This window comes from Balaenoptera acutorostrata, chromosome 3 (genome assembly GCF_949987535.1).
Source record: "Balaenoptera acutorostrata chromosome 3, mBalAcu1.1, whole genome shotgun sequence".
Taxonomy (NCBI): Eukaryota; Metazoa; Chordata; class Mammalia; order Artiodactyla; family Balaenopteridae; genus Balaenoptera; species Balaenoptera acutorostrata.
In genome coordinates this window covers 86,437,040-86,570,481 of record NC_080066.1, presented here as the reverse complement: position 1 = coordinate 86,570,481, position 133,442 = coordinate 86,437,040, and the positions used below count along the sequence as shown (strand labels likewise).

At 35.7% G+C, this 133,442-nt stretch overlaps 1 protein-coding gene and 1 pseudogene across 1 annotated transcript; both read right to left on the bottom strand.

Moving 5' to 3' along the window:
* Positions 1-6,797: 6,797 nt before the first annotated feature.
* LOC114236329 (U6 spliceosomal RNA) lies at positions 6,798-6,897 on the bottom strand (annotated as a pseudogene).
* Positions 6,898-17,879: 10,982 nt separating this feature from the next.
* On the bottom strand, positions 17,880-129,706 carry TRPM7 (transient receptor potential cation channel subfamily M member 7). The gene is made up of 39 exons (XM_007170409.3): positions 129,573-129,706; positions 104,776-104,855; positions 100,286-100,324; positions 98,336-98,534; positions 96,208-96,421; positions 93,702-93,826; positions 92,723-92,894; positions 91,292-91,466; positions 90,078-90,201; positions 87,518-87,590; positions 85,619-85,719; positions 78,200-78,334; positions 74,784-74,837; positions 71,578-71,718; positions 71,156-71,290; positions 70,282-70,562; positions 69,044-69,272; positions 67,803-67,958; positions 67,585-67,728; positions 62,250-62,378; positions 60,481-60,759; positions 54,360-54,534; positions 52,335-52,461; positions 51,073-51,257; positions 49,936-50,068; positions 48,367-49,082; positions 46,177-46,244; positions 41,711-41,807; positions 39,329-39,399; positions 36,183-36,217; positions 34,234-34,259; positions 32,905-32,955; positions 32,753-32,818; positions 31,848-32,131; positions 31,640-31,722; positions 31,085-31,290; positions 28,413-28,464; positions 28,205-28,311; positions 17,880-19,597 (listed from the first exon to the last, which is right to left on the bottom strand). The coding sequence occupies exons 1-39, from the start codon at positions 129,573-129,575 to the stop codon at positions 19,467-19,469; spliced, it is 5,601 nt and encodes a 1,866-aa protein (XP_007170471.2). The 5' UTR covers positions 129,576-129,706; the 3' UTR covers positions 17,880-19,466.
* Between the last annotated feature and the right edge of the window lie 3,736 nt (positions 129,707-133,442).

Below are 133,442 nucleotides of genomic sequence, written 5' to 3'. Positions count from 1 at the left end.
TTCAGAGAATTAACTGAACATATAACCTCTCTTCATCTTTCCAAGTTTCTCTTGTATATATATATTACAGACACACACACACACACAAACACAGAAGATTTGCCTCCATATCAGTGGATACTATGGCAACTCTGCCCCCTTAGGGTACTCATCCACCTTCCCAGTAACCACACCACTCCAGGGACTTTGAGGGACTGTGTCTCACACCGGGGAAAGAGGCAGATAGATTTTGCTGCTTCCCAAAATGCATAGCATTGGGATAGACTGGAGTATTTCCCTTCACGGTCATCAATTATAGTGCAAAAAAGGTATACACACACACACACACACACACACACTCCGCTAATGCCACACTGGGCAAATAAAAATATTCATCAAAGAAGAAGTTATAAATTGAGAAATAGCAAAGCACACATGAGATCCTGAGCTCTCATTTTCTTCACAGAGAACTGTGCTTAAGAAAGCACTTCAGCCGCATAGCACAGGGAGATCAGCTCAGTGCTTTGTGACCACCTAGAGGGGTAGGATAGGGAGGGTGGGAGGGAGATGCAAGAGGGAGGGGATGGGGGATATATGTGTACGTATAGCTGATTCACTTTGTTACACAGCAGAAACTAACACACCATTGTAAAGCAATTATACTCCAATAAAGATGTTAAAAAAAAAAAGAAAGCACTTCAATAGAGAGGGACCCCCCAACCCCTGCAAAGAACCCTTACCCAATGCTCTGTCTAGATGAAAAGGGGTCAGAGAATACATGCGACCAAAGCAGTGATAGCAACCTGGTTGAGGAAGTGGCCTTGTTAGAAAGGGGGAGCTACTGGAGTTCCTGAGCTAATACCAACATGTTCTTCCTCCGAGCTAACTTAGAATCTGTAGAGAGTAGGTAAAGAAAGAGCCATTAGGGCCAATTCAATTCATCTTTTCTCAACTCTACATCAAGTAAAATGAATGAGGTAACAAAAGGAAAAAACTCTTCAAAATTGTCAATGTCAGGAAAGAAAGAAGGCTGAGAACTATTTCAGATTAAAAAGAAACTTCTAGAAACAAGACAAATACTCAATCCTGGGCGGGATCCTTGATCAGGAAAAAAAATAGTATAAAAGGACATTATTGGGACAACTGATGAAATCTGAATATGGATTATATAAGAATAGTTTTATATCTGAATTTTATAAAACTGTATTCTGTTTATTAAAGATAATGTCCTGGTTTTTAAGAAATACACATTGAAGGATTTAGGGATAAAGGGACATGATTTATGCAACCTGCTTTCAAATGGATCAGGAAAACACACACAGACACAGACACACATGAGGAAAGGAGGGAAGGGGGAGTGATAAAGCAAATATGAAGCAAATGCAGCCCAAATGTCTGCAATTGGTGAATCCGAGTGAGGGTATATTGGAGTTCTTTATCCTCTTCCTGAAATCCTTCTGTAAGTTTGAAATTATCTCAAACTAAAAAGTTTAAAAAATAAGAATGTAGTAGACATATTTGTAACTTGGATTTATCTCCAAGATACAGTACTGGTAAGTCAAAAAGCAAGGTGCTTAAGAGTTTGCCTATAGTATGTCCAAATGGTTTTATATATATACATTTATATTTATATATTTATACTCAGGCTACACAAAGACATTAAGAATAATCACTTTTTGACACCAGGATAAGGGATCCTGGCAACTAGAGGTGCTAACTCTTGCAGCTATTTGATCTTTGCAGCCTATTTACAGAGGAGTTTCTTGAAGTCACCACAGTGGTGGTTCTGGAGGACTTGAATCCTATCATCCTGCTCCTTTTGTCAGTGAAGTTCTCCCAAGACCTTCAGTTTCTCCTAATCAATATAGTCTTGCTAAAATTTCATTTTAATTTGATGCTGGAAGGTAAAAATACAATTCATATTCATATGTTGATCTTGTATCCAGGAACCTTTATAAACTTACTTAAGTCTAATTTTTATTTAGGTTCTTTGGATTATTTCCTTTCCAATTCTTACGACTTTTATTTTTTATCTTTTGAACTAGCTAGCACCTCTAGTAAAACAGTGAATACAAGTGCGATAGTAGGTATCCATAGCTCATTCCTGAACTGAGGAAAAGCTTTGAATAATTCACCATTAAGTGTGATGCTTACTAAAGGCATAGTTTTTTTTTTTGAGAGTTGCAATCATGAATAGATTGTGAATGTGATCAGGTTTTTCTGTATCTTTTGAGGTAATCATGAGATTCTATCTTCTTTATTCTGTTATCGTGGTTAATTATTGATGATGGTCATGTATTAAACCCATATTCTATTTCTTGGAGAAACCTATCTTATTTGTCATGCAGCATCATTTTCATGAATTGCTGGATTCTATTTGCTAATCTTTTGTTCAAGATTTTTGTATCTATGTGCATAAGTAAGATCACCCATGGATTAGTGTTCTATGCTGTGTAACAAATTACCAAAAACTTAGTGGTTTAAAACAACACCCATTTACAATATTATCTCAGTTTCTGTAGGTCGGAGTCTGGGCATGGCTTAGCTGGGATCACATATTGCATTTTGTTACCACGTCTCTTTAGGATCCTTCAACCTGAAACAGTTCTTATATATCTCCTTGACTTTCAAGAACTTGACACTTTTGAAGATTACTGGCCAGTTATTTTGAAGAATACCCCTTAATTTGGGTTTGTCTGATGTTTCCTCATGATCAGATTCACTTCATGCATTTGTAATACAAATATCACAGAAGTGATGCTGCGTTCTTACTGCATCATATTAGGTGCAACACAATTTTGATCTGTCCCAGCACTGGCAATGTTAACTCTAATCATTCAGATAAAGTGGGGCCTTCCAGGTTTCTCCAATGTAGTTACTTTTCCTTTTTGTAATCAGTATTTTGTGGGGAGGACTTAGAGACAGGGTAAATGGTCCATTCTTCATCAAAGTTTCACACATTAATCAATGTTGCTTGGCTGGATTAATTATCACTATGGTGGTTGCCAAGTGGTGATTTCCTAATGCTGTTATTCCAACTACATTCATTAGCTGATCCTCTACTATAAAGAGAAGTTTTCTCTTTTCCTCATTTGTTTTTTTAAAAAATTAATCATGGTGGACTCATGAATTTGTTTTATTCACTGGATTAGAATCTGTTATTATTATCATTTATTTCTGATGTATAAATCATCTCAAGATTAGCCAGCAGGAGGCCCTTCAATATGTTTTCTGTACCCGTTTGACATGTCCCCATCATTCTTTGGGCACTTCCTTACTTTTTGGTACAGCAAGGTCTTCCAGACTTACCTTGTATTGTCCCTGTCCCAGTCCTGAAGTCAGCCATTTCTCAAAGAGCCCTGGTTCCTGTTAGAGGAGAACAGTATTTAGAAGATCTGGGAGCTAGGTATACTCACACTATTACAGTGTCACAGCCCCCCATTACTCTCAATATGTTTCCTTATTTGATCAACCCCTATGCATGTAAATTATCTCCTGTTGCTGCCACCCCTGATCCCCACCCTATTACACTACACACAGACACCATCCTTACCCTGCTTCTCTGACACCCCACATCAAGTCACTGCTGCCCTGCAACAATACGAGGCCTAACTAGATTGGTCTCAGCTATGGCTTTTAGACTAAAGTGTGAAAGAACGAAGGAAGAAAAGAAGAAAGTAATCAGGCTCTCCCTGTTATTTTCTGCTTCTGATTTTGATGGATTACTTTTTTTTTTTTTTGGTCTCTCTTCTCAGATGGCTTTAAGTTCACTAAAACTGCACCAGAAACTGAGTAATATGGCTTTTTAGCCTGAGAGTGAGTGTACAAGTGTTGGGGTGGGATGAGGCTGTCAGCAATTGTAGGCAAGTCTTAGCAGACTTTCAGTGGGAACAGCCTGCAAAGACGTGTGGGAATAGAATTCTAACACACGTGGGTAGATTGCAAGTGTTCCGACAGAGGCCAGTAATGCCCACAGAGGCCACTCACACTTTGTCATGGGAAGAACCCGAAAAACATGGGTCTGTCCTGCAAATGTCTGTCCAATTTGTTGTTGTACAACTATTTGAAGTATTCTCTTATGATTGTATATCTTATCTGTGATATTGATTGTAACTTCTCTTTCATTTCTAATTTTGTTTATTTGGGCCCTCTCTCATTTTCTTAATGATCTGGCTAAAGGTTTATCCATTTTGCTTATTTCTTGAGTTAGGCCTATATTGCTATAAACTTCCCTCTTAGAACTGCTTTTGCTGCTTCCCATAGATTTTGGAAAGTTGTGTTTTTAGTTTCATTTGTCTCAAGATATTTTGTTTTCCTCTTCGATTTCTTCATTGACCCACTGTGGTTTTCTTTAGTAGCAAGTTGTTAAGTCTCCATATGTTTGTTTTTCCATTCTTCTTGTAATTGATTTCTAGTTTTATCCTGTTGTGGTCAAAAAGAAGCTTAATATAATTTCAATCTTCTTAAATTTATTGATAATTGTTTTATGGCCTAGCATGTGATCTACTCTGGAGAAAGTTCCATGTGTACTTGAAAAGAATGTGTATTCTGCTTTTTTGGGGTGGAATATCTTGTACATATCTGTTAAGTTCACCTGTTCTAACATGTCATTTAAGGCCAATGTTTCCTTATTGACTTTTTGTCTGGATGATCTATCCACTGATGTAAGTCTGTTGGTAAAGTCCTCTACTATTATTGTATTACTGTCAATTTCTCTCTTTATGTCTGTTAATATTTGCTTTATATATTTAGATGCTCCTATATTAAGTGCAGATAGGCGCCCATTTACAAATGTATAGCCTCTTTTGGATTGACCCCTTTATCATTATATAATGCCCTTCTTTGTCTTTTATTATAGACTTTGTTTTAAAGTCTACGTTGTCTGATGAGTACTGCTACTCCAGCTTTATTCATTTCCATTTGCATGGAACATCTTCTTCCATCCCTTCATTTTCAGTCTGTGTTTTCAGCTCTGAAGTGAGTTTCTTGTAGGCAGCATACAGATGGGTCTCGTTTAGTTTTTTTACATCCAATCAGCCACCCTATGTCTTTTGGAGCATTTAGACCACTTACATTTAAAGTGATTATTGATAGGTATGTACATATTGCCATTTTGTTACCTGTTTTCTGGTTGTTTTTGTAGTTCTTTTCTGTTCTCTTCTCTTAGTCTCTTCTTTGTTGTTTAATGATTTTATTTAGTGTTATGTTTGGGTTCCTCTATTTAATTTTTGCATATATATTTTAGGTTTTTGATTTGTGGTTACCATGAAGTTCATATATATCGACCTATATCTACTTGTTTTAAACTGATAGTCATTTCAGTTCAATACATTTTAAAAGATCTCCATTTTTCACTCCCCCACCACGTTTTATGTTTTTGATGTCATATTTTACATCTTTATGTCTATCCCTTTACTGTTTATCGTAGTTACAGCTGATTTTACAATTTTGTCTTTTAATCTTCATGTTAGCTTATTTCAGTGGTTGATCCACTGCCTTTACTGTTATTTGCATTTGCCACTGAGATTTTCCCTTTCATATATTTTATTTCTTGTTATAGCCTTTTCCTTTTCACTTAAAGAAGACCCTTTAACATTTCTTATAAGGCCAGTTTAGTGGTGATGAACTCTTTGTTTTTGTTGTCAGGCATACTATCTCTCCTTCAATTCTGAATGATAACCTTGCTGGGTAGAGTATCTGAGGTTATAGGTTATTTCCTTTCACCACTTTAAATATATCATGCCACTCCCTTCTGGCCTGCAAAGTTTCTGCTGAAAAATCAGCAGATAGCCTTATGGGGGATGCCCTGGATGTACCTCTTTGTTTTCTCTTGCTGCCTTTAAAATTCTCTTTAATTTCTGCTGTTTTAATTATGGTATGTCTTGGTCTCTCTTTGGGTTCATCTTGCTTGGGACTTTCTGTGCTTACTGGACCTGGGTATCTGTTTCTCTCTTTGGGTTAGGGAAGTTTTCAGCCATAATTTCATCAAATACATTTTCTGCCCCTTTCTCTCTCACTTCTCCTTCTGGGATCCCTATAATGTGAACCTTAGTACACTTGATGTTGTCCTAGAAGTCGCTTTAACTTCATTAAAAAAAAAATTTTTTTTTTTTGTCTGTTCTGATTGGGTGATTTCCATTATTCTAACTTCCAGGTCACTTGTACATTTTTCTGTATCACCTAATTTGCTATTAATTCCTTCCAGTGTATAGTTTTCATTTCAGTTATTGTATTCTTCAGCTCTGATTGGTTCTTTCTTATATGTTCTTTGTTGAAGCTCTGAGTTCCTCAATTTTTCTCCTGAGTTCAATGAGCATCTTTATGACCATTTCTTTATACTCTTTATCAGGTAAATTACTTATCTTCATTTTATTAGGGTTCTTCCCCCCTTGAGGTTTTATTTTGCTCTTTTGTTTGGAACATATTCCTGTCTTCTCATTTTGTTTGACTTTCTCTGTCTCTATGAAATTAGGTGAAAGTTACCTATCCCAGTCTTCATGGTGTATGGGAACATCCCTATGCAGTTTGTGTGTGGCCAGTGGCTTTAGTGCGAGAGCTGGACATGAAGTGAACAGGGGCCATGTCTTCTCCTGGGGTGCATTGGCAGCTGGCTTCTTGGTGGGAAGTAGGGCTGGGGTTGGAGTGGCTAGAGTCAGTTGCAAGCTAGGGCTTCTCCTGGTTCAGTGGTGGTTGCTGCCATCAGGGGGGGCTAGTCCAGGGCCCAAGGGGGTGGAGCAGGAGCCCTGAGGGAGCTGGGCTTCTTCTAGAAGCAATGGCAATCTCTGCCATGGTTGAGGGCATGGCTGGGGTCTGAGGGGAAAAATATAGAACACTTCACAAATTTGTGTGTAATCCTTGTGCAGGGGCCATGCTAATCTCTGTATCATTCCAATTCTAGTATATGTGCTGCTGAAGCAAGAATTAGATTTTATTTTTCTTTTTGCTTGAGTTTATCCTTAATATTTTCCAAGAAAATTGTAAACTTTCTGAGAAAGCCATTAAATAGCTGGGTTCAAGCTCCCCCTTTTCGCTTAACAATATTGCTTTGTTGTCTCCTAGATACTATAGGACAGGAGAAAATTCTTATGTCAATCTGACTTTTCTCCCCTTTGTATACTTACCTTTTTAAAAAAAATTTATTTATTTTTGGCTGTGTTGGGTCTTCATTGCTGCACACAGGCTTTCTCTAGTTGTGGCGAGCAGGGGCTGCTCTTTGTTGTGGTGCGTAGGCTTCTTATTGTGGTGGCTTCTCTTGCTGCAGAGCACGGGCTCTAGGCACGTGGGATTCAGTAGTTGCAGCACGCGGGCTCAGTAATTGTGGCTCATGGGCTCTAGAGCACAAGCTTGGTAGTTGTGGCACACAGGCTTAGCTGCTCTGCGGCATGTGGGATCTTCCCAGACCAGGGATCGAACCCGTGTCCCCTTCATTGGCAGGTGGATTCTCAACCACTGTGCCATCAGGGAAGCCCTGTATACTTACTTTTTTGCTCATTTGCAGAGTGACCAAAATGTGGCATTAAGTAGGTCTTTTCACTTATTTCCTCTTTTCTAGGTCTTTTAATCTGGAACGCCTATTAAATAGTTATTATATCTCATTTACTAATCTAGAAGATATTTATTGTGACTCTACTTTTTGCCAGTCTCTGTGCTGGTTGTTTAGCAGTGAATAAAATACAAGTCTCTACCTTCATATAACTCACAGTCTATTGACCACTTAGATTTATTCTCTGTGCTTCCAACTCTTCCCACAGATTTTCCATTATTTTGACTTTCGTACACTTGCGCTTGTATGGTTACTTGACTTGAATTCTCTTGATGTTTTAGTTTTACCTTTGTGCTTATGGCAACTTTTTACATCTTTTTTTTTTTTTTCTAATCTCACTCTTAAAGTCTTAAAGGATAACTTAAAAGTGCCTTCAAATGTTGAGATGAAGATGGAAAAGACATACACTTTGAGCACATTATACACATATACATGTCTCTTAAGCAGGTGCTGTTATTTTAACTATACTAACAAAAGAAGCTACAAGATAATAAGTCCCTTTATAAAGAGAAAAATCACTCTCAGAATGTTCTCTATTCTTCATCATACCCTCCTCTCTCTATTGGAACTTCCAAGAGAAAAAAAGGTAGCATGAAGAGACCTATTATTTGAGTACTTTTATTTGCTGAGTACTTAACTCACTGCACCTTCACAACAATATGAGACAAATATTGTCAAATAGGCTTGCTCAATAAGTTGGTCAGTCATGGAATAAGTGGCAGAGCAAGAATAAGAATCCGAGTCTATCCAGCTTCATTTTGCACTGTGGTGTATACACAGTTACTACAGAATTGAAAGGCCCATGGGATGTTGTAGGATACATCAGTACTTCCTTTTATAGCCAGACAATATTCTACTTTTGGATATATCATATTTTATTAATCCATTCATCCAATGGACATTTGTGTTGTTTCCACTTTTTGGCTGTTATCAATAATGCTGCTATCAACATCTGCATACAAGGTTTTGTGTAGACATTTTCATTTCTCGAGTATAAACATACACCAAAGATTAAAACTGCTTTGTCATGAGCTGTCTTTTTATTGTTGTGTTGTAAGTTCTTTACACAAGTCCTTTATCAGATATATTACTTACAAAATTTTTCTCCCATGCTGAGAGTTGTCTTTTCACTGCTGATGGTGTACTTCGAAGCACAAAACTTAAAAATTTTGACGAAGTTCAATTTGTCTATTTTTTCTTTTGTTGCCTTTGCTGTTGGTGCCGTATCTAAGAAACTATCACCTAATCCAATGTCACAAAAATTTACACCTACATTTTCTTCTAAGAGTTTCATGATTTAGGCTCTGACATTTAGGTTTTCAATCTTTTTTTTTTTGGCTGCGTTGCGTCTTAGTTGAGACCCACAGGATCTTTGTTGAGGCATGCGGGATCTTTCCGTTACAGTGAGCTGTCTGCTCGGGCTCCTCTCTACTTGCGGCGTGCAGGTTTTCTCTCTAGTTGTGGTGCATGGGCTCCAGAGCACATGGGCTCTGTAGTTTGCAGCAAGCAGGCTCTCTTGAGGCACGCGAGCTCAACAGTTGTGGCACGCAGGCTTAGTTGCCCCGTGGCATATGGGATCTTAGCTCCCTGAACAGGGATCAAACCCACATCCCCTGCATTAGAAAGAAGATTCTTTACCACTGGACCACCAGGTAAGTCCCTTCAATCCATTTTGAGTTGACTTTTGCATATGGTGTGAGGTACGGGTTCAACTTCATTCTTTTGCAAGTGGGTATCTAGTTGTCGCAAAACAATTTAATGAAAAGTCCATTCTTTCCCCATTGAGCTGTTTTGGCACCCTTGTAGGGTGCCAAAATCAACCACAAATTTCTGGACTCTTAATTCTATTTTATTAATCTATAAGGCATAACACACTGTCTTTGATTTGTCTAGCTTTGTTTGGGAAGGAGTATTTTAACAGGCTTTTTAGATAGTTGTGGATATTCTTATTTGAGACAATACCAAAATTTGACAAATGGTGGTTTCTTAAAGGTCAGCTGCAGTGTAGAATCTGAAGCCCCTGTAAACTTCTTCTACCCTGCTAGAGTTTCATTCACTTCTTCATTCACGGACCATTTTGTAATCCATGCACAGAGCATCTGGAGAACATTGGTTGTTTTGCAGATCGTCCAAATGTTGACACATTTCATTATAAACTATCAAAAATAACTGTTGTTAAATCAGCACTGATTATATTGGAAAAGTATTGGGAAGCTGTCATGCTACGGTGTTAAGAGGCAAGTTTTCTAAAATTCCAACTTTCTCTTGAAAGTTCAAATTTTAGCAGTAACAAGTACTGTTAGTTTTCTGCCAAACACTCAAGTCAGAAGAACCCTGGTTTGGGCTTCCCTGGTGGCACAGTGGTTGAGAATCTGCCTGCCAATGCAGGGGACACGGGTTCGAGCCCTGGTCCGGGAAGATCCCACATGCCGCGGAGCGGCTGGGCCCGTGAGCCACAACTGCTGAGCCTGCGCGACTGGAGCCTGTGCTCTGCAACGGGAGAGGCCGCGATAGTGAGAGGCCCGCGCACCGCGATGAAGAGTGGCCCCCGCTTGCCACAACTAGAGAAAGCCCTCACACAGAAACAAAGACCCAACACAGCCAAAAATAAATAAATAAATAAAATGCAGGAATATTTAAAAAAAAAAAAAAAAAGAAGAACCCTGGTTTGTCTGCCAGTCATTCTTCCAAGCAGACATGTTCAATGAAAAAAGTGACTAGTTCAGTTTGTAACTCACACAATTGCATAATTGCCTTTCCTTTGAAACATTCATTACACTTCATTATGTAGCAAAAGTACTTTATGCATATTTTTCATTTTGTTCCACAGACTATTAAAGACATGTTTTCAAGGTCAAGATTAATTAAAAATTGAAATGAACTTTAAAAAAAACTGTGGCATGAAGGTGAAGACTATAATGAACAACAGTACAGTTTGGTGCTACTGCCTTGATTCATGCTAAGGTACCAGCAGTTTTACCCATCAATAGTTTTGCTACATCAATAAAACTTTCAACACATTGAAAAAGGTAAATAATAACTTAAGAGTTATGAGACGTTTTGACCTTGTAGGCCCCGTGAAAGTGTCCTGGGGACTCTCAGGGTCTATGGTCCACTTTGAGAACCACTGACCTAATTAATACATCTAAGCAATGACCACCAAAAAGACAAGACCTGTGTTTCCTAGTGGAAGTATACACCACCACCAATGAAGCATTCTCAAAAAACCAATCTTGAATTTGACCAAGCCTCTAAACCTAACAACTAGCTTATGGCATATACAGGAAACATAAACATAAGATGACAACTAATGAAATAATCAGCAAAACCTTTTATGTGGGAAACTTTTTAGAATGAATGAGCTGGTTCTTCAAAAAATAAACTGGGAAAAAAAAAGGTGGGAGGAGAAACCTATATATTAAAAGAGAATTTAAAGACAAATCAAGCAACTGCAAAACATGAATCTTATCTGGGTCCTGATTCAAGCAAATTATAAAAATAATGTTTTTTGAGAATGACTATATTATCTGATATTAAGTAACTTAAGTTTTTTAGATGTGAAGATACTACAGTTCTTGTATTTTAGAAACATATACTAAAACATTTATAATTGAAAGTCAAGTTCCATAATGCAGGACTCCACAGAAATTCCAATGAAAAAACAAGGGCGAGAGCTAAATGTGGGGTGGGACAGTGCATGAAAGTAAGTACCCTGATGAAAGGTACTGTTTACTGTAAACTGGCGCATGTAGCTTTTCTGAAGAATAACCATACCCTTTCCCACCCCTCTCATGCCCACTGAGGTAGAATCAAGAACCCCAGGAACTCTGCTTTGAGGAATTTCCAAAAGGCCTAGAAGGAGGAAAACATATTCCAGAGAGGATCAGAACCTTACCTTGGGATTTCTCCTAAGAAAAAGCTCGCAGATCATCTAATATTGGAAATATTCTGTGGTACTTCTTCAGTACGTACTTATTGAGTACCTATATTGTATGCTACAAAATCCAGCAAGGCTCCAAGAGAAATAAAAAAAAAAGACAACTCTTAGTTGGTAACACAGACGATCTAGTTTTGAGAGACACACACAGTGGTTGAGTAGTTTTATTCCAATATATAATTACTGAGTATTTAACTAGGTGGTTAACTGTGACAGATCGGAGGATACAGTTTCCTCAAATACAGATGCCTTGTGTGAAATCTAGCTAGGAAACAATCAGAACAGATGTGGTAAAACAAGGAGATCTCAAAAATCCCTCCCTGCCTATAGATGCACCACTTCCTGAAAATAATTATTTCATCTGTCTTGTAAGTGATAAACAGCTATTTACTGGGTGCTTTTGCCTTGACTGTCTACTTAAATACACAAGATGGTATCATTTTGATCTGTCTTCCTCAAGAGAAAGTTTGATATTGTGGAAAAACATTTAAAAACTCAATTATTTTTACAAAATGTCTGTCACAAGGCATGTGGTATACAAGGTGGTGGGTGCTACAGGAGCGAAAAATCTTAAGGGTCCTTTCCTCTGTGAACTGTACAGTCTAACAGGGTATAAAGACAGATGGTAACTATGAAAGCAACATAGTCCAACTTAAAGGTCGAAAAGGAGGGTAATTTTATATTTTTCTTTACATTTAAAATTGTTTCCATATGTTCCAATACAATCAACATGCATTACTTTTAAAATAATAGTGGCTCACATATACCACCAGACTGAGGAAGGCATATTATTAGAGAACATCTACAGAAGATATTTTATGAAGTAATATTTGGTAAAGAGGTGGAGTTCTGTTCTAAGTAGGATGAGACTGAGAAGAAATGTTAAAGAGATTAAAGTAAATGACACTTTCAGACCACAGAGTAATAATGATGAACTTGAGTAATCTAAATGTGGTTTTCAGGTAAACTGTTACTTTCTAGAATTAACTAAAAAAGTTAATGGAGTAAATTTGTTTCAGAAAAGTGACTAGGAACTGGTACAGAAATCATCAATGGTCATTGCTTCAAAGTTAATAAAGCATGGGGCTTAAAAGCCTATCTGCCACTCATTCACCAGAGGGTAGAGAGCAGAAGCAAGAAGAACTATAATCCTGCAGCCTGTGGAACAAAAACCACATTCACAGAAAGACAGACAAGATGAAAAGGCAGAGGGCTATGTACCAGATGAAGGAACAAGATAAAACCCCAGAAAAACAACTAAATGAAGTGGAGATAGGCAACCTTCCAGAAAAATAATTCAGAATAATGATAGTGAAGATGATCCAGGACCTCGGAAAACCAATGGAGGCAAAGATCAAGAAATCGCAAGAAATGTTTAACAAAGGCCTAGAAGAATTAAAGAACAAACAAACAGAGATGAACAATACACTAACTGAAATGAAAACTACACTAGAAGGAATCAATTGCAGAATAACTGAGGCAGAAGAACGGATAAGTGACCTGGAAGACAGAATGGTGGAATTCACTGCTGCGGAACAGAATAAAGAAAAAAGAATGAGAAGAAATGAAGACAGCCTAAGAGACCTCTGGGACAACATTAAACGCAACAACATTGGCATTATAGGGGTCGCAGAAGGAGAAGAGAGAAAGGACCCGAGAAAATATTTGAAGAGATTATAGTTGAAAATTTCCCTAACATGGGAAAGGAAACAGCCAACCAAGTCCAGGAAGCACAGCGAGTCCCATACAGGATAAACCCAAGGAGAAACACGCCGAGACACATAGTAATCAAATTGGGAAAAATTAAGACAAAGAAAAATTATCGAAAGCAGCAAGGGAAAAACGAAAAATAATATACAAGGGAACTCCCATAAGGTTAACAGCTGATTTCTCAGCAGAAACTCTACAGGCCAGAAGGGAGTGGCATGATATACTTAAAGTGATGAAAGGGAAGAACCTACAGCCAGGATTACTCTACCCGGCAAGGATCTCATTCAGATTCGATGGAGAAATCAAAAGCTTTACAGACAAGCAAAAGCTAAGAGAATTCAGCACCACCAAACCAGCTCTACAACAAATGCTAAAGGAACTTCTCTAAGTGGGAAACACAAGAGAAGAAAAGGATCTACAAAAACAAACCCAAAACAATTAAGAAAATGGTCATAGGAACATACATATCGATAATTACCTTAAACATGAATGGATTAAATGGTCCAACCAAAAGACACAGGCTTGCTGAATGGATACAAAAACAAAACCCATCTATATGCTGTCTACAAGAGACCCACTTCAGACCTAGGGACACATACAGACTGAAAGTGAGGGGATGGAAAAAGGTATTCCATGCAAATGGAAATCAAAAGAAAGCTGGAGTAGCTATACCCATATCAGATAAAATAGACTTTAAAATAAAGAGTGTTACAAGAGACAAGGAAGGACACTACATAATGATCAAGGGATCAATCCAAGAAGAAGATATAAGAATTATAAATATATATGCACCCAACATAGGAGCACCTCAATACATAAGGCAACTGCTAACAGCCATAAAAGAGGAAATCGACAGTAACACAATGATAGTAGGGGACTTTAACACCTCACTTACACCAATGGACAGATCATCCAAAATGAAAATAAATAAGGAAACAGAAGCTTTAAATGACACAATACACCAGATAGATTTAATTGATATTTATAAGACATTCCATCCAAAAACAGCAGATTACACTTTCTTCTCAAGTGCGCATGGAACATTCTCCAGGATAGATCACATCTTGGGTCACAAATCAAGCCTCAGTAAATTTAAGAAAATTGAAATCATATCAAGCATCTTTTCTGACCACAACGCTATGAGATTAGAAATGAATTACAGGAAAAAATACGTAAAAAACACAAACACATGGAGGCTAAACAATACGTTACTAAATAACCAAGCTATCACTGAAGAAATCAAAGAGGAAATTAAAAAATACCTAGAGACAAATGACAATGAAAACACGAAGATCCAAAACCTATGGGATGAAGCAAAAGCAGTTCTAAGAGGGAAGTTTATAGCTATACAAGCCTACCTCAAGAAACAAGAAAAATCTCAAGTAAACAATCTAACCTTACACCTAAAGGAACTAGAGAAAGAAGAACAAACAAAACCCAAAGTTAGCAGAAGGAAAGAAATCATAAAGATCAGAGCATAAATAAATGAAATAGAAACAAAGAAAACAATAGCAAAGATCAATAAAACTAAAAGCTGGTTCTTTGAGAAGATAAACTAAATTGATAAAGCATTAGCCAAACTCATCAAGAAAAAGAGGGAGAGGACTCAAATCAATAAAATTAGAAATGAAAAAGAAGTTACAACAGACACCGCAGAAATACAAAGCATCCTAAGAGACTACTACAAGCAACTCTATGCCAATAAAATGGACAACCTGGAAGAAATGGACAAATTCTTACAAAGGTATAACCTTCCAAGACTGAATGAGGAAGAAACAGAAAATATGAACAGACCAATCACAAGTAATGAAATTGAAACTGTGAATAAAAATCTCCCAAGAAAAGTCCAGGACCAGACGGCTTCACAGGTGAATTCTATCAAACATTTAGAGAAGAGCTGACACCCATCCTTCTCAAACTCTTCCAAAAAATTGCAGAGGAAGGAACACTCCCAAACTCATTCTATGAGGCCACCATCATCCTGATACCAAAACCAGGCAAAGATACTACAAAGAAAGAAAATTACAGACCGATATCACTGATGAATATAGATGCAAAAATCCTCAACAAAATACTAGCAAACAGAATCCAACGACACATTAAAAGGATCATACACCATGATCAAGTGGGATTTATCCCAGGGATGCAAGGATTCTTCAATATACACAAATCAATCAATGTGATACACCATATTAACAAAATGAAGAATAAAAACCATATGATCATCTCAATAGATGCAGAAAACGCTTTTGACAAAATTCAACACCCATTTATGATAAAAACTCTCCTGAAAGTGGGCATAGAGGGAACGTACCTCAACATAATGAAGGCCATATACGACAAACCCACAGCAAACATCATTCTTAATGGTGAAAAACTGAAAGCATTTCCTCTCAGATCAGGAATGAGACAAGGATGTCCACTCTCACCACTATTATTCAACATAGTTTTGGAAGTCCTAGCCATGGCAATCAGAGAAGGAAAAGAAATAAAAGGAACAGAAATTGGAAAAGAGAAGTAAAACTGTCACTGTTTGCAGATGACATCATACTATACATAGAAAATCCTAAAAATGCCACCAGAAAACTACTAATCAATGAATTTGGTAAAGTTGCAGGATACAAAATTAATGCACAGAAATCTCTTGCATTCCTATACACTAAGGATGAAAAATCTGAAAGAGAAATTATAGAAACACTCCCATTTACCACTGCAACAAAAAGAATAAAATACCTAGGAATAAACCTACCTAGGGAGACAAAAGAACTGTATGCAGAAAACTATAAGACACTGATGAAAGAAATTAAAGATGATACCAAGAGATGGAGAGATATACCACGTTCTTGGATTGGAAGAATCATATTGTGAAAATGGCTACACTACCCAAAGCAATCTACAGATTCAATGCAATCCCTATCAAATTACCAATGGCATTTTTTATGGAACTAGAACAAATCATCTTAAAATTTGTATGGAGACAGAAAAGACCCCGAATAGCCAAAGCAGCCTTGAGGGAAAAAAACGGAGCTGGAGGAATCAGACTTCCCGACTTCAGACTATACTACAAAGCTACAGTAATCAAGACAATATGGTACTGGCACAAAAACAGAAAACATAGATCAATGGAACAAGATAGAAAGCCCAGAGATAAACCCACGCACTATGGTCAACTAATCTATGACAAAGGAGGCAAAGATATACAATGGAGAAAAGACAGTCTCTTCAATAAGTGGCACTGGGAAAACTGGACAGCTACATGTAAAAGAATGAAATTAGAACACTCCCTAACACCATACACAAAAACAAACTCAAAATGGATTCCAGACCTAAATGTAAGACCGGACACTATAAAACTCTTAGAGGAAAACATAGGAAGAACACTCTTGGACATAAATCACAGCAAGATGTTTTTTCATCCACCTCCTAGAGTAATGGAAATAAAAACAAAAATAAACAAATGGGACCTAATGAAACTTCAAAGCTTTTGCACAGCAAAGGAAACCATAAACAAGACAAAAAGACAACCCTCAGAATCGGAGAAAATATTCGCAAACAAATCAACGGACAAAGGATTAATCTCCAAAATATATAAACAGCTCATGCAGCTCAATATTAAAGAAACAAACAACCCAATCCAAAAATGGGCAGAAGACCTAAATAGACATTTCTCCAAAGAAGACATACAGATGGCCAAGAAGCACATGAAAAGCTGCTCAACATCACTAATTATTAGAGAAATGCAAATCAAACTACAATGAGGTATCACCTCACACCAGTTAGAATGGGCATCATCAGAAAATGTACAAACAACAAATGCTGGAGCGGGTGTGGAGAAAAGGGAACCCCCTTGCACTGTTGGTGGGAATTTAAATTGATACAGCTACTATGGAGAACAGTATGGAGGTTCCTTAAAAAACTAAAAATAGGATTACCATATGATCCAGCAATCCCACTACTGGGCATATACCCTGAGAAAACCATAATTCAAAAAGACACATGCACCCCAATGTTCATTGCCGCACTATTTACAATAGCCAGGTCATGGAAGCAACCTAAATGCCCATCGACAGACAAATGGATAAAGAAGATGTGGTACATAATACAATGGAATATTACTCAGCCATAAAAAAGAACGAAATTGAGTCATTTGTTGAGACGTGGATGGATCTAGAGACTGTCATATAGAGTGAAGTAAGTCAGAAAGAGAAAAACAAATATCGTATGTTAACGCATGTATGTGGAACCTAGAAAAATGGTACAGATGAACCGGTTTGCAGGGCAGAAGTTGAGACAGAGATGTAGAGAACAAACGTATGGACACCAAGGGGAGAAAACCGCGGTGGGGTGGGGATGGTGGTGTGCTGAATAGGGCGATTGGGATTGACATGTATACACTGATATGTATAAAACTGATGACTAATAAGAACCGGCAGTATAAAAAAACAAACAAACAAACAAGTCTACCTGCCTGTGTTCATATTCTAGTGCTGCTACTTACCGAGTATAAGAAACTGAGAAAAGTTACTTTACCTAATGCCGTCATCTTCTAATCAGCATCATCGGATAATAATAACACCTATTTCATAAGATTGTTGTAAGGATTAAATGGGTTAATGTATGTAAAGTACTTAGAATAGTACCTGACACATATTAAGTACTAAATACATGTTCAAGTACTATTATTATTATGTGAAAATAATCAACAAAAAATTAAATATCAGTAGACAATTTATATCCCTCTTTTCTGACATAACAATAAACAGATCCAGAAATAAATAAATAAAGACAGTAGGAAATCAAGATCACTTTAAACATTGTACAGGACAGGAGATCAAAATGCACAGGTGTACAATTGGTTCATTAAAAAAAACCTGATATTCTGAAAAAAAATTAACACTGAAAATATTAATTTTTCAGAATGATTAAACTCAGTAAAACATCTGTAAACAAGAATAAATTTATTTAATTTCTTTTAAAGATTTAATGATATACAAAATGTATATAGTATAATATCTTTAATACATTTTTTCTTTCTCCCCCCCATCAATGTTAAACACTATTTGAACAGCTTATCTCTTTTTCCCTTGTCTGTATCTATGAGATACACTACTGAATACAAATAAGATTTACACTGCTCCCTCCCAAATAAAAATTAAAATTAGTACCTAGGGAAAAAAAAAAAAGAAAAAAAGTCAAAGCACAGAACTTCAGACAGATGCAAAGCTTTTCTTGTTGCTGAGTATTCAACAACATCTGGGGCAGTTAAATTACATTTTATTGGCATGAAGTTGCATTGCAATCTCCCAACATCACATAATGATAATCCAATTCAATTTCTTAAGTACCACAAACAATATTCATGTTCAGATGTTCCTACACAATTTTAAATATATGCAAAAATTCATGTTTACATTCTGATTTGATATACTGGTCAATAAAATCTTTTGAGAAGTATGTAACTTCCAAGTTGTAACTATAGTAGATATAGATAAGAAAAAAGCACTTTAACTTTTCTCACAAGGTAACTTCTCTTGAACAGTGAGTTAAGTTTCTCCTTTGATATATTTAGGTTATACCAGTCTACCATGGCTTTCTTCTACTTAACAATGTTTAAAAAAAAAAAAGCACTAATACTTTTGCACAATTTGGGCTCTATTTAACGAAAAATCTGGCTCTATCTTTTAAACAGGAGCCTAACCCTGATTCATAAGGTCCCTCTTAGAAAATGGTTTTCGGCTTGGGCTTTCTATATCCCTGTAGATCTAGAATTATAACAAGCCATCTCCTTTCCCATGAGATGGGAAACAACAAGCATCTAGCTGGGCACTAGTGACATCATCACTGAACACACTAAAACACACTGAGGAAGACACCTGACTGCCATTTAACCAAAAGACTGGGTGATTTCTTCATTTCGCTAGCTGAATGGCAGTAAACCAGCTGCCAATAAAATCTGCACGGACACCTAACTTTGGTTAATGGTATTGCACCACATGAAGAGAGGGTATTACCCTCATCAGAACAAAGTCAAATGAAATCCTCTGTTAAAAAGAGCCCTTTAAAAAGTTATAAATACTAATTTTTCTTTACCTTTAAAATTTAACAGCTGCCAGCTGTATTGTATAGGGAGTTCCTGACTAATTTAATCAGGTCAAAAGAATATTGACCTTTTAAATGTGCCAGTTCAGCATATTCAATTAGCACACGCTTTTCTTTATTACCAAACAATTCCCTCCTAAATGAAAAGTGACAGTAACATTTTTGTGAGGTGTAGGCAAAACCAATGACTCAGTAATATTATAACATCAGACGAATAGAATTAGTTGATTCTGATTCTTTGGTGGAATTTCCAGGCTGAAGAGTCAAATCAGAAGGCTCATCCTGAGGAAATATAATTTTGTCAGGTGTATAGTCATTCCTCTTCAGATCTATATTCATGACCCCCAACAAAAAAAAGAAAAAAAGAGTCAGTATTGCTTAGAAACAGAAAATTAAGAACATTTTCTAAATTAATTTCCCTCTAAACATGCCAGATCTATTTTCTACAAGGCTGTTATAAATTCAAAAGTCACAAAATTTATACACATAAAAATGAAATCATTCAACAAATAATTATTACACTCCGACCATGAGTCAGTAACTCATGTAAGTGTAGAAACGCAGCAGTGAACAAGGCAGGTAAGGTCCCTGTTCTCATGGAGCTTATATTCTTGTAGGTGAAGAAAAACAAATAGAAAAATGACAATTTTAAGTAGTAGCAAGTGCTTTGAAGAAAATAGTGTGATGAGGGTCAGGTGGGAGACGGTATAAGGTGATTCTTTTAGATAGGGCTGGGCAGAAAAGCCACAGGAGGTAACATATAAGACCTGAATATTAAGAAATGACCGATCAAAGTCCCAGGAAGAGTACTCTATGCAGAGAAAGTTAACTGCGGACTGCAAAAAGGGAATGGACTTGGTGTGTTCCAAGAATGGCAAGAAGCAGCATGGCTTGCATGTAGTGAATGAGGGAAAGACTAGGAGAAAATGAGGTCAAACAATCATTAACGGTCAGCAGTTGTCAAACTACAGCCAGTGCGCCAAATCTGGCCTGCTACTTGTTTTTTTTTTTTTTTGCTACTTGTTTTTGTATATAGTTTTATTGGAATGCAACCATAGAAATTGTTTACAGATTGTCTCTGGCTGTTTTTGTACTACAATGGGAGAGGTGGATAGCTGTGACACAGGCCATATGGCCCACAAAGCCTAAAATGTATACTTCCTTTGTTTGCCTTTTACAGAAAAGTTTGCTGACCTCTGATTCATGGTTTGCAAGCTAAGTACAGAATACGGTGAAAATCCAGTGGAAGGTATTAAGAAGTCTTAAGGGAGGAATGTAATCAAATTTGTTTAAAATGACCATTGCAATCGTCACATGAAGTCTTGTTAGAGGACAACTGGTAAGAATCCAGGAAACAAAATGGTGGCAATGACGATGAAGAGAAATTGATAAATTCTAGGGAGATTTCAGAATTTGAGCAGACAGAATTTGACAGATTGGTTATGAAAAGTAAGAGAACAAAGGAACTGGCTAGCTTTTAGGTTTTCAGCCTGAGCAACTGGGTAACCATTAATGAGACAGGAAAGCAGAGTTTCGTGGGTAGGGGTGGAAAATGAAAGTCAAGAATTCTGGAGCGAAAGTGTTACTTAAAAGTAATTCAAGGGCTTCCCCGGTGGCACAGTGGTTGAGAATCTGCCTGCCAATGCAGGGGACACGGGTTCGAGCCTTGGTCTGGGAAGATCCCACATGCCGCGGAGCAACTAGGCCCATGAGCCACAACTACTGAGCCTGCACGTCTGGAGCCTGTGCCCGCAACAAGAGAGGCCGTGATAGTGAAAGGCCCGCGCACCGCGATGAAGAGTGGCCCCCGCTTGCCGCAACTAGAGAAAGCCCTCGCACGAAATGAAGACCCAACACAGCCAAAAATAAATTTAAAAAAAAAAAAAAAAAAAAAAAAAAGTAATTCAAGTAGCAATGTAGGAAACTCAATATAGAAACAAGAGCTCAGGAAAGAAGTTAGTCTTCAGTTAAATTTGGTACTATCAGTATGTAGACTGCCTTTATAGCTATGGGATAGGATGAACTCAGGGAGTAATAGACATATATGACAATGGTTGCAGAATTGGAAAACAATACAGTAGTATCAAATGTATACTTTATAAACAAACCACAGTCGTGCATATACCCTTATACTTTTATCTCCATGTAAAACAGAACCAACACTCAGAATATGAACTGTTAATTTTGATTTCAGTAATAGTCTATATTCAATGGTCCAAATACATATTTGCTACAGTATGAACAATTTTTGATAAACTTTAAATTCAAGACTTTCCCAGTAAGGCCTTAGGGAATGCAAATTAATTTGTAGCTGAAGTGTACACAAAGAACAATGGATAGAAACACAATTATAATTCAATTCACAATTATAATGCTGTTAACTAATGGTGTAACCATGGGCAAATCATGTAAACTCTTATTTTATGTTCTGTAAAACGATGGACTTGGACTGGGTTGCTTTTAAGGTCCCTTCCAAGTTGTAAAATCCTTTAAATGACAATTTAAAAAACAGATATGCTATTAAATATTGCATTGTATCAAAACCAAATAAAAATTATATCTGGGCTGCCTGTTAAATTCATCATTGTGTGTTCTACTTCTGGCTTAAATGGACTAAGCATATTCCATCCTCTCTCTTTCTCACTGATTACAAGTAAAAACATGATACATAAAGCAACTATCTCAGACTTCTGAAAAGTAACAGCAGACATATAGGAGGAGGAAATCAGAACTTGAAGAACGATTTATATGGTGGTGAGCTTCCTGTTTTTTTCCCATCTCTTATTTCTGGGCTTAGACTTGAAGATAGCTCAATCACAGAAACATACAGTGAGTGTGGACACAAAAAGCTCCAAGACCTTCTGGCCACAGGATAAGGAAGGAGGACCCTGTGGGATGGAAAATGTTGAGGGGAGTTCCCTCTTTTTAATTATTCTTTTTGCTCTTCTGCCCTTTACCTAAGCCCTGGTCATGAAGAGGCATTCCTACAGTGGTGGTAGTTGGGCAAGAACCTACGACTCCAAGAGAAAACCCTTCTCTCTGACCAGAAGAACTGAGAATAGGTACCTCTATGATCCCAGAAGTATTATTTTCAGCACCAGAAACAGACCTAATTGCAGAATGTGTGTGACAGTGCAGGGATGCCAAAATCCTGGCTTTCTAGGCAGTGTACCCAAAAAAAAAAAAAAAAAAAAGGAAAGAAGAGGCTCCTGGGAGTCACAAAGTATGGAAGAAATCATGGAGAGGAGGAAAAAGGAGAGAGAGACAGCCTAAATTTATGTATGAAATCCCAGACTCATGCTTGAGTGGCACATATGTGGAAAGATGGCATAGCATAGGCTTTGAGAACTAAACTATGGTGCAGACCTTCACTCATGTCCCAGACTTGCCCTTGTTTGACACACATGTGAGAGAGACCTGATTAATAATGCAAAGGCTTTAAAAACTAAACTGACATTAGAGGCACAGCCACACAGAAGATAGACTGGGACTTGTGAACTGAATTTAACTGAGGTGATTGCCTACTAACACCAAAAATCTCAAGGATTCAAAATTCAAAAATTCAAAATTCTCTATAGAGGATTTTTAATAAGACCTCAAATCTCATAACATAATATTCAAAATATCCAGGACACATTCTAAAATTACTAGAGATACAAAAAACAGGAATATTTCAAAGATTCTCAAAGAAAAAGACAACCAAGAGAAGCCAATCCCAAGGTTACCCAGATGGTAGAATAATTAAAGACTTTAAACTAGCTACTAGAACCATACTCCATGACGTAGGACAAACAGACTTGAAATGAAAGGAAAAATAAGTTTTCAGCAGAGAAATAATCAGTATAAAAAGACCAACAGGAAATTATAGTACTGAAAAATATAACTGAAATAAAAATTCAGTGCATGAGCTTAATAGCAGAATGAAGAAATAAAGAATGAGTCAGTGAATGTGTGTGTAGATCAATAGAAATTATCCAATCTGAACAAAAGAAAAAAATTAATTTTTAAGGAAGTAATCAGAGCCACAGGTTCCTGGGTGACAATATCAAAAGGTCTAACATTGTTTTTATGAGAGTCCAGAAAGAGAAGAGATTGATGCAGACAAATATTTGATGAAATAATAGCTAAAAACTCCCCAAATTTGATAAAAGTCATAAATTGGCAAATTCAAGAAGCTTAGTAAAGCTGAAACAGGATAAACTCAGAGAAAGCTACAACTAGACATAACTGCTAACTGCAGTTAACATAACCACAGAATCAAACCGTTCAAAACCAAAAATAAAGAATAAATCTTGAAAGAAGATAGATTATAATGATACATCATGGAAAGAACAATTCAAATGACTGTGGAGTTTTCATCATAAATAACAGAGGCTAGAAGACAGCAGAACATTTTTTAAGTGCTGAAAGAAAGAAATGTCAACCTAAAATTCTAGATCCAGTGAAAATACCCTTCAGGAATGAAAGTGAAATACATTCTTAGGTAAGGGGAACTAAGAGCAACCACTAAAAAACCTAAACATAAAGATAAAATAGAATACTAAAACAGAGCCGGGGGTGTGGGGTGTGGGGTGTGGGATGTGGGGTGGAGAAAACAACAAAAAAACCAAACCAGAGACATCAATCAGAAAACAATAAAACAGCAGATCAAAATCTAACCATATCAATAATTACATTAAATGTAAAGGGTCTAAATCAGCTATTATAAGATGGAAATGGTTAGATTTTAAAAAACAAATTAAACCTAGGAACTAACTATATGCTGTCTACAAGAAAACCACTTTAAATAGAATTAATATATACAGGTAAAAAGAATGGGAAAAGATACCTGATGAAACCACTAATCATAAGCTATGTTAATATCAGACAAAGCAGACTTTAGAACAAGGAGAATTACCATGGCATTAATTTAATAAAAATTAAATCACCAAGAAGTCATAACAACTGTAAATCTGTATGAATCTAAGAGCAAAGCTTCAAAAATACATGCAGGAAAAATTGATAGAACTGAAAGCAAAGCAGATAAATCAACAATTATACTTAGAGACCTTTTTTCTAAGTAATAAACAGAATAAATAGACAGAAAATCAGCAAGGATATTAAAAACCAGAACAACACTATCAAAAAACTTTCCTTCATTGGGACTTCCCTGGTGGCACAGTGGTTAAGAATCCTCCTGACAATGCAAGGGACATGGGTTTGAGCCCTGGTCTGAGAAGATCCCACAGGCCGCAGAGCAACTAAAGCCCGTGTGCCACCACTGCTGAACCTACACTCTAGAGCCTGTGAGCTACAACTACTGAGCCTGCATGCTGCAACTACTGAAGCCCGCGCACCTAGAGCCCCTGCTCCACAACAAGAGAGGCCACCACAATGAGAAGCCCGCGCACCGCAACGAAGAGTAGCCCCTGCTCGCCACAACTTGAGAAAGCCCATGCATAGCAATGAAGACCCAATGAAGCCAAAAATAAATTTAAAAAAAAAACAACAAAAAACTTTCCTTCATTAACATTTATAGAATACTCCATCCAACAAGAGAATATTCTCTTCAAGTGTATGTGCAACATTCACTAGGGACAGTATCTTTTTAAGGTTAAAAAAATTTTTGATATTGAAATCATATAAAGTATGTTCTCTTATCAGAATGGAATTAAGCAAGAAATCAGTAACAGAAAGATACCAGGAAAATTTACAAATATTTGAGAACTAAAAAAGACACCTGTAGAGGCTTCCTGGTGGTGCAGTGGTTAAGAATCCGCCTGCCGATGCAGGGGACATGGGTTCGAGCCCTGGTCCGGGAAGATCCCACATGCCACGGAGCAACTAAGTCCGTGCACCACAACTACTGAGCCTGCTCTCTAGAGTCCGTGAGCCACAACTACTGAGCCCACGCGCCTAGAGCCCATGCTCCGTGACAAGAGAAGCCACCGCGATGAGAAGCCCGCGCACCACAGTGAAGAGTAGCCCCCACTTGGCACAACTAGAGAAAGCCTGCACGCAGCATCGAAGACCCAATGCAGCCAAAAATAAATAAACAAACAAACAAACAAAAAAGACACCTGTAATTAATCCATAGGTCAAAGAAGAAATCTCAAGGGAAATAAGAAATATTTAAAAAATAAAAACAAAACTAAAACATACCAAAAAAAATTTTTTTTAAATACCAAAATTTGTGGGATGCAGCTAACACAATGCTTAGACGATTTACAGCACTAAATTTACAGCACTAAAATGTTTTGTTAGAAAAAAAGTCTCAAATGAATATTTTAAATTTTTACCCTAACAAACTACAGAAAAAACAAACTAAAACCAAAGCAAGCAGAAACATGGAAATAATAGAGAGTAAGTCAATGAAACTGACAACAGAAAGTAGAGTAAAACAATGAAAACAAAAAGTGGTTCTTTGAAAGTATCAATAAAACTGATACACCTCAGCCACACTGACCAAAAAATAAAAAGCACAAATTACCCTAATGAAAGAGAGGATTCACCACAGACATTTAAAAAAATAAGATAGTAGTATCATTGACTCTATGCCCATAAGTTTGACAATTTAAATAAAATGCAGACAAATATTGTATGATCTCACTCATACATGGAACCTAAAAAAACAAACAAACTCACAGAAACAGATGACTTGTGGTTACCAGAGGTAGAGGGGTGAGGGGAGGGAGAACTGGAGGAAGGTGGTCAAAAGGTACAAACTTCCAGTTATAAGATAAATAAGTACTACGGATGTAATGTACAACATGGTGACTACAGCTAACACTGTTGTATGATATATAGGAAAGCTGTTAAGAGAGTAAATACTAAGAGTTATCGTGAAGAAAAACATTTTTTTTCTTTCTTTTTATTCTATCTATACAAGAAGATGGATGTTAGCTTAATGTAGTGTGGTAATCATTTCACAATATATGTAAATCAAACCATCATGCTATCCACTCTAAACTTATAGGTATGTATATCAATTATTTCTCAATGAAACTGGAAAAAAAATAAACAAATAAAATGGACCAATTCCCCGAAAGACACAAACTACTGAAACTCACTCAAGAAACTGACATCTATTTTAAAAAATTAAACTTAATTAAAAAGCATCTGACAAAGAAAACTTCAGACTGAGATGGTTTTGCTAGACAATTCTATCAAACATTTGAAGTGGGGATAATATCAATTCGATACAATCTATTCCCCAAAACAAAAGAGGTGTAAACACTTACAACTTATTTTTAAGGTCATTATTATCCTGACACCAAACAAGACAAAGAGAGTACAAGGGAAAAAACCCCATAGACGAATATTCTTCATGAACATAGATATAAAAATCATCAACAAATTAGAAAATTGAACCCAACAACACATAAAAAAGATAATATACCATGACAGGGACTTCCCTGGTGGTGCAGTGGTGAAGACTCTGCACTCCCTATGCAGGGGACCTGGGTTCAATCCCTGGTCAGGGAACTAGATCCCACATGCATGCTGCAACTAAGAGTTCACATGCCGAAATTAAGGAGCCTGTGAGCTGCAACTAAGAAGCCTGCCTGGCACAACAAAGACCCAGCACAACCAAAATATATATATATATATAAAATATATACCACGACAAAGTGGAGTTTGTCCTTGGAATACAAGACTGGCTCAACATTTAAAAAGTCAATCAATGTAATTCAATGTAATACTAACCAATTGAAGAAAAACCAAATGATCATATAAATAGATGCAGAAAAGACATCTGACAAATTCAGTGAACATTTAGGATAAGCATCTTCAAGAAATGAGGCATGGAAGATGTCTATTCTCACTACTCCTATTCAACATTGTACTTGAATTCCTTGCCATTACAAAAAGTCAAGAAAAAGAAATAAAAGGCATACAGATTGGAAAGGAAGTAAAGAACTGTCTCTATTGTCTACCCAGAAAATTCCAAGGAATTTACAAACAATAAACAAGAACCAAACAAACAAAAACCTCCTAGAACTAAGTGAGTTTAGCAAGAATGCAGAATACAACGTCAATATACGAAAATAAATAATTTCTGTATCTATTAACAATGAACAATTTTTAAAAATTTACAGATAGTAGTATTAACATGCTTACTATGTGCCTGTCACTGTTCTAAGTACTTCACAAATACCACCTCATTTACTCCTCAAACAAACAAAAAACAACAAACCTCTATGACATAGGTATCTCTGAGGCCCTGGAGTCTGGCTCCCAGGTCCAAGCTCTTAACTACTACTATATTATTGGTCATAATGCGAGGGACTTTTAAAAATACAGCTCAAGGGTGAGTGCCAGGCACCTGTAATTTTGAAAAAGTTCCACAGGGGATTCTGACACACACCAAAGGGTGAGAACAACTGGTTTGTGATATAACTTATGATTCAATAATAACTTGTAATTCTTCAAATATAAAGATGAAGTTACTATCATGAGAGACTGTATCTGCAGTTCCTCTTCCTGTTTCACAGAATACTCTTTTCCCAACTCTTTTCCAGGCTAACTTGAAAGTCTATTCATCCTTCAGTTTTAGGCAAACCTGTTAGTTCCCCAGGTAGCATTCCCTGACTTCTAAGTTTGTGTTAAGTGATCTGGTTACCTGTTCTATTTTTTCTGCTTGGCATTTATGATAGTCCTATAATTCTCCGTTAATCTTGTCAGTATCCAAGACCTGGCTAAACTCCACCAAGTGCAGGGACCATGTTTGTCTTGTTCACTATGTATTGTTAATATCTAACACAATTCCTGGCATCCAGCAGACACATAATAAATATGTATTAAGTGAATGGACTTTGTGGTTTTATAAGTAATGAATGAAAGCATAGATCCATTTATAACCAAAAATATGTATTTATGCTTCTGGCCTTATGAAGTTCTGTAGTAATTAACTTTGCTAACAATTTATATATTATACTGATTAAGAAAATGCTTACCTGGAAGTTTAAGCTTTCTACAGCAAGAATTACAGTGATGTTTTGCTCTGAAGTTTTTTATTGCATCTTCTCCTAGGTTTGCTGGGCCAAAAACCATATCACAGGATCTGTGAAATTGGTAGTTAAAAGAAAAAGTCAGTTAATGCAAATAGAAGTGTAGAATTTGAAATTACAAAAATGTCTTAATGAAATTATTAAAACTTATTACCTCTTTTCTTCTGCCTTTATCACAGATGGGTCAGTCAAATTTTCACCCACACCTTTATATGTATATATTAAAAAGACAATTTATATTATGTAACTGATAAATACATAAGTATAATAAAAAGTCACAAGAGATTCTATAGCATCATCAACCATTACACGATGTTAAATTATTCAAAAGAGGATAGTTTTTCTCTCTTGATATTTCATAACTTGACTTATGACTTCAACATTGCACTAGGAACAAACACAGTTCCTACGACATGAACAACAGTTAAATGTCAGAATAGGTAGGTAGGCATGTAAGCTCCTGGTGACACCAGTTTCTGATGCAACAAGGCCAAGCTGGAAGTAAATATCTCCTCATTTACAATCTGCCCTTGTTTCACCTTAGTTAGCAAAGAACAATTAGGTACATGAAGGCGTGATCTACAGGTCATTTTAAAAGTCTTGGAGTTTTTAAAATCACAGGCTAACATATAAATACATTTTCTTGCAAAAGATTCAGATTACATAAAGAGTAAGATTGTGAACATCTTCCTTCACCTCCAGCCCTCTCCAGAGGTGTTAAAAGTGTGGTTAAATCTTTTCAGTCTCATCTATTCATTCATATACAGAACAACTACTGATATTTGAATAATCATAAAATATTTAACCCATTAGAATGAAACCTAATAAAATGGGTAGAATTTCACAATAGGAAAAGCTAGTATTAAAACATGAGTCTAATTTCTACTCAGATTGGCAAAGATTAAGTAAATATTCAGTAATGAAGAGATGGTGAAGAAATGGGCACAGTGATGGGTGCTCACAGTGCTGAGTATGAATTCATATAACCTTCTGGAAAAGTAACCTGGCTGTCGCTATTGAAATTGTACTCATCTCTAAAACTAAAAATAGGGTGACTGTCTCATAACAGAGGATGCAAATCATGCTATGCCTCCATACTACAGCTGTTAAAAGGAATGACTCAGATTTATCAATAATGATCCAGAAGATGGCCATCATGTATTATTAGGTAGAAAAAAAAAAAAAGTGAAATACACACACACACACACATACATACATATATATATAGCATGATCCCAGCTGGAGGAAAATCACAACACAAAATGATTAAAAATAAGCTTAAAAATTTGTAATTTGTCTTCACAAAGGTAGAGGAACAGTAAAGATGGGAACATTTTGTTCTTTATATATTTCTATATTGTTTAACTTGTTTGTAGTAACTGTCTAAAATATTTCTATGAAAAAAACGGCTCCATGAACACATTAATTTTGTAGAGAACATCACTATTACTCTGCTTATTAAAAATAACTGCCATCTTTTAATTAACAGTTTGGCCTCACTTCCTAGGCATATTTGAAGATGGATTGGCCCATCTAATAATATACATCAGAGATTTCACTATATATATCACTTAATCATTTATGTAAAATGATGAATTTACTGAAAAAAGGATAGCTATTTTTACACAGATTTTCTTTCTTGAGTTGGTACTGAAAATCAATACCAACTGTTTGTTTTTCAACAAACTGTTTATATTTGGGAGTATCTATATAATGAAAGAAGTCATCAAGTGATAAATATTCTAAACAACTGTTTTTATGTGATTTGAAATCTGGTCTATGTTGACATTTGAAATTAAAGCTGCTCTTTAGGGGAAAAAAAAATGGAACCTATAATGTCAAAGTATCATCCAGGCAGAGGTGGCAATTTGCTCAATTTCATTTTTCTTTGACCCTGCTGTGAAGCTGCATAAACATTACTCTAACCAAATCACTGCTCTCTCATAGCCATAATTTTTTTTTTTCCCCTTTTACATGTATGAAGGAATCTGTCTACAAAGATGGCTATGCTCAGTTTTTCCCTCCTTGTATACATGTTGCTCTACCTACCAAGTGCTTGAATCTATTCCCTACCTCTTGAATCTGAGCTGTCCTTATAACTTACTTTGACCAGTAAAATGTGGCAGAAGGGATCTGGGCCCATTCTGGTCCCAACCTAAGAGTTTCTGCTTTCTCTCTGGAGGAAGCCAGCTGTCATGTAAGAAGTCTAATTACCTGAAACTACCATGCTACAAAAAGTCCAAGCTACCCAGCCATGTGGAAAAATCACTTGGTGGAGAACTGAGGAATTCAGCTGTCTTGAACAGAGACCTAAAACATTTGGCTCCAGTCAAGCTGTCCAAACTAGTCTCCAGCCATTCAAACCCTCCAAGGGGACAGTAGAGATGAGCCATCCCCAAATTCCTAAACCAAAGAAGTGTAAGCAAGCAAAATGGTTGTTGTAATCCACTATTAGGTAGTTTAGTTCACAGCAATAGATAACATAAACACCAGGAACAATACAGATAGTTGTTATTGTTTTAAAGAAATGGTCTTTATACTTTTAAAGAAATTAAGGCAACAGGTCTATGAGTAGAATAGGGGATTTCACATGTTTTTGCTTATTAAAACATCTGTATTACCTAAATAACAATTAAGATAGCATCCCACTCTTCAGGGCCCTAATAGCTATATACTATGGCTGTTATTGACTTGCTTTTTTAACAGCTTCTGCTGACCTAAGATTTTACCTATCCATAAATTAGATTTCTGTATATTGCTCATATCACATGAATAGATGAGAACCTAATGCATAATTCCCTTTTAGCAATATTTTAATAAATTTACCTTGTAAATCAAGTACCAGTAACTCCCCTCTTGTATATTCGTAAGTCCAATGGCTAAAGGCTAGCATGATCTCTTCCAGTGTATTTGTTGGAATAATCTCATCACCATTATTGTTGTTGTATTTTCTAAATTCTCCAGTCATACATTCTTCCACAGCAAACCACTGTCCTGCTGAATGGCAATACAGCAGGAAAACTTCAAGGAACCTTATGAAAAACAGTTATAGATATTACTAGTAGTTTTCTTTTTCTTTTTTTATGATAAACCGAATGACAATTTTTATTGATTTAATCTTAACCAATACACAATCTATGCCATATATAATTTTAGCTCTGCAACCACCTACACTTATTCACATTTTTTAACTCAAGTTCAGTGCCCTCAGAAAGGTTCCTGCTCATAGTCATTTTATCCTATACTAATAGTTTTCTTAATAAAATTCTAATCCATCTTTAAAATGGGTAAATAATGAAATATTCAGCATCAATAATGAAGATCAAAAGAGAATGCTATCCACATAACACTAAAAGATCTCAAAAATTTTAAAAGATTTACCTTGGAGAATATGGTATGGATTTGGGTTTCATTTGGTTGAAGGCAAATGTGAGCTTTTGTGCTGCTCTCTGTTGCTGAATTTCCTACAGAACAGAAAAAAGAAACCCTCGTTCAACACTGAAATTAAGACTATTTGATTTATCACACTTTAGAAGTGAAAACATGAAGCTCAAATAATGCTTCACTGTATGCATTCACTAGCACTTACTCTAAGACAAAGATGCAGAACTGTATCTTCTTTATAAATACTTGACCATGTATTAACCACCTCAGGAAGAAAAGATTTGATAATATAAAGATGTCCTGATTTGAGGATATCATGTTCTGACCAAGTACACTGTACTTTGACAGCTCTTCGTAAACCTCCTCCCATCTCCTCTTTACTTAAAAACTCTATTTTGGCACAGAGGCCTAGCTGTGACCACGAAGACATGCTGTTATTCAATATGTTGGGAGAACTCTCTTCCAAGCGATACACTGTGACAGGCTCACCTGCAACATGAATAGACATATTTTAAGGTCAAAGTATGACTCTGAAAATCACAAGGTAGAAATTGGCAGGTATCTTTGGTTAAGATTAAGTGAGGAATAGAAAACGAGATGGACCAAGTTGTAGTTTTATAAAAGAAGTTTAAGGGCAAGAAATACTCAGAAACTAAGGATCTAATATCTCTAAATTCACCTGTATTTGGTAATGATAAGCATTTTTGAAATCGTGAACATTTTCGACAAAAACTTTTAGAAAGCAATTAGACTTCTAAACACTTCTAAGCTAAACTTTTTAACAGGAGGTTAGATCTGTTCCACAAACCCTGTGATATCAATTTATCAACGCTTTCATTGCTAAACTACGGATCAAGAGCTTTTCTGAATTAAAATACATCACTGCTTCCAATATGCCAGAAATAGAGAAATCAATACTTCTGATGCTTCCTTCAGTTTAAACATACCTGAATCTTGTAGTAATCAGGCTGATTAAAATTTATATAAAATTAACAATTCTTAATGTGATCCTTCCTCTTTCTGTCACCACCCGTGTTCTATATTACAGTTAAAACCACATGTTAATTAAGGGTTTATTTTCCCTCTTATTTCTTTACTTTTTGGATTTACCTCTTGGAGGCACAGGTGTAAATGGAATGCTCTGGGATAATCTCATCAAGTTATTTCTTTCCACAGCTGCATAAAAATGAGAGAGAAATAATGAAATCCCCAAAAGCTCAAAGAACTACTGAATTTTGTTTTTAATATTTACTATTACTAACCTGAGTAATAGTAATTTGTATCCATAACTGGTTTAAATGGAGAAGCAAGACCTAAAATGGTAAATAAACAAATGAGACCCTTTTAAAAGTACTAATGCAGCATAAATTTTTGTTTAAGCAGTCTCATTTAATCATCCCAAGTTTCCTTCATGTAAGCTCTGTTCACAAAAACAGAAAAAAACAAGTAATAAATTATGTCCATCATGTGCTTTATTACCCTATTTCATTATGCCAGATTAGTGGTACCTGTGTAGTCTGACACCTGGAAGGGAAAAAGCACATGATGGTTCACACTCTCCTGTTATAAACTGCATTCTTCCCTTATTCCCTACTCAAAAAGAAAAGTATCAGACCTTTGGGGTGTGGGGCTGTAGCCCTGTAACCATTTTAATGGGTTGACTATGAGAAGATATAAAATAACAAAAAAGTCCCTCTTCCATCTCTAAGTATATCTGAGGACTTTACTTTTTTTTAATTTTATTTTTTTATTGAAGTATAGTTGATTTACAATGTTGTGTTAGTTTCTGTGAGGACTTCACTTTTTTTTTTTTTTTTTTTGGGCCACGCCGTGCGGCTTGCAGGATCTCTCAGTTCCCCAAACAGGGATTGAACCTGGGGCCACAGCAGTGAAAGCCCAGAGTCCTAACCACTAGGCCACCAGGGAACTCCCGAGGACTTCACTTTTTAACTGTAGTGAGAAAGATGGATAATAAATTGAACCTGCTATGTGTTAAGTTTCTAGAATATAAATGAAAAAGAACCTATCGTCTTGCAGAAGAAGAAAGCTAGTTAACAGTTATATCATTGTGTGAGCGGTATAAAATATAGTGTGTGTGTGTGTGTGTGTGTGTATGTGTGTGCGTGTGTGTGTTTTCACACATGCACACAATACAGGACAATACAGGACTGTAGAGGAGGGGTACCAAATGTACCCCTGGTTGAAGAAAGGTTGAAGGATATCTCAGAGGAAGAGGGCTTTGTGAGTGCAAGGTCAAGGGAGTCAAGAATACCTCCTGCTCAGGTTTCACCTAGCTGACTGAAAGAGTACCATTCACTAACACAGGGAATATAAGGGAAGAAGCAGCCTGGGTAGCAAGCATGAAGGGGAGTGGGGAAACTTTTGTAAAACGATCATCATTCAAACGGTGAGTTCTTGTATTTGTGAAACACTTATAATGAAGAGAAACAAGCTGAGGGGAGAACTTTCTACTACCTTGGCTTTTTCAAATATGAAGTCTAAAATTTCTTACTTAGGACAATGTAGTATTTGCTAAAGTAGATCATATACAATCCTCAGTTTTTCACATTAAATCTACCACACAGACTCACCATTTAACGTTCCTTCTTCAGATGGCCTAAAGAAACAACAAAAAATATAAGTTATAATTTTAGTAACTTAAAATTAGTTTTGGCTACCACAAAATTTTTTATTTTATGAAGTTACTGTTATTTAATATAACATTATTAAAGGAATTCTGAGATTCAGATTCACTTTTGTTTGAATATTTGCCACTTCCCTTAAGCTTGTACCAAATTCATACACGGATATGTATAAATCCATATGCATATACTTTATCAACAACTTTTACCTCCAATTTATGCCTACATAAATATTATTAGTAGTTTGATGCCAAACTGAAGGTTCAGTACTAATATAGTAAAATATTCCATGACTCCTCTATTTGTGGAGATTCATTCCAGTACTTTAATAATGCCTTGAAATGACTTTGCAGGATTCTAAAAATACTTCAACAGAATTGATGGGCAAAGAATAGAACAGCAATTATATATCATTTTGCAAAATTCAATTGCTAATGTTGAAAAAGTTTTTTTCCAATGTTGAATATATTTATTTATAACAACATATACTGGTACCAAGTGTAGGTTCTATTAATCCCAAAGATTCCAGTGCAAATTAGAGACAAGTGTAGTGGAAAGGAAAGGGGAATGGGAATCAAGAAAAATAGATTAGAAGCTTAGCTCTCCCATTATACAGTTATGTGGCCTTGCTCAGGACTAAAAGGACTAGATCCAGAAAGGACCACTTGAGTAGGAGACCTTGGTAATCTCTTTCTAGCTCTTACATTCTATCTGATCCTGATATTTCCTGTTGGCTTTCACCTTAGTAACATAAATATTTCCTATAGGAAATACTTTGACCTTAGCATCAGCCCTTTGTCTACTGCTGATAAACCACTCTTAGCACCCAAAGAGTACTGACCAACTCCACCTTTCTGGGTACTTCCATGGGTCAGCATTCTGTAACTCAATGTTCTCTTGTTAGCTGAATTAACATCAACTTTAAGTACTGATTCTGCATTTACATCCTACAGTTCTACTTATAAAAGACATTATTCTCTGAAGAGGTCTGATTATAAACAGGTCTTCCAAGTGCCATTCAGGGCCAGGATACCTCCACAATTTGAACAACTGCATACCCACATATAGCACCTGGTTTATTTTCTTCTCTATATATTCACATCTATTTCTGATACAGGAAGGAAATAGGGAAAACACTGTATAATATATAATAATTACCCTCAATTTGGCTTCCCTTCTCAAGCAGTTCACATTGGAGAGTAACTTTACCATGCTTCTAGTATCAACTGGGTGTCAAAACAAGATTACTCTTTTTTAATGTCCTTTGAAATCCTAAAATACTAATTTCCAGGCTGGAAAACAGAGAGATTATCTTTGATTCTTCTTTATCTTTATGTTTAATCTGTACTGAAAATTTTCACTTTCTGGGGATGACTACTTGTAAGATTGCCTTTTGTTTCTACTTTTGGTTCTGGATTACCACATCAGCTTTCTTGTGGATCTTCCTGCATGCAGGCTTTCTAATGTACACTGTGTATTACTGCTCTAATTATCAAAGTCCTTTCCAAAAGCAGAAGAAAGGCTTGTTGATTAGAACGAAGGGCAGAGAAGTTATTAACTAAAGTGTCAAACTAAGTTGTTGAACAAGTTTATTCAAAAGCAAGTTGGAAACAGGACTAAATAATAAAATCATAATTGTATCATTATAATGAAAATTTTAGTTGAGTTGTGGTTATAGTATGACTAGTATAACTATATAAAATCATAAATTTAAATATATACATTAACTTATAATAAATGATTCCCCAATCTCTTCTATGTAAAGACAGGAGATCACAAAATAAATAATCAGCAATAATTTCAAGAAGTGTTAAAAAGATGATGCAAAGAGCAGGAAAAAAACAACATTCAATAACTATGATACTTTTCACACTAACGATGAGAAAAGGCTTACTTACATTTCTCTATTTGATGGTCTATCTTGTAGCCAATCCTTTAGTCAGAAACAAACACAAACAAAAAGTCAAAGAAAAAAGTCTCTAGATAAAGCATAACTGTTTATCTCTGTTTTGTATCCTACATGTTTCATGAATGAAGGGTTGAAAAGTTAATATGAATTTGTTTTATACAACTGAACTAATAAAATAAAAAACTGGTATAAAAGCTACCATAAGGCCATTCCACAAGGTAGAATAAAGAATTTCATGAGTGTTATTTCCTACAACGTAATTGTAATTGTCTGTTGACAATTTTATTTTCTTAAAATACATATTTGTTTCTATGACTCTAAAAAAAATGTATGTGCCTGTTGCCAAAACACATCAAAGTATAAAGAGAAAAATTAAAATCATGCAAACTGTGACAAAGAAATCACTAATAACAGGCATATTTCATTGAAGCCCTTTTGTGTGTGTATGTGGTGGGCTTTACTCTGCAGTTTTATATTTCTAGGTGTGGATTTATTTTTACCTCCCCACTTTGGGACTTATGCTTCCTGAATTTGAATCTTCATATATTTCATTAATTTGGAAAATTCTAAGTCATTTATAATCTCTTCAAATTGTCTACTCTCTCAAGGCCAATTTAGAGGTATTTTTCCATCTCTTTATGTTTAACACATTTTCCACCTTATTATAATTCTATGTTACATTGTGGTCCAATTTAGCAAAATTCTCCATTCAGCTGTGCCCAATCTGTTATTTTAACCCCCACCAAGATTTTTTTTTTAATTAATTAATTTTATTTTTGGCTGCGTTGGGTCTTCGTTGCTGCGCGCAGGCTTTTATCTACTTGTGGCGAGCAGTGGCTACTCTTCGTTGTGGTGCGCGGGCTTCTCATTGCAGTGGCTTCTCTTGTTGAGGAGCACGGGCTCTAGGCACGCAGGCTCAGTAGTTGTGGCTCGTGTGCTCTAGAGCGCAGGCTCAGTAGTTGTGGCACATGGGCTTAGCTGCTCCGCAGCATGTGGGATCTTCCTGGACCAGGGCTCGAACCCATGTCCCCTGCACTGGTAGGCAAATTCTTAACCACTGCGCCATCAGGGAAGCCCCCAACTGAGACTTTTAATTTTTTCCCAAATTTTCCAGTATTTTTGAGTAGTATCTTTTCTCTTTTAGAAATATTTATAATACTTTTTAATGGCTTTAATCAGACTTATTTTATAATCTGTAACCAATAATTCTACTATCTCAAGTTATCAGAGATCTAATACTGTTTGTATAAGCTGGCTCCCACCAGTTTTGTAATTTGGCATTGTGATGTCATTTTCAATGGAACCTTATCTGTAGCAAAACTGTGCAGCTTAGGTTCAGGATGAGTCCTTCCAGAAAGGAGGATTTGTTACTGTGAAACTCTGCACTCACTAAACCCCCTTCCCATTGAAATAATTTTTTTAATAAAATGATTTTTAATAATACAATCTATCTCCTTACAGCACAATGTAAGTTAATATGGTTAATATGGTTTTTTCTTTTCTTCAGGCTTCTACAATGTTTTAATAAGGATGGGCATCTGGGGGACTTCCTTGGTGGTCCAGAGGTTAAGAATGCGCCTTCCAATGCAGGGGATGCAGATTTGATCCCTGGTTGGGGAACTAAGATCCCACATGCCACAGGGCAACTAAGCCCGAGTGCCGCAACTACTGAGCCCACACGCTGCAATGAAAGATCCCGCACGCTGCAATGAAAGATCCCGCATGCTGCAATGAAGATTCCGCGTGCCACAACTAAGACCCAACGCAGCCAAATAAATACATAAATATTAAAAAAAAAAAAAGAAGAAAAAAAGAATGGGCATCTGGGACAACCGGCAGGCGAGTGAGCAGGGCAAATTGGGATCACTGGGTGGCCGGGACTCCTTGCTGGACCTGATCCTCCTGGTGAGCATTTCTCTGCTCAGGGTCACAGACTGCAGACTGGGCAACACTTTTCTCAAATGTTCCTGGGCAAGGTACGACTGCCAGGGAGGTGATGGATTCCTCACTCCCCATGCTGGGCCGGTTCTAGGCACCGGAATTCACTTCCAAGGTTCACTGCTGGCTGGCCTCAGCTGGTGTGAGCACATCGAAAAATTTTTCCCATCATCTTCAGTAAACATCACAACCTTTGTGCATGCATGAAGAAAGTTTCCTCTCCCCCAACCCCCTTGCTGTGGCCACAACAAAGGAACATGCATAAATGAGATGAATAAAAATACAGTAATATTTTTTTAAAAAAAGAATGGGCATCTGATGGACTTAGAAGATCCTCTTGTTTCCTTTCTGCATAAGATGATGGAAATGAGTGAAACAATAGCAGCAGCACGTCAAAGGCTTCTAACAGGATAAGATAAAAAAAAAACAAAAACTGGTGTACAAATACACTGACTGGAATATCCAAGGGGTTTCCCTTTCAGTTTATCACGGAGATGAATCCACATCCCATTTGCACACTGAACCACTTATAGTGCCCAGTTCTATGCACAACCTGGGATTTCTCCCCTGCCTGCTCTGGCAGCTTCCTGGAATCTTCTCCATCACCTTTGCTTGCCCCATCTGGGGCTGATAACACCTGGTTGAATGACCTCTTTGTCTTCTGAAGAACCTCCAGGCTCTCATGGTTGCCTTGCTTGCCAGGGTGGGAGCAAGCAAGAGGGTGTGAGTACATGTGTAGCATTCAGTCCAGGGGGATGGGGCCAAGTTAATATGTTCTTGATGATCCAGGATCATAATTATGAGCACTAATTTCTATACTTGACTAGAAAGGAGCAATTGTTTTTGCTTTCTCCCAAGCTATTTGTCTTGGTTGCCAAAGTCTGCTTTTAAAGAGTGCTTGTAAAATCAAATATTACCCCAGTTGGCTGGGAATAATTTCATATCATTAGCTTCAATTCAAACAGAGATTCCTACCTTTCTTTCTTTTGCATACATTTTTCTTTAATAATTCCTGACTATTCACTACAGGAAGAAACTCTTTTCCATAACTGCTACTATGCACTGAGGTCAGTTTTCTAACGTTAAAAAATTTTTGAAAGCTAGATATAATCTCAGATAAAATATCACCATCTTTCAGCTCTTCTCTAACAAATAAGTATTTTTAAATATGCATATGTTTAATTGAAATGTACAAACCGGTAGTAAAGCTGCTTTGGAATCTACTTCATGAGTATCTTCTATAGATGGCCTTCTACTGTTACTTTCCACTAAAAGAAAATTTTAAAAATAAAAAAGTTATACAACTAAAAAAAATTTTTTTAATACCAACTAACCAAAGTGTTTCGAGGCATAATATAACTTTCCTAAGATAACTTATCCTCTCCACAACACTGCTGAATGTAAGAGTTATATGAGTCCCACGGGTCTCTTGACAGGATATCAAAATTATTCAATTTATTTTTGTGAAAAGGCAATATGAAATAAAAGAGTATGGAAAAAAAAAGCCTTGCTCTTCCTCTGTTCCCAAATTTCTTGTGTATCCTTCCAAAGATATTTTGTGTTTCTACATATACCCCTGAATCTTCTTTTTTTAACATAAATGCTAGTATAATATATATATCTTCAGGTTTTTTTGTTGTTGGTTTTTTAACTTTAAGCTTGGAGATCTTTCAATATCAGTACACAGAGGATTTCTCTATTCTACTTTGATATTATGCTGAACTTCATACAATGGATATACAATAATTTATTTAACCAAACTCCTATTGATGGACATTTGGCCTGATTTCAATCTCTTGCTGTAACAATGTTGCAATTAATAATGTTATATAAACATCATTTTACAGTAATGGAAAAAAAACCCAGTTCATCTTTCCCCCCATTTAAGATGCCACTTTTGTCACATTTTGCTTGTTTATGCTAAACAAACTTTAGAATTAAGCCTATTTTCCAAAAAAAGTGAGGATGTTAAATTTTCAATTAATTTAGAATTTACAACCTCATGATACAATAAAGGAAAACCTCAGAATGAAGAGTGAAGAGAAATCTTAGAACAAAAGAATGAACGGTGAAAGGAAATCTTAGAACATTCCAAGTATAGAGGGCAAAAAGAGCAGATTGAGATATATTAGGAGACTCTGGGCACAACTTTTTCAAGATGATGAAACTGAATATTTTGAAGAAATTTATTCAAAGAGCAGAGAATCCAGTGTTGATCTAACCAAAATCATGACGTAACTACACTGGTGGGAAGGGGTAAAGACATCTGTGCATGCATGTGGGCTAGGGAACAGAGAGGGGTGGGGACGGTGGTGGGGAAGAGCTCAACCCTTGTCTTCTTTAGTGGGAGGTCAACAGATACTGCCTAAAACTGAAATATGAGGATATAAAATTACAGGCATCCTAACTTTAGAAATAATATCCACGTTATCCAAAAATAGTGAGTTTTATTTCTTCCCTCCTAACCCTTCTACCATTTATTTTTCTTCCTTTTTTTCTTTGGCTAAAATGTTAAATAGAATCCTTGTCTTGTTCTCCTTCTAGGGTGTTCAATATTTCACTATGAAGTATGGTATCTGTGGTACGTTTTTGTTAGATACCCTTTATTCATATTAAGGACACTCCATTCTATACTTACTTTGCTAGGAGTTTTAATCATGAATGGATGTTGAATTTCATCAAATTCAGCCTTTTCTGCAGCTATTAAGATAATCATATGATTTTTTTCTTTAATTTGTTACTATCACGCCTTATATTTTTGAATGTTAAACTAATTTGCACTCCTGGCATAAACCCAACTTGAAGAGAATAAAAGGAGAAATGATGGTGAGGGGAATAAGGAAGTACTGCTTTTCTTAAGGAACCTTATAAAGATTCCATGTACATAACTGAAAAGTTAGATAACAATAAATTTATATGCATATAACTATGACCCCAAAAAAGCATGATATGGAAACATCTCCAGATCATTAAACTTTTTAAATGAAAAATTAAAGGTGCAGGACAACATGTATGGTATGCTACCTTTTGTGTAAAAGATGAAGAGGTAAAAAAGACTATTGTCATATATGACTACATAAGCATGAAACTCTAGAGAAAAAACAAAAATAACAGTGGTTACACATGGGGTTGGAGACTGAGACTGATCTTCAAAGTGCTTGTGTGTGTGTGTGTGTGTGTGTGTGTGTGTATTTTAATTTTGAACCAAATAAATGTATTAGTTATTTTTAAAAGTTAAAGTTGAAAAATAAGTTGACTAAATGACTATACAGATTAAAATACAACCGATTCATTTGTAAAAGTTAAAGTCAGCAGATTTGTAAAAAGCGAGTCTTTGCCTTTCATCTTTTAAGTCTAAACAATTTGTTGAAAAATATTAGAATGTTCAGAATATGTATTATTCAAGGTTAAGAACAACAACGATGGACCAGAATCTGCATTTTCTGACTTCTGAAACGTTCACTGCTCAAGTGTGTGACATACATAAAATACATTTAAAGTTTAATGATGTCCATAAAATACCTGTAACGCTTAAATGGGTATGTTTGTTAGCATAATTCATGAAGTCAAAACACTCACCTTGTTCTGAATGAAGAGGAATAGAAGTTCTGTGACACTCAGTAAATCCAGCATGAGAACTCACATGTTTCAGAGTGTTTTCAGAAGGAATATCATTCTGCATATTGTACATATAGACAATTTTAAAACAATTGAACTAAATTTCAAATCATTGCTCTAAGTAGTATAAGAGCCTCTGGATCTCTTTAGTTCAATATGCTTTAATCTACCTGGACTCCAAAGGGTATATTACAAATTACAGTTATTTTCTTCAATGCCAATTTCAAAAACTGCCATCAAAACACCCTACTTGCTTATTATTCATAAATCCATCTGAATGAATCCTTTTTCATAGCAATACAAGTTCATTTAAAAAATTGGAGGAAAATAGGAAACTATAGGGAAAATAATAAAACATTTATCAATTCACCTTAAAAAGAAAAAAACTACTATTTTACACTAAAATTGAAACAGCAATACTTTCTTCTTTGGAGAGTAAAGAAGTGGAGGGGAAATTTATTTTGGGGAGTTATGGTAGCTTTCTTATTGCTTTGTATAAGCTATTTGTATAACAAAGATCTATCTGATCATTATTTGTCAAATTTCAATTTTTTTCAGATTTGTTTTATCTATGCTTTATATTTTTAGGTACTCATCTCTTTACATCCTTCCCTTAATATTTGTTTAAAAAGCCCTGCTGGCTTTACTGACTTAATATTTCTATTTTCTTAAGTTTTTTTATACTTTGAATTTTTATATTTAAATCCAGAATTCATCTGAGCTTATGAAGTGATATGAAACAGACGTTTCCAAATTTCTACCCAGTTGTCCAATTTGTGTGTTTACTGACAAAGCATTCCTTTTCTCATCAATTTCTAATCCAACCCTTATTAAATTTGTATTTGTAGAAGGGTTATTTTGGAGTCACCAAAATGTTTCACTAAATATTCATGTTTCAATTGTACCACCTGTATAGATATTTTAGTATCTAACAACTAATTCTCCCCCATTTTCTTCTTTTTACCTATTCGTTTTCCCAGATGAACTAATGAAATTCATTAAAGTAATGCGGAAGATCTGATACCTTCACCCTGTTTCTTCTTTTCAGCTATACACAGGTCATACTACCATGTAACTTTAAAATATTTCCAAACCTCTACCACCCCTCAGAAACAATGAGTTTTAAAATGTTACTACCACAATAAGCTATTACTTTCATTAAATAAATTTAACTTAAACATCTCAAGAAAATTAAGTTTTTCTACCTTTGATGTTTCACATTCTTCACATTACAGCTGATTTATTGATACATAGCCAAGCAAAAAGTGCTAACCTTTTTCCTATTGTCACAAGGCAACTCTGATTTCCTTTCTGATTTTAGTTGTTCCTTTTGGAACCAGTTCTAGCTATTTCTTGATTGTTTTACTTAAGTACTTTCCTTGATATATACTCTTTGATGCAATGACACATCAATTTCATAGAACCATCTTTGATAGAAATTCTAGTGTGGGACTGATGAGTGAGTGGGCTTCGAGGTATTTGTAAAACTCTATATTTTAAAAGAAAAAAATTTGTATATGTGCATTTGCCTGGGAAGTGGTCTGTAGTTTTCATTACATTTTCAAAGGGATGTATAACCCACAAATGTTCAAGAACTCAAAACCTCTAACCGTCATGAGCTAGAGCTCATTATTCTATTATTATAGTTCTTTTCCTCTAAGTGAAGTACTCACAGTTGTTAAATTTAAAACATAGCCACCATTTTTCTTCCCACTCACAGAAATTTGTTATTTCTTCTTGTTTTTACCAGGAAGTTATTTGCTCACTTAAAAATTTTCAGCATACTCCTGTTTTAAGTTCATTTAATAGGTTCATTGTTAAAAGGTGCAATCTGTGGGGAAACCCTAACATCTACCATTTACCATTAAGAAATGTCCATTTATTATAAATGATTTCCCACCATATATCAAGTGCTTCACAACAGCAAAATGCCATCAGAGTGTCGTGACAAATTCCTTCAACTGCTGTTGTGACACCTTGTTAAAGATACCTTAAAAGTTCAATGAAATATAAATTAGATAATTAACAGCCTAAGTCAGGGTAACTATAACTAAGGATTGAGAAAAGTAGAGACACTAAAAAAGTATTTAGGAAGCAAAACCAAGTAGACTTGGCCATTGACTGGAAGGGAGAAGTAAGAGTGCAAGTTTGTCCTGGTAAACTAGGACGCTGATGCTATTAACAGAGGTAGGAAATACAGGAGGAAAAGAAATATGTCTGCTGAGCAGGTAGATGATGGTGAATTTGAGGTTTTGACATGATGAGTTTGACAACTCTAAGACTGCTAGTTAGCAGTTCTAACTGCTAGTTAGCAGTTCTAACCTTTTACTGTGGTGTCATGTCAATTCTCTAAGTCAGAATCACTCCAAAGATTTACTTTCTCCATATCCATTCCCAGCCCTCAGAATTTTCCTGGCTAAAATTCAAGTGTACAGGTTTAGAGTCAAACTTGGGGTCAAATGCCACTTAGGCACTAATGCCCCTATTACTAAGTTTTTTTTTTTTTTTTAATTTTATTTATTTTATTTATGGCTGTGTTGGGTCTTTGTTTCTGTGCGAGGGCTTTCTCTAGTTGTGGCAAGTGGGGGCCACTCTTCATCGCGGTGCGCGGGCCTCTCACTGTCGCAGCCTCTCTTGTTGCGGAGCACAGGCTCCAGACGCGCAGGCTCAGTAATTGTGGCTCACGGGCCTAGCCGCTCGGCGGCACGTGGGATCTTCCCAGATCAGGGCTCGAACCCGTGTCCCCTGCATTGGCAGGCGGATTCTTAACCACTGCGCCACCAGGGAAGCCCTAAGTTAAGTTTTTGACTCCCACAAGTAAGAGACTTTACCTGATATTTACGCATCTTTGAATACTCCATAATCGTATTTCTTACATCATTCTGATGGTCTTATTTGAGGTAAGAGATACAAACTTAAAGGCAAATATGGAAAGAAAGGGACCTCCTGGAATCACTACATCTCAATTTCCATATAGTCACCAATTCAATCCAAAGTTAACAAAATCTAGTTAATAGACATTAAATTAAATTATTCACTTTAGTACAATAGTTCAATCAAAATGTATGCTATTAAAAATACAAATGTTGGGGAATTACTGGCGGTCCAGTGGTTAGGACTCTGCGCTTTTACTACCAAGCGCGCAGGTTCAATCCCTGGTCAGGGAACTGAGATCTTGCAAGCTGAGTGGCACGGCCCAAAAAAAAAAAAGTTGGTATTTATATTACAAAAAATGCACTTGAGTCTACCTTTTAGGTGTAGGGTAATAAGTAACATGTCCTGACAGCAATTTCACAATTAACTATAGATCATATGAGAAATAATCATTTATAAAAGCTTATATCATTATCATTTCCTTGGCTTTAGTTTTAGGAAAAACTTTATTTCCGTTGTATTTATCACTTGATCATTTCCACAACTTAAGTTCTTAAGGGATGGAGAAGCTTAATTAGCACTTTTCCAGGTCTTCTTAATTATCTTGATGTAGCTGTTATTACCCTTAAAGCTCAAATTAGTTATTGGTAATTTATGAAAGCAACAGTTAAGAAATAAAAATTTTCAGCCAGGAAACACACCTTTCTGCTAGTTGTTCTGTACACTTTAAAACTCATTTAACCAACATTTATTGAACATCTTACACTTGCACGCGATACTGTAGTTACTGGCATATTCAGCTTTTCATTGCTAGACCACAGGGTCCTTGAGAAGCAGGGTTATATTCTAATGAATTTTGGGGCCTGGGAAAGAGTTGAGCTCAATGAGTAGTCCGTGGAAATCATACAGGGAGAAGCATTTTTTAAGAGAAATGTTAAACAGGTGATTTTTTAACTTCAGTTTAAAAATGCAAGCTAGGGCTTCCCTGGTGGCGCAGTGGTTGGGAATCTGCCTGCCAGTGCAGGGGACACGGGTTTGGGCCCTGGTCTGGGAGGATCCCACATGAAGTGGAGCAGCTGGGCCCGTGAGCCACAATTACTGAGCCTGCGCGTCTGGAGCCTGTGCTCCGCAACAAGAGAGGCCGCGATAGTGAGAGGCCTGCACACCGCGATGAAGAGTGGCCCCCCGCTTGCCGCAACTAGAGAAAGCCCTGACACAGAAACAAAGACCCAACACAGACATGGATAAAAATAAATAAATAAATAAAAAAAAAAAAAAAAGAAAAAAAGGAAAAAAAAAAAGAATCCACCTGCCAATGCAGGGGACACAGGTTCGATTCCTGTTAAAAAATGCAAGCTATTTGTACATTTTTTCATATTCCTCAACTGTTTTTTCTTTTTTTCAAATTGTGTATAAGCTTCAAATATTTGGAACTCTCATGTTGATGATGGTTTCTGCTAACACTGTATTTTTCCTGAAAAATATGTTTAATTCTATTTTGAACTAAACTCCAAAATAGCAAAATAATCGCACTGCTATAAGGATTTACTTACGGATAATATTTCTTTTATCTTGTTTGACGTTTCTTTAAACCTCTGTAAATCCATGCTATCTCTGTGTCCTTAAAAAAGAAAAAAAAAAACGATTACAACAAAAAATACTTGTTTTTTTTTAATTCTATCAAAATAATGTCATTGCCTAGTCTATTCAAACAAGTGACGTATGTTGTCTTGTAAGTAGTTTTAATGGCTCTGAAGTTTCCTGTAGCTTTCCTGATAAATACTGAAAATAGGTGTCAAAAAGCTGGAGAAGATGAGTAGTTCAAGTTTACAGTAACAGGATCCTAAAAGAATCCAACATGTGATATGAAGTGAACTACTTGAAATTTAGAAGAGGGGGAGCAATCACTTTTACTCTCAATAAAAAAAAGCATTATATATATTTATTATACATATATACATATTACATATAAATATAGACATCAAACATATAGATATCTATATCTACATATCCATACCACTGGCAATATATTAACAGACTAAAATATGTTTTTTAAAAATAAACTGGGATAGATTTTATGTAGGAAAAGTTGTCTCTATAAACCCACAGTGAACTCACATAGCCTAGCAGCAGAGATCAGCATGCTCAGTACCTAGATAATCCATGGGGTTGGCCCTAATTGTGGAGATATTTACATAGACATAACATTCTGTGAACCATCTCTATACATGTTCCGTGACTAGGTAAATTCCTAGGCTGGGAAGGCTCATATAAGTGTTAAAGACAAGGTTAGGAAGCCACCTGAAGGAAAAATTCAAACTTGAAGAGACAGGGGGCCTTCTTCAAACCTTGGAACATTCTGGTTGTGTCCACGAACAACCCAAGTTGTTTTCTAAGAATTCTTTGTTAAATACTTTTATCTTTAATCATCTAAGAGGAAGGCTGTTAGAACACTATATTCTACAAATATTTGGGGCTTAGCTAGCTCTACAAAGCATTCCCTCTTCACCTTTTCCTTCCACGTGGCATAATGTCAACATTTAAATAACAAAACATCATCATTAAAAACAAAACAAATAAAACCTTAAACATACAAACCACAATATTAGTTCTTTCTTTTTGCCTTCACTGCCAAGCTTTTAAGAGTCGCCCCCCCAGTCACTCTCTACATTCACTCCTCCCATTTGTACTTTATTTCACTATAATCAGGCTTCTTCCTCTATCACATCCTTCACTGAAACAGTTTTCACCAATATTATTAACATGTTATCATTGCCAAAATAAATATATTTTCAGTCCTTATTTTACTTGAGGTGAGGTATAAGAATGAATCATTCCTGGGCTTCCCTGGTAGCGCAGTGGTTGAGAATCTGCCTGCCAATGCAGGCGACACGGGTTCGAGCCCTGGTCTGGGAAGATCCCACATGCCGCAGAGCAACTAGGCCCGTGAGCCACAACTACTGAGCCTGCGCGTCTGGAGCCTATGTTCCGCAACAAGAGAGGCCGCGAAAGTGAGAGGCCCGCGCACCGCGATGAAGAGTAGCCCCCACTCGCCGCAACTAGAGAAAGCCCTCGCACAGAAACAAAGACCCAACACAGCCATAAATAAATAAATAAATAAATAAATACAAATTAAAAAAAAAAAAAAGAATGAATCATTCCTTTCTGAAGTGATCTCTGGGTATATACTCTCTGGGTATATAAATGGGTTGACCATAAATACTCATTTTCCAAGTAGAGTCTTGGCTTTCCCTATTATCCTAATGTAAATATTAGTAACACACCCTTTCACTCTCAAAAGTGTACTGGTTTGGATGAAAAGCTATATGGTCAGCCTATTTATAAAACACTGCTCTTTTCCAGTTACTTCTAGCCTCCCCTATACCTTTGTCTTGCAACACTTACAAATCACTCAAGTTCTTTCAACAAAAGTTGATCAAATTCAAGAGACTATGCTTAAAGTCAAAAGACAGAGTCCAAATAAGTTTTCCATACAATTGTTATTATAGTAAGTTGCACCAAAGAGGTATGTGCTAATATAACTACTATAGCCCAATTCAACCTACTTCCCTGACTTCTGACTCCTTAAAAAATTTTTAGAACTATACTCTATGAAAAGGTAGTCCACTTGTCACACAAGTACATGATTTCAATAATTAGCAATTTATTTTTATTTCTAAGGTGATAATTATAATTAAAAAATAAATAATGCTGATGTACAAGTATCAGTTTGCCAAACTTACCTACAAATGCTCCAAATTCTACATTATCTCCTTCTGCAGCTTTAGAACAAACAGTTTCTTGATCTTTGGTTATAGTTTCCAAGTGGCTTTTGCAACTTGGCTGGGATGGTGTACTAACAAAAAATTTGGTTGGTGGGGATGATACATGTGGTATGCTATTAGATGAACTGCCTGATTTTTGATTTTTACTAAACATTTTTAAGGTTTCTACTCCATGTTGTCTCTGTCGCAGTTCTGGAGGAGAGACAGCACTTGGGAATAAGGCACCACAAGAGGAACCAGCCTCTGGAAAATTGAATTCTTTTCTCTGGGGTATTACAGGTAAATCCTGACCAGATATGTTAGATTGGGAATCTTTTTCATCTTTCATAAAAATATTACAAAGAAAAGGATTATTACTTTCAAGACCACCTTGAGGAAGAGAGGAGCTAAGTGTATTTACAACACTGTGCTTTTTCCACACAGAAGGTCTTACAGGACCATCATCAATAAGGTTTTGAGCCAAATGTTTGGAAATGCTCAATTCTCGTGTGATTTCATTGTGAACTTTGCTAGCTTCTGAAGCTTTCTGGGCAGTGAGTGTTTTTAATGTATCTACAGTCAGGGCTGAAAGATCTTGCAAATGGCCAATTTGAGAATCTAATGATTGTAATGATCTTTTGATATAGTTGACGCGATCTCCAACTTCTTTAATCTGAATGGACATCTGTTCCACTCTGTAAGGGAAACACAGGAGTTTTACAAATGTTAAAAATTAATGGTTTTGAAATATCCGCCTGCCAATGCAGGGGACACGGGTTCGATCCCTGGTCAGGTAACTAAGATCCCACGTGTGTGGGGCAACTAAGCCCGTGTGCTGCAACTACTGAGCCCACAAGCTCTGGAGCCCACGTGCCACGACTAGAGAGCCCACGCACTACAACAACTGAGCCCGCACACTCTGGAGCCTGCACGCCCCGGAGCCCACACACCCCAACTAGAAAGAAGCCCACATGCCACAACTAGGCAGAAGCCTGCACACTGCAAAGAAGAGTCCCCGTGCCGCAACTAAGACCCAACACGGCCAAAAATAAATAATTAATAAATAATTAAAAAAAGAAGGATCAAGTGCTAATCCTATTATAATAAAAATATAAGATTTTAAAACACACTTTTGTACCATAGGCTATTTATTCCCCCATCAGAGTAACACAAAACTGTGTATTCAGCTACATACACATAAACTACTATTACCATTATTGTACCTACACAAATACCATATACTTTTAGAACGCAGCAAAACTAATGGAAAGAAACATGTTTTAAAACAATTAAGACAGTTTAACTTTTCTCCACCAACTCTTTTCTGCTCTCTGTAACAAGGGTCAAAAAACAATTAAGAGACTGACTTACTGACTTACATGAAGTCTTAGAAGTAAAGAACTGAACTGTCTCCCAATATATTATGTAAAACCATTACTAAACTTACTTGTTTGACAAACATAAATTGAACAATGACCATGTGTAAGAGACATAACTAACAGAACCCACTCTGACATAAAATCAGTTAAAATTAAAGAGTTTCTGAACCTTTCAAAAGTGACACGAATTCTCTCTTCACTCCCAGAATGGAATTTGTCATCTTTTTCATTAAAATACATCTCAACACACTGCTCTTCAAAATCATGAAGTTTCTTTTGATCTTCTTCTGTTAAAAAAAGTTCTAAGGAGGGAAAAGAAAAAAAAAAATCAACAGAGACATCGAGAAAAACTTTAGCTCATGAGTTTTATGTTATTTAGAGTTCATAAGGCTATGTAAATCATCTGCAATTTTTTTTCTCTTTTTACTGGTGTGTTTCTAAAGCCCTAAACAAGTATTTCTACTTCTTTCTTCACTCACAGTGTGATGCTGGAAGAATAGTTTCCAGTACTTCCTCCTTTTCCTATAAAATACCCTTCCCCATCTCTCTCTCACACCTCTCCTTCGCATACCTAGGTAGAAGAATATAAGAAATGATTTGGTAGAATAAAAAGCCACTGTAAAATTTTAGGCAGAGTTTATTACGTCTCACGTAGTATACAGAATGTACTAAAAGTGTTATTGTTTACACAGCAGTCAAAATGGTTTGTAGAACAGCAAGTGTTATTATGGTTTACACTAGCATTTTAACAAAACCAAATTGAGATGCCATACCAAAAAGGAAGTTTAATACTAAATTTACTTTTATAGATAACCATATTGCACTTTAAATTATTTTACGTTTAGGCAAATTCAACAAAAGCCTTTACAATAACATTAACCAGTTAAGTCTTCTGAATAAAATTAATACTTAGCTTTCAGGGACTTCCCTGGTGGCGCAATGGTTAAGAATCTGTCTGCCAATGCAGGGGACACAGGTTCGAGCCCTGGTCCGGGAAGATCCCACATGCCGCGGAGCAACTAAGCCCGTGCGCCACAACTACTGAGCCTGCACTCTAGAGCCCGCGTGCCGAGAGCCCGTGCTCCACAACAAGAGAAGCCACCACAATGAGAAGCCCGCGCACCGCAACAAAGAGTAGCCCCACTTCACTGCAACTAGAGAAAGCCCGTGTGCAGCAACGAAGACCCAATGCAGCCAAAGATAAATAAATAAATAAATTTATTTATTTAAAAAAAAATACTTAGCTTTCAGTGTAATACTGATAAGTGATAAAATAAAAACATTTGCCTTAATATATTTTACTTACTTGGTCCAGCCGAAGTCTTGTCTTTTTTTCTTCTTTTACATATGCAGCAAAACAGAGAAACTATATGGCTGAGAATGATAAGTGGTGGAGGCAGAACTGGTTTCTCATGATAAGCCATAATAAAATGATAACGTTGGTACTTCCATACAATATTGGAAATTGCCTTCACTTGTAAATACACATTGCTTGAATAACAAAGAATAAAAATAAACTTAGCTAATGACATTTTAAAGTTTTAAATACTAAAATTTTATTGTAATTCTGCTCTAAACAAGGATTCAAAGAAGTACCCCACCATAAACAAGACTAAAAGGCAAATGCGAAACTGGAAAAAAATACATGCAATAGTATAAGGCAAAGTTTGATATTGTTGAGGGTCTTAATTATAAACTCCCAGAAAAATCGGCAGAAAATATGATTTTAAGCTTTTTAAATTATATATAAATGACAAAAACAGAAGAAAATATTCAACCTGAGTAGTAACAAAATAAGTGCAAATAAAAACAAGACTCTTATGTACTGTCAAATTAGCAACCATTAAAAAGATAATACCTACTGTTAGCAGAGATTTGGAGACACAGGCTTATTTTGACTTAAATAGAAGAAGTCCGAAATATACATATATTGAATAGTTCTACTTTTAGGAAAACACTCTAGGGAAATACATAAGGATTAATAAAAAATTTAACCACAATGTGGTTTTGGGGAACAAAAAATTATAAACAATCGAATGGAGCAATATAACATATTGGCTTAAAAATTACAGTCTATATCATGGAATACGAGGTAGTCATTAAAAAACTGGAGAGGGATATTTATTAATGTAGGATAATATTCATGTTTTGCTTAGTTAAAAACAGTATACAGAATATAAGAACATTATTTTTGAAAAGAAAAAGTGGTTCATATATATAAAAGATAAAAAGGATGTATACCAAAATACTAAGAATGGGATTACTGAAGAATTTTCTATTTGCCTTTCTGTTTTGTATACTGCATGTGTATTCCCTGGCCACCTTGTAATAAATACCAAATAAAGATTAAATTTATAAAAAAACTGCATGTTGAAAGATAGAGTCTCAAATTTAGAATTAATTTGATTTTGAAAATGCATGCTTTCTTATTTGTAATTTTCAAAAATAATTTTTAGTAGTTTAAGCCTCAATAAAATCTTTATATTTTAAATTTTGTATAGTTCCTTCAAAAAGAGAACTATATATTAAATGATCTCATTACAATAAGCAACCAAATAAAATTCTTACTTGAAAAATGCAATAAGAAGATTGACCATAATGATATACTGTACAAAGAGGTAGACTGCTTGAAGAAATGGAGTCAACCATGTCCCAGGACCACAGATTTCAGTGATACTGGAATCCTTTGCACAAACTTGAGAAAGAAAAAAAAAAAAAATTAAAACAGTAATTTACCAGTTACTGCTTCTAGTCAATATTTGTGTAGGTTTGTTTGAAGGAAGTTTTGATTATGTACATATCTGTTTCACAGATTCTAGCAAAAGCTTCTGGGCAGGCAGCCATACAAACACCAACTTAACAGTATTCCAAAAGAGAAGAATGTTGTGAAGGATGTGGGTACTATTCTACGACTCTACTCCATACAAGGAAGTGTATTTCTGTATTACGTCTACCCTCCAAGGTAGGGTTTAGCCAGAGGAGCATTAAGAAGAATAAAACTCCCAGATTCAGCCACACATTTCTATAAGAAAAATAACTGAACCAGAAAAGAGTATGATAAACTCATAGTAAATTTACAAACATAATGATTACTGACTTTAGCTTATTAGGCCACAAAGGAGGGTTGAAGGAATGGTTAAAGTGCCTCTTAAGTATACAATGATTAGATCTGAATTCCTTGCATTTCATTGCCTCCATCTGGAATGTTTCTGAAGCCATAACACAGCTGAATTAAGGAAGGGAAGAGCTTTAATACCCACCACAGAGTTATGAGGAATAAAGTAAAATAAATTCAAGTAGGGCCAGGATTTGAATTAAATAATCTTGAACTAGTGACAAGTTTTATACAAATCTTTATAATACACTTAGCACCTGGTGTTTTGTAAGCATTTAAAAAATATACATCATTGAAATTCTCATCATGGCTGTATCATTCCTTTCACATAAAATGGTTTCACGAGCAAACTGATGCATAAGGTCCTTTCACTCCTAAAAAATTTTATGAATCTATTTCCACTCTATTCAGATTAGTATGATGAAGCAAATACCCAAGAAAGAGAATGCAGGAGAGTGAAAAACTATATCCAATGCGTTATAACTAAACTAGAGCCACATAAGAAAAAGCAGACAATAAAAACCTGGAAATGACACTAAACAGGAAGCCATTAAACACAAAATTTTACCAGGCTGGTAAAACCTCACTGTTTTAACCAACATTTCATAACAACTGATGACTACTATGTGACCATCCCCTGATCTAATCACCTATAAATAGGTGGGTAAGGAGCAACACAGAATGGGGGTGATGGAGGAGTAAAGTTAAGATGCGAGAGAGAGAGCAAGAGAGAACATGAGCAAACTAACAAAATAAAGATTCTATAACTCAATGTGAAGGTCAGAAGAACATCCTTGAAAGTTGGCAGTATCAACTATGTTCACAAGTTATCTAGCCTTTTTAACTAAAACAATAGAATAGCTTTATGCAGAGAATGTATTCAGGGTTGAATTTTACAATTCAAGAGTATATACAATCCAACTAATCAATGTAATTCCATTACCCCTGCCCTGTTTAGAGACAGGCAGACTGAAGCCAATTTGAGCTAATGAGATTTAAAAACCGGTTCAATAGAAGGCATCTGGGAAAGGGACTTTTTCCCCTGAAGAGAACCAATGGAAAACAGTGTCTCCTTCCTCCTGTTGCTTGTGACAGAGTCTTACAATTGTAAAGGAAAACCTGTATGAATCAGACACTTATTACAGAGGACTGGGATGAAAAAGAATGTGTCCTTAGCATGAATTAACCAATCCCAAAGACCACTCTACCTCTGAACTTTCTGTTATGTGAGCTAATATATGTCCTTACTGTGTAAGCCAGTTTAGGCCAGATTCCATTAATTACAGCTAAAAAAAATTCTGAAATACTTTTTTTCAATTAATTTTTGTTATGTTTCTTCTGGGATTAACTAATGTATCATGGGAGGACTTAGGTTGGTAACAGTTTGATTTGTGAAAATTTGTAATATTACTATAATGCAATTTTGGCTTTGAAATATGAAATAACCAAAAGATATATTTGTACACATAAATCCTTACCATCAATTTCATATGCATAAACTTCACCAAAAATCATCCAGTATGGATGAAAAACTATGTCTTTAGCAAGAGTCCAAGATGGTGCTTCGCGAGGATAAAGTATTGCCTTTCTGGGAACACCAAAACTAAGTAATACAAGAGCCATAATCACTACAATGTAGAACATATTGGCCACCTGTTAAAAAATGAACACTGTTAAAATACATGGGAATTTAAACACAAAGACAATTCTTCATCTTAAAAAACAGTTTCTAATGTTCCAATAGGTAACTTGAATCTTTGAGTTTCTTTTTATTCCTAGCATTAGCATTCAGGAAACCTCATCACTACATAAACCTTAACATCAAGGAAATTATGTAAAAACTGATCTGTAACATCAGATAAGTCATAGGCATCTTCTACATAATGAACCATATCACAGGCTCAAACTGGAGTCTGCCTATCTCATGTCCATGAAGATTTTAAAGAAGTATAGACATAAGGGGCAGATTCAGGGAACCAATTTCCATGAGAGTTCTTTCCTAAAACTGTCCTGTTCTTATACAGGAGGTGCAGACTATCTTTTCTACCTTCCTTTGATAGTACCTTTTGCCCACTTCACAAAAGAAAGGCATTCTTCTCACCCATCCTGAACCCTACCATGGTGCCTTGTCTCCTGGGCTGTGAAAACCTCCTAGGAGGTAAATAAAACAACAAACTGAATTATCAGTATGGGTGTTGAAAAAACAAGTGATACCCGTATCTGGTTAACAAATTCTTTTGCAAGTCACGTAGTTTGCAATTCTTTAATTTCAGCAAAATTGAAAAAGAGCCTAGCTGAGCTATCACATAATAAATCATTAAAAAACAATTTTTATTGCTAAATCACAATGTGAATTTTGACATCATTACTCAGGAATTCAAAGAATTAAGTGAAATGCTATAATGAAACTTTAATTTCTATCCACTTATTTATGTGTACAAGTGTTCAGCACTTACATCTAAGAAAGTGAATGTAGTGTCACTCTAGCAATATGTAATAATATTCATCCACAAATAATAATCTAAGGGGAAAATCCCATGGAGATCAAGAGACTACATTTACAATAAATCTGTACTTTAATCTACTACGAACTAACAATAACTGCAGTAATAAATCAATCTAAAAGAAGTTACTAAGACATTTTCATATGTTTTGAACAAGTATATAGTGAGAGTAGAAATGGAAGGCAGGACTGTGAGAAGTAAAGAGGACAGTAAGTCTAGACTAGATGGAGAAATTATAAAATATTTATTTATATATGATCATTTAGTCTTGATCCTTTACCTTTAAAATTGTTAGATCTGCCAATACATTTTTTTTTAGTTAAGTTAGAGTTGAGTCCCTGTGACTTACAATAAAAAAATCCCATAACCCCCCAAGATTCAGTTTTTTTCTTTGTAAAATGGTTAAATAACGCCTTATTTGACCACTTAAGAGAACTACTAAGAGAATATATGTTTTCAATAAACAAAATCTTGGGATAAAAGATTTTTAAAAGGCAAATAATTCATCAAAACATTATTCACGGCATTTGCTGTAATTTGGAATCCAAATTAAGTAAAGAAAAAGCCCAACTCAAAAATTCAAATCAAAACCCAAACCTGAAATATTCTAAAATTATTCAAGGTCTGTTGGCTGATGATTCAGAGGTCTCTGGATTTCATACCTTTCGCATAAAGCCTATTTGACAATCTTCCTTATATTTGATCTAAATTTAACTAATTAAAATATCTGAATATCCCATTTCTTATATCTAAAATGAGGGTTCCTAGCTTGAATGTATAGGTATATGGAGTGAGTAGGACGAGTTCAGCATTTACCATGTAATTTTCATTAGTCTGATCTCTATTAAAGATGTCAAATGTGAAGATTTCTTCTACTTTAATCTTTCATATCTTTATGAAAGATATGAAGCTGTTTTCTCTGATTAGAAATTCCCTGCTCAAGAAAAATTCCTACCTATTTTCTAAACTTTTTTCAAATACCATATTCCTTGTGAAAGCTTTCAGTCTTCACAAAACAGTTTACCATATCTTTCTCTATCTGCTCACATGCTTGTCTTATATACTAGACTGTGAATTCCATGAGGATCTGGACCATGTCTTATTCATCTTTGTAGTCTCAGCTTAGTATAATGCATAGCATATAACAGATACCCAATGATTAAAAAATGTTAAGTTACTCTAGGAATCTACTACATACTATAAAATTCATCTTCTTTATTCATTAAAGGTATACTTTAATGAAGGATTTCTTATACTCTGCAGCATCTACTTTAAGCAGATAATTAGAACAGTAACCATCTGAGAGTACTGAAGGAGGTAGAAAGGGAAGATGGCACTAGGAGAAAAAAGATAATGATATGATAAATAAATGGCTGACAAAGGGAAAGACATAATCCTGGTGGAGGGTGGTTCTAAAGAAGATCAAAGGTAAAGAAGAAAATGAAATATATATTTCAGCTCCCTATAATTGGGATGGGAGAACCAGTGGGAGTGTTGGGAGTACATTAGAGGTAAGATTCAGATGGAAATCCAGACAGCTCCACTTTCTCTTGGCTTCCTTACTTTTCCCATCTCCATCTGTTATTAAGATTGTTCACTTTTATACTTCCTGCACCTCCCATTTACTGTATATCACCATTAAATTAACCCAATAACACTAAGTCACTAAATAATCTGGTAGACAATGAGAGCTAGAGCGGTTTTTTGCCCTAAAACGTTAGGCTAAAACCAGTTCCTCCCCCAAAACCTTAACTCCCCTAACTTTTCCTGGAAATACCACTACTTCATGAAAGAATGCAAAATGGATGAATAATAAGTACTTCTTTGATGTGACAAATAATAAACCAGTAATTCTTAACTGGGGAGAGTAGGATACACTCTCCTAGAGGGAAAATGTGTAGTGTGGAAAATCAAGTATAATAATGAAACTTTGTATTCAAAAAATGTAAAAACTTTGTCTTCATGATGCAAAGCAATGCTGATAATCCTGTGAGCTAGTGGGGCTACATAAAAGATAAATTTAATCTAGAAGACCAATTTTAAAAAGAACTGAGAAACAGCATACACATAATGAACCCATTTCGATAAAACTATTATATACATTTATTCGTGTGAAGTTTGACACAAATAAACACATGTATTCATATATATGTCTTGAAGGATGGAAAGGTATACATCAAACTGTTAATACTGGATGTCTCTGGAGGGTAGTTTGTCTGCACTTGCTAAAATTTTTTACAATGAATAGTAATTTTAGAATAAGGAAAGAGAAGTTACTTTCACAAAAGCAACAGAAGCATAATAGAGTTTGCCTTTTTCAACTGAAAACTGAAAGTAATTTATGGCAGGAATAGGCCCAAATTTATGGCAGGAGTAGGCCCAGTACATTTTAGATTTTTTTCAGCTCAGTGCATAAAAAATTGCACATTAAACCTGACATGTATTTAAAAACCAAACCTGCCAGTTGGTTAAGCCTATGGGAAAGAGCAAAATATTGGGCATATTATATCAGGAAAAGATTAGATGTTCTGGATATAAATTTTAAAAACAGTCTGGATCAGTAAAGATAGAAGGAAAGAGGTACCTAAAGACATAAACCACTGACAGTATTTGTTTAGTTAGCATTATCTTGCAAAGTGCATTAATAAGGGACAAGATTAGTGTGGTGGGTTGGAATTGAGCATGAGGAACCCTTGTGAGACTTTTTCAGACTGCCCCACTGGTTGAAAATCATCATAATGAACAATCTGACTAGCTGCTTTCAATATCCATACACTGAAAAGTCACTCCAAGATGATAAGGAAAGACAGAGAAATGTCAACCTACTTCTTTTATGGTAAAGAAAAATAAAAATTTGGGGGAAAAACTCTTCAATGGTTTCCCCTATATTTTTCTTCTCTGAAGTCCTAGTTTTCAATGTTCTATATACTCCAAGCTACTACGCCCTGTCTATCCAATTTGCTAACAAACTATACCTTATCACAAAAAAATTTCCAGTCAGGCTGTTCCTTTTTACTCCCATCTCTCTCAAGCTTTCGAAGAATGGCTCAGATTCCATTGCTTTAACAAAAACCTCCACAAACTTCTCTCTTTCCATGAATCCCTATATCCCCTACTCATTAACTTAATCAATAAACCACATTGATAGTTTACTAATATCTCATATAATTTCCTAAAATACTTTATGTAGGATAGGCTCCTCAAGCTAGATTATGCAACTGTTAAAAATAACTACAGGACTGATAAAGTCAAAAAAGAGAAATGTGGTTTCACAAAGTTCAGGGACAATATCCTAATAACCAATCTGCATTGTCTTGCATAGCAGTGAGAATATAATAAACATTAAAAACGACTTGGTGAACAATTACAGTTTTTAAAATTTATAATCTGCTGCTAAGGATATAAAAATAAGTGAAAAAAATCTTAACTACCAACCTATGAAAATACAATTAATGTTCAGTGTTTTTATGTTGTTTTTTTCCTACTTGAAATGGCTTTATCCACCCAACCAACAAATATTTAGTAAGGAGAAATCTACTATGTGACAGGGACTGTGATAAGTATTGAGATACTAGAGATATAAAGGTGACCAACACCAGACAAGGTTCCTACTCCAAGGAATTTAAAGTCTAGAGGAGAATATAAATAATCCAATAAGAATGTAGTTTAAAATACAGTTAGACACAGATAAATATTCTGAAGGGAAAAACATGGGTCCCATAAAATTATACAGCAAATAAACTTGATCTAGTTGAAAAAGATCAAAAAAGCTTCCCTGAAAAAAAAACATGTTGAAGCCAAGATCTGGAGGACAAAACTAAGTTAATTAATGAAAAAAGCTAAGGATATGAGTGTAGATGAGGGTGATCATTTTACGCAGAAAGAACATGAGCTATTCTTGGTTCTCTGATAGGGGCTGTGTTAGATGAAAAAGACAAAGGTTTGTGTGACTAGAACACAAATAAGAGGTCAAAAAAGGTAAGAGGTGAGACTCAAGAAAGCAAGGAAGATGTTACTACTGGAGGAAACTAGGTAAAGAGTACACAGAATCGCTCTGTGTTATTTCTTACAACTGCACGTTAATCTGTAACTATCTCAAAATTTAAAGGGAGGGAGGGAGAGAAGAAGGGAAGGAGAGAGGAAGAAAGGAAGGAAAGCAACAGTCAAACTGGGCAAGGCTTATGGGTTTCATTAAGTACACTGATTTCTAGCAGTAATGCAAAATCATTAAAAGATTTTTTTAAGAAGGAGAACTGACATACTCAGATTTGCATTTTGAAATATTACTCTAGCTATAATATAGATTGAAGACAGGCCAGAGTGCTTGTGAGTAAACAGATTACTATACTACTGCCAGTGCCAGATGATGACAGATTGGGTTTAGGGTAGTGGTAGTAAAGATGAAAAGAAACTCATAGATTGGAGCTAGCAAGTTCATATTTTTCAAATAGCCTTAGCAAGTAACATTTAAAAATTAAAGTATTTCAAGAGAAAACAAATAAAATAAGCTTTCCTAACTTTATCCCATCAAATATTTTCTTCAAAAGTTAATATCCTGGGCTTTCCTGGTAGCACAGTGGTTAAGAATCCGCCTGCCAATGCAGGGGACACAGGTTAGAGCCCTGGTCCGGAAAGATCCCACATGCCACGGAGCAACGAAGCCTGTGAGCCACAACTACTAAGCCTGCACTCTAGAGCCCGCGAGCCACAATCACTGAGCCCACGTGCCACAACTACTAAAGCCCGTGCCTAGAGCCCGTGCTCTGCAACAAGAGAAGCCACCGCAATGAGAAGCCCACGCACTGTAACAAAGAGTAGCCCCCGCTCACAGCAACTAGAGAAAGATGACGCGCAGCAACAAAGATCCAACTCAGCCATAAATAAATAAATAAATAAATAAATAAATAAATAAATAAATAAATTTATTTTTTAAAAAGCTAATATCCTTAGGAATGGGTCTATTTGCAATATGAGGCAAATAAACATGAACTATCATTCTCTGGTTCAAGTAAAACTACATTAATAACATATTTTTATGATTTTAAGAAAAAATATCAATAAACCCATGAGTATTATCAGACACCTCTCAACTTACCATTTTTCCAATCATCATTACATAAGGTCCTGCCTGTTGATTTACAGCTAGAAAATCTAGCAAACGCACATACCAAAATATTATGTTAAGACAGTAAATTAATCTTCCAGCCACAAAAACATGATTATCATATGCATTCTCAAAGTTCCATTTTGCTCCAAATCTTAGTCCAAATCCAATGAAGAAAGAAATTATGGCAATTGTATCACTGATATTGAAGTAATCACTAAACCACACTTTAATCTTCTGGCTTATTTTTCCAGCTTCAGACATAAAGATCTACAGGTTTAAACAAACAAAAAAAAGTTTCATCACTTTCTTCCCATTAAAACATATACCAGAATTCAATTATACTGTCATAGCAGAATTTTATATATCATTTAATATTTCAAAGTATTTTGACTGTCTTGGCATTTGATCACCAAAACAATTCAATAAGATATCAAAGACAGATACTTCTTATCCTCATTCTCTATATATAGGGGGAAAAAAAGAAAAAAAAAGACCCACAAATAAATGACCTGCTCAACCAAGGTCATCCAACTAAGACACTGAAAATTCTGGATTAGAACACAATTCTGTAGACTTGGAATGTGAGATACTTGTCAAAAGTTGTTTTATTTTTCACTGAAACAACACTAGGATATCCAGGTAGGATCTTCCAAAGGTGCCTTATTTGCAGAAAGTAAACAACTCAATGGTTTAAGTAGCTATACTTAGCTCTTTAATATAAAAAATATTTTAAATTTTTTGTGGGGAATGGTAATACATTTACAGCTTCAAAATCATAGTGTATCAAAAGCAAATAGTGAAAAGTCTCCCTTCCACTCTTCACCCCTAGCCAACTAATTCTCCTTCCCACTACAGGCAATCACTTTTATTACTATCTAATAAATCCTTGCAGAACAGTTTTATGAATAAAAAAATTATTTGCAACTTGCTTTCACAATTTAACAACTTAATTTCTTCAAACATGTTAGTAAAACAACAGATTTCATAAACATATGGGCCGTGGCATTCAAAGGCATTTAAAATGCATAAGCTATTAAATTCCTATTATACCTAAGTGGGAGGGAAGTACAATGCCTTCTACCTATTTTTGCAATTTCATGTATTCTCTAAATGCAAAGTAGAGACATGAAATAATTCATATGTATTTAAATAACTGTGTTATAAAACAACATTTATGTAGGTACTAGATTAAAAAGAAAGTATAAAAAATTTTTAAAAACCTTTTTTTCCAAAATCAGGATATTAGAAAATTTACAGTTTTAAACTGAAAACTCTGATAGACACAGGGACAGAGGGATCTAAATCTAAACGATAATTCAATGGGCAATACAGTACACTTTAGAGCAGTATAACCTAAGAGCAAAGTAAGAATATACTTATAATTTATCTACCTGATTGGCTATATGTATATTTAATACTTTTTGAGAATGGCAAAGAACATAAACATGAATGTTGAGAAAATAAAACAAAAACAAATCTATTATTTGAGACAAATCATTATCTTTGTAATTGTGACAAAGTTAACAACACAATCTCTATTCTATGGCCATCACTTTTAGAACAGCAAAACCAAACAATCTATACTTCAATAACATCATCACCTACTGGGTGATGTAGGTGGGTATATGAATATACCCACCTACATCATGGTTATGTGTGTGGGTATGAATAACACATACCCACACACATAACCAAAACAAAACATAACACCCTCCAAATATACACCAAGTTACTGGTAGGAAAAACTAAAGACATACCTCACGGACTTTCTCAATAGCATAGGTAAAAATATAAGCAATAACAATCCATTCTTGAACTGAAGGTAACTGTTCCATTTGTACAAGAACCACAAATGTATAAAGCATCAGAAATCCTAAGTATGCCAACTAATAAAAAAAGAAAATACAAGATATGAATAAAATTTATTATAAAATACAATTTCTTTACTATGAAAATTTCCAAGCATACACAAAAAAAGAGACAAAATGAGCCCCTGTGAAGTATCTCCCAGCTTCAATCATTAAAAAAGTTTCAGAAGTAACTCTTCTTCCATGCAGACATTGCATTTATCAATCAACCATTTATAAATGGTCCCCAAGGTAAAAATGTGTTATTCTAGACTTTAGTTGACTTTTTAGTACTTCTCATAGGAAGAATTTTATAATACCAGGTTTATGTTCTCAGTATAGTCCACATAATTTCACTTATATTATACCTCAGGTATCATACTATAGAACTTCATCACCATCATCAAGAAACACATACTACGTGGCTCCTCCTTCCCCCGACCAAGTAGTATTCCTAAGAAAGACAACTGGTATTGGATTAGCCAAAAAGTTCCTTCGGTTTTTAAGTAAAAATAAAAGACACATTTTTCATTTTCACCAAGAACTTTATTGAACAACATATTCACCCTTTTGTTCCACTACCTTCTGACATTTTTCAGGCAACTTCATAATTCCATCTTCCCAAAATTTTTCTATTTTTGAGCAAAGAACTGTTCCAGATGCCTTTTACAGTCTTCCAGGGAATGGAAATTTTTTCCATTAGGAGAAGTTTGCAAAGACCAAAATAAATGGAAATCCGAATGTGCAATGTCTGGTGAATACAGCAGATGCATGAGAACTACTCAGCCAAGCCATAACAGTTCTTGCCTGGTCATCAGAGAAACATGCGGTCTTGTGGTATCCTGATGGAAGAATATGCATTTTCTGTTGAGTAATTCCAGAAGCTTTTCATTGAGTGCTGCTTTCAGTTGGTCTAACTGGGAGCAGTACTTGTTGGAATTAATTGTTTGGTTTTCTGGAAGGAGCTCATAATAGAGGACTCCCTTCCAATCCCACCATATACACAACATCACCTTCTTCGGATGAAGACCGGCCTTTGGTGTGGTAGGTGGTGGTTCATTTCACTTGCCCCATGATCTTTTCCATTCCACATTATTGTACAGTATCCACTTTTCATTACCCATCACAATTTGTTTTAAAAACGGAATGTTTTCATTACGTTTAAGTAGGGAATCGCATGCAGAAATACGGTCAAGAAGATTTTTTTCACTTAACTTATGTGAAACCCAAACATCAAAGTGATTAACATAACCAAGCTGGTGCAAATGATTTTCAACGCTTGATTTGGATATTTTGAATATGTCGGCTATCTCCCATGTGTTATAACGTTGATTGTTCTCGATGTCTTGATTTGATCGCTATCAACTTCAACTGGTCTACCCGACCACAGAGCATCATCCAGTGAGAAATCTCCAGCATGAAACTTCGCAAACCACTTTTGACATGTTCAATCAGTCACAGCATCTTCTCCATACACTGCACAAATCTTTTTTGCATTTCAGTTGTTTTTACCTTTCTTGAAACAATAAAACATAATATGCTGAAAATATTGCTTTTTTTCTTCCGTCTTCAATATCAAAATGGCTACACAAAAATTCACCAATTTTGATAAGCTTTTTTTAAATGCACGCTGATATGACAGCTGTCACAATACAGTCTAACAAAACTGTTTCGAATGAAGTTAAAGACAACTAAGCGCTACTAGAGCCATCTTACAGAAAAGACCCAACAAATTTTTGGGCCAACCCAATATTTTCTTAGCTCCCCATCACTGAGGTTGAATCCCAAGAAATGTAAACAGATATGAAAAACATTCTCCCTAGGTAAGAGAACATCCCACCTTTGAGACTCTTAACAAGAAAGGTTATAAGGAGATGATAAGGAACAATATATAATAACATCTGAAGAGTCATTTCATTTCAGAGGAAAACCCAGACTCTCTGACCCTTGAACAATTGTGGCTGAGAATTCTCTCACCGTTTTCCTTGCCTCTACCAGTTTTAAAATAAGCCATATCTTTGATTTGAGCTATAGCAGGGTAGGGAAGTAAACTGCAATAAGCAAAGAAAGAAAAAAGAAATTCCCTCAGTCACTTGGGGGAGGGAGCAGAATGCACAGCCCCACCCCTAGAGGCGTCCTGGAGGGGGTGCCCCAAACTGGGGGTGGGGGGCGGGTACCCACTGCGGCCTCAGCCCCAGCCAAATAATACCTAAATGTTGGAGTTTGGAGCAGAGAAAGGTTTACTGCAGGGCAATGCAAGGAGACCGGTGGCTCATGCCCCCAAAAACCCAAACTCCTGAAAGGGTTTCAGCAAAGCATTTTTAAAGGCCAGGAGCTGGTTATTCCTGTATTTCTCCTGAGACAAAGGATGGGAGAGATTGGCCTTTTCAGCATTTCAAAGTCAACTTTGAAAGTTCGGCTTGTGGGTAGGAGCTGGTGAGGGAGATGTGTTGACACCTTTGAAGGTATATTCTCAAGATGCTGATGTGTTTCTTCAACATAAATTGATGAAAAAACAACCCAGAGCAGGAGGAAAAACAGGAGGAAATGGCAGCTTCTCAGGGACTGCTGACATTGCAAGATGTGGCCATAGATTTCTCTCAAGAGGAGTGGGAATGACTGGACTTTGATCAATGGGAATTGTACAAGGACAGATGTTAGAGAACTATAGGGACCTGGTCATCTTTTTGAAGCAAAAAAAGGATCTCTAGGATGTGAAGGGAATGGAGACAGTAGCCACACACCCAGCTATGTCTTCTTATGACACCCAGATTTTGATGACCACAAAGCAGGCACGGAAGATTTATTCCAAAAAATGCTGCTGGGAAAACATGAAAGTTGTCGACTTGGAAATTTAAACTGCAATAAACTGTGTAAGGTCTTAACCAAGAGCTCTATTTTTCAATAACTACAACAGCATTTATAATGGAGCAACAAGCTATCCCTGCATTGAATCAGACAATAACTTTGACCGAGACCCAAGTCTTATGAAACATCAGGGCACTGAATTTTCAGAAAACCATTCTAAAAGTAATAAATACAGGAATGTCTTTTATCAAAGCTCATATATTACTACATATAAGAGGATTCATATTGGAGAGAAGACTTACAAATGTAGTGAATGTGATAAAGGTTTTAATCAGTCTTCAACATCAACTTACTCAACATCAGAGTATTCATACTAGAGAGGAACATTAAAAGTGTAATAAGTGTAGGAAAGCCTTTAATCAATCATTAAATCTAAGTAGACAAAGGAAAATTCATACTGGAGGGAAACTTTACAAATGTAAAGACTGTGGTAAAGCCTTCAAATGGTGCTCAAAACTTACTCAACATCAGAGAATTCATACTGGGGAGAAACTATACAAATGTAAAGAATGTGGCAAAGCCTTTACCCAGGGCTCAAATCTTAAGCAGCATCCGATAATTCACACTGCAGAGAAGCCTTACAAAAGTACAGAATGTGGCAGTACCTTTAATCAGCATTCATATCTTATACAGCAGAGATCTCATACTGGAAAGAAACCTTACAAGTGTAGCAAATGTGGCAAAGCCTTTAACTGGTTCTCAAAAACATCAGAAAATAACAGTAGAAAAAGTAGAAAAAAACCATAATAGAAAAAAACGTACAAATGTAGAGAATGTGACAAAGCCTTCAACCAGAGCTGTTACCTCGCTCAACATCAGAGAATCCATAGTGGAGAGAAACCCTACAAATGTAATAAGTGATGAAAGACATCAGTCCTAAATATATACTTCAGAAAACACCTGAAGAGTTCACAGTGGAAAGAAACTTGAATGATGAAAAAAAATGTAAAAGTACTTAATCACAAATCAAATCTAAATAAATATCAGAATACATAGTAGAAAGCATTAAAGTCAATAACTTTTCTGGCATTACTCTAATTGAGACTGTTACAGAAAATAATCTAAAGTTAAAACACTTATAAAATTTGTTTGTTGGTATTGATCACAGGATCACAGGGAATGATGTTTGGACAGGTGTAATTATTATCAGCATCTTTTTTATATTGGCATTATTTGAGATTATTTGAAAATAATATTAGGTAGCAATCATTTATTTTTACTACTCCATGGATGTTTAAAGACCCTGTAATGTAAAATGTACAATGAAAATCTAAATGGAAATGACATCTGTCATTGATTTAAATCATTCCTATAGATCACCATTAGTTAAGTGTTCAGGGAATCATTCTTTGTATTAAAGACAGAGGATCACTGTAAATCTTAAATAGTTGTGACTATTTGCTTTTAAGGATAAAAGGATGTTAGTTCATTAAAATCTTGATAAACATTCATTAAATCAACAGATAGAAGTCATGAATATTAGTTGGCATATTTGAAACAAATACATCTTCATCAATAACTAAGAAAAATATAGGGAACCCTTCCATAAGAAGTTATAAAATTACTGTGCATCCATGTTTACTAACTAGGCTTCTTTGTGTAAATTATAAAAATCACAATTCTCAGATCATTCTATCCAAAGAACAAGAATTCTTCTGAATTACTATAATCTGTATTTTGATAGAGAATCATAGATGGATTGTTAAAGGTTTATTTAGACCATGTGTGAACTTAATATGTTAATTAATAAAACTGAATGGTTTTTAATGTGGTAAAAAAAAATTTTGCTCAATTTTAAAATATACCATGTTACTAATTCGAAAAGATACATGCACCCCAATGTTCATAGCAGCATTATTTACAATTGCTAAGATATGGAAGCAACCTAAGTGTCCATCAACAGATGAATGGACAAAGATGTGGTAAATATATACAATGGAATGCTACTCAGCCATAAAAAAGAATGAAATTTTGCCATTTGCAGCAACATGGATGGACTTGGAGGGTATTATCTTAAGTGAAGTAAGTCAGACAGAGAAAGACAAGTATTGTATGATATCACTTATACGTGGAATCTTAAAAATACAACAAACTAGTGAATATAACAAAAAAGAAGCAGACTCACAGATATAGAGAACAAACTAGTGGTTACCAGTGGTGAGAGGGAAAGCGGGGAGGGGCAATATAAAGGTAGGGGATTAAGAAGTACAAACTATTAGGCATAAAATAAGCTACAAGGATATATTGTACAACATGGGGACTATAGCCAATATTTTATAATTTTATAAATGGAGTATAATCTTTAAAACTGTGAATCACTATATTATACACCTGTAACATATAGTATCAATTATACTTCAATAAAAAAAAATCATACCGTGTTAAACCAGAATTTAACAATTGGTGCATGATAAAAGGCATAAAACTTTCGTGTGATTGGAAGCTTTTTTGATTTTATTTGTATCTCCATTTCATTCTTCCCTTCATTCCTGTCCAATATTCTTACTTCTTTAAATACTTCCTAAAATAAAAAGAACATTTATTGTACATTTATTCACAACAAATTTATATTTACTTTAAATTTTTTTTCCTTACCATGGGAATCTCTTCTGTTATGTTTTGAAAGTTGTTCTCACTATCTTCCATTGTCATTTGATGAGCATCTTGAGATTGTGGAATATGAGACATTTCAGCCTTAGTTTTATATTCTAACATTAATATGGCAGGTGGAACTAAAATGCTTAGTATGACCTAAAAATTTTAGAAACACAGAAGTTTACATTTTAAAATTAATGGCCTTCAAGAATATAATAAAAGCAATAAAAAGGTATAAAATCTCCTAATTATTAGTTAGCCATTTTGTCCCTGGTGGTGCAGGGAAAAAACAAAAACTTCACATTTTACTTATATAGAAAGAGGCCAGGTTGAATTGTTTTAAAGAGTAACAAAACATTTGAGTATTACGATATAAGGGTATAGAAAAGATTTAATAATTATTATAGACTTGTCCTGTTAAAAAATCAGGTTACAATTTGTTCAGAAAATACATTTTTGTTTAAATAAAATGTAAGCCTTATGAAGTTAACATGTGCTTAATTTTATCCTAAATCTCTCTGCAAGTGTTCCGTGTCACAATGTGATTACTCAGCTTGTGCCTCTATAAACAAAAAGGTTTATTTCTGAAATTTTATGTATTACCTGCAAAACCCTCAAGCACAAAGAAATTATAATTGTGTGTCAGGGTTTCTATTATAATTGTATATCAGGATTAATCCTTCACCATTATTTTTAGTATATGATCAGTATTTATTATCCACTTACAATGATCAGTGATTAAACTACTTGCCTGATTTCTGCCTTCTATATTCTATACCTTTTTTCAGACATAAAATAACAAAAAGGAAAGTTTAAAGTAAAATCTCTCACTGTAATGAAACTGAAAGTACCAGACAACATTTTATCCCAATTTTTAACCATAAAAACTGAGCAGATCCAATATACCTCAAGCAAATTAAAAGTAACAGATTATTAAGTTAGTAGATAGGTTCTGAATTTTAGAATTTGGGAATCATCTTTTCATAAAGCAACAACTTTTTTTTCATGGCTGCTATAAATGCCAATACTCCCATTTGTTGCTCTCATGCTTCTGGCTCAGACTGGGGAAACAATCACTATACACCACACCTGAAAAGGATTCAGAGTGAAGACTAAGAGGGATAAAATGCCAACACCACAACCCCTACCCTCACAAATCAAGGCATTTTACTATACAGCTGAGCTAATTCCTCTGTTCTTTTTTATCTAATCACACACTTTATATTATTTCTAAGGTATACCTTGTACCAGGAATTTTTCCTCATATTCAGCCTTCCCATCCACATATCAGATAACAACATTTGTGTACAGGTGTGGGCTACAAAAGGTCTAAGTCTTGAAGAAACTGCTAACTTAAGACAGGTGGAATTACTCCAATTTTTCAGTTCATAAGTGAGCAATTTCATAGCCATGGTTTCATCTTGTCTGAAGGATTGTTCTAATAATTCAACTGCCAGTTGACCAAAATCACTATCAAAAGATAAAAGCCAAAACATATTCAGATTACCAAATTGCAGTTTTAAACCATTATCCTTAAAGTCATTCATAACATGTTCCAGTTTTCAATATTTTCACACACACACTTAGGGAATTGTGAGGCCCTATGTTTTCAGATATCCACTACTATGTGAAAATCACAAAATATTAAAATATGCCACATTAGGAACAAGACTGAAAATGTGACTCCAGAGCACTTTCCCCTGGTCCTAGAAATAAACCTATAGACTCACAGGAAACCCAAACTGACAATATTCAGATACTCTGTTCAGAAAGTCTCTAGACAATATTTCAAACATAGAAGAGGGTTGGTACCCAGTAGAGAGGAAGAATAATGTGAATAGGGACTAACCTAATATGAAAAACATCTTAATCTTAAATCCCTGGTAACATGATCACAGGATCTCTATTTGAGTTATTTCCAGTAACAACTCTTACTCTCTTCCAAAGACAGCCCATTTTGGGGGAGGGTGGTCCTATTCTCTATTATAAAGCTTCCTACAAACTACCTTTCTAGCTTAATATTCTACTACTCCCCTAAGTAGACTGTAAAACTTGTGAACTATTTTATTCTTCTACATATGTAGTTCCACCATCTGAAATGCCCTTCCAGCTGAACTAAATTTATTTCCTTAGAACACAGCTCAAACCTCACTTTCTTCCTTTCCCTACCACTTCAAATGGAACTTTTCCTAATCTAATTGCTATTATGTACAACTAATTATTAAACTTATTTCTGGCATTTCTTCTTTCTTGTTGAGATATTTAACTCTTGAACTGCAAACAATATACATGCCTAGGCAGCAAAGTTTCTTTCTGAGTTTTTTTAAAAAAACTTAAAACATTTAGAAAGTGGGTTTCTCTTAATTTTTCCAATAAAATTATAATACGTAACCTAACTAGTGCGTGGCACTATAATCTCCACTTAAACCTCATCTATTTTGTATTTTTAAAATGTTTCAAATGATAAAATGTAACTTACTTGGAATATTGTTTCAATTCCTCTGAAGTATCATCTACGAGGTCACTCTGCTTTGCTTCATATGCCATTGAACGATAGATCTTACAGGCAACCAATGCTTTAGCCATTGATTCTTCACCATGCTGCCACAAAAAACGGGCCATGACCTGCCTCTTCATAAGGCAAGCCCAAATTAGCAGTTCATTAAGTGGATAAGGAAAGCGCTTGGTTTCTGGATCATCAATATCTACAATTTCATCTTTGGTTCTTTTCTTCTTTCCTTCTTCCACAGCTGTATCAATCTTTAAGAGAAAATAAATGTTATAAGGCTCATCAAAATAAGGCCATATGACAATCATGTGAGAATTTTAATAAAATACCCTTTATTCTTCAACTTCATACAGCTACACAAATCAAAATAGTATAAATTTTACATATTTGATTTTTATTATAGCTCATATTCATTTTATAGAAATGTCATTTCCAAAAAAATGTCTTTGCAACAAAGTTTTCCAAGATTAAAGAAAGGGCCTAAATATTTCAACTAATATCCGATAAAACACAGTTTTAATGAAAAGAAAGTTTGGATAACACCTCTGGTCTTGCATGTTGTTAATCAAGTAAATATAGAATAAAAGGAGGCAGTTAAGCAATAATCAAAACATCTAAAAATTTTGGTCATTATCATAGTTAAATACTAAAAAATAACAGAATCATTAACCAACAATGAATATCTTTTGGCATATAGGAAAATGAAGAATCAAGGATATAATGCCATATCTAAAAACAAAAGCTAATTCTTACTAAAACAAGGAGTTTTTTGTTTCATAATACTAAGTAATTTAGAAAGAACAAAATGCGAAAGCCAGAAAGGGTAATATTTAAACAAATATACCTTTGGTCGGTAGGGCTGTGCTGTTTTAATGAAATGATTATGCCTCATTTTTTCCTTTTTATCTGCTCTATTGCCGAAAGATTCCTGACTCTTTCGCAACTGAGGAGTGCTGCTGGAGGTATTTCTGCCAGACCTCTGAAAATAAAAGCTTATTAGATTTTATAGATTTAAATATGCTGATATGCTATAAAAAATCAGTTTTTACATATGTATGTATATATAAATATATGTGTGTACGCACACCAAAAAAAAATATAGTTTCTTCAGGATTTCAATTACAAAATATTTCTAAGTACTCTTAGTTTAAAATCTCATGTTTTTAAGGCAATCCCACTTTTACCATTCTAAGTAATTTTTAACTTTTAAAGTGTGTAAGTTCATTTTAAAGCACATCTATAGACTTCCCTCCAAATATTACGTACCCGATTATTTCCACCAAGACTATTATATATTAATCGAAAACGTTTCCGAGTGTAGGTGCATCTATAGGTTCCTCCCATAAGATATTCAATAACAAGTCCTATATCAATTAGAGTGATCTTATATCCTGGAGGAAGATTTCCCTGAAAACAAAGCATTAGTTTTAAAAAGACAAAATAGTATTTCTCAATATTTCCATGCCATGCCTAGAAATGTGCCTACTACTCTCCAAAATAACAAATGTTTACTTGTTACAGGAAGCTGGAGTTGCCAGCAGCTACCTTTACAGAAGAAGGGAGTGACTTGTTTCTGTTTCCTTTTGTAAGAAGAGAGATTCTGAGGTTTTGAAGTCCCAACGGTGTGGCTCAGGAAAGGAGTATGGCTTACAACAGGAAGATAATTTGATCTCTCCACTGTACTAATACTTCACACACACAGGCAAAGAAACCTCTAAGTGCCAAGTATTCTGTTTCACCGTGGCACATAAGTTGCATTTTCCTGCATAAATAATGCTATAAATGTTTCCTGAGGGGCCCATTAATACTTATAAATATTTTTAACCAAAATTATATTGGCCATATTGTAGATTACACGTTTTTATAGCCTTGACTAGAATTCAACTACCACCTATAACACTGTTCAGAGATAAAACTTCATTTTCCCAGGGCATCAATTTACAAATGAACTTTTGGAACATAAGCCATTTGTGAGTTTGGAAAGACTGTTTCAGAATGAATTATTGGTTAAAGGGTTTAATCATCAGATGAGTTATATATATTAACCAATTCTGCCCTCTTACACCATCACCATTCTTTTCATTTCCCTAATTATAATTTCATGAACTTACTACTTTTTAAAATGCTTATACTTTTTATATTTTGGCTTCATCTGTGAAGTTTCTAATTTCTAGATATCTATATTCTTTAGATCGCTAATTTAAAGATATCTATATTCTTTAGATCGCTAATTTAAAAACTAATCATAGAGTCTGTCATACAGAGTGAAGTAAGTCAGAAGGAGAAAAACAAATACAGTATGCTAACACATATATATGGAATCTAAGGGGAAAAAAAAAGGTCATGAAGAACCTAGGGGCAAGACGGGAATAAAGACACAGACCTAGTAGAGAATGGACTTGAGGATATGGGGAGGGGGAAGGGTAAGATGTGACAAAGTCAGAGAGTGGCATGGACATATATACACTACCAAACGTAAAATAGATAGCTAGTGGGAAGCAACCGCATAGCACAGGGAGATCAGCTCTGTGCTTTGTGACCACCTAGAGGGGTGGGATAGAGAGGGTGGGAGGGAGGGAGATGCAAGAGGGAAGAGATATGGGAACATATGTATATGTATAACCGATTCACTTTGTTATAAAGCAGAAACTAACACACCATTGTAAAGCAATTATACTCCAATAAAGATGTTAAAAAAAAAACTAATCAAAAAACATACTTTCATCTTAAATACAAGATTTTTGTTTTTATTTCATCTTAAGCAACCTCAAAATATGCTCTATGATTAAGGATGTCATGTATGATAGATATTTTAGTTCTATTTTTTTTTTAAATCTGACAAATTCCCTTATGTTATGAATTCACTTGAATGGGGAATACTTAATTTAAGGAAAATAATGTGAGTTATCTAAAAAAATGATAAGCAATTTCTCAAGCTATACAACTAACTCTTAGAAAACTCATTAATTTGAATTAGAAAATATTCAATTACTGTTTTTACTTCAGGATTTTTCACTTATGCAAGTAGAAAAACTGGGCTTATTATTATAGCCATCAATGTAAAAGAAGTTAACATATAACAAATCTCCTATGTGAGGTTCCCAGAATTAACAACTATAGTTCTGCTAAACCACATAAGTAAATCATAATGCAAATGTGTTTAAGAAATCCCCGGACTGAAGGTCTCCCTCATTATTCAAGCTTTCTGGGAAGGAAAAAAAAAAAAAAGAAAGCTTTAGTTATTTAAACAAAACAAACAAAAATTAATGTGAACTGTCCAGAACAGGAAAATCCACAGAGATAGAAAAGAATTAACAGTTGCTTAGGGCGGGCTCAGAGGCAAGGAGTAGAGAAGCAGCAGGAATGGGGAGAGACTGCTAATGGGTACAAAATTACTTTGGGGGGTATTGTAAATACTCTAAAATTGTGGTGACGGTGGCACTACGCTGAATATAGAAAGCCACTGAACTATACACTTTACATGGATGAATGTTATGGTATGTGAAATACATTTCAATAAAGCTACAAAGAAAAGCGCATGGAAAAAAATAAAGAAAAAAATTTTAAGTATGACAAAGTCTAAGTTCTTTCTATGAAATGTTAGTTTAGTATTAAACATATTACAAAACACAGAAAATGACATTTCTATCAAGTTTTCCATTTTTTAATAGTACACTCACACTTAATGGCAAGTAAAACATTTGAATGAAGAATTCTAGAAGGAAAGCATTTTAGTTCAGAAACTTTAAAAATAATTCAATTAACTAAATATGAGTACTTTTTCATCAAGGGAAATAAAACTATTGGATATCAATAGTTTAAATTGTTATAATTTTTAAATAAGTGTTTAAAACTATTAATTCACAAGAGAATCCAGTAGAAAAGAAGAGGAATATCAGTGTGTCAAATTTAGTCACCACAGAATGGCTTCAGACCATATGAGAGCATTATATAGGAAATCACTACCAATACTGAATATAAAAGAAGGGGGAAGAGGGAGAGAGAAGGAGAGAGACAGAGATGGGGGAGGGCGGGGGGGGGAGAGAAAGACATAAACAGACAGAGAGAAAGACAGAACATTTTCAGCCTTTTTATTGGCAAAATCTGCCATTGAAGATCACCAATCTGTGTTTCTCTCAATGTCCTTTACATGCCCAGGGAACAAATTTCTTCTTAACACAGAGAAAGATCTTCCTTTATGAACAAATAAGCATTATGAACTTCATCATACTGTATCCTGGATGACTAGAAGCTCAGGTCTTAATTCCATAAACTTTCCTTTCTCTTGATTTCTGATATATTATGCTCTTTACTCCTGTATTACTACAAATTTATCCCTTATTTTAATCTCGATCTAAAAAAAGTCACTTTATTGCTAATTTTAAGATGCACTGAAATGCTTTCTAGAAACAGATGAAGTATAAATGACTTTTTTAAAATAACATTTTTCGAAAACAAAAATAATCTCTTACCTGTTTGACATCTCGAACAAGATGAAATAGCATTGGATTAGTTGGGCCTTGTTTCTTTAAGGGGAAAATAATTAGAGGAAACTATTATTTTTCTTCTAAAATAACTTAAACAATTTCCTTTTTGTTACAGGACTTTTGTTCTTACACAAATTATATTGTTTTTGAGTTATACAAGTTCTGTTCATAAAATGGAACAAAGAAAAAGATGTAACTATTACATGTTGTCATATTTACCTTTAACAAGATATATAATTTCTTATGCTCTTACATTTTTACTTATGCAAAACACAAAAGCTTTTCTTTTCTAAAAGTCATGCAAACATTGCAAGCGTCACAATTATATGTTAAATTTAATTTATATTTCATTGATAATGGAGGCATTCTCTTTCCTCTTGTTAAAATGTCTGTACCTCTGTTTCTGCCACTAATCATCAAGCTGTAGCAATACATTAAATATTTTGGGTAACAAACTTTTAACATTTATATATGCCATCTTTTCCCTATTATCTTAATTCTATTTAAATATTACAGTAGACTAATGACAAGTTTCATGTTTACATTAATCTTATTTTGATGGTATCCTGTATTTTGAAAAAATACCCAGGAGTATATCTCCCCCCGTCAAAACTGAGATAAATGGGCCAAAAAGATATTCTTCTAAACTTTTTAGACAGTGCTCTGACCTATATGAAATTTACTGCAATTGATTCTAAGCAGCACAAATCAAGAGAATTATTGTCAATACTTTAAATCTATTGTTTAAAAGAAATATCAAATGAGATTTTTCTCCCACCATTGTGTTACTGTTAATTTTTATGAGGTTATTGTAGTAATCAATTCAATGTACTTCTCCGTCTTGATTACATATACTTGGTAATACATTCTCAAATCTAAGTGGGTAAACTTATTATTCCTTTGAAAACAATATTATTTTCTTTGATATTAGTGGCTTTCAAATTCTATATAATATCTAAAGATGGCTATAACTGATACTGCATTCTTTTTACAGTATTTAGTCTATAGACTTAAGAGCTGAGTTCCCTCAGCTCATTCTCCTCGTTAATTTTTTTTAATTTAAAATGTCAATTATTTTTAACATAAAGAAACAAACTTAGTAGAAATATTTACAAAAAATCGGTAATATTTTAGTGCACTTAGATAGACTTACAAAATATTTACAGCTCAAACATTTCTGAAATGCAAAGTATTATAAAAAATAAAGACAGAGGCCTGTAAGTTAATTTTTAAAAAATAAATGTGTCTTCCAAGTGAATGTGAATTATTTCATGCTTTTTAAGTATTAGGAAGCTTCATTGTATTTTCTCTAATAGTATATAATCAGAGAGAAACACAATTTTTGTAATTCTATTTTATCTTAATCCATTAATGTTTAATTAAATATGACTTCTTAGTAAAAAATAAGTACACTTTAACACAGCAGTTCTCAAAAGTGCAATCTGGGGACTCCTGAAGGCCCCCAAGACCCTTTTAGGAGGCCCATGAGATCAAAAGTGTTTTCAGAATCATGTTAAAATGTTATTTGCATTTATTCATTCCCATTCTCTCAGTGTTCAGTGGAGTTTTCCAGAGGCTTCATGATGTGTGATATTGTGAGATTAAATTCAAAAGCAAACATGAGAATCCAGCTGCCTTCCATGAAACCAGACATTAAAGAGATCTGTAAGCCATAAAAGTATTCTACTCTCCTCACTAATTTTTTTGTTTTCTTGAAAAATATGTTATATATGTTAACATGTAATGGATTTATTATTTGTACTGAAGTACAAATTAATAAATATGTTTAAAATTTCTTGGTGTTACATTCCAATATGATACATATCAACACACATAAGCAAAACCTCTCTAGAACAGCTCTTTGATGTCCTCAATAATTTTTATGGATCTTGATAACAAAAAATTGAGAACCACTGCTTTATCATGTTATATACAATCCCTTAAACTTTAAAAAATTTTACCAATAATTGATGCTGAACGTTAACTATTATCTTAATAACTTTGAGTTATACAGTTAAAAAAATTACTTGCCTTGCTAATGGGATCAATTTTTATTTTTAGTGTTTTGTATTTGCTTTACATTTCAGGGATAAACCTTACTTTGGCACAATGAATAATCCTTTTAATTTTTACATCTATTTGCTAGAGACAGTAGAACGCCAACAAATCCCTACTCAAAGGAAATTTACAATCCACAGTGGAAGACATAACTGTACTTAACAAACTGCACCACTGGGCTTCACTGTAGCACTGCCTTGGCATTTGAACTAGGTTCCAAACAAAGAATAAAATCCAGTAAGTGGGTAGTAGTAGCTGGAAGAAAATCACATACCAGCAGTGTGTAAACAACTAATGCTTTTTAAAAAAGTTTATATTTTGGGGAAATAGTAGGTAGATGACATAGTTGAAATATCCACTATGCGGAGGTGGGAGATAGGAACTAAAAGGCCAAGTGAGAGAAATAGCTGAGGCAAAATTTCAAAAGCTGGAGAGCTTTGAAAACCAAGTAAATGGTTTGAGTATTATTCTATACACATTGGGGAGCCATCAAAAGTTTTTAAACTGGGGAAAGATATGATAAAGTATGTCACTATAAGAATATTTAGGTTAAAGATTTGAAAATAGACAAGGAAATTAGATTACTGAAATAGTACAGGCTGGAAATGATTGAGTAGTACAAAGACATTAGGAATGAAAAGAAAGAGATAAATAGGTAGAAACTGATAAATAAAAGGAAACAGCTTTGCAGAGAAGTCAAAGTTAGAAAGCTAGGATTTGGTCATAGTACTCCTCAAGGTATACTTCTATTAGTAATGAAAAACCATTAAGAAGAGTAGTATTTACCCTCTCCAATGTTAGTGACATGAAATTTGAAACAAAATGAGAAAGGCTTTGTAAAAGGAATAATTAGTTTTCAGGAGCTCTTTAAAAGAAAAACTGAAAAACAGTATGTAAGCTGAAAGTACGACACCACAAGGTCAAAATGATGAATGTAAACACCAAAAAGGAGAAAAGAAAAAGCAATGTGTAATTTCTCCATTGGTCAAAGGAATCAAAAGAAATTTGGTGTAACAAATGACTACCAAGAAAAAGAAGAAATATAATGACTCTATAATTAAGAACTTGATCTTATAGTTTTAAAAAGGGGTGAGGTGAAGGAAAGGGTTGTTAACACTACATCTCTTTCCTATGTGGCTATGGTGACAGAGAAGGTCTCCAGAAATAGGGAAAGGGTTTCAGACTGTCATATAAACAATCTATACTAAGACTGGCTGTAATTTTTCCACATAATCCAGCAAAACATTAAAGGTTTTACCAATAGGAATGAATATACTCAGGTAAAATGACACTTTCCAAAGATGATAAAACTTAGTCCACAAAGAATTTTAACATACACTTACAGTGTTGTAAAGTTCTTCCAGTCTAGGAATGGTAAGGAATTTATGCATGCTTACTCCATTTTCAATAAGAAGTTTTACAAATGCAACTCTATCCATTACAAGAGCATCAAGCATAGCTTGTTCCAAGGATCCAACCTAAAACAGTATCAACATTAATAAAATTATACAAACAGTTCTACATGCAAGTCCTTAGGATTTATACATATTTGTTCCTAAACAGTTTTAGAACAAAATTAAAAAGATGCAAAGTAATAAAAGGCTAGGACTTAAGGTATATAGGGAATAGATAAAAAGACCTCACTAGAGTAGCATTCCCTAAAAAACATTCTGTAGGACAGCAAGGGTTATGTGGGGGGGGAAACAAGAAAGAATCCACCATCAAGTAAATTTTGGGAAAAATACCTTAGAGCAATGGTTCTCAGTGTTTAAGAAAGGTTTTTTAGAGGGATCATTTCAATAATTGGGGGCCACTACTACATTTAATGGACACTGTCAAAAGATACCAGAAATCATACAATATGCCAGACAATGTCACTCAAAGAGGAATTGCCTTATATCTCATACAACTTTCTATTATCCTGTTAGATTCCCACAAATGAAAATCCAGTAATTCTGCTTTACATATAAACACAAAGTATTCTGTCACAAACTTTCCAAAAATACAACTGCTATGTAAGTCAGAAAAGATTGTACTTAGTTTTCTTTAGAACTGTAACAGAAACCATTCACCGTCAGAGAAAAATCATATCTCTTAACAGCAATACAACATGTGGCACTGCAGTTTAATGTAACACGTGTATCAGTCAGCATTTGTAGCACTCCCTTGTAAGTTTTTAGAGACACTTTTACAGACTTCAACAGACAATGAATCAAATACTCTAAAACCAGTGAAGACACAAATACAGAAATTTCACTAAGAAGCATTATAAAAGTCATCTTATTAATGTAAAAATATTAGTATATTTAGTATTACTGATATATTAATATTTTAATAATACCTCATTGCTCCTGTATAGTTTTAAATATTTTGGTATCATAGGATAAAAAACTTTGTGGTGAAAATCAATACCAAAAGCACTGGGTTTGGGCTTCCCTGGTGGCGCAGCACTTAAGAATCCGCCTGCCAATGCAGGGGACATGGGTTCGAGCCCTGGTCTGGGAAGATCCCACATGCCGCAGAGCAACTAAGCCTGTGTGCCACAACTACTGAGCCTCCACTCTAGAGTCCATGAGCCACAGCTACTGAGCCCACGTGCCTAGAGCCCGTGCTCTGCAACAAGAGAAGCCACTGCAATGAGAAGTCTGTGCATGGCAAACGAACAGCAGCCCCCACTCCCCGCAACTGGAGAAAGCCCGTGTGCAGCAACAAAAACCCAACGCAGCCAAAAATAAATAAATAAAAGAAATACATTTAAAAAAAAATCATTGGGTTTTTTCACCTTTTGTTTTCTAATCTTTATTGTCTTCAGAAGTTTACCATACAACTATACAACTTCTCTATAGCAGTTTCTATTACCATTTCTTTACCCAATCTACCCTTGATTTCTATTACTTTGCAAAGGATAGGGTCTCCAAAATCTTTTTAGTATACAGACTAAATACATGCCTTATGCATGATGGATGATGATCAGAGGGCAGATATGTTTTCTGTCACTTTTTTTTTTCACCACTCAGTTCTATTTCATAACAAGGAAAATATTTTGGCATTGCACTTAAAAACAAGGCACAACTAACTTATAAGAATGTAATACTTATTCAATTTCTCATATATTAACAGCCTGTAATTTATCATGGCATTCCTATTTTAGTTAAGATTATCTCCTACTTTCTCGTATCACATACAAATCTGATTTGTTATTAACTTATTCTAACATTAACAACATTTACTCTATTGCTCAGTTGGTCCTCTCTCCTTTCTTTTCTTATCCTGTACTTGTAAGGGGTGTTCTTCTGTTCCCCATGGATTTTAAGTTACCAACAATAACATTCCTGTATTAGTCTGGTTAATTAAAAAAATCATCACCAAAACCTATGTCAAGGATCTTACTACCTATGTTTTCTTTTAAAAGTTTTATGGTTTCAGGTCTTATGTTCAAGTGTTCAATCCATTTTAAATTAATTTTTGTGTGTGGTATAAGACAGTGGTCAAGTTTCAGTCTTCTGCATGTGGCTGTCCAGTTTTCCCAACATCAATAATTGAAAACACTGTCCTTCTCCCACTGTATATTCTTGACTACTCTGTCGTAAATTGATACGTGCATGAGTTTATTTCTGGGCTCTCTATTCTGTTCCACTGACCTATTTATCTATTTTTATGCAAATACCATACTGTTTAAATTACCATAGCTTTGTGACACAGTTTGAAATCAGGAAGCAGAATGCCTCCAGCTTTGTTCTTCTTTCTCAAGATTGTTTTGGCTATTCAGGATCTTTTGTGGTTCCATACAAATTTTAGAATTGCTTGTTCTATTTCTGTGAAAAATGCCATTGGAATTTTGATAGAGATTGCACGGAATCTGTAGATTGCTTTGGGTAGTACAGACATTTTAGCAATACTGATTCTCCCAATTAATGAGCACAAAATATCTTTCCATTTCTCTGTATCTTCTTCAATTTCTTTCATCAACATATTATAGTTTTCAGTTCACAGATCTTTCACCTCCTTGGTTGAATTTATTCCTAGGTAATTTATTCTTTTTGATGCAATTGCAAGTGGGACTGTTTTCTTAATTTCTCTTTCAGATATTTTGTTATTAGTGTATAGAAACACAAATTTATGCATATTTATTTTGTATCCTACAACTTTGCTGAACTCATTTATTAGTTCTAACAGTTTTTCGGTGAAGTCTTTAGGGTTTTCTACACATAGCATCATGTCATCAGCAAAGAGTGACAGTTTTATTTCTTCCTTTCCAATTTAGATGCCTTTTATTATTTTTTCCTGCCTAACTGCTGTGGCTAGGGCTTCCAACACTATGCTGAATAAAAGTAGCAAGAGTGGGCATCCTTGTCTTGTTCCTGATCTTAGAGGAAAAGCTTTCAACTCTTCACCATTGAGTATGATGTTAGCTGTATGCCTTTATTATGTCATATATGCCTTTATTATGTTGAGGTGCATTCCCTCTATACCTGCTTTGTTGAGAGTATCATAAATGGATATAGAATCATGTGAAATGCTTTTTCTGTATCCACTGAGTTGATTATACGATTTTTTTTTTATAAACAGCTAGTTTTTTTTTTAAATTAATTCATTAATTAATTAATGGCTGTGTTGGGTCTTCGTTTCTGTGCAAGGGCTTTCTCTAGTTGTGGCAAGCGGGGGCCACTCTTCATCGCGGTGCGCGGGCCTCTCACTATCGTGGCCTCTCTTGTTGCGGAGCACAGGCTCCAGACGCGCAAGCTCAGTAATTGTGGCTCATGGGCCCAGCTGTTCCGCAGCATGTGGGATCCTCCCAGACCAGGGCTCGAACCCGCGTCCCCTACATTGGCAGGCAGATTCTCAACCACTGCGCCACCAGGGAAGCCCCGATTATACGATTTTTATCATTGTTTTTCTTAATGTGATATATCACGTTGACTGATTTGCAGATCCCTGGAATAAATCCCACTTGATTATGGTATATGGTCCTTTAAAAGTATTGTTGAATTCAGTTTCCTAAATATTCTGTTGAAGATTTTCAAAAGCTGTTGTCTGAGGGTCTGGATTCCAGTCAGTCTGAATCTGGATGCTGAAATACTCCCCTTAGGGACACTGATAGGTAACTGCACATTCTCAACTACTGGGAGCTAGTAAAAATACAATACATTGCTTGAACAAGCAGAAAGGTTTGAGAGAGAACAAAAAGCTGAGTCAAGGTTGATTGACAAGGCTCATCCCCTACACAAGGCTACTTCTTCAAGACTGGAAGAGGTGGTTATTTCATCTACTGTATAGAAACCAAAACACAGTCAAGTAAAATGGAGAAACTGAGAAATATGTTCCAAATGAAAGAACAAAATAAAACCTCAGGGAAAAACCTCAATGAAATGGAGATAAGTAATTTACCTGATAAAGAGTTCAAAGTAATTATTATAATGATGCTCACCGAATTGTGGAAAAGAATGAACACAGTGAGAACTTCAACAAAGAGATGGAAAATCTAAGAAAGTACCAAATAGAAGTCACAGAGCTGAAGAATAAAAAACTGAACTGAAAAATACACTAACAGGGTTCAAGAGCAGACTAGATGAAGCAGAAGAAAGGATCTGTCAACTTGGAGACAAGGCAGTGTAATTGACCAAGAGTAGCAAAAAGAACTTTTAAAAAAGTGAAGTTAGCTTAAGGGACTTATGGGACAACATCAAATGGACTGATACATTTTAGGGTTCCCAGAAGAAGAGAGAGACAAAGGGGCAGAAATTGTATTTGAAGAAATAATGGCTGAAACTTCCCTAACCTGGGGAAGAAAACAGACATCCAGATACAGGAAGCTCAGAGAGTTTCAAATAAGGTGAACCTATAGAGACCCACACCAAGACACATAATTGAAATGCCAAAAGTTAAAGACAAGGAAAGAATATTAAAAGCAGCAAGAGAAAAACAACTTGTTACATAGAAGGGAACCTCCATAAGACTATCAGCATATTTTTCAGCAGAAACTTTGCAGGCCAGAAGGGAGTGGCATGATATATTCAAAGTACAGAAAGAAAAAACTTCCAACCAAGAATACTCTACCTGGCAAAAATTCTTATTCTGAATTGAAAGAGAGAAAGACTTTTCCAAACTAGCAAAAGCTAAAGGGGTTGATTACCACTAAGCCAGCCTTTCAAGAAATGTTAAAGGAGCTTCTTTTAAGCTGAAAAGAAAGGGTGGTAATTAGTAACAAGAAAACATATGAAAGAAATCTCACTGAAAAGGTAAATATATAGTAAAAATAGTAGATTAATCACTTATGAAGTTAGAATAAAGGTTGAAAGACAAAAGTAGTAAAAATAGCCATGATTATGATAATTAGTTAAGGGATACTCGAGGTAAAAAGATGTAAACTGTGACATGAAAAACAGAAAACAGGAAAGGGGAATATAAAAATGTTGAGATTTAGAATGGGATCAAACAAGTGGTTATCAACATAAAATAGACATTATAGATATAAGTTATTATATGTAAACCTCATGGTAAACACAAAGCAAAATCCTATAGTAAATACACAAAAGACAAAGAGAAAAAAATATAAGCATATCACTAAAGTCATCAAATCACAAAAGAAGAGAGCAAGAGAGAGAAAAAAAAGGAACAGAATGGAACTACAAAAACAGCCAGAAAACAATTAACAAAATATCAGTAAGTACATACTTATAATAATTATTTTAAATATAAATGGACTAAACTCAACAATTCAAAGACACAGAGTAGCTGAACAGATAAAAACACAAGACCTATCTATATGCTGCCTACAAGAGACTCACTTTAGATGTAAAGACACATATAGACTGAAAGTGAAGAAATGGAAAAGGATATTCCATGCAAATGGAAACCAAAAGAAAGCTTACTTATATCAGACAAAATAGACTTTAAAAAAAAGACTGTAATAAGAAACAAAGATGGATGGCACATAATGATAAAGGGGTCAATTCAACAAGAAGATAAAATATATGTAAATATTTATGTACCCATCATAGGAGCATATAAATACATAAAACAAATATTAACAGTCTTAAAGGGAGAAACAGACAGCAATACAAAATAATAGGGGACTTTAATACCCACTTACATCAGTGGATAGATCATCCAGACAGAAAATCAGTAAGAAAACATCAGCCTTATATGACACATTAGACCAATGGACTTAACAGATATACAGAACGTTCCACCCAAAAGCAAGAGAATACACATTCTTCTCAAGTGCACATGGAAAATTTTGCAGGATAGACCATGTTAGACCACAAAACAAGTCTTAATAAATTTAAGAAGACAAATCATATCAAGCATCTTTTCTGACCACAATGGTATGAAAATAGAAATTACACAAAGAAAACTGGAAAATTCATAAATACATGAAGATCAAACAACATACTACTCAACAACCAATGGGTCAAAGAAGAAATCAAAAGAGAAATTAAGAAATATCTTGAGAGGGCTTCCCTGGTGGCGCAGTGGTTAAGAATCCGCCTGCCAATGCAGGGGACACGTGTTCGAGCCCTGGTCCGGGAAGATCCCACATGCCACAGAGCAACTAAGCCCGTGCGCCATAACTACTGAGCCTGTACTCTAGAGCTCACATGCCACAACTACTGAGCCTGCATGCCACAACTACTGAAGCCCATGTGCCTAGAGCCCGTGCTCTGCAACAAGAGAAGCCACTGCAATGAGAAGCCCACACAGCGCAACGAAGAGTAGACCCTGCTCGCCGCAACCAGAGAAAGCCCGCACACAGCAACAAAGACCCAACGCAGCCAAAAAAATAAATAAAAAGTACCTTGAGAAAAACAAAAATGTCAATATAACATACCAAAATTTGTGGGATGCAACAAAAGCAGTTCCAACAGGGAAGTTCACAGCGATAAATGCCTACCTCAAAAAACAAGAAAAGTCTCAAATAACCTAACTTAACACCTCAAGAAACCAGAAAAAGAAGAACAAACCATACTCAAAGTTAGTAGAAGGCAGAAAGTAACAAAAATTAGAACAGATATAAACGAAACAGAGATTGAAAAGACAACTAGAATGAAACTAGAGCTAGTTCTCTGAAAAGATAAAATTGACAAACCCTTAGCTAGACTCAAGAAGAAAAAAAAGAGAGGACTCAAATAAATAAAATCAAAAATGAAACAGATGTTACAACTGATACCACAGAAATACAAAGGATCATTAAGAGGTTAATATGAACAATTACATGCCAACAAACTGGACAGCCTAGAAGAAACAGATAAATTCCTAGAAACATACAACCTATCAAGACCAAATCATGATGAAATAGAAATTCTGAACAGTATGATTACTAGTAAGGACCAGACAGCTTCACTGGTGAATTTAACCAAACATTCAAAGAACTAATACCAATCCTTCTCAAACTCTTCCAAACTCATTTTATGAGTCCAGCATTACTCTGATACCAAAACCAGACAAGGACCCCAGAAGAAAAGAAAATTACAGGCCAACATTCCTGACAAACACAGATGCAAAGAGCACTATTTCTAAAACTTTTTTCAGTTACAGGATTTTTAAAGATCTCCACCCTATAAAAAACACAGTTTTTATCAAGAGGCAAATAGAACTTATTAAATCCTAAATGGATCTGAATGTTGCAGAAATGTTTAGCTACAGTAAGTCTGCACTTTTGACCGACAGGCAAATGTCAAGTTAGGTCACAGTTTCAGCAAATACTTTGTTATTAACTTAGCTTAATTTAATTACACTGTTTATATAGATTATTTACATACCAGCCACTGCTGTCCATAAACAAATACATGATTTTTGGCAATGTCAACTCTATCCCATGCCAATGTAAGGATGAGCTGGTCAAATGCAGATGCATTAGTGCCTAATCGAATAAAGAAAACAGTCGACAAGTTCAATTAATTTATCTCCATTAAAATTGAACACTTATGAATTCTCCCCCTTCCCCTTTAATTAACTTACACAGCTGGTGTTAGTCACTATTCAGAGGTAGCCTGCCTCAGAAACATAAGGTTACCCCAGGGTTGAGGACTTTTATTTTCCAACTATAGAAAAGACACAGCCTCATCCATCGCAAACAATTCAGAATGCACAAGAATGAACAGAAAAGAAAGATGATCTGTTTCTATCACAGCAATAGTATTGACTGTTAATATTATGAAAAATATCCTTACAGGTGTTTTCTGTGCATATATAAGTTCATATATATACTTTTAATTGTTTATGCAAAAGTAGGTCAAACTATACAAAATACTCAGCCTGCTTTATGTATCGTATTTAGTTTTCAGTAACAGTACATATAGATGTACCTTATATATATATAAATACCTTTTAAAGGTGAACTAAAATTTATTCAACAAATATTCTAACTAGTGGACATTTCATGTTATTTTGAATTTTCTGGTGAGTGTATCTTTGTGCACATATTTAACAGGATGAATCTGTAGAAGCCAAATTGCTGTGTAGAAGGGTATATAATGTAAAGCTTTTGATACACTGACAAAACATATTCCAGAAAGGTTATACCATCCATCAGGAGTATACAAATACCCAGTAGGAGGACAGAAAGCTTCTTTTTTTTTTTAATTTATGTTTTTTTAAAAATTATAACATCTTTCCATCATTTCCACATTTCCCCCAAGCATCTGTACTCTGCTAAAATCTTTTACTTAAATTTTGACTCATTTTTCCATGAGGTATTCATCTTTTTGTTACTAATTTACAACGCCTTTTTGTGATCCTTCCACATTCCTGTTCTTAGTTTTCTCAACTATAAAATGAGGAAAATAATAGGAAATCTTCCTCTTAGGGCTGTCACAAGGGTAAACAACATAAACCACTAAAGCACAGTAGCTAGTACACAGAAAGTATACAGCAAATATTAGGTGCTCTCTTTTTATTTTTTATTTTTATGCAATCGCATTTATTGATCTTTCCCTTTATGGTTTCTGGGCTTCCTATTACTTATGATCTCTTATTCTCAGATGATGTAAATATGTTATATTTTATTATAGTATTTTTCAAATGTTTGATCTATTGGCAATTCATTGTGGTCTAATATTTGGGAAATTCTTGTGAATGATAAGACAGTGCTCTCTTGCTCTGCTTCTGCCACCTCACTGCATACTTGGACTTTCAGGTACTCAGATGGAACAACATTTTAGTTTCTAATTTTTGAAAAGATTTTTCACTACAGTATTGTTTGTCTTATCAGTTAGATGTCTTTGGAAAGATAATGAGAGGAAAACAATTCAACTGCGTGTGCATTAACCCCTTAGTCCTAGAAGATACCATTAGTTTTCTTTCCAAATTTTCCTTCCTAATGAAAATAGCACATTTAAGAATGCTATCCTTAATTTCTATTAACTAATACTCTGTTACTTTTAAACACTTATTTTTTAGCCAATTAAAAATGTGACATGTTTGACACATTCTTAACAGGATAATTAAACAGGTCTAATGGCATAAATCCTGGTATGAACTTTTAAAAAAGTTATAAGATTAAAAACAAAAGCAAATTTTTCAAAGAAAGTGAACATTGTGTCCTTTTCAAAGAAAAACTATTGAAAAATTCAGTTATCAAATGTTTAGTCAAATTAAAAAATCCTAACATATAAAAACACTATAAATGAAAGATCTAACAAATAAATTTTAAGTCTTACCTTTAAGCAGTGCAGTAAGTATTGCTACATCTATATCTTGATGTTCATCTGATCCAATGTGGAAAACAGTAATCTATTTAAAGATCAATTCATAATATTATGTCTTTATATTTTATAAGCTAAGACGTCAGGCATATAAATCACAAAGTAACTGCAAACTACTTGGCAGACATAGTTTTTTTGGGTCAGAAATCATTTCATTACAATCAAAACACAGAAAAGTAAAGAATTTGTATCATTTACCAAATAAAGTTCAAGTAGGGACTTCCCAGGTGGCACAGTGGTTAAGAATCCACCTGCCAATGCAGGGGACACGGGTTTGATTCCTGGTGCAGGAAGATCCCACATGCCGTGGAGCAACTAAGCCCGGGCGCCACAACTATTGAGCCTGTGCTCTAGAGCCTGTGAGCCACAATTACTGAGCCCACGTGCCACAACTACTGAAGCCCGAGTGCCTAGAGCCTGTGTTCCGCAACAAGAGAAGCCACCGCAATGAGAAGCCCACACACTGCAACGAAGAGTAGCCCCCACTCGCCGCAACTAGAGAAAGCCCACACGCAGCAACGAAGACCCAACGCAGCCAAAAATAAATAAGTTATAAATTTTTTAAAAATTATAAAATAAATAAAATTCAAGTATATGCAAAATGTTTGGTTTCATATTATATTCATTTTTTAATATATTTTATGTCCATTACTAGAATAAGCAATTTATGAGCTAAGGCTATAGATTACTAATCTGAGTAAATCCTGCTGTTTCTTCTGCAGAGTGGACATTTACTCAGTTCAAGTAAATATACGTGTTCTTGAATGAGAAATGTTTTGTTGAATCCTTTTACTGGAAATTTATTTAAAATTTGAAACATAATACCATTAGAGAGAGGTTTTCATTTAATAACCTTTTCATAAAATAAAAGTCTATTGTTATAACCCCAATACAAATTTTTCAACTAACTTCATTTCATAGTATACGAAAATGAAATGCATGAAAGAAAACAGCAAATCAAACCATGTTATCATCCACCTACTTAGAGAACTGTTAAAATTTTTTGTCTCTGTAAACTGAAGCCCATGTCTAGATGACTGAAATTAAGCAACACTGGTCTCTATTTTTTTTTATTGGAGTATAATTGCTTTACAATATTGTGTTAGTTTATAATGTACAGCAAAGTGAATCAGCTATATGTATACATATATCCCCTCTCTTTTGGGATTTCCTTCTCATTTAGGTCACCACAAAGCACTGAGTAGAGTTCCCTGTGCTATACTATACAGCAAGTTCTCATTAGTTATCTATTTTACACAAAGTATCAATAGTGAAGCAGCACTGATCTTTAATTTGAGCACTCACTCAGAGGAAAATAGAGTTTTTTCCTCCAAATATATTTTAGAGAAGCCAATAATAACTCTTTAGAGTTCTTCCTTGATCCTGGACATAATATACTGAGGCTCAGTTATGAAACTTTTCCAAAAATAGAAGTGTAATACCTGTCTCAACACCATATAAAAACTATATTCTACGGGCTTCCCTGGTGGCGCAGTGGTTGAGAATCCACCTGCCAATGCAGGGGACAGGGGTTCAACCCCTGGTCCGGGAGGATCCCACATGCCGCGGAGCAACTAAGCCCGTGCGCCACAACTATAGAGCCTGTGCTCTAGAGCCCGTGAGCCACAACTACTGAGCCCGCATGCCGCAACTACTGAAGCCCGCGCACCTAGAGCCCCTGCTCCACAACAAGAGAAGCCACCACAATGAGAAGCCCGCGCACCGCAACGAAGAGTAGCCCCCGCTCACCGCAACTAGAGGGAGCCTGCGCACAGCAACAAAGACCCAACACAGCCAAAATAAATAAATAAATAAAATAAATTTAAAAAAAAACTATAATCCTTCTATGCTATCTCTTGGCTTGAACAAAATTATAAATGACATCTTTACATGGTTAGAAAAGATTTTAAAATTTTAAATTCGAAGTTTTAAAAAAAGTATTTCTCCAACTGGGAATTCTCTGGCGGTCCAGTGGTTAGGACTCCATGCTTTCACTGCAGAGGGCCTGGGTTCAATCCCTCATCAGGGAACTAAGATACCATAAGCCATGGGGAGCAGCCAAAAATTAATTAATTAATTAAAAAGCATTTATCCAATTTAGAATGTACTTTGAATGAAATAAAAAGGTTTATTCTGGGCCTCCTTGGTGGCGCAGTGGCTAAGAATCCACCTGCCAATGCAGGGGGACACGGATTCGAGCCCTGGTCCGGGAAGATCCCACATGCTGCAGAGCAACTAAGCCCATGCGCCACAACTACTGAGCCTGTGCTCTAGGGCCCGTGTGCCACAACTACTGAGCCCACGTGCCACAGCTACTGAAGCCCGTGTGCCTAGAGCCCATGCTCCGCAACAAGAGAAGCCACTGCAATGAGAAGACCACTCACCACAACAAAGAGTAGCCCCCACTCGCTGAAGCTAGAGAAAGCCCACACACAGCAACAGAGACCCAATGCAGCCAAATAAATAAATAAATTTATTTTTTTTAAAAAAGGCTTATTCTGTGAAATCTACTTACGAGCTCCTTTCTTTTCATACACTCCATCAGTGTTTGAAATAAATGAACTGCTTCACTCTGGCCAAAGTTAAATGTTTTTTTGATGGTTGAAATAATATCAGGCTCTGCTGCATCATGAAGATTCCTGAAGTAAGAGGAAACATAACTCAATCCACTGATTTCAAATTCCATTATTTGCAGAATCTAATATCAAGTCCTAGTGGATCCAGGCAAGACATTTAAAGATACTGTATTAATATTAAATACTTGACCCTGAGTGAAATTTTCTCCTTCATTAGACTCCCACTATAAGTCATAAGGGTGGAAAATGGAATGGAGTGATTTTTCTCTTTGAATTATTTCTAATTTTTTTTACAAGGCATGTGTTAATGTTATCAGTTATACAATATCTTATCATATAAGATATTGTATAAAGATAATTTTAAGATATTATGGTGTAAAAAGCAGTATTTTAACAAAATGTGTTAAATATCAGCACATTTGCATTTTTATCTCTTTTTCTCAATATGGAATATATTTACATGGCTCAAAAATATGATATAATATAAAATATAAACCTGTGAAAATTCATAGTTAAAGTGTCTTTCCCACTGTCTTCCATCGGCCATTCCATCTCAACTGCTTTCAAGAAGCACTATTACTTTGTATAACTTTTGAGGATCTCTTTCAATACATACAATTATCTCCTTTTCTTTTTTCCTACATAAAAGGTGCCATAATATACATGTTACTGTACATTTTCCTTTTTTTTACATATATATTTTGGTAATCTTTCCAAATCTAGTATACAGATTAAAACCTTATTTAACTACAAACTACTCCGTGTGCAGATGTACCATAAGTTATTTATCTAGTCTCCTTGATATAAATGTTCTATTTTGTTCCAATCTTTTACTGTTACAAACCACACTGTATTGAGTAACTTTATATATGTTATTTCACATGTGTGCAAGAACATTTGTAGGAACAATTATCAGAAATGGAACTGTTGGGTCAAAAGATACATGCCTCTGTATGTTTAACAGATCTTTGAAAATTGTCTACTACAAAGACTTATATTTTAATTCATTCCAATAATGTATCAGACAGGCTATTTCCTCAAGACTTAAGAAGGTATTTTCACGTTGATAAAACACTGAAATGAATCTAATATTCTAAAAACCACAGTCTCTTTACATAAAATTATTAAAAATATGTTGTAATCATACACTTACCCTCCTTCTTCTGTTTGTTTATGAATATATGCTAGTAGATCTGCAGCCCTGCCTGTTCCTTCACATATGACGACTGGAACAGGAGGACTTTCCTGAAGGTATTCTAAAACTGTGAGGATAACGTTTGGCCCACCCTCAAATATAAGTGCCACCACAGGAACACCTTGACCAATTCCTTAAAAAAGGTAAGAGATTAATTATGATATTAGGCAAAATTCAGTAATTTAATCTTAGTTTTCACTCAATCAAAAATAAAATGCCAAAATATAATTTCTTATAAGACTGTGTTGACTTAATTTTATGTCCTCAACATGATATATAGTCTGATATAAATAAATTAAATACTGAATAAATTACTTTTACACTGACTTTAAGTCTGTTCTAAATAACAAAATTAGAAAATCCAATATATAATGAGGCACACACTATGATTTATATATTCACTGAAAAGCAATAATTATTTTGTATATTTCACTACTTTAACTCGACAAGAAATTAAAACACCAATTTGGTTTTCAGTTTTTTAATACTTTATGAGTTGAATTTCTCATATGTATTTGTTTTTAATCACTTTTAAAATGTCTATTTTTGATTCCAAATGCATTGAGACATTAATATAGAAATTAACAACAGAATCAGGACTACATAGACAGAACAGATCAATAAAATCCAAGACCTCTATTAAGAGTAACAAAAAATTCAGTGAATACCAATTTTTGTTTTACAATAACTTGCAATGCAGTGAAAGAATCCAAAATATAGGCATTCCCTAGTGGGGTATGAAGGATTCTAAGACATTCCTAATTTTTAGGAGATGCTATGACTCCATCATAATCTGAAAATACTGTTCTATGAGTTTGTATTTCTATTTCACTTTGTCATAGAGCTCACCTTCTTGGTGTCCTAAAATTATAAAATTTCTTTTTTTTTGAAATAAAAATCCAGATGTTGAGCCAGAAAGTTTGACCATGGTCAGAAAGGAAGACCAGTGTCAAAAATACCAACTTTTAAGACATATCTACCAAAGAGTGATACCTACTCGTGTTATCAACTTTAAGCAAGGTGATTCTTACTTCACAATAAAGTATGTTTTTCCTCTTCAATCTTGAATTTCAAAGTCGTGTATTGGTATATATCATACATTAAGAATATTTCTGAATTCCTTGAGCTGCAGTGGGATTACAATAGCAACAAAGCTTCCAATGAACCTCTGTGGCTTTGGCTTTGTTATCTGAGTACCCTATTTAATCTCAGACTTCCTTTCCTATATCTTATTTTGTGTAAGGTCAGTCATTCATGGTTGTTTTGTATGTTATCCTGCTACATAAGGAAATGAGAACTTAAAGAACAGTCTACCTTTTTTAGAATGCTGCTCGCAATTAATACAGCCCAGGATAATTTCAACAACAACAAATTTATAAATTCCCTTACTAGCATGAATTCTTTGCTGATTAATAGTTTTTTCAAGTTCTCTTCTCAGTCTGACTTCTGCCCCATACTTTCCAACAGTGCCATCATCCACCAATATGAAATGGGAATGTAGATTATTCAGAACATTCAATTTGCTCAGAGGGTTCAATAAGGTTTGGTAAGGAGCAACCACCTAAACAATAGCAAACATGAGAGTTAGTGGGCAGGATTAAATTTAATATAAAGTAAAAACAAATTCTGAAATAATCTGTAAAGGCAAGTAGGAGGTAAGATTCTATTTATGCATAGCAACAAATAGAAAATGTAAAAGAATATATCAAAAAGCATGAGCTTTTAAGCAGCTGAAGATTATTCAATAATGGGTTGAACCACAGTATTATATTTCAGCTCTCATTGCAGAATATACCACATTTCATCATCCCATGCAAAGGAAACAGCAGCAAACAAATAAACAAACAATGTGAAGAAACTATTAAGTTATTAGTGAATAAAGTGAAATATATAAAGGACACTGAATAAAAGCAATCAAATGTCATAGTTATTTTTCCAGTCATAAGTAGAATCTTTAAAATTGATGTTAGAAATGTAATTGCACTTGAGAGTGATCATTATAATTCAGTAATTCCTTTTTAATAATCTCTTGAAAGATATCTATAACCAATTCACATGTCTTTAACCTACTTGAAAAAAACACCGGTATTTGATTACTACTCTTACAGACAATACAATTAATTCTTAATAGAATGTCATCATTAAAAATTTTATTACAAAGACTGGCATGACATGGCAACGGTGTGAAATAGTTATACAAAAAAAGGCAGAAACAAGATGTATTAACACTACTTTTTGTATCTATGAATGCATTTTCGAAAGGGTCATGGTATGATCATGAATATTTTAGGTTGACTTCGCATTATTCTTGCTCTAATTTTGTTTATACATAAGTTTAAATGTAAGAAATTTTAAAAAGCACTCTTACATCTCTCCCAACAAGATCATTTCTGTTTTCAATCACTCCCCATGGAGCTATTCCGATAGTGCAAATCTTTCGAGATGATCTGGAAGCATGTTCTTTAAGGGCATCACCAACATGTTTTGCCACACCTGTTCATACAAAATTTAATTCACTTTATTTGAAAGTCTTTACTGTGTTCAGAACAATCCTTTGCTCAATAACATTACAATTGGTGGTATTTTTCTTTACATACACTAGATAAAAGGCAACAAGGTCCAAAAGACAAACTTACAAAAGAAAACACAAGGACAAAAAAGAAAAAAAACCCCCACAATGTCAAATCACTACAACTGCCTGAAACACACATAAAACTAACTTTTACCATGTTGTTAGGCCTAGTCTCCTCTCTTAGATTCCTCATGTTAACTGTAGCTTTTGTTACTGCTCTATACATCATCTAAAAAAAAAGAAGAGTATGGCTCAGGACTATAGGCAAAACACACACGCTCACAAAAAACTACAAAAGTTTTCCAACTGAGTCAAAATTGGGAGGAAAGTAGAAAAGATAATTCAAGAGAGCACATAACTTCTATCACTTGTTATGGACTGAACTGTATCCTCTCCAACATTCGTATGTTGAAATCCTAATCCCAGTACCTTAGAATGTGACTGTATTTGGAAATAGGTTCTTTAGGTTATCATGTGAAAATGAGGCTGTTAGGGTGGGCCCTAATCCAATCTGACTGGTGTCCTTATAAGAAGGGGAAATTTGGACACAAAAAGAGACACCAGGGATGCACATGCACAGGGGGAAGGCCACGGGAGGACACAGTGAGAAGAGAGCCATCTGTAAGTCAAGGAGAGATGCCCCAGGAGGAACCAAACCTGCTAACAACTTGATCTTGGGTCTCCAGAACTGTGAGAAAATAAATTTCTTTTGTTTAAGCCACCCAGTCTGTGGTATTTTATTACAGCAGCCCTAGCAAACCAATGCATCATTCGATTTGATTTTTATAATGCATTAGATCTCATTCCTAACATGGATTATGGAAACAGCACCTTCACTGCTCTTCCAAATGATGCCTTGCCTGTTTACAGTCTATTTTTAAAGCATCACTCAAGTGATCTTTGCTCTTGTCAACTCTCTGCTTAAAACCTCCCCTTCTCATTCGATTAAAAGTCATAGTGCTTATAATGGTCTACAAGGCCTTATATGATGATCTGTCTATTGCCCCTGCTATTCACCACACCACCCCACGCCAGGCCTACCACCACCACCACTCACCCATAACTTTCTGATTTCATCACTTGGCACTCCTTGCTCATTCCACTCAAGCTATACTGGACCTTTCTTACTATTCTTCCAACACTTGCCACTTCTCCTTTAAATGCTCCGCCCCACATTACTCTTATCTTGCTCACTTCATTTCCTTCCATCTCTACTCAAATGTCACCTTATCAATGAAGTCCCCTCGACCATCCCTCACTATCCCTCCTCTGTATTTCATGTGTCTCCAAAGCACGTATCATCTAATTTATTATACATTATTTAGTTATCTGTTTGTTGTTTACATCTTCCCCACTAGAATATAAGTTCCATGAAGGTAAATATTTTATTTTGTGGAATGATATATTTTCAGCAGCCAGAAGAGTGCCTGACACACAATGAGGTTCAAAAAACAGTTGCTGATAATGAATTAGGTTTTTCCAAGCTAATTTAAATAATAACTATGTTTTACTTTGGATATTAAAATTAATTTGCCTTCCATATATCCAACCTGTATATCTGATAGGGAAGACTTAGAATGAAAGATTATAGTACATTAAAAATTAATTTGAAAAGCTATTTCTTACCAGTGTCTAGGCAATGAATTGCCATTCTTCTCTCAATTTACCAGTAGTCACAGAGTGACAAGAACAACACTTTGCTTTACAGTAGGGAGTCAGCAAACTTTCTTACAAAGGACCAAATTGTAAATATTTTAGGCTTTGCAGGGCATACAGTCTTTGTCAGAACCACTCACCTCTGCTTTTGTAGCACAAAAGTACGATACAAAACAATACAAAAACAAATGAGTGTGGCTGCGTTCCAATAAACCTTTATTTACAAAAATAAGGAGTAGGCTGGATTTGGTGCATGGAGCCACAGTTTGCAAACCCCTGCTCTAAAGCATATTATTCTTGGGGATTCCCTGGTGGTCCAGTGGTTAGGACTTGGCACTTTCACGGAGGGGCGGGGGTCCCGGATTCGATCTCTGGTCCGGGAACTGAGATCCCACAAGCCGCACGGCATGGCCAGAAATAAATAAATAAATAAAGTCTTAATAAAAAAAAGTGAATGATAAAGCGTATTATTCTTTTAAAAGAATAAATGAAAACCAAATACTTTTTCAGTTAGCATTTATACTTAGGAACTGTAGATTATTTAACAGAAGAATTGAATATATTTATATTCAGTGTTGACTTTTCAAATATCTAATTGATATTATGAAGAATTTACAAGCACACCAAATAAAATTGGTATAATTACCTGTGTTTACTCCTCCTGTTAAAATCCAGGCTCCGGTTGTAACTGCAGCTTTAATAAGACCCTTTCCAAGCAACTGTTTGATTCGTGGGTGAAGCTCAAATTTCTGCATGCCACCGTGTACAGAGATAACAAGTTTGGGTAATTCCATTTGCCATTCTTTAAGCAGAAGTTGTAGAATGACTTCAGGTTTGGTATCATATGATAGCCTCACATACTAATAAAAAAGATTTTAAAACAATAATTAATAATTGAATATTCATAGGTTTCAAAATGCAACATTATATGACTTAAGAAAAATTTTGTTTGGATCAGATTCTTATAAAATAGATTTCATAGGCTACTTACAATATATTTACACTTCTAGGAATAAGCAATAGCAAACGATTTTAAAGTTGGAAAATCATGCCGTAAGAGCTGTAGAAGCAGTGGCACTGTAATTTTTAAACTAAGACGTAAATTTGTTACTCTTTCTGTTTATATAAACTTAATTACCATTCATCTGATTTACAAATTTATCCACAGTACTCATTGCCTTGTTTAACTATGAGTATGCATTGAGTGAGAAGCGTTAAGGATAGGTATGATGATGGGAAAAGGGAAAATAAGAGAAGAATGGTGAAAACATGGAGACTTCTACAACTCTTGCAACTATGAGAGGCAAATACTGAATTATCTGTTTGAAAGTTTGATCAATGATCTAATCCATTGATCAGAATTGTGACTATGCAGTAAATTACCACAGATTTTTTTAATACAGATGATTGTTTCCTTCACTGGAAGTAACTGTGGATTTGACTCACAAATTACTGAAAATAATAAATTTTGCTCAGTATTTCAAGGTGTTCAGATGGAATCACCACTTTAATTTTTGAAAAATCATTCTATAAGAAAATAAGCTATCATATCTGAGGAGTAAGTTCCTCTGGTTTGAAAGATTAAAAAAATGATCTTTCTGGTAAGTGACATCACAAAATTTACTTGCTATGACTACTGTAATTCATTTTCTTTATCTAAAGCACCTATGACTTAGCTAATAAGAAATCTAAAATATTCAGATGTTAGAAGAAAAACACTTTTAATCATCTCTAATAAAGGTTCTTTGCAAAACAACATATTGCCAATTCCTTTACAAATAGAGATCAAACACCAAGGAAAATTATCCCAAAATATCAGAATTATATAAAACTGAGAAGACTCCAGAATCCCTTAAGAATGATTTGTAATGAGATTTGTTCTATACTAACAAGTCTTTCTGCATTAGTTCTGTTTAACTCATTATTATACTTGGGTACATTAAGTAGTGTTTGGAAAACAATCTAAAGTTAATATTTTTTAAAAAAAGATTATGTTAGTAATAAAGGAGGAATTCCATTTCCAACAATGATGGACTAGGCTGTTTTCGACTAACTGCCCCTGGGAACTAGAGAAACTAGAAACTAGATAAATAACACCTGTTGTTAAGCTATCAGTGAGCTACCAAAGCAGTGACAACTTGTGGGTTCAGCATCCAAGAGAATAGAAAAAATGGAGAGACAGGCCCAGCATTTGGCACTGCTTATCAAATCAAGGCAGGGAGGGAGGCAGGTGGAACAATCTACAGGGTAATATGTTGATATGTCTAAATGAATAATAATTATGATTTGGAGGTTTAAAATACACGAAGAAATAAAATTCATGCCAACAAGAGCACATTAGTCATGAGGGAAAAAAAATGTAGTCACAAGTATTCTAAAGTTTCTTGCATTGTCCAGGAAGTGGTAAAAGTACTAATTTATATTAGTAACAAGTTATAAATGCATTTTATAGTATTTATTATAAGATTAATCTAAAGAATAGAAAAAGAATGTATAAATAAGATGCTTTAAGAAGGAAAGCTTAATAAAAAAATACTTAATCCAAAAGACCAAACAAAAACAAAGAAAAAGTGAGATAGTAGACTAAACTAAAAAAAAAGGTTCAATTCAACAAGATATAACAATTCTATATTCATATATGTACCTATATAAAGAACTTCAAAATACATAAGGAAATGATTGAAACTAATTTTCTGACACAATATTATTGTCAGGTAATAAATGTACATTATTAGGTAATAAGGTAAATGAAGAAACTCAAATACATGACATACCTTAGCTCTGTAGGAATGAGAACCCCCTTGAAAATTTATGACTCCATAAGCATCAGTTGGGCTCTGTTCTGTATGTTTTTCCACAGACCACTCTTCTAATGTCTGATTAAAATGGTCACCCAATTTCACATCTGAGTATTTCATGGCAAGACTTGCAGTAAAACAAGCATGTTGCTTGACCAAGCGACCACAAAAACACCTAAAGGAAAAAAGTAATAAAATTTTAAAAAGACCTTCTAAAAAATTAGTCAATGAAAAACCATACAAAAATAAATGAACTCATAAAGAGTATGAAAATTAATCTTTTTGATTTTAGGATATCAGTAAATTAATACCTTCACCATAGAATTAAAATAGTATAAATACATTAATATTTGATGATACAGTCTTCTAAATTTAGTTTGGGGCATCTACTTCCTACTGGATGGGCAAAACAGCATTGGAGACTGCAGAAAATAAGTGTTAGTGAACCTGAAGACAGATCAATACAAACGATCTAATTTAATAAATGGGAAAAATTATTTTAATTAAATAAAAATGAAACAGGGCCTCAGTGACTTGTGGAAAATATCAAGCAATCTAATATATGTATAACTGGAGTCCCTGAGGGAAGAGAGATAGAGAATGGGGCAGAGAAGTATTTTAGGAAACAATGGCTGAAAACTTATAAATTTGGTGAAAAATATGAACTTGCAGATATTTATGCAAGAAGTACAAAAAGAACCATTCTTAGGCACATCATAGACCTGCTGTTGAAATCCAGAATTACAGGAAAAAAAAAAAATCCTTAAAATAGCCAGAGGAAAAAAAGACCCCTTACACACAGGAGAGCAACTGCATTAACGACAGCTGACTTCTCACTAGAAACCAACAGCTAGAAGACAATATAATGGTATCTTCAAAGCACTAGAATGAGAAAACTGTCAACTCAGAATTCCACATTCAGTGAAAATATCCTTTAAAAATGAGAGTAAAATAAATATATTTTCAGATAAACCAAGCTGAGAAAATTCCTCTCCAGTATATCTGCATTATACCAAATGCTAAAGGAAGCTCTTCAGCCTGAGTGGAAAGATACCAGACAGAAAACTTCCCATCTAGAGGAACAAATGAATAGGACTGGAGATGGTAAAACAACTCGATATATCTAAATGAACGTATTCTATGCACTTCTGTTCCTAGCCCACCAACAAGAGACTTTCTCAACTTCCTCTTGTCTTCTTTCATCACAGCTTAAAAGAACAACATTACTCTTTAATTAGCTGCCCAAGTAAGAAAGTTAGGTACCATCCTCAAATCTTCCCTTTCTCCATACATCCACCAAATCCTATTGAATTTATCTGATTAATCCCTTCAAATATGCCTACTTCTCCTTCATCACCATAGCCAGTATCTTAATTCAGGTTCTCATTTTTTGCCAGAATTACTCCAAAAGTTTCTATTTTTTTCTCCCAATCCAATCTCCTCAAAATACCAACTGCTTTTATTGAGGGGAAAAAAAAAAAAAAAACTAAACATGTTAGTTCCCTATATAATATCCTTTTAACATGAAATCAAAACTGTGTGGCATAGTACACAAAGAGCTTAAATGATCCGGCCCTACTTATTTCTCCAGACTCAGATCTCTCCAATATCCATCTTACATTCTACAGCCTGCAGTTTCCTGACAGAACCATCATCTCTTTCACTACCAGGCCTTCCCACATCCTGTTCTCTCCGCCTAAAATCCCTTTCCCTCAATCTTTACCTGACTAATTCACATTCAGCTTTAGAACTCTGCTCAGATACCTTCACTTGAGTTTCAAGCAGCTTTGCCTGATCCTTCACCTCCGAAGTCTGAGTAAAGTAACCCTTAAACATAATGGCCTGTGAATTTATCCCAATGTATTGATTTTTTTCATACATTAGTTTTATTTTTCAAAATTTGTGCAATGGAGTTATGAAAATTACCTGACGAGTTGTTGACAAATTTGACATCCTGGAAGGCATCTATAAAACAAGGTAAATCTATTACTTAAAGGGAAAAAAATTTTTTAGTTTAAACTATATAAAATCCATTAAAAAGTACAAAACAAAGGAAAATTATGTATTTAGTTTAATTTTTCAGTAGATAGCACAAGTCATTTATACCTTAATTTACATGTTCAAATAACTACTTTTAAAAACTAACATGGTTTTCATATTTTAAATATAATTAGTTGTGACTTAAAACCCAGAAACCATAAGAGAAAAGACTGACAGATTTAACTACATAAAATATACAACATTTTTATGTGGCAAAAATATGTCACATAAAGTCTAAAGGTAAACTGAGAAAAAATATTTGCAGACAAAATGTTAGTTTTCCTAATATATAAGAGCTTCATTGAATCAATATAAAATAGGAAAATATATGAACAGATAATTCACAGTAAAAACAAACATGAAAAGGTATTCGATTAGAAAAAAATTTTTTTTAATCCTTTAAGACAACATCTTGGTGAGAATATAGAGGAAAGTAGCCTCGTATCTGCTGGGAGGAGTATAAATTGATAAACTCTCTATGGAGGGCAATTTGGCAATACTTATCAAAATGAAAAATGCAGACTCTTTCTCTAAGTATAAAGTACTAAGAGTGAAGGTTAAAAAATATCTACAGCATATGGGTAAAATGATTCATTTATAAGGTTATTCACTACAGAATTTTTTTTCATTCATTCATTCATTTGTTTGTTTATTTATTTATTTATTTATTTATTGTGGTGAAGGAAAGTGCAGCATTTATTGTAAGGCGCCAAACAAGGAGTCAGGGACAGCTAATGCTGAAAAACCCCAACAGAATTTTTTCTTCTAACACCAAAAAAACAGAATAGCTAAAATGTCCTAAGGGAATACTAAAATTATGATCCAGATATATAATTAAAAAGGATGCAACAATTAAGAACAAAGTGGTTATTGCCAATATGACAAACACAATGAGATAAACAGTATGCATTTAAAAGGGAAGAGGGAGGAATAAATATACATCTGCTTGGTCAGGCAAAGAGTATATCTATTTCTAAAAGGTATCCCAAGGAATAGGTAACACCAGTTTCCTTTAGGGAGGGGAACTTATAGTTAAGGCACAGTGGTAAAAACGAGGCTTTCACTTATAACTTTTGGTACCTTGTAAATCAATGATTAACCTATTCATATTATATTAATTTTAAAATCCAATTAGTGTAGAAAAAAATGACCAGCTAATGGTGTTTGTAAATTAGGTCTCATATGGATGGCTACAGGCAAGGGTATTTAATAACAGCTTGAGATTTCTTTAACACCTAATGAGGACTTGTATTATTTCTACTGTAAAGTAAAATTAACAAAATTACAAGAAATAAGCTCCTTAATGATAATACAATCTATTTTTTTTCAATCTATTTTTTAATAAAGCAAGACCATAATTTTCTCTCAATGAAAGAACAACACAGTCTTATTTAGAACTGGCAGATCTAAATTCTAATCCAATCTTTATGAATTATTAGCCACGTGACCTGGGAAATGTCACTTATGCTCTCTGGTTAAGAAATGTGATCTTATCTTGTAACAAAACCTATCTTTTTTTTTTTTTTTTTGATTTTATTTATTTATTTTTGGCTGTGTTGGGTCTTCGTTTCTGTGCGAGGGCTTTCTCTAGTTGCGGCAAGTGGGGGCCACTCTTCATCGCAGTGCACGGGCCTCTCACTATCGCGGCCTCTCTTGTTGCGGAGCACAGGCTCCAGATGCGCAGGCTCAGTAATTGTGGCTCACGGGCCCAGCCGCTCCGCGGCATGTGGGATCTTCCCAGACCAGGGCTCGAACCCGTGTCCCCTGCATTGGCAGGCAGATTCCCAACCACTGTGCCACCAGGGAAGCCCCACAAAACCTATCTTTAATAATTAGTAAGAAATACAAATAAATCATAGAATAATGATTGGAAGAGACATTAAGGTTATCTATTTTAATGATCTAAAAAGACATTTATAGAAATTACCAAAAATTGGGGGAATATTGAAGAATATTAAAAATGTTTTCTCAACAGTAATCAAATAAATGCAAATTTAATACATATACTATTTTCTACTCATCACTTTTTCTTGAAGATGATGGATCATATTACTCTAGTCAATATTCAGGCATTCTCATCACTACTGGTGATAATGTGTATTCTTTACTCTTTCGGAAAGTTTTTTGGCATTACACATACTAAGCGGGAATAAAACTTTAAACACAGAAAGGTTTTATCCACTAAGATCTCCATTGTGACCTAATTTTAATTTATAATGCTAAAAACTAAAATAACTCAAACGCCCAAGAGTAGGATAGGTATATGAATTGTGATACATACACTAACAGAATATTAACTACCGTTCTTATAAAATATCTATATCATGAAAAAATGTAATTACTATAACATTTTGTTAAAAAGCAGATTCAAAGTTTTACATATAGACTGAATTTAGCAATATTTTAAAACTAAAGCTATGCACTGAGAAAAGATTAAAAATAGGTGCAATAAATGTTATTAATAATGACTGTCTTCATGTTTTGAAACTCTGAGTATTGAGCCTACTTTCTTTTTTTAATGATAGAGTAACTTTTTTTATTAAATAAATAAATAAATAAATTTATTTTTGGCTGCTCTGGGTCTTCGTTGCTGTGCGCGGGTTTTCTCTAGTTGCAGTGAGCGGGGGCTACTCTTCGTTGCGGTGCGTGGGCTTCTCATTGCGGTGGCTTCTCTTGTTGCGGAGCACGGTCTCTAGGCACACGGGCTTCAGTAGCTGTGGCTCGCAGGCTCTACAGTGCAGGCTCAGTAGTTGCAGCACACGGGCTTAGTTGCTCCGCGGCATGTGGCATCTTCCCGGACCAGGGATCAAACCCGTGTCCCCTGCATTGGCAGGTGGATTCTTAACCACTGCGCCACCAGGGAAGTCCCTGAGCCTACTTTCTGCATCTCAAAAGTTTCCTAAAGTTATCATGCACATTCCTCTTATAATGGAAATCTGTTTAAGTGAGAGATATATTCAAAATAGGTATTTTTTGCTGTTAAATAAAAGATAAATGTTGAATTCAAACAGCAGGTTTATGTAATGTAACAAACAAAAGGTTTAGAAATTCTATTCAACAAATATTTACCGAAAACTCACTATGGACAATAATGGTGACAGGTGCTATAATTTAAAATACATCAGTTAATAAAAGATTACCTACTTGGCTGTATTTTCATAAGGGCCATATAGCAAATGGAAGTAAAAGTTGCAGAGAAGATAACTACATAGAAAACAAGGTTTAATAGGAGACAGGAAAGGTAAGAAAACTAAAAATCCTTGTAAATGCCTTTTTCAATTAATTTTTCCTAAGTGCCTGTGAAAAGAGGTGCTCTGTAGGCCAGAAAATAACTATATTTTTGACTTACCCTTTTAAGCTTCTTGCTATTTTTAGGTCTCAAGAAAAAGAAAAAAATTAGGAAAAATGTTTCTTCAATAAATACCTCAACAGGTCTTTTTCTTGAATTCTAACTACTGTCCTTTACTTAAAATTTTTCCTATTATCAAAGCCATTTTAAAGACCAAAAGACAATCAGAGATGCCAACAGAATCTCTGGTGATAGGTTTTCCAATAAGTGCTCATTACAGCTATATTTTGGCAAACAAAAACAGCAACTATTAGGTTCATATTGGTTTCTTCAGCATAAACCATAGTGTTGGGTACTCAGTAGATGCCCATTAAACCAATACACAAACTTTTTTAAGTTCTCAGTATCAGTGAATCAATTAAAAAAGAGAGCCTTAACTGTCTTTGTAATACACTAGTATGATATGGGGGAGATTAGGGATGGAGCAACACTTTGAAGAAGAGGTTTTATGTTGTGAAATGTCATTAAGAACTCCAGAATACTGATATTTTGCTAATGATAGCTCCTTCTCCTAATCCTAAAAGAATAATTAACAGTAAACACAAAAGTTAACAGTAACTACAAATAATAATCTAAATTTTTAATATATAAATAGCAATATAATTTACATCTAAATTTCTAGAAGAGGGACTTCCTTGGTGGTCCAGTGGTAAAGAATCCGCATTCCAATGCGGGTTCAATCCCTGGTTGGGGAACTAAGATTCCCACATGCCGCGGGGCAACTAAGCCCACGCACAACAAGAGAGCCCGCGCACCACAACTACAGAGCCCATGCACCCTGGAGCCCTCGTGCCACAACTAGAGACAAAAATCCCACACACCGCAACTAAAGAGAAGCCCAAGTGTCGCAACAAAGAGACCGTGCTCCGTAATGAAAGATCCTGCATGCCTCAACGATGATCCTGTGTGCTGCAATTAAGACCCAAAGTAGCCAAAAATATAAGGTAGGTAGGTAGGTAAACAAATAAATAAATAAATTTATTTATTTATTTCTAGAAGAACCCAGAAGAAAGAGAAGTATGCTTACCTGTGAGGGTCTTTTGAACTTGGTATAATGTATACACATTCCCTCTTGGTCAAAGTGCTTTCTATCCAGGATTTCTGGGACTAAAACAGAAAGTTTAAAAAAGATGGTTTATAAATTAACCAACAAATATTACAAGGAAAAATTTAATGATAAATACATGAAAATAATTCAATTTTTAATTCACTGAATATTTACTATATACAACATGTTTACTGATGACAGCACACCTAAAATATTAGAATCATTCCATTTAAGTCCAGTGAGATTGAGACTACTAAATCAACAGTACTATGCAGATACTGTGGCTTCAAATAACCAGAGAGGAGGGAAATCGAGTTTCAGCCAAAAACCTCAAGAGGGGCTGGTATGATCCTGGGAAGTGGATCATTTTAAGGCCAATTAAAAGTGACTGTTAGATTCAACTAAAAATAAAATAAAACCTAGTAATAGTTATACTCTGTTTCTAAGACAAATACCTAAAGCATAGGGCATGGAATGGCTAATGGTACAGGGATAGAAAGAGATATCAAGCAAATTCTAATCAAAAGAATGACAATACTAAAAAAAATAGATGCTAAACATCAATAGGGATAGTTCAGGTTATTTATTACATGATTTCAAATATCTGATTCACCAGACTACAACAATCTTAAATATGAATCACCAAATAAAGTAGTCTCAAGATGCATAAAGCAAAAACATCAATACGGCGAATAAGACAAATCTAGGATGACAGTGGAAGATTAACACATTTCCGTCAATTACTGTAAACCTGAAATAATTTCAAATTTAAAAGTTTTTTTTAAATTACTTTTTATACCACCACTTAAGCTTCTGCCTGGATCCCTAGACTCTGTATCCTGCTATTGGTGATTGATTAAAAAGGGATGAGGTGGACTTCCCTGGTGGCTCAGTGGTTAAGAATCCACCTGCCGATGCAGGGGACAGGGGTTCGAGCCCTGGTCTGGGAAGATCCCACGTGCCGCGGAGCACATAAGCCCGTGCACCACAACTACTGAGCCTGCACTCTAGAGCTTGCATGCCACAACTACTGAAGCCCACGCACCTAGAGCCCATGCTCTGCAACAAGAGAAGCCACCGCAATGAGAAGCCCGTGCACAGCAACAGAGTAGCCCCTGCTCACTGCAACTAGAGAAAGCCCGCATGCAGCAATGAAGACCCAAGGCAGCCAAAAATAAAATAAAATAAAATAAATAAATAAATTTATTTTTTTAAAAAAGGGATGAGGCATCACATACTGAGATAGGTGAAACTCCATAAATTCAGACTGAGTAGATTGAAGATCTTGAGCTTCAACCTCCACATAATATATATATTAGACATATAGATAAATATTAGATATCTAATATATCTATAGATATTATATATTAAATATAGATATTAGCACGCTCTCTCTCTCTCTCAAAATCTCTCCCCCCCATCACCCTCTCTCTTACCAGTACAGTACAAAACGGAAGAGCCTGTATTCCAAAAAGAAACCTCTAGGGAATTCCCTGGGGGTCCATTGGTTAGGATTCTGTGCTTCCACTGCAGGGGGCATGGGTTCGATCCCTGGTTGGGGAACTAAGATCCTGCAAGCCACCACCTTCTTTTTCTAACTAAAGTCTGGTAGTATTCCTTTGAAGAATCTGCTTCCCTACATACTCCTCGGGGAGGGGGAAAAAAAAAAAGGAATCTCTCCAGCTTTACTGTACTAGGAATACACCTTGCAAACCCAACCCTGATTCAATCCAATTCCCCACCTATTCCATAACTGCCTATATTAATATGACTACAGAAAAAAACAAACAAAACAACACCCTCTGGTTTGACTTTAAAACCATGACCACAAACCTCAAATGTCCCTTAATGATGCCCAACAGTCACACCATATTTCCCTGGTCCATTTTCTCATTCTTCTGTATGATTTCACACCATCTCCTCCTCTCCTCAAACCTCCAACCCTCCTTCACCATTCTTACTCTCAACTGATGACCTACTTCCCATTTCACTCAGAAAATTGAGCAGCAAGAAGAGAACTTCTCCAAATTTCTACCACATCTGTCCACCAATGAGTATCTATAACCACACATTCTGCCTTCCTTCCTGTGACTGACTGTGTTCCTATTTAAGTCTAATCACTCCTCTTGTGCTCTAGACCCCATACCCTTACTAACTCTCCACCAGTTCTCCCTGATTTTTTTCCCCTTCTTTATTAACTTATTCCTATCAGCACGCAACATGCTATTATTCTGCCCATTTTAAACACAACAAACTTTGCATGACTCCACTTGCTCCTCAAGCTAACACATAATGTTTCTGCTTCCATCTACAGTAAAGATCATTGGAAAGAGTGTTTCCCTCTTTTCTTCTCCTCCTACGCTTTCTAAAACCCACTCCAGTCAGACTTTCAAGGCAAGCACTCTCCTGAAATAAGTTTCAACAAGATCACCGATGATTTTCTCTAAATCCAAAGGTCAACTTTCAGGACTCACCTTCATTGATATATCAGCAGCATTTAACAAAATCAATCATTCTCATCTTCTTAAAACATTTTCATCAGTTAGTTTGATTTTTCTTCCCTTCACTGGCCACTCCATTTATATCCTTGCTGACTTCTCCTCTTCTCCTCAATCTTTAGACTTCTTTTTTCCAATTATATTCACTCAGACTTTGGACTTCTTTTTTCCGGTTATATTCACTCAGACTTTGGACTTTTTTCCAGTTATATTCACTCTTCTAGTGCTCACATCCACTTGCCATCAATACACTGGATGACTCTCTAATTTGCATTTCCATGTCAGATTTTTCTCTGAACTCCATGCTCACATATCCAACTGCCTACTTAACAGTTTCATTTTGATGTCTAACAGGCATCTCAAATGTAACATGGCCAAAACTGAGCTCATCTTTCACCCAAATACTATTTCTCATAAAGTCTTCCCCAGCTCAGTAAATGGTAACTCTATTCTTCCAGTTGTATTCTTTCTTTTCTTTTAAAAGCAAAAATCTTTTTTTTTTTTTTTTTGGCTGCGTGGCATGCAGGATCTTAGTTCCCCAACCAGGGATTGAACCTGTGCCCCCTGCAGTGGAAGTGTGGAGGTTTAACCACTGGACCACCAGGGAAGTCCCTTAAGGCAAAAATTTTAATGTCATCCTTGATTTCCTCTTTTTATGTACTTCATATATAATCCCACGGCAAAACCTGTCAGCTTGCCTTCAAAACACATCCAATATCCAACCACTTCTCACACCTCCACTGCTACTATTCTGGCCCAAGCCATCATCACCTCTTGCCTGGCTTACTGCAGAAACCACTCATGCCACCCTTGCCAAAAGAAATAAAATAATCTTTTAAAAAATTTTTATTTTATTTATTTATTTTTGCCTATGCCACACAGCATGTGGGATCTTAGTTCCCTGACCAGGGATCGAACCCATGGCCCCTGCAATGGAAGTGCAGTCTTAACCACTGGACCACCAGGGAAGTCCCTAAAGTAATCCTTTTAAAATATGTCATTATGTCACTTCTCTGCTCAAAACTCTCCAATATTTTCACATTTTACTCAAAGAAGTTTTATAAAAGCCAAAGTCCTTATAATAATCTTTAAGGTCCTAGTGCTCTGCATCTCTGCATCCTGCCTCATTACTTTCATTCTATCACCTCCTTCAAGTCTTTGAGCAAATGTCACCTTCTCAATGAGACTTACACTATTTAGGAATGCAATCTCCATCACCCCCTACTCCCTTATGCACCAGTAGAGCAAGGGAACCATCCCCAGGATCACATTTAGAGCATTCTCCTGAGAACCAAAAGATCTGGCCATGTCAGTTAGACTGCTGGTATATTATTGCTATCCTGGCCCCTTCTCCCACTCCACAACCATAGTACACTGAAGGTAGGCAGAGTATCTGGACCTGAAGACATTTATTCATGTGACTTCTGCTTGTAACTTGAAAAAAATATCATTTGGTAGGCTTCTCTGACACATGATAACGTGAGGTTGAATTTCTACCAAAACCAACGTAACCTACTGCTTTAAACTCATGAAATTTTCATTATGCTCCTATTATTAAAAATGCAGGGTTTAGGGGCAGCACTAAAATTATACTGTGATTTATCATTTAAAGGGCTGCTTCTCTCTTCTAGAAAAAATTGGAACTGGTTTGGGAGGGATAAAACAGATTAGTGGTTGTACTTGCTGCTATATTTTTACTGGTTGTTAAAGCAAGACAAAGATTTGTTTGGAATTTCTCCCTGTGAGCTTATTTGCAAACAAATGGCAATGACCGCAGCTCAGTCCCATGCTATGGTAATGAAGTCCACCAAAATCAGATTCTAGAACTAGACATTTAATATATGCAAATAACCTACTAAAATAATGGCAATATACATGCGTGAGAAGCACTCAGATTACTCTGGTATGAATTACATATATATGTTTTTAACTAAATCATTTGCAGTTCATGAGCATACGCCTAAAGCCTAAAATATGAATGAAAGATGGGCAAAAAGTGAACACAACATGAACAAATTTATTAATTAACAGTGGACCTTTCTAAGGAGTTCTGTCAAAAGACAACTACTTGACAAAAGAGGAAAACGTCTCAGGGAGAACTTGGAAATATATGGGCATAGATAAATGCTATAAAATGCAAACTTGTACAATTCACATCTTCTTTTTTTTGTTTTTTTTAACCTCGTCTTTTTCTTGATAGGAAAACTAGAAAGAATAGAGTAGACTTAAACAACACTGTCAGTCAATTTCACCTGATGGAACTTATAAAATACTGCACCCAAAATAGCATATACTGATTTAGGACTTATTTGCAAATAAGATAAAGGACTCAGAAAACTCAACATTAAAAAAAAAATCCAATTCACAAATGGGCAAAAGACATGGAGAGACATTTCACCAAAGAGAATATGCTTATTTTACCAAATAAGCATAAGAAAAGGTGCTCAACTTCACTGGTTATTAGGGAAATGCAAATTTAAAACTACAATGCAATACCACTTCACAACCACTAGAAGGGCTTTAATCAAAGGCTGACAATACCAAGTGTTGACATGGATGTATAAACTGGAAGCTCATACTTTACTAGTCGGAATGCAGAATGGCATAAATACTTACAAAGGAAAAGTTTGGTTGTTTATTGAAGTGTTAAACATAAACTTACATATGACTCCAAGATTCCATTCTTAACTATCTTCCTCCCAAAAATGAAAACATGTCCACACAAAGACTTGTATTTGAATGTTCTAGAAACATTATTCATAATAACCAACGAAGTGATATATCCATACAATGATATATACTACTTAGCAATAAAGACGGACAAACTAAAGATAACATGCAACACTGCTGGACCTCAAAAACATTATGGTAATGGGAAAAGCCAGATATAAGATATTATGATTTCATTTACATGAAATTTCTAGAAAGGCAAAACCATAGAAACAGTAAGTTTAGTAATTGCCTGGGGCTGAGAGTGAGAGCAGGGATAAACTGCAAACAAGTACAAGGGAACTTTGTGAGGTGTCTAAAACTGGATTGTGGTGGTTATAAAACTAAGTTAATTTATTAAAAACCATCAAATGGGGAACTCCCTGGCAGTCCAATGGTTAGGACTCTGTGCTTTCACTGCCGAGAGCCTGGGTTCAATCCCTGGTTGGGGAACTAAGATCGCACGAGTTGCACAGCGTGGCCAAAAACAAACAAACAAAACAAAAAAAACCCACCAAATGTGTATACTTACAAACGGCAAATTTTATAGTATGTGCATTATTCCAAAACAAAGCCGTTTAAAAGGCAGGGGAGAGTTACAAGACATGTAAAACAGAATGAGAAGATCAAACGTAAGTTTAATCAGAGTTCCAGAAAGAGAAAAGACAAAATATGGGCAGAGACTTAGACATGAAAGTTACAAGACTGTCCAAAGTCACACAGCTAGTAATTTACCCTGACTCCAAAGCCTCTACTAGCTTTTTTTAAAGCTTTTTAAGAGAAATTTAAGGTAAGCATTTCAAAATCATTTGATGATATGCTTTAAATAAGCATCTTTCTTACATCTTTTTTGAAACCAATGAGTAGAAGTACATTAATTACTTTCAAAAGTGGAATTCCTATGTAATCATTATGTATATAATTTTCTGAACATGGATTAAAATAAAAAGAACAGAGGGCTAACATACCTCTCCTAAAAGGTATTGTTAATTGCTAACTACTGCTAACCAGTATTAGCTTTTCACCTTTTCTTTCTCCAATTCCACTCCTCAGCAACAGTCCACCTGAAGCAACTCTAATTACAGCTATTCAAACCCAAGTGGCGATAGGGATGGAAGAATTATATCAATAGATTTCAAAATGACTGTTCCACAGCAACGAACTAATGCCCCAGTTAAGTCTAAATGCTGGCTTGCAAAACTTTGGATAGTTATTAATTGAAATACTCATAAAAGTGAATCACAGGTATATATACTTTTCATACCTTATGCCTTCCTATTAAATGTAAATATAAATATTTTCATTGACATTTTAATTTACATACGGAAGAAAAATGAATCCCAAGTAGCATTTAACATAAGGAATCATCAGAGCTCTCTTCAGGAAAATTAATCAGGGAGATAAGTAAAAGTAAGCTAGAGCCACCAGTCTTTTGGGGAGGGGCAATGGGAGCCTGGACTAGTAAAGGAATGGATACAACAGATAATTTCCAAATCCTTTATAATTTAACACGATGCCTTACAAAAAAATAAACACTACAGATCAATTATTAATATAGTCCTGGTTTCTCATCCTTTCTTCAAATTCACCTCTGCAATTATCTTTCCAACAACAGACAACTCATCAGCGCCCAAAGGAACACCCTTCCCCTTAAACTGATGCTTCCTTCAATTTCCCCGCTTCTTAGAGAAGTATGGCTATACTCTAAATGGGCAATCAGTAAATTTTTTCTATTAAGAGCCAGATGGTAAATATTTTAGGCTTTTTGAACCACATACTGTCTCCATCACATATTCTTTGTTTTGTTTTTACACCACTAAAAAATATAAGAACCATTCTCAGCTCAACGCCATACAGAACAGGCCTTGGCCAGATTTGGCATACATGACCTAGTTTGCCAACTCACGCTCTAAATCACACAAAACCTTCCCACAAAAAATCTCACCATTCCACTGAGTCAATTCAATCTAACAAGTATGTGCCAAGCCCTTCAGATTCTTCCCCTACACTGTTTCTTGGATATTACTAATGTCCCTTCTACCAGCCCTACAATCCCAAAAGATCCTTGTATTAAGAATTGCTTCCTAGAGGAGGAACCAAGATGGCGGAGTAGAAGGACATGCTCTCACTCCCTCTTGCGAGAACATCAAAATCACAACTAGCTGCTGGACAATCATCGACAGGAAGACACTGGAACTCACCAAAAAAAATACCCACATCCAAAGACAAAGGAGAAGCCACAATAAGACGGTAGGAGGGGTGCAATCACAGTAAAATCAAATCCCATTAACTGGTGGGTGGGTGACTCACAGACTGGTAAACACTTACACCACAGAAGTCCACCCACTGGACTGAAGGTTCTGAGCCCCCCATCAGGCTTCCCAACCTGGGGATCTGGCAACGGGAGGAAGAAATCCTAGAGAATCAGACTTTGAGGCCTAGGGGGAATTGATTGTAGAACTTTGACAGGACTGGGGGAAACAGAGACCCCACTCTTGGAGGGCACACACAAAGTAGTGGGTGCATCAGAACCCAGGGGAAGGAGCAGTGACCCCGGGGGGGAGACTGAACCAGACCTACCTGCTAGTATTGGAGGGTCTCCTGCAGAGGCAGGGGTGGCTCTGTTTCACCATGGGGACAAGGACACTGGCAGCAGAAGTTCTGGGAAGTACTCCTTGGTGTGAGCCCTCCCAGAGTCTGTCATCAGCCCCACCAAAGAGCCCAGGTAGGCTCCAAGGTTGGGTTGCCTCAGGCCAAACAACCAACAGGGAGGGAACCCAGCCCCACCCATCAACAGTCAAGTGGATTAAAGTTTTACTGAACTCTGCCCACCAGAGCAACAGTCAGCTCTACCCATCACCAGTCCCTCCCATCAAGCCTCTTAGATAGCTTCATCCACCAGAGAGCAGACAGCAGAAGCAAGAAGAACTACAATCCTGCAGCCTGTGGAACAAAAACCACATTCACAGAAAGATAGACAAGATGAAAAGGCAGAGGGCTATGTACCAGATGACGGAACAAAACCCCAGAAAAACAACTAAATGAAGTGGAGATAGGCAACCTTCCAGAAAAAGAATTCAGAAGAATGATAGTGAAGATGATCCAGAACCTCGGAAAAAGAATGGAGGCAAAGAAGATGCAAGAAATATTTAACAAAGATCTAGAAGAATTAAAGAACAAACAAACAGACATGAAAAATACAATAACTGAAATGAAAGCTACACTAGAAGGAATCAATAGCAGAATAACTGAGACAGAAGAACGGATAAGTGACCTGGAAGACAGAATGGTGGAATTCACTGCTGCGGAACAAACTAAAGAAAAGAAAAAAAAAGAAAAGAAATGAAGTCAGCCTAAGAGACCTCTGGGACAACATTAAATGCAACAACATTCACATTATAGGGGTCCCAGAAAGAGGAGAGAGAGAGAAAGGACCTGAGAAAATATTTGAAGAGATTATAGTCGAAAACTTCCCTAACATGGGAAAGGAAATAGCCACCCAAGTCAAGGAAGTGCAGCGAGTTCCATACAGGATAAACCCAAGGAGAAACACGCCGAGACGTATAGTAATCAAATTAGCAAAAATTAAAGACAAAGAAAAAATATTGAAAGCAGCAAGGGAAAAATGACAAATAACATACAAGGAAACTCCCATAAGGTTAACAGCTGATTTCTCAGCAGAAAATCTACAAGCCAGAAAGGAGTGGCATGATATACTTAAAGTGATGAAAGGGAAGAACCTACAACCAAGATTACTCTACCCGGCAAGGATCTCATTCAGATTCGATGGAGAAATCAAAAGCTTTACAGACAAGCAAAAGCTAAGGGAATTCAGCACCACCAAACCAGCTCTACAACAAATGCTAAAGGAACTTCTCTAAGTGGGAAACACAAGAGAAGAAAAAGACCTACAAAAACAAACCCAAAACAATTCAGAAAATGGTCATAGGAACATACATATCGATAATTACCTTAAACATGAATGGATTAAATGCTCCAACCAAAAGACACAGGCTTGCTGAATGGATACAAAAACAAGACCCACCTATATGCTGTCTACAAGAGACCCACTTCAGACCTAGGGACACATACAGACTGAAAGTGAGGGGATGCAAAAAGATATTCCATGCAAATGGAAATCAAAAGAAAGCTGCAGTAGCTACACTCATATCTGATAAAATAGACTTTAAAATAAAGAATGTTACAAGAGACAAGGAAGGACACTACATAATGATCAAAGGATCAATCCAAGAAGATGTAACAATTATAAATATATATGCACCCAACATAGGAGCACCTCAATACATAAGGCAACTGCTAACAGCTATAAAAGAGGAAATCGACAGTAACACAATAATAGTGGGGGACTGTAACACCTCACTTACACCAATGGACAGATCATCCAAAATGAAAATAAATAAGGAAGCAAAAACTTTAAATGACACAATAGAGCACATAGATTTTATTGATATTTATAGGACATTCCATCCAAACACAGCAGATTACACTTTCTTCTCAAGTGTGCATGGAACATTCTCCAGGATAGATCACATCTTGGGTCACAAATCAAGTCTCAGTAAATTTAAGAAAATTGAAATCATATCAAGCATCTTTTCTGACCACAACGCTATGAGAGATAAGAAATGAATTACAGGGAAAAAAACATAAAAAACACAACCACATGGAGGCTAAACAATACGTTATTAAATAACCAAGCTATCACTGAAGAAATCAAAGAGGAAATCAGAAAATACCTAGAGACAAATGACAATGAAAACACGACAATCCAAAACCTATGGGATGCAGCAAAAGCAGTTCTAAGAGGGAAGTTTATAGCTATACAAGCCTACCTCAAGAAACAAGAAAAACTCAAGTAAACAATCTAACCTTACACATAAAGGAACTAGAGAAAGAACAAACAAAACCCAAAGTTAGCAGAAGGAAAGAAATCATAAAGATCAGAGCAGAAATAAATGAAATAAAAACAAAGAAAACAATAGCAAAGATCAATAAAACTAAAAGTTGGTTCTTTGAGAAGATAAACAAAATTGATAAACCATTAGCCAGACTCATCAAGAAAAAGAGGAGGAGGACTCAAATCAATAAAACTAGAAATGAAAAAGGAGAAGTTACAACAGACACTGCAGAAATACAAAGCATCCTGAGACTACTACAAGCAAATCTATGCCAATAAAATGGACAACCTGGAAGAAATGGACAAATTCTTACAAAGGTATAACCTTCCAAGACTGAACGAGGAAGAAATAGAAAACATGAACAGACCAACCACAAGTAATGAAATTGAAACTGTGATTAAAGATCTTCCAACAAACAAAAGTCCAGGACCAGATGGCTTCACAGGTGAATTCTATCAAACATTTAGAGAAGAGCTAACACCCATCCTTCTCAAACTCTTCCAAAAAACTGCAGAGGAAGGAACACTCCCAAACTCATTCTATGAGGCCACCATCACCCTGATGCCAAAACCAGACAAAGATACAACAAAAAAAGAAAATTACAGACCTATATAACTGATGAACATAGATGCAAAAATCCTCAACAAAATACTAGCAAACAGAATCCAACAACACATTAAAAGGATCATACACCACGATCAAGTGGGATTTATCCCAGGGATGCAAGGATTCTTCAATATACGCAAATCAATCAATGTGATAAACCATATTAACAAATTGAAGAATACAAACCATGCGATCATCTCAATACATGCAGAAAAAGCTTTTGACAAAATTCAACACCCATTTACGATAAAAACTCTCCAGAAAGTGGGCATAGAGGGAACCTACCTCAACATAATAAAGGCAATATATGACAAACCCACAGCAAACATCATTCTCAATGGTGAAAAACTGAAAGCATTTCCTCTAAGACCAGGAAAAAGACAAGGATGTCCACTCACACCACTATTATTCAACATAGTTTTGGAAGTCCCAGCCACGGCAATCAGAGAAGAAAAAGAAATAAAAGGAATACAAATTGGAAAAGAAAAAGTAAAACTGCCACTGTTTGCAGATAACATCATACTATACATAGAGAATCCTAAAAATGCCACCAGAAAACTACTAGAGCTAATCAATGAATTTGGTAAAGTTGCAGGATACAAAATTAATGCACAGAAATCTCTTGCATTCCTGTACACTAATGATGAAAAATCTGAAAGAGAAATTGAGGAAACACTCCCATTTACCATTGCAACAAAAAGAATAAAATACCTAGGAATAAACCTACCTAGGGAGACAAAAGAACTGTATGCAGAAAACTATAAGACACTGATGAAAGAAATTAAAGATGATACCAACAGATGGAGAGATATACCATGTTCTTGGATTGGAAGGATCAATATTGTGAAAATGACTATACTACCCAAAGCAATCTACAGATTCAATGCAATCCCTATCAAATTACCAATGGCATTTTTTACAGAACTAGAACAAAAAATCTTAAAATTTTTATGGAGACACAAAAGACCCCGAATAGTCAAAGCAGTCTTGAGGGGAAAAAACGGAGCTGGAGGAATCAGACTTCCTGACTTCACACTATACTACAAAGCTACAGTAATCAAGACAATATGGTACTGGCTCAAAAACAGAAACATAGATCAATGGAACAAGATAGAAAGCCCAGAGATAAACCTACGCACTTATTGTCAACTAATCTATGACAAAGTAGGCAAGGATATACAATGGAGAAAAGACAGTCTCTTCAATAAATGGTGCTGGGAAAACTGGACAGCTACATGTAAAAGAAAGAAATTAGAACACTCCCTAACACCATACACAAAAATAAACTCAAAATGGATTCGAGACCTAAATGTAAGACCAGACACTATAAAACTCCTAGAGGAAAACACAGGAAGAACACTCTTTGACATAAATCACAGCAAGATCTTTTTTGATCCACCTCCTAGAGTAATGGAAATAAAAACAAAAATAAACAAATGGGACCTAATGAAACTTCAAAGCTTTTGCACAGCAACGGAAACCAGAAACAAGACTAAAAGACAACCCTCAGAATGGGAGAAAATATTCACAAACGAATCAACAGACAATGGATTACTCTCCAAAATATATAAACAGCTCATGCAGCTCAATATTAAAGAAACAAACAACCCAATCCAAAAATGGGCAAAAGACCTAAATAGACATTTCCCCAAAGAAGACATACAGATGGCCAAGAAGCACATGAAAAGCTGCTCAACATCACTAATCAGAGAAATGCAAATCAAAACTACAATGAGGTATCACCTCACACCAGTTAGAATGGGCATCATCAGAAAATGTACAAACAACAAATGCTGGAGAGGGTGTGGAGAAAAGGGAACCCTCTTGCACTGTTGGTGGGAATGTAAACTGATACAGCCACTATGGAGAACAGTATGGAGGTTCCTTAAAAAACCGAAAATAGAATTACCATATGATCCAGCAATCCCACTACTGGGCATATACCCAGAGAAAACCATAATTCAAAAAGACACATGCACCCCAATGTTCACTGCAGCACTATTTACAATAGCCAGGTTATGGAAGCAACCTAAATGCCCATCGACAGACAAATGGATAAAGAAGTTGTGGTACATATATACAATGGAATATTACTCAGCCCTAAAAAGGAAAGAAATTGAGTCATTTGTTGAGACGTGGATGGATCTAGAGACTGTCATACAGAGTGAAGTAAGTCAGAAAGAGAAAAACGAATATCGTATATTATCGTATATTAATGTATGTATAATGTATTCCATGTATGTGGAACCTAGAATAATGGTACAGATGAACCAGTTTGCAGGGCAGAAGTTGAGACACAGATGTAGAGAACAAACGTATGGACACCAAGGGAGGAAAACCACGGTGGGTTGGGGATGGTGGTGTGGTGAATTGGGCGATTGGGATTGACATCTATATGCTGATGTGTATAAAATGATGACTAGTAAGAACCTGCAGTGTGAAAAAACAAACAAAAAAAACAACTAATACTAAACTCTCTTTGGGTTATTTGTATGGAAATATGTTAATATAAATGTTTCAGACATTACATAAAATTTCTAAAAATCTTATATGTTCTGGTATAATGTTATAAATCATAATTCTAGTTATTACTTTAAAATGTATATCTCAGAAATAACTAAATTTCCTTGTCAATTGAATTATTATGAACTTTCGTCATATCTTTAACCGTGGTCATTTTTAAGTCTTTTGTCATTTACAGACAGTTCTGGGTGTACTCTGATGCTTTTGCAAATATGTTCCTATAAAAGGGTTTCATCTTCAAGGAATTCATGGAAAAGACTCTGAGAAGTACAGGTTTCTGGTAACTGACTATATACTGCTGAACTGAATGAATAAGCATTTTCAGAACTCTAACGGAAAACTGATGAATTCATAAAAGTGCTAACAAAAGATCAAGATAAAAAAATATTAATTACATGGGATTGAGTGAACTGATGAGGATGATTATATTTTTGTGACTTTCTGTTTGAATTAAAAAAAAAATCCCACAAGGACTCAGAGGCAAAAAATATACAAATCAATTTTCACTGCAAAGTAAAGAAGCTGTTACAGTGGAGGATTACTGGATTGAATGTCAATATTATGACATAGTATGAGTGTGTTTCGTGTTTGGTAATTGCAATCATTGTTGCTTTTCTTATGGTCAAACATAAATAAATAAATAAATAAATAAATATAAATAAAAATATTTTTAAAGAAAAAAAAAAGTTGCTTTCTAATGAGGTGAAAAAAGAGGTGGGGCTAAAGAGTTTTAGATGTACATTAACAAAGTTATTTTTCCTGCAGGTTTCCTACACCTGATAGTCACATATCCCAGCTGATAACTGCAAATCCTTCCCAATGATTGGTTTCTGCAATTTTTGAAATTCTGAGTTTCTGCTCTGCCATCAGGTATCCAATCAAATGTACCCTGGATTATAAATATATATATTTATATTCTTGATTTTATACTTCTTTTGCTAGACTGCATTACTGAATTTTACCAAAAGGTGGCACACTACAAACACAAATCTGAAAATTCCTAAACTTAAATGCTCTAGGTAAAGTAAAAACTAACTATATCCACAAAACGTTAGCAAAAGAGGGAAACTTAGGGATCACTTTGTGATCTTCAGTGGTTAAAGAGAACAGATTCTGGAGTCAGATTAACCTGTTAGAATTCTAGCTTTGTTGTTTATACTGTCAGTGCAACCTTAAGCAAGTTTCCGAACTTGTATCCTCACCTATAATATAAAAAAATAACAGTACCTAACTCACAATGTTGCTTTGAAGACTATGATCCGTGTTTTAGCAAAATGCCGCACACACAGTCATATTTCACAATTCTTCAAAATTCAGTTATAAATTCTTCCTATCTGTCTCATAGCAATAAGGGGCACATATGCTATAAATAAACCTTCTAACCACATACTACTCTTCAAACAAGTCAGTAATAGCACATCCTTCTTGCCTATATGCTGATAGCAAAAACTGGGGGAAAAAAAGATTGCTTTAAAAATTCTACTTCAAGGTAACGTGAAAATCAATCTATTTTTACAACTAAATTCACTCTATGGTTCTATATATTAATATTAGAAAGGAGCTTCCACCTATGGAGGTTCTACTGGATTAACCCTCCCACAGATAACCATAAACTCTGGACAAAATCAAAATCAAAAAAAAAAAAAAAAACTACTTAATGGCACCGGAGAGGCAACCAAAAGCAAGCAGAAATCAGATGAAGTCTGTACTTAGGATAAAGGAACAGCACTGAGTGAGTTTCCCATTTTTTGCCTAAGACAGGCCCCACTCCACACCTACTAAGTAGCTAAAACTCCAATAGAAATCCCACAGTCTTACTCGCTTGAAGAACCAGAATAGCAACTTCAAGGTGACAACAGCAGCTGGAAAGTGATGGGAAAAGTGACTCTGCAAAGGACAGAGTCACAGAAAGGGAACCTTAAATGCTGCACATTAACTCTGCTCAAATCTAGCTGACCCATGAAGTAGGTATACATGGGGCAGATTTCAAGCATGTCAGTTAAGAATAAAATAACTGAACAGATATTTTTGCTGCTCACTGAAGGAGACACAATTTGGAATTTGAGTACAGTCAAGTTAATCAACTACTATCCTAGTCTGCTTTGACTGCTGTTAACAAATACTGGAAGACTTAACTCTGGTTTCAACAACCAAAATTCATTTTCTCAGTTCTAGAGACTGGAATCCAAGATCAAGGTGCTAGTAAGGTCTGTGTCTGGTGAGAGCCCCCTCCTTGGGTTGCAGACAGCTGTCTTTTCACTGTGTCGAGGAGAGGGAGCAAGCTCTCTGGTCTCTTCGTGTAAGGACCCTACCTTCATGACCTCATCTAACTCTAATTACCTCCACAAAGCACCATCTTTAAATACCATCAACACTAAATTCTGGGAGGACACAAACATTCAGTCCATAACAACTACTTTAAAAAACAAAATCAGTAGTCTTCAGAGGACTATAACAGAATCCAGAGTCTCTCCAAGTTAACATTCACAACACCTATGATAACAATCCAAAATTACTAGATATAAGAAGAAACAGGAAAATGTGACCCATACTCAAGACAAAAGGCAATCAAATTAAAAGGAAGTTTGCCTACTAATAAAATGCAGTAGCTTAAAAAAGTTAAATGACACTACAGATTTAGAAATTTTGAGTTACATGATAATTTTGTACAAAGGTCAACATGCCTGCCAGCAACAGCACAATGACAAAGAAAAATTAAGGTTAGCCTGAAGCAAAATGTTGAAAACAGCTGGCACTCTTTGACTTCCTCTGTCAGAGTCCAATTTATTTGATCTCCTGGCACTCCTACAGGCCCTTACGCTAGAGTTCTGCTCTTGTGCTTAATTGGCTGCCAACCACTTAACTAATTAATAATTAGATATTACTGATAATTCAAATGTGAACCCTCTGAACAGGTTTTAAAGACACTGTTGAAAAGCTTCTGTGGAATGATAAACAGTTGGGAAAGTTTTATATATTAAAAAATAAACAGAATCAGATTCAGACCATGACTATGTAAAAAGTCCAACTACTACAACCCATCTTATTTTCTGTTGGTTTTGCTGTCCTGCTGACCTCGTGGAGATTGCTACCCTGACTGCTTACCAGCCCAATACTGCCCTCAATTTAAGGGATAGAAAATGTTTGATAAAGATAAGTATGAGCAGTTGCCATCATGCCATACTATGGAGCCCAAGATATTAAATAACTGAAGACTAGACATTGAGTCTAAAAAGTGACCAACCTCAATTTAGCTCAAACAGCAGTAATTTTTTCCTCAGGTATTCTAGATAAAGTCTTACCCAGAATAATTCATTTTTACCATAAAGAATTATTATTAAAATGAAAAGGGATCAAAATTCATCATTTTAGGAGAAAAAAAGATAAGTATGCTGGCAAAAAAAAAAAAAATTTAAATTTCTTACACTAACTCAAGAAATTTTACCAGACTGCTAAGATTGCTAAAAAATCCAAATAAATATATTGACACAAAAGACAAACAGAACAACTGAGTAAATCACTTAGAAACTTGCACTTAAGGAAACTTGGTGTGTGACAGACACAGCAATACAAATCAGGAGATAATACCAATATACTATATGTATATGAACTATCACACTAGAATTCAAAATGAATACTAGACGGGTTAAAGTCATAACTTTAAAACTACTACCAAAAAATAAATAACTTTATGACCTCAAGATAAGAAAAAGCACATGCTATAAAGAAAATACTGATAAATTATTACACTAAAATTAAAAGCCAATGTACACCAACAACCTAAAAGTAAGTAAATAGCCCACCATTAACAAAGTAAAAATTTTAAAAGCTAGAGACTGAAGAAGGTATTTGTAGCTCATAAAACAAAAACAAACAAAAAAAACAAAACAAAAATTAGTATCCAGAATACATAAAGAGCTTCTAGAAGTAAATAATAAAAAAGAAAAAGATAATCCATTAGAAAACTGAGCAAAGCAATTCATCAGAGAGGAGGTAACCACAGCCAAAAACTTGTAACCTGAAATGATACACAACATTATCGGTGGACAGGGACATGCAAATTAAAACAATGAGGAACTACTACACATTCATGAATCTGGCAAAATAAAAGAACCTCATCAATTAAGTGCTGGCAAAGATGTTGCGGGGGGAAAAAAAGAATTCTCATATATTTCTAGAGGGAGTGGACACTGCACAACTACTTTGGTCAACACTTTGGCAATATCTACAAAGATGAAGATGCACCTACCCTATGACCAAGCAATTCTACGTCTAGATATGTACTTCCTAGAAAAATTCTCACATGTGTACATAAGATGATACATACAAGAATGTTACATCACTATTTGTAAAAAAACTGGAAACAACCTAAATGCCCAGTAACAGTAAAATGGACAACATACAGCATATTCCTATAATGGAATAATATATAGCAGCTGAAAGGGATAAACTAAACCTTACATGTATCAACATGAATTAATCTCCAAAATCGAATGTTCATTAAAAAGAAAAAACAGGAAAAAACAAAGCTATAAGGATACACTGTTCAGCACAGGAAATATATCCTGTATTTTAAAATAACTTTATTTTTTAAATATCTTTATTGAAGTATAATTGCTTTACAATGTTGTGTTAGTTTCTGTTGTACAACAAAGTGAATCAGACATAAGTGTACAGATATCCCCATATCCCCTGCCTTATAATAACTGTAAGTGGAGTATAATCTATAATAATATTGAATCACTATGTTGTACACCTGAAACTAATATTGTAACTCAATTATATTTCAATAAAAAAGAAAAAGAAAAAAAATCCATAAAAAGATGTACATCATTTTATATATATCAAACGTAGAAATACCAGAAGACCACTATACAGTATACATACTCTAGGTAACAACATTACAAAAGCATCCAAAGGAACAATAAAGGCTAAATTTAGGATAGAAGCTATGTCTGAAAAAGTGGAAAGTGGAATGGGATTTTGATGGGGTACATCAAATTTTGTCTGTAATATTTTATTTCTTAAGCTGGGTGATAAGCACTGTCTGCTATATTATGATCTACACACTTATACATCTGAATTCCATAAGAAAAAAAACTACCAAAGAACTCAAATTATATACATTTATTTTAAAATATTATGTACTTTCAGTCAAATAGTACAATTTAAATTCTGCACTTTTTTCCCTGGCTCCTTATTACCTAATAAAATATTTTTTCAAAAGCAACAGAATCTGTTGAATTAAATGGATCTATCACATATACCTAATTCAATGACCATTGATTGATATGTTTTCAGATGATACCACAAAAATTGATCTGAAAAAGAGAAATCTAAAGAAGTATTGGACATTCTCTATTACAAATCTTGAGCCTTCATATTGGAGTAAACCATAACAACCTATTCTCTGTCCCTGAGTAGTGTGATGATACTTTGTTGATACACTCATTATAAGCATCTATGGTTTTTATTAACCAGTTCTACCTATAACAAAATCTATTTAGTTTAGTTAATGACTTTTCCAATCTACTAAGGATCCCCTCAGAATAGTAAATCTCTGCACTTCGTCAAAATACCATGTATACAACTGAGTTATAAATAACCTATCCTAAAGTTATTACATAGAAATTTGGTAGTAAAGGAAATTCTACTAAGCTTTATAGCATTTAAAGAAAATATGGTATGACAAAATTTTTTTAAAGGTGACTTTTTAAATGACCTTAACTTTTTTACTTAACAGTTAACACCTGTCATCTGACATCTCGCTAATATACATGCCCCTGAATATCAAGATCCTTCTCCAGGTTTCTATAATTTGGCAAGTCAACACCTACTCTTCCACTTAACAGCCTTATGACCTTTGGTGAGTGTTTCTGCTTCTCTGTTCTTTATATAAATAATGGAGAGCGAAAAAAGTGTCTACTTCATAATGGAGTCTTGAGAGTGATATATGTAATTGATATATGTAAAGCATTTAGAACAATGGCCACAAAATGCTAATACATGTCAGCTAATATTGTGAAAATTTGTCTAAAGTCTATAACACACTTTGTTTAGTCAGGAGTACCTTCTGGGTAGAGCACCTTCCAGGTACTGGGTATGGTAAATTATACTCAAAAACAAGGAAGACCGCTAGTTCACATACTGAAGGGTAATTTACAGTCTTATCTTTCTATTCTAGTTAATGTTTCTCCAGTCTCCTCCTTACAGTAATAGTCTGCTTCCCAGATAACTTTCCTTCTATGATTCCTAATGTACTACCAAACTGTCAGAGAAAAGTAGGTAACTAAGCCTATTAAATTTCACTTTGCACATATTTTTCAACCAGTGAACTCTGGGCTTAAGGGTGCTATATTTCTGATAATGGCTTGGCTCAAAAGCTTTTTTTCTTTCTATGAGGAGTTGGGTTTCCAAAGGTTGAAGTTTTCAGAAGTCTGGCAGCTGGGATAGTTGAGGTGTTAAGTTATTAACATGTTTTCATGACGCAAGGAGGGACAAATAGTGTTTCACAGACTTTAATCCTAGTACTGCTCCTGAGGTGAAGTATAAAAAAGATTACCATCTGCCTTTCACAGAGTAACAGTGACGCTCATAAAAGAGTGTGACTTGGCAAAGATGCTTAGATGAACAGGCAAGTCTGTCAATTTCAAAGAACTGCTTACCTCCATACACCAAAATTTCTTCAACAGGGTTCTAAAACCTTTAGGTAGTCAGGAAACTAAACACATATTCCCCCAAAAGATCCAGAGTAATTTTCTAAATCCTAGGTGAACCGAACCAAAGGGTCAACAAAATATCTAAAAGTAGTAACTTAATTCAAATTAAACCAACATTTTTATAAAGATAAACTAGAAGAGGTCCAATTCTCCAAGTCACACATTTCACTCATATTCAAACTAATCTAATAATTACAAAGCCCCTTCTAAAAGTGACACACATCTAAGTGTTTTTATACCAATTCATATAAATGACTCAGTTCAAATTCCCATAGACAGCCAAATGTTGCTCATGTTCTAAACTAATCTCAACTACTCTGAACTTTGTCTCCAGGCACCAGACTTAAAACAGGCATTTAAAGAACAATCTCTTTAAAAAAAAATAAAATATAATAACACTGTAAAATTTAATCATATGCTGAAAGGTTCCCCCAAAAAGAAAGGAGAAACAGAAACCCAGAGTGAAATAACTGAGCAATGGCAATAATCATCAATTGCTACTATTATGTGAATGTATGATGGGGAACTTCACAACTCAAAGATCAGGCAGCTGACAACACCAACCCACTGGCCAATCTTAACATCAAAAAAAGAAAAACAACCAGACAGCATGTGCCTCTTAATGTAATGCAATACAAAGTAAACAGCACTACCTGTGAAGCAGTCTTGCCAAAACATCAAACTAGAATCTCAGAGTCTTTAGATTAACCACTCGTTCACAGGAAATACAGAGGAGAAAGGAACATGTTACAGGATGCTATACGGATACATTCAACAAAATCCAAACTGGGGGAAATTCTACAGGGCAAATGATCTGGATTTTTTTTTTTTCATTAAATAAATGTTAAATGACAAGACCAAAAAAAGGGGAGGAGGGGATACAAGAGACTGAGACTTATTTATCAACCAAATGCTGTGTGGACTTCTTTGGATCCTGATTCAAACAAACCAACTGGGAAAAAAAAACATGAGACAATTAAGGAAATATGCTGAATATTTAATGATATTAAAGAATTATTAATTTTAGGTGTGCTAATAGTACTATGGATGTGTTAAAGTTTTAAAGATACACATAACGAAGTACCTGTAGATGCAACATGTCTGGGATTTGCTTTTAAATTACCCAGTTGAGGAGGAATCAGAGGGATAATAGCAGAAACAATATTCACATGTTTCAAACTGTTGAAAAGGGTCATGGGTATATGGTGATTCATTTTACTATATCTTTGTATGTTTGAAATCTCCCACATTAGAATGTTAACGAAAGAGAATATCAGAGTACTGTATCAAAAATATCTATGGTTGGCAGAACTCTCAAACTTAAATTTTAGAAGTGTTTGCTTCAACAGACCTTCATTTAAAAATCAAAACCAGGGACTTCCCTGGTGGCAGAGTGGTTGGGAATCCGCCTGCCAATGCAGGGAACAAGAGTTCAAGCCCTGGTCCAGGAGGATCCCACATGCCACGGAGCAGCTAAGCCCATGCGCCACAACTACTGAGCCTGCGCTCTAGAGCCCGCGAGCCACAACTGCTGAAGCCCACATGCCTAGAGCCCATGCTCCACAAGAGAGGCCACCGCAGTGAGAAGCCCGTGCACCGCAACGAAGAGTAGCCCCCTGCTCACCGCAACCAGAGAAAGCCTGCGCGCAGCCATGAAGACCCAATGCAGCTATAAATAAATTTGTAAAAAAAATAAAAATAAAAGCCAAAAACACAATTTTAAGTACTGCCTTTAAGTATTATATTTGCACATATTAAGTAATGACTTCAGCTATTACATATTTTCATTTTATGTCTGGTTCTTATTACTGACATTTGCTAACACACACACACACCTCCTCCAAAGGAACCAAGTTCTAAATATTCTAAATATTCTAACTCTAAACATCTCAGTCAGTTCCTTCTTTTCTTCTACTACTTCTTTACTTCAAGCCCTAAATATTTTGGTCTTGTTACAGCCTCCTTATGGTCTCTCTTTTCAGCTTAAACACACACCAAGTCACCCTCCATACTGATTCCTTCAGTGGACCCCCTCATCTCCAGAATAAAATCCAAATTTCTTTGCATAACATACATTGCCCTCAGAAATCTGGTCCCTGCCTATCTTTATAACACTCCCAGACTAGTACCCCATATATCATCCCATACTCCACTCTTTCTAAACTACATACAGTACTCGTACAACAGATCTTAGGATAAACTATGGATGCTCTTCTCTTTTTTTTTTTTTTTTTGGCCGCACTGTGCAGCTTTCAGGATCTTAGCTCCCCGACCAGGGGTCGAACTCAGACCCTCAGCAGTGAAAGCGCCAAGTCCTAAACACTGGACCAGGGATTTCCTTGGATGCTCGTCTCTTCTAAAGCTCAGTTCCCTTAGACTAAAACCACCAATACCAAATTCTACATACCTTCTATTTCCAAGTTAATTAATTCCTATTGCCTCTACGACACTCACTTCTCCTATCAGCTCCTTTGCAAGCCTACCCAGACTTTCCTTTCTCTCTCCCTGACTACCCTATACTTTCACAGTAATCTATGCAGTAATATCACACTACCTTTTTGCTTTTTGCATATCTATACTGCCCTTCAAGACAGAGTATCACAGAGCCTGCTAGACACTACATGTTTGTTTTGTGATGTATGCATCTTCCATTGACAACAGACAGGTAGTTCTTTTATAAATAACTGGAATGTAAGCGGTTTGAAAGTGGGAAACTTGTCTAACACATCTTTGCCACTCCAGTGCTTGGAATATATTAAACACTAAGTGTTTACCAAATGAATGAAACAAATATTTCTAATAGCCATGGTTTTTAATTTTGTAACAAAATTTATTCCACTCCAGTTTACCTTGTGTTTCTTGGTATTTTATTTGTTTTGTGTTGTTTTTTGGTCTGTTGGCTGATTAGTTTTAAAGCAAAGACCTTAAACAAGAATTTACAATAAGAATTATACATTGTAGATACAACATACTTAGGGAAACTTTCAGGTCACAGTGTTGACCTTAAAGTTGAGGAGGCTCAACAAATTATCATTATTGGAGAACCTCAGTATTAGGTTATCCTAAGGTTTCACTGTAAGTTAATTGGAAATTGTAGGGAAAATCACAAAACTCAACAGCAGTCAGAACCCAAGCAAGGTAAAAAATAAAATCAGATTCTTAATTTCAAATTTTAAAGTGAAAATTTCTCCCTGTAGAAACAACAATGCTGCATACAAACGTTGTTTCGGGGGCGGGGGGTGCATCTGCTAGAAAAATGGAAAGACAACAAACACAAGAGAAACTCTGACCACATCAATTTTTGAAGGCTAGATTTCAAAGTGTGTGGATAGCGACATTAAGAGGCTGGACTTAAGAACAACACCTGAGGTAAGACTAAGAAATTGACTTTCACTAGAATGTCACTAGAAACAAAGTCATCTTGTTGCTTTAACCAAACAGTAGGAAGCAATGGCTTTTAAGATCATGAATCGTCTTCATTTCCATTTTCTAACGTATCTAAATTTTTTTTCTAAATACTTAAGTGGTATGTTCAAATGTATGCTATTTACCATCTAAAAAAAGGAAAACTAGACACATCACTGAACAGTATTAATGGTTTGCTTTTTTTTTTAATGAAAGGCACTTTGATTCAACTTTCTCCCCGCCAAAATAGATTCCCTTAAAATCCACTTAAGTAATAAATGTTAAAATTTAGCGTCGGTAGAGGAACTTAACAAATCCTTCTTTTAAAAATTACGAAAAAAGGTAAAATGACGTTTTTATTGACTTTACATTACCGAAAAATGTGGAAAATAATGGAAAGGTGTACTATTTATTCAAAGCATAACTACTTTCGTGGTTTCAATTTGTATGGCACCTGAATTAGTTTCTAGAGAAAAGTAAACCTGCCAAGACTCCAGCAGAGGGAGAATTGTTTGCATGAAGCATATCTAGTTCAACTACTGACCAGGAATACCTACCCGCTCTTCAAGTCTCTGATCTAAATGACTTTCTTTGTGAGAAATCTTCTAATTTTATTCCTGCCCTTAACAAAAACCTCTATCAAAAGGTGAAATGCACCGCATCCCTCTCGCAACTTTGGTTTAAAACACGACCAACCGTTCTCTAGTGCAACGAATGAGGCGGTTCGACATAAATCCAGACAACACATCACCTCGGTACCTACAGCAGCGCCCCAATAAAACCCTTAATTCTTGCTAAAGAAAATTCCAAACCAGATCTAGCGTCAATATCGTCTAATCGCTCCTCTATGGGCTCCAGAGGAAAATGTACCTGTGGAGTACACGCTGCGCAGCAAACAAGGCACAGCTCCAAAGCCGTATCCTCTATCCCGTTTTTGCTCCCTCTCAGCCCTCCCTCCGCTTCCATGAAGAACTTGGGCAGAGCATTTGGCTGCCTTATCTGCCAGCAACAAGCGCCAGGAGGAACGCGCTCCTGGGAGATGCGGAGCTTGCAGGCTGAGCGCTGCCTCTGGCGCGCGCTGCGGCCGCTCCGCTCAGCCAGGTCCTCCGCGGCTCCCGCCTCTGCCGGCCCGAAGAGCCCTCGCCTGAGCCCGGGCTCCGCTCAGGGGATTCCCGCGACGAGGTGCCGCGCCAGATTTGCTACCTGCTTCCTGCTCCTCACCCGCGAAAGAACTGCACTCCCGTCCCGCCAGGGCAAGTCCGGAAGCCTCAAGGCAAACCGGCGGTCCACAGCCCCAGAAAGAGCGGCTCCGCGCAAACACTTGCCAGCCGAGTCCTCCCCCTTCCCTGCCCGCAACCCCCAGGGCCATTCCCCCGCCGGGGCCTGCGTGGGTCCAGTACCATTCTCCTCACGGGGCGGACTCCGGAAGGGTAGCAACTCCACCTCCTCCTCCTCCGCGGCCTGTAGCCATCTATCGGGAAGCGTCTCCGGAGGCGGCAGCAGAGGCCGCCGGACAAGGACAGCCCAGGGAAACCTTCTCAGAACTAACTCAGCTCCGGCGCTAGCAGCAGAAACTGAGTCTTTCATAATTGTGCGACCAACTCCGCCGGGTGACTGGCCACAGGGACGCGCCCGCGCCCGCCTCCGCCGGCGACGGGGCTGGAGACAGACCACGTGAGGGGCGCGTCGTGTGCGTAGCCGCCCGCGGGCCGGGTCACGTGAGGGGCGCGCGCTCCCTCACTTCCAGGCCGCCTCCCTGCGCGCCGCGCGCACGCGTCGGGCACGAGCACTCCCAGTCCCAGCGCCTCGGGTCTGCCGAGTTGGGTGGGGTGTTCTCTTCAGATCTCCGTGGGATACCTAGGCGGGACTTGCACAAACATCTGCCTCAGCTCGAGGAGTGGAACTTAAGGAAGCGATAGTTGAGAGTTAAGGTTTCAGGCCCCTGGGATCCCGCCGGGAGTTGTGGTGTGGTCTCGTCTCTGCTAACTGGGCCTGGCGTCTGCCTGCGCTCTGGAGCAGCGTTTCCCAGCCCCGTAGCTGTGCCTCAGCGAGGGTGGAGGCCTTCCATGTTGCTGTCTCCTAGTCCAAAATGGAAAATTATCTTGACCCAAATCATGTTCTTCCTCTAGCTTCCCCTGTTTGTGCCAGCAAAAATTCTTCTGGCTTCAACTGTGGGCACTAGCCTTTCCCTCCAGAGATATCTCCCACCGGCGCGGACACACCACACACCTGAACCAAAGACTGTGGCTTTTCTCTTTCCTTTTCCTTTGCTCTCACACGAGCCCAGGTTTGACTATTAGGGATAGTTTACTAACTGTTGCTTTTCACACTCCGGAAAAACGTCCAGAGTTCCTCTGTCTGATCCTGATCTTATCTCTTTTTTTAAAACAGCTTTATTGGGATTTCCCGGGTGGTGCAGTGGTTAAGAATCTGCCTGCCAATAGAGGGGACACGGGTTTGAGCCCTGGTCCCGGAAGGTTCCACACGCCAGGGAGTAACTAGGCAGGTGCGCCACAACTACTGAGCCTGTGCTCCAGAGCCTGTGAGCCACAACTACTGAGCCCGCAAGCCTAGAGTCTGTGCTCTGCAATGAGAGAGAAGCCACCTCAATGAGGAGCTTGTGCACCGCAACTAGAGAAAGCCTGTGAGCAGCAACAAAGACCCAATACAGCCAAAAATAAATAAATAAAATAAAATTATTTTAAAAAACAGCTTTATTGAGGAGTAATTGACATGTCAGTAAGTAACCTATGCCTATTTAAATGTACAATTGGACAAGTATTGACATATTTATACACCCATGAAATCGTCACACTCAAGACAGTGAACGTATTCATTACCTCATACTTTGCTTCTGCCCTTTATAATTCTTCCATCCTGTCCCTCCCCATCTCCATCCCTTAGCAACTACTGATCTGTTTTCAGTCACTATAGATTAGTTTGCATATTCTAAAGTTTTATGTAGTGGAATTATACCATATGTACTTTTTGGGGGAAAGGGAGAGGAGGTCTGGCTTCTTTCACTCAGCATAGCTATAACCTTGTAAACCTTTTAAAACACAATTCACTGAAGTAGGATCTTCTCTTCAACAAAACTGATCCACCCATTTTCCCTAACGAGCTTCAGCCATACTTGTGAACAATCTTCAATTACAGACGTACCCTGGAGATATTTCAAGTTCCATTCCAGACCACTGCAATAAAGTGAATATTGCACTAAACTGTGTCACATAAATGTTTTGGTTTCCCACTGCATATAAAAGTTATGTTTACACTATACTGAGGTCTGTTAAGTGTACAAGAGCATTATGTCTAAAAAAAACTAAATACCTTAATTTAAAAATACTTCATTGCTTTAAAAATAGTATCTTTGAAGAGCAATAAAGTGAAGTGCAATAAAACAAGGTACGCCTATATTGTATATTCCTTCCCCATCTGGCAGGTCCAGCAGGACCAAGGTTAAAAAAATGGGTTTTTTTGTTTTCTTTTTTTTTTATTTTTGGCGGTTTTGGGTCTTTGTTGCTGAGCGCAGGCTTTTCTCTAATTATGGAGAGTGGGGGCTACTCTTTGCTGCCGTACGTGGGCTTCTCATTGCAGTGGCTTCACTTGTTGCAGAGCACAGGCTCTAGGCACTCAGGCTTCAGTAGTTGTGGCACGCAGGCTCAGTAGTTGTGGCGCCCTTAGTTGCTCCGCGGCATGTGGGATCTTCCCGGACCAGGGGGTTGAACCCCTGTCCCCTGCATTGGCAGGCGGATTCTTAACCACTGCGCCACCAGGGAAGTCCTAAAAAAATGTTTTAAAACACGTGTCATACCCTTCCTACTAGATTGTCAGCCCCTTGGGGCAGGGATCTAAATGTTTATTTTCTAGATGTCAGCTGGGCCTACGCACTTCCTGCCTTTAGGGAGTTTATAATCTAGAAAGTGGAAACAAACCAGAAAATCAAAATAAAATGAGATAAGAGTGCTTTGTTCTCCTTGGTCTTTGTGTCTCTGGCCTTTTTGTACCCCCAAGTCCCCTTGCTTGGATGGTGTAGAAAGGAAACAAGAATAGCTCCATGATAGTTGGTCTCCAGAAATTTTTGGTAAATTGGAGCATTTAGTTTAGAGTTAGAAATGTTGCTTGCCATTTCAGTAAACAGCGAATGTTGCCCATGATCAAGCCATCAGCCACTACCACTTTGTGCTCTGAGGGGAATTCAGGATAGAGAAAGACAAGACACTGGCTCTAGATAGTTAAGATGCATATCAAAGGAATAATTTCAATGAGCCCAGACCCTTATTTATTTATTTATTTGGCTGCATCGGGTCTTAGTTGCAGCATGCGGGATCTTTCGTTACGGCACACGGGCTTCTCTCTAGTTGTGGCGCTCAGGCTCAGTAGTTGTGGCATGTGGGCTCTAGAGCGCTCAGGCTTAGTTGCCCTGCGGCATGTGGGATCTTATTCCCCCGCCAGGGATTGAACTGGCATCTCCTGCATTGGAAGGCGGATTCTCAACCACTGGACCACCAGGGAAGTCCCTCAATGAGCCCAGACTCTTGCATCTTCCCATACATAGAAAAGCCCTAACATCATTAACTTGAGATGTCTGTTTTTTTGTAATTAGCAGTAATGTTTTGATGTTCGACTACATGTATTTTTCTAGCAAAAACTCCTACATAATCTGGCTCCTCCCTTACCTCTTTGAAACAGTTTCTCAAAGCTATCTGAGACTCTGTTTCCAGGCTATAGTACTCAGTAATGTTCTTGAATAAAACATAATTCTCAACTTTTAGGTTGTGCATTTTTTCCCACTGACACCTTAATTGAACTACTGAAAATAAATTCTTTAATTTACAGGTGATCAGACAGCCCTGAAGTTCACATATGCTGACCTTCAGTGAGCAATCAATTCTGGAGGATGAATATATTCATTCAAAAAAAAGTGTTGGGACTTCCCTTGTGGTCCAGTGGGTAAGGCTCCGCATTCCCAATGCAGGGGATCCGGGTTCGATCCCTGGTGGGGGAATTAGACCCCACATGCATGCCGCAACTAAGACTCGCCACAGCCAAAGTAAATAAATATTTTTTAAAAAGACACTCAAACAGCCTCTGAAGAGGTACATGTGGCAAGGGGCTGAGACCTCCCAACAGCCAATACCAAGTTACTGGCAAGAAAGTGGAGCAACAGGAACTCTCATTCATTGCTTGTGGGAATACAAAATAGTACTGACACTTTGGAAGATAGTACGACAAAAACTAAACATACTCTTTTGATAGGATCCAGCAAG

Coding starts and splice junctions, on each gene's coding strand:
- TRPM7 (XM_007170409.3), bottom strand. Junction 60,760..62,249: donor CTATTGAGAAAGTCCGTGAG/GTATGTCTTTAG, acceptor TTAAACCTGTAG/ATCTTTATGTCTGAAGCTGG. Junction 46,245..48,366: donor AGAATTTGGAGCATTTGTAG/GTAAGTTTGGCA, acceptor TTCTTTTTTAAG/GACACAGAGATAGCATGGAT.